Genomic DNA, 144,179 nt, shown 5'->3' with positions numbered 1-144,179 from the left:
CACACATATATATATACAAATGCTATTCCTCCCTTACACGCACGCACACACACTTACACACAAACAAGCCAAATACATTTTCAAGGCTTATCATGTGTCCAACATGACACTAGTCCCTGGAGGTACAGAACTGACAAGCGTAGACTACTCCACCGGGAGTCATTCTGAAGTCTGGGCCGGCCACAAAGTTCTAGTGCTGTGAGAAGAGAGGCCATTCTCAATACACAGTGATGATTGTCGGTTATATGGAGCTCCTGCCCTCCCCTTTATTTCATGGAGGGAAGAAGTTGAAGCCATAAGTAGACCACTAAAAAGTTTTTTTTTCTAAAAAAAAAAAAACAAATCTGCTTAACGTTGGAGCCAAACCCTACTAAACCTTACTAAACTGTTGGCTCTAGTACATCAGGGGAAACATAACTTTAGGGGCTTAGAGAAATGTCTCCTCTCACCTGCCCAGAGTACGGAAGGATGTTCATGCATTATGATCATGTTCCAGAGAAATCGGCTCTGCTAGGGGGAGGGAGTAGGGTTTGTTGTGAGAATACAGTGTGGTGTGCAGTAACAACATCTAAGAGAAGCAATAGTCACAGATAACATGAAAGGGCTGCTGAGCTCAGGAAAGGAAGCAAGCTGTGGATACCAGTAGTAGACTAGGACTTGTCCTTGAGTAAACATGAGAATCCTCCCAGCATGCAGTGGGAGTTAAAAATGGCAATATATAGCTTGGAATCTATAAAGTGTGGTCCTATGCTGAAAAGTAAAGTTATATGTATGTATAATGCATCATAAATAGAGATGTGCATATACATAGATGTACATAAATAGAGATGGTATATGTTAAGAGTGGTTAACATTGGATGATTAGGTATGTGCAATTTTAATATTCTTTCTATAATTTTGTTTTCCAGCTTCCCTATGATTGAGACATATGCTTTATAATATGCAGTGCTTTATAATATAAAAAGTTAATGTTAAGATGATCTTTATCTTTACTCTCATTTGTTAGAAAAATTGTGAAAAGCAATAGGTGCATTATCAAAATTCCCTGGATAGAATCCAGAAATAACTTCAGAAATTCCAAAGTTACTAAATTTTCTTATTTGAATTATCACTTTATTGTGTAAGGTGCATTGTTATGTCCAGCGTTGCCTTAACGGCATAGAATAACAGCCCATAACAGCTTTTATCTTATTGTTGTTAGAGCACATAATTACCTACAATTCAACTTACTATTTTTGAAAAAAACCTGCTAATTCTTTCAAGAATGAAATTGTTAAAGTTTCATTTTAAATCAGACTATTGTATAAGATTATATATATAACTTCTTCTCTAGCTGAATTTTATCTTTTATTTACCATCCAGATGCAATGGAGAAAAAAACTTTTTTTAATAAAAATTCTAGGCTACATAAAAATATTGCTAACATAACATTTATTCTCCATTTAAATAGCAGTGCAGGCACACTGCAGAGGAAATATTTCCATATGGCCTACATAAACACCGTGGTTATTGATCCCTTAAGGGTTTCTGTGCTGTATAATGTTTGAAGACTAGGAGAATATTTCTATAGCATTTTCTACATTATTAGTTTCCTATTATGATTTTTTTTTCATTTTCACTTTAAATGATGGGTCTCCACTACTACTTTTTGTGGCATATACTACTCTTAACTGCTGTCAGAGTTGCTGAATACCTTTGGTTAGTGTGTTTGATCTACGCTTTGAACCTAGAAAACTGATTTTTAATGAGAACCAAAGATAGATATATATGATACATATACATATATGCTCATGCATATATATGTACACATACACATATATCTATATACACAAACATACATACATACATATAGGCCATTATGGGATTTATGCTTGAAAAATAAAATAAATTAGAGCAGACTGAATCCTGGGTATGAAAAGAGGTGACTGAGACAGAAAGGGGTTTGCCCAGGAGAATCAGTGTCAAATTCAGAAAAAACTAGGTTGTTTTTTATTCCCTATTTCCCTCCATTTTTTTATATATCTCTGTTAATATAATATTTCCTACTGTGGTCCTCAGAAGCTTAATCCCTGGAAATACTAGCAAGAAGAAAAAAAAGAAAACATTATGGTCAAGAAATGTGGGGGAGCGTGACCTAGTGTACTGCTTTCTACAAGAATCCCAGAGTACATCAGAATACTACAGGTTCCAAAGTCCTGTGATGAATAATCCTGTCCAATTTTTCCCAAACCTATATTGCAATAAAAGTGTGTTTAAGGTAATATTCAGCAGCACCCATAAAAACACATTATCCAGGTCCTGTCTTTCATTATCAGACTTACCTTTTAAACATTAAATAAAGAGTATTCTCATTTTCAGGATTGTGTGTTTCTGAGTTGTCTTCCCACTCATTTTTTAATTCTTTTCATCTTTCCCATATTTCTTATTCCTCCATTTGCTCACACCTTAACCTTTCTTTCATTTATTCATGTTTGTTTAAAACACCTACACTGTTTATTAAGTCTCTTTAACTTATTTCTCATTCCCCTTCATTCTTCTCTGTTATTAACGGCCTTTTATAAAACTGAGCACTTTCATATATTCTTCCTTCTGTTTCAGTTATTTTTCCCCAACTTCTGGAGTTTGCAAATTCCTACTTATCCCCCTCCCAACAAGCACACAGATAAACACAGGATGTGGTATATTCACTGTGTGCTATCTGAGGTCTGGCCTTGCATTAATCTCATACTCCACGCCCTGAGAGGTAGAAACCATGTCTGTCCTTCTCAATGGCACATCTTCAAATGTACCATAGGGCACGGAGTATTTACACACTGTTTAACTGTTGAGTGAATAAATGAATGAATGGTTTATGCCACTAACAGGACTGTATTCTTCAAAGATTCTTGAACATGTTTATACAAAGAGTATATAGGAAATATTTCATTGTTTGAATGCAGTTGCTGTTGTAAAGGCTTTCGTAGTTGAGCAGATCAGTATTTTCCATGAAGGAATAGTAATTTGAGACCTCTAATTCCATGGAGACAGGTAACAATACTCTGTAGTTTGGATTTGACAAACTCTTTATATATATTAATCTGAACCAATTAATTTTTGAGAATTGACTTTGTACTGCTTGGCATACCTACTCAGAACAGTGAAAACATCCAAACCTGTTTCTGTGTAAAAAAGAAATGTTTTGCTTGTTTATACAGAATATCAGGCCCTCAAAAATCCAAAACAGAGATAAATTTAAAACCATTTACATATGAATGAGAAATGTATGGTTATTAACTGTATTATATGCTTGATTTATTTAAAATAACAAACATGATATAAGGATCAAAATAAGCCTATTTACTAAAAGCAGATTGCATTTCATTACAATGCAGCATAAAAGAAATTTAAACACACAGAAGAATGATATAACAAAAAAAACTTCATAAAATGCATTACTTCATTCCAAGAAAATATTAAATATTTATTGTGGCCTGATAGGTTGATTCATTTGGGTAATCAATAATTAATCACTCTGAAAGCTTCAGATCCTTTATAAATATCAAAGACTCTTAATAATTGCTTTACAAATCCTAAGTAGCATAGAATGTACAGACTTTATATATCAAGGGGAATGAATGCAAGTTAGATGAGTGCTGTAAAATGAATAAACTAAATCCCAAATGTTCATATTTTGAAATGTTTACTCTTACAAAAGAGATCAGTATGATGACAGGGAGGTAAAAATACCATCCCTAGCCACAGATAAAACATATGTATGAACAAAAATGTCAACAGAGCAAACTCACTGCCAGTTCTTTTGAAATTAAATATGCATCCAACTCACAATTAGTCTGCATAGAGGAAGAAATAACTTACACAAGTGAGATTTACAGATTAGCACTTCAGCCGTTTGTATTAGCTCTATTCAACTACACCATATGAGAAATGTTAGAATTAGTCATTTGAGTTTCAACTCCTTTATATGCTCATCCTCCAGTTATAATAACCATAACTTTGAGGATTATGATGATTGATAATCAGCTTCACAATTATTGGGTGTGCACAATAACCTACACCAAGACTGTACCCGTGCAGTCTCATAATTCTCTTAATGATTTATTTACTGGTGGATGTTATAGCAAAACCTCACCATAGTGAAATGTGATGTATAAAAATTTCAGCTACACAATACAAGAAGTAATGTTATTGCAAGTACAATTAAATGACTAGGTTGACCCTGTACAAGACATGGGTGAGGGGTGAGAGGAAGAGGTGAGATGCAAGTTGCAGCCATCTGAACCTCAACTGTGCCTATATCACCTTGTGACATTTGTTAACTCTGGCTTCAAGAGCTCCATGTCTGACAATGATGGCTTAGACTCCTAGGTCATAGGCAGTTCCAGAAATCTTTCCATGCCCATTTGGCCAAAGAGATATGGAATGATAGGGCTGAGAAAATTCTAGGGACTTGGAGACTCACTCACCTTCTCCCCTCTTCCTGGAATAGGCTAGCCTGTCACTTAGACTTTTGTTCCCATCCACATCTCATCATGGCTACCCTCTGCACATAGTATAATGAATAGAAGCTAGTCAGGGAAGAACCCAATGCTAATTGCATTATCTGAATGTGTATTATCATCAGGTGTTACAATTTTATCAAGCCTGCTATAAGGAAATATGAAACTGAAACGTAAAGAAGTTAAGGAACTTGACTTAACAATCTAATCCTAGGATTCTTTTCTTTGAAAGTAACAGTAATCAACACCAATTGACAACACACAAAAAGTTGGAAACTAGCTTGTTATAAATATTCAGGTATTGCCTCTTGACACTCAAAGTCAGAATATAATCAGGAATAAGCTGCACAAGGTGATGGAGTACCATAGGGGGCAAAGAAATGCCTCAGTCCCTGTTTTCTCTACATTCTCTCTGCATTATGTCATTGTTACAAACCAGCTAGCTTTGCTTCCATCCTTGTGGCAGATAGACATCATCAGCTTGCAAATATTATTTTGTCCATTTAAGATATCAGACAGAATAAAATTAAAATCTTCAAGAAAGAATTTATTAAGTATCTCTTGGATTCCATTTTTTTTCTGGTGCTAGTGACACAAAAATAAACAAGATACGATTCTTGCTATTGAGGAAGCTATACTTTAGAAGAAAATGAATATGTATAAGCAAATAATATTTACATGATACGAAAAATACTAAAACTAAAGTGCTTTGTAAGTGTTTCCTTTCTTCTTTCTTCCCCCTACAATCAGTATACTTCAGAGCAGCCTCACAGCTTACCAATCTGATCATGGAATTCCCCAGTTTAAACCATCCATAAACCTCACAAGCATTTCTAATAAAATTCAAACTCATGACCACAGACTAAACCTCCCACAGGAAATATCCCTGCTTATGTTTCCAATTTAATCTCCTACCAGTCTATCCCTTGCCTCTGCCACAAGCCAAGCCCATCCCTACAACAGAAGACATATGCCCCTATTAATACCTCTGCAAGGAAGATGCCGACCCTAGTTCTTGGTTAATTTCTTCCTATAATTCATTTCCTGTAAAATGTCCCCTCCTCTGATAAGCCTTTCAAAACTAAGATATAAGAAAGCACCCCCTCTTTAGTTACTTTTTATTACCATGACCTATTTTATTTTCTCCTGGCATTTATCACTTAAGTTTATATTTGTTTAATGTCCGTGACTCCCACAGAGTCAGTTCAGTAAAAGCAGGGATCTTATCTGTTCTTTTCACTACTTCGTGCCCCAGAGTGTAGAACAGCTCCTGGCATATCACAAGCAATTCATACAATTATTAGTCAAAAGAGTGAGTGAATTTACAGAGTATGGGGCAGGCACAGAGGAAGGGGCCTTGGACAAACAGATTCATAAGACTACTTAGGGCAATTACCTTAAGTCTTCCACAGTCAAATTTTCAGATGCATCCAATACTGTCTCTTGTGATACAGTTTCTAGACCTCACCAGCCTCAAAAGCCAAATGGTTGTCTATTTGACAAATTCCAGTTGCAAGCCTCTCTCTTAAATATGACTCAAAACTGACTGCAAAAATCCTAAAAGAGTCTGTGCAGCACAGAGAATAGTCAGATATGTACCTCTTATGATATGTTCCTTGCATTTCTATTGGTCTAAACTAAGAGGAGGCTAATTCTTTTTTTTTCAATATTGAAAAATTAACTTTATTTCAATGCACTAGTAATGAAAAATTCAAAAATTCACATAAAACAATTCCATTTGTGAAAGCATCAAAATGAACAAAATGTTTAGGAATAAATTTAACAAAAGAGGTACAAGACTTGATCACAAAAAATACAAGACATTATCAAAAGAAATTAAACAAGACCTAAATAAATGGAAAAACCTTCTGTTTTCATGGATTAGAAGGTTTACTAATGTTAATTGGAAATAGTCTCAAATTGATCTATATGTTCAATACAATAGAAGACGCTAATTCTTAAGTAGCATATACCAACACAAAATATTATTGTTTCAAATTCAGGTTATAGTGGATTAAAACATGCAGTCCCCTTGCTGAAGCTAAGGCTCATTCTATATAGTGACAGATCATATCTATACCAAAATACCGGTATTTACTTCCCTCCTATTAAATTGCATCTTTGTTGTCTCAGCTTTGTATTCTAGGACTTTTGTATTCTAAACTATTGAGATCATTTTTCCCTTTTTATTGAGATATAATTGATATATAACTGTATCAGTTTAAGGTACACAACCTAATGATTTACAATATGTATATACTGCAACATGAATGATTTCCACAATAAGGTTAGTTAACATCCATCACTTCACATAGTTACAAATGTTTTTGTTTTTTTCTTCTGATGGGCACTTTTAAGATCTACTCTCAAAAACTTGCAAATACACAATACAGCTACAGTCTTGGTGCTATACATTACATCCCCAGGACGTAGAAGAACTGGAAATTGCCCTATTTGACCACCTTCATCTATTTCAATTGAGATCATTTTGAATGTTCATTTTAATACCTATCATATCAGTTATCTCAGCTAGCTTTTTGTCAGCAGTAAACTCTAGTAGCATAGTTTTCTCTCTCACCATCTAAGTTAATTGATTAAAATGTGGATGGCTAATCAATATTTCTCTACTCCTAAACCTGCTAAACACGATCCAAATTGATATTTGATTAGACTACTATGTCTACTTTCTACAATGATAATGAAAGAGATATTATATTCCTCACATATCAGTAGTTTCAATGTTTGAATGAAGTTTTTTTCTCTGCTTTTCTTTTTAAGGTGAAGGTTTCATAATTGTTAGAAAATACAGAAACCAAGCAAAATTGAGGCAACTGTCTTAACAACATAAACAATAATAGATTTTAGTTCTTGAAAGTGTCTTTCCTATAATATACATTAAAAAAATAACTCATTTTTACCCAAGCATTTATTTTTAAATGTTAGCACTTCAAATGTAGATGCTAATTTTAAATCCTTTACATATTATGCTGTGCAAGTGAAAATAAAGATTTTTAAAATTTTAAACAAAATGCAGAAGAAATTATTTAAATCACAAGTGACTATACTACTTGTTATTAGTAAATATAAAAATCTGAAATAAGTTGATAACTTTCTGGCAAAATATCACTTACCAAAACTGACAATAAAAGTAGACAGCAGTATAAGGTAATATTCTACTTAAGCTATTGGTCAATGCATAGAGATAAAGGAAGAAAATTAAAGATATTAAAAAATTAAAAATAGGAAAAGATGAAAATATAACTACTTGCAGCTGAAATTATTGTGTACTTGGAAACCAAAAAGAATTCACTATAAAAGTTCAACAAAAATAAGAGAATGTAGTTTAGTACCTGGGTATTCAGAAAGTAATTGCTTCTGTTATATATCAAATAACCATTAGGAAGCAAAGCTTTAAAGGAGGCAAAGATTGCCAGTAGAATAATAGTAAGATGATAAAATACCTAGAAATAAACTTAACAAAAATTACATAAGCCCTATGTGAGAAAAAGTCCACAAAAGTAGATTTAAACAAAACTAAGTTTTCCCATATTTGTAAATAGAAACACCTGACTTCATAATGACAATTTTTCCTTAAGTTTATAAATGTAATATGATCCCAGTAACAGCATCAGTACTATGACACTCTACAACTTAAAGTTTATATAGAAAAAAATAGAAGCGAGAATAGAAAGTCTGAAAAGAGGAGAGTAAAAGGTGAGAACAGTCCTACTGGGTATTAAAATATAAAGCCTCAAAACTTAAAATAGCATGGCAATAGAAAGTCCAGAAATAACCCCAAATGTACATAGGGATTTAAGATACTAATGAATTTTGTCAGGCAACTGAGTAGTCATCCTAAAAGAGATAAATTGGATCTGTATCTCACACTATAGTACAGATTAAACTCTAAATAGATCAAAGATTTAAGAATACAAATAAAACCATGAAATATCTAGAGAAAACTGGGCAAAAAAAAAAAGACTAAAACTTAACAAAATCTCCCTACATGGTTTCTGTATGGAGAAATAGTGACTTTCCACTTTGGCCTTAGAATTGTAACAGTTGGGGTGCCATTAAGGAAGGAGAACCTAGATAGCTAGACTTAATGCAAGGACTTGGTTCACAACTGTGGGGTCCAGGGGCTGCCTAGGCATGACCAGATGTGGGGGGAACAGTCCATCAGGAAGGGTGGGCTGGAAACCCTCAGGCAATGGCTTCACCTAATTAATTGTTTGCAGGTGGAATTTCTTCTTCTGGGGGACTTCATTTCTGCTCTTACGGTCTTTCAACTGTTTTTCAAGACCACCCAGATTATTGCGGATAATCTCCTTTAGTTAAAGTCCACTGGTTATAGACTCTTATCACATCTACAAAAATGCCTTCACAGCAACACGTAGATCAATATATAATTGAATAACTGGGACTACAGTCTAACCAAACTTACACAAAAACCTGTACATTACATAGGAAGAAACAATGTTCTACTAGGAAAGCTGCTATCAGAATATTCATGAGGTATCAGAATTAGGTTATTCTTAAAAATTAAGAAATTCTCTTTTCATACCTTTTAATTTAATGTGTCCTGATTTTTGGGGGGGGAAGTATATAGGCTAGAAACCCAAACAATGGAGCAAAACAGATGATAATGAAATGTAAATGGTTTCCAACTCAAGACAACAGACTGAGTACACACATATGCTTCCTTTCCTCCAGACTGAATTAAAATCACAATAAAGGAATATTTAAATAACTCCAAGAATCCATCAGGAACATAAGCATAACTCTAGGTGTTTCAAGCATAATAGGAATTAATACAGAAAAATAGAAGTTAGCGAGGAATAATAATCAGAAGGGCTCTAACAACAGGAATAAATAGCTCCTAGTTCTTTAGATCACACAGCAGCAAACTGCAATCAAGGAAGTTTACAGTCAGTCAAGAAAGTTCACAAGAGATGCCGTTGCCCGCATCCCCCAGGCCAGTGACTAGCAGTGGCACATAAGTCCAGCAGCTGCTGCAGGAGCGCACACCGGCTAGAGCTTAATATAACCGCAAGGAGAAGAATGGCTCCTGCTTCTCTTTTTCTGTCCAAATCTTCCATGAGTGCATCTTATCAGAAGAACATCCTTAACTGGCAAAAACAATCTTGAACCAAGCTATTCTAGCAGAGCAGTTCCCAGTTTTTAAGCCTTTTGAGGTAGAGTAGAAAACAGGAAAGAGTGGAAATGAATAACTTAACCAGCGAACTGGGAGAAAGGTCATCATCAAGAAATTTCAACACATTTCTAGAAGATGTAAATCAGATGGAAGTATTCTGATAAATGAAAGGGGACAAGGCAGCATTATAAAATATTCAAATAACTGGGCTGCAGTCAATGAGGTAGACTATTCTTGTGGTGTAATTATGGGCAGACATTAGTCCACGGTGGACAGGTACAGAAGATAAAGAAAAGGTAAAGGTACAGAAAGAGACATTAACTGGAGATCTTCTTATTTAACAACTGGGCAAATTCCCCTCCCATCTATACCCTCATGCATAGAATCAATCAGAAATAGTTTAAATTGTACAATAATTAATTTATTATTTTGAAATCTACAGAACTACATGTGTGAAGGTAAAGTGGGGGAACTCTCATGAGTGTTAACACCCAGCACAGATCCTTCATTGGGTTATTATTTGGGAAGCAACCGATTTTTAGTACATTGAAAAAAATGACTATAATATTTTGCAACTCCTTTCACTGAGTAGTCTCTTTTCCCATCCCTTGAACCTGGACTGCTCCTCGTGCCTTATTTTGGCCAATAGAATGTGGCAAAAGTCACTGTGCAAGTTCTTGGAACTCCTGTCTCCATCCCCTCAGACTGTTTCTGTCGTGAGGTAAAGAAGCCCAGCACGGACGACCCCAGGAAGCAAAGGGTTAGGCTTCCTTTCCCGACTCCCCAGCCCTGCCAGCTGAGCCTCAAAACCTCAGACCGTCCATCCCAGCTAAACTGACAACTGAATGAATCCACTTGAATGAGCCCAGGCCATACTCGTAAGAGTATGAGAAGCACTACAGGGTGGTGGTGGTTGTCAGTCATTGAGTCTGGGGTGTTTTGTATACAACAAAGGCCACTTAAAACTCACAGAAGTCTCAGTTTCCTGCACACTCAGAATAGAAGTTTGTCCATAGGCATGTCCTGTCCACAAACTCACCACTCCTTCCCTTACCCAAATAACCCTTATTCAATGAGGTCTTTTTTAACTACCCTGTTTTAAGTAATAAACATAATCAACACCATCTGCTTATACTTCCTCTCCATTCACAGAGACAAGAGATTTGTATTTGTTACATTCACTACTGTGCATTCAACTGTACCTACCACACAGTAGGACTTCAATTTTTACGTGCTAAGTAAGTGAATAAATGAATTGATGGAGTGTAAGTAGTGAAATATTAATTCTAAGCACATTCACCTTTGAGTGAAACAGGGATCATTACTTTGGACCAAAGAAGATGGAATCGCAGTCTTACCATCCCCTGAGAAAGGATCCCTTAGCAGCGATCAAGAAGGAAGGAGGAAGATTCACCTTATGGATAAAGTGAATGCTACATACTGGTTTTTATATTTTTAAGTTGATCTGTATATAAATTGTAAAAGACAATTATAAAATGTGATGCTATTAACCTCAACAATGTAAAAGAAGCCTTACTAAATACTTGAAAAAGAAGTGGGGGAAGAAATAGGGCTATAATAACCTTATTATGCATAATAGGAAAAGAAAAAAGCAATGTCTAGAGCCAGTCGAAGAAGAATTGGGGTGTTCAATATAGTATTCAATTGCAAAAGTGACTTCTGGGAAAAGGGAAAATAATGACTATCAAAACCTGAGAAGATAGCAGAGACCAGGTTGGAATAAAGGAGACAGATATCTGATTAAAGTTCCATTTTGTTCCAGAAAGAAGTTAGTAAGTTGCTAGTAAAATAGTATATACAGTGATTTGATTTTCAAATATAGCCACCAAAAAAAAAAAAAAAAATAGGTTACACCAAAATAAAAGAGTTGACCTCAGATATAGGCCTGGAAAGAGGTGGGGTACCTTTTGTTTTTCTTATAAACTCCATTGTAAAATTTAATTTTTTTAACCATATGCAATAATATCCTTATTTTTTAAAAACAGTCATAAATGAACGAAAGTTAAGTGTAAAACAAAACAATATAAAATGTTAATCCTGAGAAAAGTGAAATTCATTATTTCCTAGACATTCTTTATAGATCATGAATAAATCTTCATAGTTAAAGTAAAATCAAAGAGAAACTTATCTGTGAGCTATGAAAACTATGTGACACACAAGCAGATTTGGGAAAATAACAGAGACAGTGCCACTCAACATTTTGCAAATCTTTATTGTGATCACAGATGTCAAAAGACTAAAGAAACGCCATAGTCCAGTGTAATAGTTTCTGGTGCTGTTGGTGAACTTTTTTACTATGACCTCCCTCTAACTGTGATCTTATGTAGTTCTTAAGTTATTTCAATCTGACTTTCTACAAACAAAAACTCAATCTCTGTGAAGACTACGAAGTTGTACATTAAGCAGAAATCAGATCAATTTACTTTTAAGTTTGAAGTATAAAATAGCTTTCTGGAATTTTACAGAAAAGCTAATTTCTTCTACTGGGTCTGAGGATGTTCAATTGTTTTGTGAACTTCAGAAGAGTTGATTGTATTATCCATTCCTAAGGTTTTCTTTCTAACTTTGCATTTAAACCTACCTCTTGAGACTCAGCAGAACTGTAAATGTATTGAGTAGGCAGAGGTAAAGAATCTTTTAAAAATAACAGTAATTTTAATGAACTGAGTTGGAAACAGGAAATTAATAGAAGGAAGGAAAAATAGCACAGTCATGTTTTCTCTAGTCAAAACATACAATTTAAAATTAAGATAATCACAAAATTGATGTACCACTCTATGTAATGTAGTGTCCTGGCTTGCATCCTGGAACAGGAAAAGGACATGAGTGGAAAAAATGGTGAAATCCTAAAAAAATCAGAAGTTTAGTTAATAGTGATGTACCAATTGTCACCAACTTAATTTTGACAAATGAAACATGTTCATATAAAATGGTAACATCAGGGGAAACAGGGTGAAGGGTATACAGAATCTGTCTGTACTATTACTGTCAGTACCTGGGATTGGCAAAATGGGGCAGGAATTAAGTAGTAGTGGGACTTTGTAAAAGAAATATTTGACACAAGGGCAAAATGATTAACCTGTCAGATCCAATAGAGGCAAGGAATGCAAAATACCTTGACGTGGCCAGGTATTTACATATGTCCAGGGATATGTTCGTTCTAAGATACTGTCCAGTTGAATTGCTACAACAGAATATGACAGACTGGGTGACTGACAGACTGCAGATACTTACTTCTCACAGATTTTGGGGCTGAGAGGTCCAGAGCAAGGCACCTACAGATTCAGAGTCTGGTGCGAACCCACCGGTTTACAGGTGGCCGAGTCCTCACGTGGCAAATGGGTGAGGGAGCTCTGGGGACTCTTTCACAAGAGCACTGATCCCATTAATGAGGACTCCACCCTCATGACCTAATCGCCTCCCAGAGGCTCTGACTCTAAATACCATGACACTGGGGGTTAGGTTTCAATATGTGAATTTGGAGAGTGGGGGGGACATTCAGTCCATAGCACCCATTTAACATACACAATAAAAACTCAGAAAAACAAAAGTTTCTGCATAGAGATTTCATTTATTTTCTCATAGATGGTAAGCTTCTGAAAGCTCTAGGTCTTGTTTGTAGCTGTATCCCTGATATTGGGAACATAATAGACACCAGTTAATATCTGATAAGTAAAAAATAGTTTCTCATTAAATATCGTGGCATATTAAAGCTCTAACATGTCACAATTACTCAGACTGAACTGACTAAATGGAACTAGACTAGTTCTGATTCATAGCATGGAGACAGAGCTAGTTGTTGTATAATTATTAGTGAATGCACATCTAGATCGGGTGATATTATTAGGATTGTTACTGACCTCAATAGGACTGTTTGCAGAGAAGTATTTTTCTACAGTTCTTCAGTTGCTGCTTCTTCCACGAAAAGAGATTATATAGCTTTAAAAAAAAACTCTCCCCAACATAGTTAAGAAATATGAATACTTTAAAATATGAAAAGATTTAGCTGTGTACTATACTAATGATTTATTACTTTAGTCCGAATATTAACACATCTCTGAAAACTAACTTTATTATTACCAAAGATAATATATCTATAATTTGATAACCTTTATTAACAAAGCTGGCTCTGGATTCAGGAAAATCCTTTCTCTATCAGGGTTAGAAATTCATACATTTAAAACTACAATATTTAATACCTCCATCTGGGAAAATAGTAGAAAATATCTAACTTTGTAACCATTAAAAGAGTTTAATTATTCAGAAGATTTTTAACAGTGGAATTCATTTCACTGACAAGGAGATTATTAAATGTTCTAATGGAATCATTCATTTGAAACAGACTTTCATCTTACAATTAATTTTCCAGTTATCAAAGTGTTAATTTAAATGAAATGTTCATATATTTTTCATGTAATTAATAATATAACTGAAATTCACAAAGTTCAATATCTAGTGTATGTGTCATTTTATGGCTTACTTTGTGATTGGACCAAGAATATACAGTTTTATATATATCTTAAGGAATATACTCCTCAAAGGAAAACCCATCAGGCTATCATCAGACTTCTCAACAGAAACCTTACAGGCCAGAAGGGAGTTGCATGATATATTTAATACAATGAAGCACATGGGCCTTGAACCAAGAATACTATACCTGGCAAGGTTATCATTTAAATTTGAAGGAGGGATTAAACAATTTTCAGATATGAAAAAGTTAAGAGAATTTACCTCCCACAAACCACCTCTACAGTGCATTTTGGAGGGACTCCTATAGATGGAAGTATTCCTAAGGCTAAATAGATGTCACGAAGAGCACAGAATATGATTCACAACATACAAAGAATGGAGGAGGAAGAAAAAGGAGGAAAAAAAAGAGAGAACCTTTAGGTTGTGTTTGTAATAGCACACGAAGTGAGTTAAATTAGACTGTTAGATAGTAAGGGAATTACCCTTGAACCTTCAGTAACCACGAATCTAAAGCCTGCAATGGCAATAAGTACATTCCTGTCGATAACCACCCTAAATATAAATGGTTTGAATGCACCAATCAAAAGACATAGAATCACTGAATGGATAAAAGACAAGACCCATCTATATGCTGCCTACAAGAGACTCAGTTCAAACCCAAAGACATACACAGACTGAAAGTAAAGGGATGGAAAAAGATATTTCATGCAACTAACAGGGAGAAAAAAGCAGGAGTTGCAGTACTTGTATCAGACAAAATAGACTTCAAAACAAAGAAAGTCACAAGAGACAAAGAAGGACATTACATAATGATAAAGGGAGCAGTCCAACAAGAGGATAAAACCATTATAAATATCTATGCACTGAACACAGGAGCACCTATGTATGTGAAACATATATTAACAGAATTAAAGGGGGAAATAGAATGCAATGCATTCATTTTAGGAGACGTCAACACACCACTCACTCCAAAGGACAGATCAACCAGACAGAAAACAAGTAAATAGACAGAGGCCCTGAACAACACATTAGAACAGATAGACCTAATGGACATCTACAGAACTCTACACCCAAAAGCAACAGGATACACATTCTTCTCAAGTGCACATGGAACATTTTCAAGAATTTTCAAGAATATTCATATACAAGGCCACAGAAAGAGCCTCAGTAAATTCAAAAAGATTGAAATTGTACCACCAGCTTCTCAGATCACAAAGGTATGAAACTAGAAATAATTTACACAAAGAAAACAAGCCCACAAACATATGGAGGCTTAATAACATGCTCCTAAATAATCAATGGATTAATGACCAAAGAAAAATAGAGATCAAGCAATATATGGAGACAAATGACAAGAATAATTCAACAACACAAAATCTGTGGGATGCAGCCAAGGCCGTGCTAAGAGGGAAGTATATTGCAACACAGGCATACCTCAGGAAAGAAGAACAATCCTAAATGAACAGTCTAAACTCACAATTAATGAAACTAGAAGACGAAGAACAAATGAGGCCCAATGTCAGTAGAAGGAGGGACATAAAGATTAAAGCAGAAATAAATAAAATTCAGAGGAATAAAACAATAGAATCAATGAAAGCAGGAGCTGGTTCTTTGAGAAAATAAACAAAATAGATAAACTCCAAGCCAGACTAATTAAGAAAACAAAAGTCTGCACACATAAACAGAATCAGAAATGAGAAAGGAAAAGTCACCAAGGACACCACAGAAATACAAGGAATTATTGGAGAATACTATGAACAATTATATGGTAAAAAACTGGATAACATAGAAGAAATGGACAACTTTCTAGAAAAATACAACCTTTCAAAGCTGACCCAGGAAAAAACAGAAAATCCGAATAGACCAAATACCAGCAAAGAAATTGAAGTAGTAATCAAAAAACTACCCAAGAACAAAACTCCAGGGCCAGATGGCTTCACTGCTAAATTTTATCAAACATTTACTGAAGACATAATACCCATCCTCCTTAAAGTTTTCCAAAAAGTAGAAGAGGAGGGAATACTCCCAAACTCATTCTACAAGGCCAACATCATTCTAATACCAAAACAAGGCAAAGACACCACAAAAAAAGAAAATTACAGTCCAATATCCCTGATGAACATAGATGCAAAAATACTCAAGAAAATATTAGTAAACCGAATTCAAAAATACTTCAAAAAGATCATCCATCATGATCCAGTGGGATTCATCCCAGGGATGCAAGGATGGTACAACACTCGAAAATCTATCAACATCATCCACTATATCAACAAAAAGGACAAAAACACGACCGTCTCCAGAGATGCTGAAGAAGCATTCGACAAAATTCAACATCCATTCATGATAAAAAACTCTCAACAAAATGAATATACAGGGCAAGTAGCTCAACATAATAAAGGCCATATATGACAAAACCACAGGCAACATTATACTTAACAGCTAGAAGCTGACAGCTTTTCCTTTAAAGATCGGGAAAAAGACAAGGATGCCCACTCTCCCCACTTTTATTCAACAAAGTACTGGAGGTCCTAGCCGTGGCAATCAGACAACACCAAGAAATAAAAGGCATCCAGATTGGCAAGGAAGAAGTCAAACTCTCCCTGCTTGCAGATGACATGATATTGTACATAAAAAACCATAAAGAATCCACTCCAAAACTACTAGATCTAATATCTGAATTCAGCAAAGTTGCAGTATACAAAATTAATACACAGAAATCTGTTGCATTCCTATACACACTAATAATAAACTAGCAGAAAGTGAAATCAGGAAAACAATTCCACTCACAGTTGCATCAAAAAAAATAAAATACCGAGGAATAAACCTAACCAAGGGAGTGAAAGACCTATACCTTGAAAACTATGGGACACTCTTAAAAAAATTAAAGCGGACACTAATAAATGGAAATTCATCCCATGCTCTTGGCTATGAAGATTTAATATTGTCAAAATGGCCATCCTGCCTAACACAATCTATAAATTCAATGCAATCCTTATCGAAATACCTACAGCATTCTTCAATGAACTACAGCAAATACTTCTAAAATTCATATGAAACCACCAAAGACCTTCAATAGCCAAAGCAATCCTGAGAAGGAAGAATAAAGCAGGGGATATCTCGCTTCCCAACTTCAAGCTCTACCACAAAGCCAAAGTAATCAAGACAATTTGGTACTAGCACAAGAACAGACCCATTGACCAGTGGAACAGAATAGAGAGTCCAGATATAAACTGAAGCATATATGGTCAATTAATATATGATAAAGGAGCCATGGATATACAGTGGGGAAATGACAGCCTCTTCAACAGCTGGTGTCAGCAAAACTGGACAGCTACATGTAAGAGAATGAAACTGGATTATTGTCTCACCCCCTACACAAAAGTAAATTCAAAATGGATCAAACACCTGAATGTAAGTCAGGAAACCATAGAACTCTTAGAAAAAAATATAGGCAAAAATCTCTTGGACATAAACATGAGCAACTTCTTCATGAACATATCTCCCTGGGCAAGGGAAATACAAGCAAAAATGAACAAGTGGGACTATATCAAACTAAAAAGCTTCTGTACAGCAAAGGATACCATCGGTAGAACAAAAGACATCCCACAGTATGGGAGAATATGTTAATAAATGACAGATCCGATAAAGGGTTGACATCCAAAGTATATAAAGAGTTTACACACCTCAACAAACAAGAAGCAAATAATCCAATTTAAAAAATGGGCACAGTATCTGAACAGACACTTCTCCAAAGAAGAAATTCAGATGGCCAACAGACACATGAAAAGATGCTCCACATCACTAATCATCAGGGAAATGCAAATTAAAGCCGCAGTGAGATATCACCTCACATCAGTTAGAATGGCCAACATCCAAAAGACAAGCAACAACAAATGTTGGAGAGGATACGGAGAAAGGGGAATCCTCCTACACTGCTGGTGGGAATGTAAACTAGTTCAACCACTGCAGAAAGCAGTATGGAACTTCCTCAAAAAACTCAAAGTATAAATACCATTTGACCCAGGAATTCCACTCTTAGGAATTTACCCTATGAATGCAGCAGCCCAGTTTGAAAAAGACAGTTGCACTCCTATGTTTATCGCAGCACTATTTACAATAGCCAAGAATTGTAAGCAACCTAAGTGTCCATCAGTAGATGAATGGATAAAGATGTGGTACATATACACAATGGAATATTATTCAGCCATAAGAAAACAAATCCTACCATTTGCAACAACATGGATGGAGCTAGGGGGTATTATGCTCAGTGAAATAAGCCAGGCAGAGGAAGACAAGTACAAAATGATTTCACTCATCTGTGGAGTATAAGAACAAAGAAAAAAATGAAGAAACAAAACAGCAGCAGATTCACAGAACCCAAGAAAGGAATTGGAGAGGATGGGTGAGAAGGGAGGGATAAGGGGGAAAATGGGGAAATACAATTAGCACACATAATGTAGGGGGGTGGGGACATGGGGAAGGCAGTATATACAGAGAAGACAAGTAATGATTCTATAGTATCTTACTATGTGGATGGACAGTGACTGTAATGGGGTATGTGGGGGGGACTTGATAATAGGGGGAGTCTAGTAACAATGTTCAAGTAATTGTACATTAATGATATCAAAATAAAAATATATAAAAATAAAATAAAACTATTAAAAACAGTTTAGAAGAAAAAAAGAGGCTGTCATTTCCCCATTGTATATCCACAGCTCCTTTGTCATATATTAATTGACCGTATATGTTTTGGTTAATATCTGGACTCTCTGTTTTGTTCCACTGGTCTGTGGGTCTGTTCTTGTGCCAGTACCAAATTGTCTTGATTACTATGGTTTTGTGGTAGAGCTTGAAGTTGGGAAGCGAGATACCCCCTGCTTTATTCCTCCTTCTCAGGTTTACTTTGGATATTCAGGATCTTTTGTGGTTCCATATGAATTTTAGAACCATTTGTTCCAGTTCGTTGAAGAGTGGTGTTGGTATTTTGATAGGGATTGCACTGAATCTGTAGATTGCTTTAGGCAGGATGGCCATTTTGACAATATTAATTCTTCGTAGCCAAGAGCATGGGATGAATTTCCCTTTGTTAGTGTCCTCATTAATTTCTCTTAGGAGTTTCTTGTAGTTTTCAGGGTATAGGTCTTTCACTTCCTTGGTTAGGTTTATTCCTAGGTATTTTATTCTTTTTTATGCAAGTGTGAATGGAATTGTTTTTCTGCTAGTTCATCATTAGTGTATAGAAATGCAACAGATTTTTGCGGATTAATTTTGTATCCTGCAACTTTGCTGAATTCAGATATTAGATCTAGTAGTTTTGGAGTGGATTCTTTATGGATTTTTATGTACAATATCATGTCATATGCAAATACTGACAGTTCGACTTCTTCCTTACCAATCTGGGTGCCTTTTATTTCTTTGTTTTGTCTGATTGCCATGACTAGGACCTCCAGTACTAGTTGAATAAAAGTGGGGAGAGTGGGCACTCCTGCCTTGTTCCCCATTTTAGATAAAAAGCTTTCAGTTTCTTGCTGTTAAGTGTGATACTGGCTGTGTGTTTGTCATATATGTCCTTATTATGTTGAGGTACTTGCCCTCTATAGCCATTTTGTTGCGACTTTTTATCATGAATGGATGTTGACTTTTGTCAAATGCTTTTTCAGCATCTATGGAGATGATCATGTGGTTTTTGTCCTGTTTGTTGATGTGGTACATGTCATTGATGGATTTTCAAATGTTGTTCTTTCATTGCATCCCTCAGATTAATCCCACTTGATCATGGGGTATGATCCTCTTGATGTATTTTTGAATTTGGTTTGCTAATATTTTGTTGAGTATTTTTGCATCTATGTTCATCAGTTATATTGGTCTGTAATTTTCTTTTTTTGTGGATCTTTGCCCAGTTTTCATATTAGAGTGATGCAGGCTTCATAGAATGAGTTTGAAAGTATTCACTCCTCTTCTACTTTAAGGAGAATGGGTAGTATGTCTTCTCTAAATGTCTGATAAAATTCAGTGGTGAATCCATCTGGGCCGGGAATTTTGTTCTTGGGTAATTTTTTGATTACCAATTAAATTTCTTTGCTGGTAATTGGTCTGTTTAGATTTTCTGTTTCTTCCTTGGTCTGTCTTGGAAGGTTTTATTTTTCTAGAAAGTAATCCATTTCTTCTAGGTTATCCAGTTTGTTAGCATATAGATTTTCATAGTATTCTCTTATAATTCTTTGTATTTCTATGGTGTCCCTCGTGATTTTTCCTTTTCTCATTTCTGATTCTGTTCATGTGTGTAGATTCTCTTTTTCTCTTAATAAGTCTGGCTAGACATTTATCTATTTTATTTATTTTCTCAAAGAACCAGCTCTTGATTTCATTGATTTTTTTCTATTGTTTTATTCTTTTCAATTCTATTAATTTCTTCCCTCATCTTTATTATGTCCCTCCTTCTGCTGACTTTGGGCCTCATTTGTTCTTCTTCCAGTTTCAGTAATTGTGACTTTAGACTATTCATTTCAGATTGTTCTTCTTTTTTTAAATAGGTCTGGATTGCTATGTACTTCCCTTGTAGAAGAGCCTTCACTTCACTGCATCCCACAGATGTGGGGGCATTGGGCTGTTATTTTCATTTGTCTCCATATATTGCTTGATCTCTGTTTTAATTTGGTCATTGATCCATTGATTATTTAGGAGCATGTTGTTAAGCCTCCATGTGTTTATGAGCCTTTTTTTTTCTTTGTACAATCTGTTTCTAGTTTTATACTTTTGTGATCAGAGAAGTTGTTTGGTACAATTCCAATCTTTTTAAATTTACTGAGGCTCTTTTTGTGGCATAGTATGTGGTCTATTCTGGAAAATGTTCCTTGTGCAGTTGAGAAGAATGTGTATCCTGCTGCTTTTGCATGTAGAGTCCTGTAGATGTCTATTAGGTCCTTCTGTTTTAGTGTGTTGTTCAGTGCCTCTGTGTCCTTACTTATTTTCTGTCTGGTGGATCTGTCCTTTGGAGTGAATGATGTATTGAAATCTCCTCAAATGAATGTATTGCATTCTATTTCCTCCTTTTATTCTGTTAGTATTTGTTTCAAATATGTAGGTGCTCCTGTGCTGGGTGCATATATATTTATAATGGTTGTATCATCTTGTTGGACTGCCCCCTTTATCATTATGTCCTTCTTTGTCTCTTGTTACTTTCTGTGTTTTAAAGTCTATTTTGTCTGATACAAGTACTGCAACACCTGCTTTTTTCTCCCTATTGTTTGCATGAAATATCTTTTTCCATCCCTTCACTTTGTCTATGTATGTCTTTGGGTTTGAGATGAGTCTCTTGTAAGCAGCGTATAGATGGATCTTGCCTTTTCATCCATTCTCTTATTCTGTGCATTTTGATTTGTGCATTCAGACAATTTACATTTATGGTGATTATTGATAAATATGTGCTTATTGCCACTGCAGGTTTTGGATTCATGGTTACCAAAGTTTCAAGGGTATCTTCTTTACTATCTGTCTAATTTTAACTCACTTATTATGCTATTATAAACACAGTCTGATGATTCTTTATTTCTCTCCCTTCTTATTCTTCCTCCTCCACTCTTTATATGTTAGGTGTTTTATTCCATACTCTTTTGTGTTTCCCTTGACTGCTTTTGTGGATAGCTGATTTTATTTTTTGCTTTTAGTATTTGGTTGGTCTGCTTTCTTTGCTGTGATTTTATTTTCTCTGGTAACATCTATTTCTCCTTAGGAGTATGTCCATCTAGAGCAGTCCCTTTAAAATACCCTGTAGAGGTGGTTTATCAGAGGTAAATTCCCTCAGCTTTTGCTTATCTGGAAATAATGTTCAAATTTAAATGATAATCTTGGTAGATACAGTATTCTTGGTTCAAGGTCCTTCTGTTTCATTACATTAAATATATCATGCCATGCCTTTCTGGCCTGTAAGGTTTCTCTTGAGAAGTCTGATGGCCTGATGGGTTTTCCTTTGTAGGTGGTCTTTTTCTCTCTCTGGCTGCCTTTAATACTCTGTCCTTTTCTTTGATCTTTGCCATTTTAATTATTATACGTCTTGGTGTTGGTGTTGTCCTCCTTGGGTCCCTTGTGTTGGGAGATCTGTGGGCTTCCATTGTCTGAGAGAGTATTTCCTTCCCCAGCTTAGGGAATTTTTCAGTAATTATTTCTTCAAAACCACTTTCTATACCATTTTCTCTCTTTTTCTTCTTCTGGTACCCTTATTTTGTGAATATTGTTCCATTTGGATTGGTCACACAGTTCTCTTAATATTCTTTCATCCCTAGATATCCTTTTGTCTCTCTGCCTCAGCTTCTCCTTATTCTTGTTCTCTGATTTCTATCCATTAACAGTCCCTTGCACCTCGTCCAGTCTGCTCTTAACTCCTTCCATTGCTTGTTTCATTTCTTTTATTTCCCTCCAGACTTCATCCTGTAGCTCTTCCATATTTCTCTGCAGCTCCATCAGTTTGGTTATGACTTCTATTTTGAATTCTTTTTCAGCAAGATTGGTTAAATCTGTCTAAGCAGGCCCTCTCTCTGGCATTTGAGTGATGTTGGACTGGACCAGGTTATTCTGCCTTTTCATGGTGATAGAAGTGATCGCTGGTGAGTGGCGGGTATGTCAGCTGGGAGAACACAGTCCCTTCCTGCTTGCTGGTTGCCTTGCCCTTCTCCGCTATCTGTGCTGGTTAACCGCATACAGAGAGCAGTCCCTGCATTAATCCCTTGATCTGCCATGGGCAGGGAGGCCCTCGGGATAGCCTAGGGCACTGGCAGGGGTCACAGACAAGAGGCGTGTGTTCTCCTGTGAGAATGGCGCCCCTTCATGCCTTCCAGACTTTGCGCCAGCTTCCTCTGACTGTACTGGGCACCTGCACTTAGGAGGCAGTCTCTGGGTCTGGCCCAGTTAGCTGCACACTGGGAGATGAATCTTTGTGGTTGCTGTGGGCAGGGCTGCTCCCCGGCTGGTCCGCAGCAATGGCAGATCAGCTGGTTTGCTTGCAGTGTTGGCAGACGGTAATGAACAGCAGGCTGCTTATCACTGTGAGGGGCTTTGGACCTGCATTGCCACCCGGGAGTTAGGGCACCTGAAGTTTCTTAAAATTCCCAGTCTGCTGGGCTCAGTGTTCCAGGACAATTTTGTCCACCTGTTAAGCCCTTGGCCCTTTAAGACCTTTAAAGTGCCCGCTTTTATTTTGTCCCAGGGGAGCCGGCTGTGGGTACCCACTCATAGTCTCAGTCTTGGATTTTGCTTTTCTGTCTCTCTAATATCCAGTACACCATGCAATGTGTCTTCTGTGATCCCGGTGCAGATTACTAGGGCTGGTTATTTAGCAGTCCTGTGCTTCCACTCCCTCCCCACTCTGATTCTTTTCCTTCCACCGGTGAGCTGGGGTGGGGGGAGTGCTCGGGTCCCACCGGGTCACGGCTTTGTATCTTACCCTTTTCGTGAGATGCTGAGTTCTTGCAGATATAGATGTAACCTGGATGTTGTATTATATTTTCTGGTCTCTCTTTTAGGAATAGTTGTATTTGCTGTATTTTCAAAATGTATATGATTTTGGGAGGAGATTTCCACCACCCTATTCATGCCACCATCTTGAGAATCCCCTCCAAAATTCTTATATAAGAGCCACGGACTGTGCCTTCAAATATAATTTTGTTATTAAAAATAACTTAGAAATGAAACTGTTTATTGAGGACATTTTTATGTCATATTTAAATGAGAGGGTTTTTTTTTTTGTATATAATTATTTTTTATTGAAGGGTAGTTGACACACAGTATTACATTACATTAGTTTCAGGTGTACAACATAGTGATTCAACATTTATATACATGACAATTCTAGGTACCAGCTATCACCATACCAAGCTGTTACAATATCTTGACTATATTCATTACATCCCGGTAACTTATTATTTTACCATTGGAAGTGTGTACTTTTTTTTTTGTTTGTTTGTTTGTTTGTGAGGGCATCTCTCATATTTATTGATCACATGGTTGTTAACAACAATAAAATTCTGTATAGGGGAGTCAATGATCAATGCACAATCTTTAATCTGCCCCAAATCTAATTTTCGTCAGTCTCCAATCTTCTGAGGCATAACAAACAAGTTCTTACATGGAGAACAAATTCTTACATAGTGAATAAGTTCTTACATGGTGAACAGTACAAGGGCAGCCATCACAGAAACCTTTGGTTTTGCTCATGCATTATGAACTATAAACAGTCAGTTCAAATATGAATACTCATTTGATTTTTATACTTGATTTATATGTGGATATCACATTTGAATGAGAGGGTTTTTTAGTAGTGTTTCTAAATGTGAATTCCTTTTATATGGCCTAGTTTCCCTCATTCAAATCCCTAACCCATTTACTGAAGATGTAATTTGTGCAAAGCATTATGCCACGTGTTAAATGACACTGCTTCCCTAATGTGAATCATTAACTTGGTGAAAGCTAAGTGCATCAGAATAATCCTGGAAGCTTTCATAAACACAGATTCCTAGGTCCCTTTGCAGATATTCTGATTCAGAGGTAGGTGAGGAACATCTGAGTTTTTTAAATCTCCCAAAGTGATTTTACTACAGAAGCAGTTTTAAGAATAATGCTGTAAATAAGTCAAAAAGTAGATGATATGGCTCTCTCTTTTAAGGGGCTCACACTCTAGTTATGAAACTGTACCACATACTGCTATCATTACATCATGGGAAAATTGTGGTAAATGCTGTTAAGAGATTTACAACTGAACCTCCATGATAGGACTTTTTCTTGATAGCCTAAAAGAATGCTCTATGACAGGGGTTCTCACTTTGGGGTCCATGAAGTACCAAGAGGTCCATGGATAGTAGGAGGTTGTTAGTCTTTATTTCCACTAAATGCTAACTGAAATTTATAATTTTCTGCAATTATTAATGTAGGCAAAAATTAGCAATGTCTGAGATCACAATAGAGATCTTAAACTATTGTTTACTCTTACTACTACTTCAAAGTTTTCAGTAGTTACTGTTACATAATGTGCTACCAAAAGCACAAATATATGTTACACATGTACAACTATACACAACTCTTTGGTGTCTTACTAATTACATGTAGCCTTTTTCTTAATTATTCTGAGGTGTCGCAAATGGTTAAGAATGTCTGATCTGATAGAATAGTGGACATAGATAGGATTTTACCAATCATTTAATCCATCTTCTTCATTTAAAATTGAAAAATGAAGTGTAGTGAACACTGTAGTTGACTTACCTCTCCCCTAATTAGTTTTTATAATTGACTTCAAATCAAGGGCAGAATTGGATTGTTTAAAGAAAACACCATCCCTCCTATCAGTGATTCTCCTGGAATGGGCTGCTGCAGGGCTGGAATGCCAAACTTTTCTGAGAAAATTCTATTTTTTTCCTTAAATAAGAGAGATAGGATACCATTCTTTGTCCTCCACTTAAGTGAGTATGAAGAAAAGTCCCCTTTTTTTGCTGATAGCCATCTTTCAGTTGTGGTTGGAGCCATCCTTGTAACAAAAGGGATAAATCTAAGAGAAAAGAGGAAAAGAAGGAAGGTGATTTCTCAACAACTGATTGATGCTGACCCAACTCCACCTTTGCATTCCCAGTTACAAGTTAATGATATGTTCTCAATTGTTATTCTGTATTTTTAAGCCATTGTGAGCTGATTTAAAATTGTTCACAAAGTTGATTTAACATCATTCCACCTATATTTTTAATTCAATATTAACACTACTGTGTGCCAGATACTTCCCTAAGCAATTTATTTATATTGAAACCTACATTCTTCACAAAACCCTATTATTGTCCCCATTTCTACAGATGAGGGAATCAAAGTGCAGAGCAGTTAAGTCACTTGCCCACAGTGGTCCAGTCAGTAGTGAATGGAACTGGGATCTGGAACTGCCTGAAGACTGGAGATCCATAATGGGTGTGTAGCTCCCTGCCGCCCACCCATTTTCTATCTCCCCAAAATCTTACTGCTAGGCTCTATAAAACCATGGGAACTATTTAGCTGTGTCTTGATTTTACTTATGCATGTAAGCCCCATGAGAAAAAATGATAATTGAAAGAAAAAAAGAAAAAATCTTGCATTTGCTTAAAATGTGATAAGTGTTTTTACACAGTTACAATATCAACATTCTTTCAGGAATTGCTGTTTTGTGACTGAGGAACACCTGAGTATGAAGTAAATTAGAAAACTGCATTCTAGGAAGTAAGGAGCTTCATTGGGTTAAGGTTTAATTTTGGGGTAATTTAGTAGCAAATAAGAGGGGAGAAAAAATGTGTCAATATCAAGCAATGGCCACCTCAAAAATGGTGATGTGGTGGGTCCTAGAGGGAGTCAACATGGTGAGTATACAAAAGGGTTCTGGGAACTGAGCAGTGGGAAAACAGAAAAGCAACTGGTGAGCCAGAGACACGTCACTGGGGCTCAGTTCTGGACAATTCTAGTTACGGTAGGCAATTCATGTGGCTTGATTTAATTGGCTTTACATGCAAACTAAAACCCACAGGTAGGACTCAGGTGTGCAATAGTCAATACTATGTAATCATTTAAAACCTGTGTTCTAAACTTGTTAAATCAAAACAGTTGCAAAGAGTATTGGCTAAAATAATAGATTTGTAGTTCTTCCCCTATACAGCTTCACACAATGGGTATCAAAGAGGAAGAAACATTTGCATTTTAAAGAAATATCCATGATGGGTCTTCAAATCTGGCAAATTTCAAAATTACTGATTTTAGATTAATCAAATAAAAAAAAGAGAGAGACAATAGTTATGACTATAAAACGGGGGATGCAATACAAATCAGTTCAGTGGAGATTTGAACAACATTCTTTTTAGGTTGGCAACATGTACAACCTTCATTCATGAGATATCTACTGACTACAAACTATATGCTAGCCATTAGTGCTGTATGTAAGTGGTGATTTGTGATAAACATATTGTGATTTTTCTCCCCAGAAGTAGTCAACAGGAGAGATACATAAGTCAATAGGCAATTTTAATACACTTTGATAAATTCAATATCAGAGTTACGTAGTTTTTTTAATAATTTTACAGTAGCACATAGAAGCTTATGACCTAATTTTAGGAAGCCATGCCTAAATTGAGAATTGAAAGGCAAAGGAGGGATATGTGCAGGATATGCAAAGACGGAAGTCTTCCATGGAGTAAAGCCTTATGTGAGGTGGTGGCAAAGCAGGCAGAACAAGGCGGGAGAGTGACATAGAAAACAGATGATGAAGGGTCTTCAGAAAATGCAGAGAGACACTGGAGAGATTCAAGCAAAGCATAATCAGGTTTGTATTTTAGAAAGTGACTTCAGAGTAGCGAATGAATTCCAGTAAGACCAACTTTATAGTCAAAGAGGTTAATTAAGAAACTGGAGAAGTAAATCAGGCTTTGATTATCGTCACCTTGTATTAATTTTTTTTGTTATGTAATATTATCACAGACTTAGTGGCTTAAAACAACACATACCTGTTTCTGTGGATTGAACGTGGCTTCCCTGCCTTACGGTTTCTATGCCTGCCAAGTATCAGCCAGGGCTGTGTTCCCACGTGGAGACTATGGAAGGGGCGGCCTTCCGTTCCTTATGGTTGAACTAAGAGCGTCGGTGTTTGCTGATGCTCGGTCAGATGCTAACCCTCAACTTCTGAAAGTTACCGGCAGTCCTTGCCATGTGACGTTGCTCAACATGGCTGGGCTGGTAGAGGCATCCTAAGGTCTGTCCGTCGTACCTGAATTTAAAAAAGGTCATTAAGGATGAAAAGAAATGTGTAAGTTCAAGCTGTTGTCAGAGCGTCTTGAGTGAGCTTACATTTTTACATCAGTTACCATTACAATTGAGCAGTTCATGAACCTGCAGAATATTTCTTAAACATAAAAACAAAAGCATCTGACCCTTCGCTTCTTGAGTGATTATTTTCTGTATTAGGTGCAAGTGCTAGGACTATAGAATAATTGTCTTCTATGCTGTGTAATGATTATAAACTAGATGTTTGCTCTGAGTAGAGAAGAAGACTTGGAAGGAATATTCCCCTCCATGGACAGTGACTTTAAAGACATTCTTTAATTACTAAGAAAAGATGCCCCAAGAGTGCCACCCTTTCCCAGAAACACTAACAGCAGGCATTAGTCACAGTCTTGGCACAGGAGCAGATGCTGGAGTCATGGAACTTCACTTCCAAGTGGCTAAAACCAAGCATTTCATTTCAACATGTCACAGCTATTTGACATTTCAGGAAAGAGATTACGAATTAGTTTAAGTAAATTAGCCAAAACCTAAGGAAATTTTTCTAAATTACTTCCACCTTGTAGCATTGCCATATGTGTCTCCAAATTCTACTTGTCCTATATATGTCCCGAGTGTGTTATTATTCAGAGAGAGCAAAAGCCTGTTCAAATCATTTGCAGAAATCCCATAAGCTCTAGCAGTATCCTGGGCAGCTAATAGGACTAAACTAGGAATCTTTCACTTAACTGCAGTGCTGAACGTTCACATTCTTGAGTATTGATCTAATGACAGATTACAAAGCGTTCCTCAGTAGGCTTACAGATCAAGTATTATTTTTAACTGATTCCCCATGTAATTGATGGTATATAGGAAGGCAAGTGGTTGTTTCATTGGTATTGGTGCTGCTAGGTGATGCCAGGTGGATCTGAAATGCCTTCCTGATCACCAAGATGTCACATCAGACATGCAAACTCAGTTTGCCCATAGTGAGCCACCACCCCAGTGGGTAAGTCTAAACTGGATGCAGAATGTTGCCCACTGACGTGCCGGCGTCTTTTGGAACAGCTGTGGAACAGCCTTGTGCTCACTCCCCTTCATGGAGTTTTATTTTCTCCAGCTTGCTGCTCCTGCAGGCAAGACACATGGGCAAGGAAACCAAGTGATGCTTTGGAGTCTGCAAGTGTAAATTAGGCTAGAAAAACAATGTATGTAGTTAGCAAAATAACTATGACAATGCTTATATGGCTAATTGTAATACTAATAATGATAAACATAATTTTGTAGTAATGCTGCTAGTAGTAACAATAGCTAATATTTTGGTGGTTCATAGGGGCAAGTCAGAGTGTTGAAGTAGTTAATCACCCTAAGCTAATTTTAATTCCCCATTTAGAAAAGAAACTAAACTTTGGGTCTATTTATATGTTTTATCCAAAATACCTCACTCATAAGTGCCAGAGGAAGATTCACACTTAGCTGTATCTTTCTTGAAGTTCTTTGAAGTTCTTAAAGATATATAATATGGCCAATTTCATTGCAAGGATGTGAAAAATAAAACAATCTGAACAAACTGCTGGTTGAAATAAAAGGGAAAATTTTTAACAAAAGTATATTTAGGAATCAGTTTTTATCATCCATATTTCAAAGCATATAATGCTGTCAAAAAATATGCAATTATTTTTTCTGGAAATCATAATTAAAGGAGTTTAATTAAACATAATTAAAACAACCCATTCCTCAATGCTGATAAATAGATCTGGTGTTCTATAACTGTAACTTGGTTATTTATTCCTTCTATTTTTCTAAAGTCCATTATTTTCCTTTAAATGTTTGAGATGATGTATTTCACAGAGTTTAAAAATAAGTCTTTTCCATTGGGTTGGTTACACCTTCTCCATGTTCACCCCTCAGACAGCACACAAACACTCTTTGTTATTACCTGTAGCAAAAAATGCTTGCCTGTGAAATCATTACCTTCGGTTCTCAATAAAGTCTAAGGTTGAAGCACTCAGCTCATGATTTTTACCCCCTATTTTCTTAGCTTGAATTCTGGACACACAGTCTTGCCATTATAAATACTGCCTGTGAGAAATAAGGAAGTAGAGCCACTTGTGTGCTTCACCAACGGACGTGCCAGATGCCAGCCAACTGCCTAGCATGCAGCCAGTAAAGCAAACAGAAACCACACTGAGGCTTCCATGCATGGAGAATTGTAAGCATAGGCTCGCCGTTGCTTTTATTTGAAAGTGCCCAGTTTATTCTACACATTTTATATATCATGCTCTACCCAGGGCACTACAGAGGATGTGAGGAACAGGATAAACAGTATAGAGCAACTGTATGATGTGTGGGAGGTGGGGACAGCCTCACTGTGAAATGATTGCCCCTTTTTCTACTCACTTTTTTTTCATTGTCTCCCATTCCCACATACTGAGAACATGTTTACCAACCAATGACAGTGTCTCAAGTTGAAAGTGAAGTCATGCCTAGCGCATTATCTACAGCGCTGTCCTCAAAACCTTTCTTTTCCTTTCCCTTTCTCTTCTTCATTCCTGGATAGTCTAATGGTCCAAGCACAGTTGAGAAAGCCTGTGCACTTCTCAATACCCATCATCATTTCAATACAGTCAGGGAAAGCAGAACAGAGCCTTGTGGGGAAAATAATTACACTATTTGTTAAGTTACTGTCTCTCAGCTCCAAACCTACTTTCTCCTCCTCTTTGCAATAGGGCTCTGCAAACCACTTTTGTTGTATACAAACGGTTGCCCGTCAAGCTTTGACAACGAGGGGAGCCAGAGGAGCCTGCTAAGTTGGAGGAGGAGGAAGAGGCTTGCTCTTTCCTGTTCTCTGCTGGTTGCTGTTGGGCTTCCAACTGCTATGGTTCCTGTGGGCATCGCGTCAGCAAGGCTTCACGCTGGAGTGGCAATCCCTCCCCACAGGGTGGCAGAGGAAGACTGGGAAGTGGAGACAGAAAAGGAGACATTCTCCTTTCCGTGTGTTCCCTGTATGCTTCCCCTGGGATTCTTTCCTGCCTTAGTGTCCTGGGAACATCAGCTCAGCAACACATCCTCCCCCTGCAGAGGCAGTTCCTTCCCATAGCAGCAAGTGAACCCCACTTTTGGTTCCGCCAGCACTCACTGCGCCAGCCACACTGATGTCGGCACCGTAGACTGGCATCAGAAGTCTGGCTCCCAGCCCTGCAGGACCCCTCTTCCGAGCTCAGAGGTGCAGCACCCTCGCCGGAGAGCTGTGGCACACCAGATCCAGTCTTGCCAAAGGCCAAGAGAAATATAGCTGAATGACAAATTATCAGGCTCTCTCTGTGAACTCTATAAAGAACTTCCAGCAGTTGTAGAGTGTTTCCAGAGAGCAACTGGAAGATTAAGGTCATGGCTTTAAAGTTGAAGATTTAATTTTTCAGATGATGCTCTTGGTTGGGCATTTTTGGACTCTCTTTTAGAGACTGTTAATATCACTCTGTTCACTAATTTTAACTACTCTATTTTCCCTAAGAGCTTACACATCTTCAATATTGTAAGCTTGTAGAGGGTAGGAACCTTCTGTTATGTATTCTCAGTACATGGGCAGCGCTCAGTATGTCTGAATGCTTACAACAAAGGAATTGTTTGGCTTTGGCTGTAGTTCCTGATTTGTGAACAGCAGGTTGCCAGAAAGGCTCTCCCTACAGCGTTTGGAGACAGGGTGGTCGCAGAGAAATAGAATGGTAACTTAATAGCGGCCTTAATTCAAAGTATCAGCAGGGAAGGAAATGTGAGTAGCAGCAAGAAATGGCAAATTGCAGCTTCTACAGGGCAAAGGTAAAAGAGAGCCAAACAAAACAAAAAGCCCAAGAGACTCAAAAGAGTTATATTAAGATTATATCAGTAAAAACTTCTTAAAACAGCAGTCTCCGGGCCTGACTATCGGCATCATTAATATCACAGGCTAAGAATAGAAGCTGTGAAACCCTAGGAAGCTACCAAAAAGTGGAGAAACACTGAAGGGGTGAAACATACAACTAAAGCAAAGAAAAGCTGCCTCTTGAAGCTTTTTATTCTGCAGCAGTTTCACCCAGAGCAAGCTGCTCCCTTTCCAAATGCCTTAAATCAAGCAGCAGGTGTCCACAGCCTCAAGGTAAGAAATATTAAGCAGACTTGAGGCATTGCAGAGGTGGAGCTGGAAGATTTGTCAGGGTGGTTCTCTGCCAATTTTGTTTCTTTTTACCTTCATATCCTAAAAACAGACAGGAATAAAATTCTGGTTCCATATCCCTCTGTTGTGGATGTCACTGTCATCCTCCGCATACAAAGAGGGACGCCCGTTGCTCCTATGAGGCATGGACCAAGTTCCAGTCAAATTCATTTAACTGTTTTAGACATGTTTATATTCAAAACATTTACATATCTTTTCTCATCCTGTTTCTTTTTTAAAAAATAGAAGTATAAGGTGGAGATTCACGATCAAGACAAAAAATGCTACAGTCCACTTACTTTCTATTTACGTGTAATAAATCTTGAGATTAGCATTAGTTCTAGAGATGCTTCCAGAAGAAAATGTCCTGGACTCGAGAATCATACGGTCAAAATCTCAGTATTGGGAGGGAACCTAAATGTTATCTAGGCAAAGAAACAGCAGATTTTTCCTGTGAAAGACCAGATACTGAATATCTCAGGCTTTGTGGACCATACCGTTTCTCTCATATTGCTCAACTCTGCCATTATACCATGAAAGCAGTATCTGCAATATATAAATGAATGAGCATGGTTGTTTTCAATAAAATTTTATTTATAAATACAGGCAGTAGGCTGGATTTATCCCTTGGATCATAGGTTGTGTCCCTTGATATAGGCTATCAAGCCGTTTGGTGGAAGAAACTCCTCTAAGATGGAAGCAAAGTGGTCCTGAATATTTGGGCTCCACTTGATTATTCATCTTTTTATTTGTTGGAAATAATACTCCAACAGTTAAGAGCATAAATCTTAAGTGTACAGCTTGATATATTTTTGCATATGCATATACCCCTGTGGACACCACCCAAATCGTGATACATTTTCAACAGCCTGCCAAGAAGGCTCTCCTGTCTCCCTGCTGAATCAGTTACCCACAGAAGTAACCCCATTCTTACTTCATCAATATAAACTAATGCTGCCTATTCCTGAGTGTCACATAGATTGAATCGAGCAGATTATGGTATGTTATCTGAGGTTGCTGGTTGTTCAACATAATGAGGAATTATTTATCATTTAAAAAATTCTTGTTCCTCTGTTTACAGATGACATGATATTGTACATAAAAAAACCCTAAAGAATCCACTCCAAAACTACTAGATCTAATATCTGAATTCAGCAAAGTTGTGGGATACAAAATTAATACACAGAAATCTATACACTAATGATGAACTAGCAGAAAAAGAAATAAGGAAAACAATTCCATTTACAATTGCATCAAAAACAACAAAATACTTAGGAATAAACCTAACCAAGGAAGTGAAAGACCTATACTCTGAAAACTACAAGACACTCATGAGAGAAATTAAAGAAGATACCAATAAGTGGAAACACATCCCATGCTCATGTATAGGAAGAATTAATACTGTCAAAATGGCCATTCTGCCCAAAGCAATTTACAGATTCAACATAATCCCTATCAAAATACTAACAGCATTCTTCAATGAACTAGAGCAAATAGTTCCAAAATTCATATGGAACCACAAAAGACCACGAATAGCCAAAGCAATCCTGAAAAGGAAGAATAAAGCTGGGAGGATTATGCACCCCAACTTCAAGCTCTACTACAAAGCCACAGTAATCAAGACAAATTGGTACTGGCACAAGAGCAGAACAACAGACCAGTGGAACAGTCTAGAGAGCCCAGATATTTACCCAACCATATGTGGTCAATTAATATATGATAAAGGAGCCATGGATATACAATGGGGAAATGACAGCCTGTTCAACAGCTGGTGTTGGCAAAACTGGACAGGTATATGCAAGAGAATGAAACTGGATTATTGTCTAACCCCATACACAAAAGTAAACTCAAATGGATCAAAGACCTGAATGTAAGTCATGAAACCATAAAACTCTTAGAAGAAAACATAGGCAAAAATTTCTTGAATATAAACATGAGCAACTTTTTCCTGAATGCATCTCCTTGGGCAAGGGAAACAAAATGAAAAATGAAAAAATGGGACTATAGCATGCTAAAAAGCTTCTGTACAGCAAAGGACACCATCAGCAAAACAAAAGGCATCCTACATGATGGGAGAATATATTTGTAAATGACATATCCGACAAGAGGTTAACATCCAAAATATGTAAAGAACTCACACGCCCCAACACCCAAAAAACAAATAACCCTATTAAAAAATGGCCACAGGATATGAACAGACAGTTCTCGAAGAAGAAATTCAGATGGCCAACAGACACATGAAAAGATGCTCCACATCACTAATCATCAGGGAAATGCAAATTAAAATCACAATGAGCGGCTCACACCAGTTAGAATGGCCAACATAGAAAAGAATAGGAACCACAAATGCTGGTGAGGATGCAAAGAAAGGGGACCCCTCCTGTACTGCTGGTGGGAATATAAACTAGTTCAACCATTGTGGAAAGCAATATGGAGTTTACTCAAAAAACTCAAAATAGAAATACCATTTGACCCAGGAATTCCACTCCTAGGGATTTACCCTAAGAATGCAGGAGCCCAGTTTCAAAAAGACAGATGCACCCCTATGTTTATCGCAGCACTATTTACAACAGCCAAGAAATGGAAGCAACTTAAGTGTCCATCAGATGAATGGATAAAGAAGATGTGGTACATATGCACAATGGAATACTACTCAGCCATAAGAAGAAAACAAATCCTACCATTTGCAACAACATGGATGGAGCTAGAGGGTGTTATGCTCAGTGAAATAAGCCAGGAGGAGAAAGACAAGTACCATATGATTTCACTCAACTGTGGAACATAAGAACAAAGCAAAAATGAAAGGAACAAAACCGCAGCAGACTCACAGAACCCAAGAATGGACAAACAGTTGCCAAGGGAAAGGGACTGGGAGAGGGGTGGTGGTGGGAATGGAGGGAGAAGGGGAATAAGGGGCATTAGGATCAGCATACATGATGTAGGGGGGGTGGGCACGGGGAGGGCAGTATAGCACAGAGAAAACAAGCAGTGACTCTATAGCATCTCACTACGCTGATGGACAGTGACTGTAATGGGGCATGTGGGGTGACTTGATAATGGGGGGATTCTAGTAACCACCATGGTGGTCATGTAATTGTATATTAATGATTCCAAAAGAAAAAAAAAAAGCTTGCTCTAAAGTGTGAAATTGCAAACATATCTATTACTTCATTTATGTCAAAAAACTATTGAATGATATGGCAGTGGTTATGTAAGTGTAGTAGATCTTTTTATCCCCACCACTGTATTTATTTAGAACTGAAGTTATATTAGAATTGACTTGAGCCCCGTTAAACATATTGACAAATGGTTTATTATCATACACTTGAGACTCCTTCTCTTCCCGTCATAGCAAGCCCCTTACCCATCATCCCAGAACCATAACAACTTATGCAGCACAACAGAGGGGTGGTCCAGCCTTCCTCTCCCAGGCTGGTAAGAGACCCAGTGTCTACCAGTCTGCAGCTGCCATCACTGCAGTTTGTCCTCCCAGCCTGACAGGTGTGCTGAGCAGAATGCTCTACCCCAGCCTTGCTGGCCCATGACGCCATGACAGCTCTCCACAGTTCTGTCCAAGTCTCTCTTGCTGAGCTCCCTGGCCATAATCCTTTGAGGAAAAGCCACTCTGCCAGCAGCTCTACATCCCCCATTTTGAACTAGACCATAGATGACCCTCATTTAAGGCCCCAAAGCTTTGTCGTGCTAAGGCCTATAGCTTTGTAGTGCCAAGTTCATGAGGCATCCCCACAGCTATTTACTCTCTTCCTCAGAACCCTATCCTAAAAAAGAGTCAGGACTCTGAGATGCAGTTGGAGTTAGCAGTTAAGAACATGAATTCTGGATTCAGACAGCTCAGATCCAACCCCAGCCCTTTTACTTACTAGCTGTGTGAACTTTAGGAAGATACTTAACTAATCTGTGCCCTTTCCTGCCTGTACAAAACAGGGGTGAAAACAATTCCTATCTTATAGGGTTAATGTAAGGATTAAGTTAATTAATGCATCTAAGTGCTTGGAATAATACCTCACACACAGTAAACTAAGCTGTGTAGCAATAACAAATAACTGAAATGCAAAGCCTTCCTGCTCATCTCTTTTGTGTAATAATTGAGGTATTACTTTTCTGGGCCCCATAGTAATAAAGCTTAATTGCCAGGGTCCGTTTAGTCAAAGGATCCAAACTGGGCAGATACAGAAACAGAAAGGCTAAGTTTGAAACTGAATATATTGTATGAACTTTAATGGCAAAAAGATATACATATGCATAGAAAATCTACAGAAGGAAACATCAAAACATTAGCAGTTACACACTCACAGCTTGAAACTGTCAGCATATGGATAAATTTAATTCTCATTTGTATATTTTTGTAATTTCCAACACAATAAACTTACAACTTTTAATTTTACTGTTAAATTGTTTTCATATGTAGTGTATTGAAAATAATGTAAAACTTGTATTGGAGCTAGAACTCCATATAGTAGAGGCATAACCATTAGGCTAGTCAACTGGCATATAGATAAGGTTTAAAAAGCATGTAAGATAATATTTCCATATATACAAGGAGTTCATTTATATTCAGGCTGTTAAGGGAAAAGTGAACAAACTTTCAGCTAAGAAAGTGATTTTGAAGTCTGTTAAACCACTGTGCCTTCCCTTCGTTTGTGAATGGTCGCAGGAGCCTGCTGGCTGGCTTGTACCTGCTCATGTGAGAGAAAACCCACACGGATACACCAAGAGTGGTTAGAAAATTCCAGTAGTACAAACATTGCTTGGAAGTCTGATACGAGCCAGGCATTATGCTAGTTATTAGGGATATACAAAATGATGATTCACTCTAGTTAATAGAGTAAAACATCATTATCTTAAAATTTTCAGGGTGGAAAATTTGAAAATAATTCCATTCATTTTTATTCTTCCTTAACCTAGGACTACATATATTTTTAATCCTTGTGGAATGTATCTTGATTATTGGAGTTCCTGTTGCATTTCACAAGTTTTAAATATTGACTTAGACACACACACACACCCCCCTATTGTTTTTGATTGTTAAAGTTGGCAGCTCAGGAAACAGACTCTGTTCCTTTCATTCATTGTTCAGTTTTCTGCTCTGATGGACATCAGTTTGTTTAATAAGATGGTAAGTCTGGGAAGCAGTTCTTAAGAGTGAACTGAATAAAATAAATTGCTTACTTCCTTCTACTGTAATTTTTTTTAACTCTTCAAAGAATTCTCCTGTCTTTGGTCTTCCCGTTATTCCCCCACCAATGCCAATTATTAGGACTACCACACTGAAATGGAAGACTGAGAATTTGAGGAAAGGTTAAAGTAACTTTTCTGTGTTTGTTTTACTAGTCATTATACCACCTTTTGTCACAAACACTCTCTCAGCAGAAGCAGATGGATGTCAGAGAAGCGTAATCAGAATATGGGCAAAGAACCTCCACTCACTGGGGAGGTAACTTGAATTGGAGAAACGGATTTTGAACACAGAGTCACAACACCTAGGTCCTAGTCCAGGGGTCCCACCGGGCCCCTCACTAGCTGTGTTGATCAGTAGGCTCTAAACTATCTCCAAGCCTCAGTTTCTTTAGCACAAAATGCACAGCTTAATAAACACAAAGCTGCTAAAAAGCCCAAATGAGCCTCTCTTCCTTTCGGCCTTAGCCAAGCAGTCTTTGGCAATATACGTAATGTATAATTGATCTGTTTCTCTTCTAGTAGTTACAAAATTATAAGAAAGCAGCTAAAACAGTGTACTGGGGTCCATTCACCTGAGGAAATACCACTAGCGGAAAAAGAGAGAAGCAGGTGACCCTATACGTTTAAATTCCTTACTAGGGGGACCTGTGAGTTAGTAGACTGTTACCATATACTAGGAAGAAGAGACTTTATTTCTGAAATGTCCTGACATTTCATAAATTTCCCTGATATCTTTAGCTAAGGATTACCTATAGCGAATAAGACCCAGGATCTAGGAGGCACAGCTCCCTGAGCAATGTCATTTAAGCTATGTAGTTCTCTGGGGATAAAATGTAGGTGTTTCATAATTATTTCACTCCTGATAGTATGAAAAGCCAGCAAAGCACACTTAGGGACCTCATCTGTTCTGGGCCAGAAGGGCACATCCAACATGGAAAGGGCCTTGTGTCCATGCTCTCTGCTTCATCTGAGCCTTTTCATGTCCTTTGTCCTCATTATCAGGGGATTAGATCTCTGATTGCTGTGAATCTTGTATGGCCATCCAGGCCTATGTGTTAACACAGAAATATTCCAGAACTATTCTATCAGTAGCAATAGTAACAACTTGATCATCCCTTCCTCTGAGAGAACTCTCTGGCCTCACAAACATTTTGATTCCATTCCATAATCATGGAAGAGTCTCTTCTTTTTAACAGTCCCTATGTTAGCACAATTATACTACAGTAACAAACCCCCCAAATTCAATAGTTTGAGGATCAAGAAATATCTTTCTTTCTCTTTAAGAGTACAAGGTAGATATTTCCTGCTCAGGTGGGGTAGGAGAACTGCTCTGTAAAACTGTTTGAGGACCCAGCCTTTTGGAGGCTCTGCCATCTACAATGGATATAATTTCCAGTTTCAGCGTGAGGCTTGTGATCCCAGACAGCCATAAAGGAAAGAAAGCCCAGAGGAGTGACTTAGGGTAGTTCATGTGCCAGGCCTGGAAACACATCCATCACTTCGGTGGCCTGAAGCTCTGTCACAGGGCCTTACCTAGCTGCAAAGGGGACTATTAACTACAGAAAAGCTTTATGCTGGGAAAGAAAGAGAGAGAAAGGGAGAATGAATTTTGGACAGCTAAGTCTCAGCCACAAGCCCTAAAAGATGGACCGATCCTTTCTGAGTTTTAAAACAAATAGACTACCACTAAAAGAGGTCAGGCAAAAGGTTTTTGACAAGTCTTTTTATGTTCTGTCCAAGAAAACATTAAGTAATTATCAGATATTTTCTTCACTAATGTCTTAGCTCTCTGCTGATAAAGTTTTTACATGGGTTTAAACAGCTGAGTATAAACTCTCCTCCACCCCCACATCTTAGACAAAAAGAGAAATACAGCAACAGTCATATTCCACAGATGTTACTCAGCAGCTGCATTCAAAGAGAGGATGTGTTTTCCATCCACCACTGCCCAGCTACACACACTGTGCTGGCACTGTGGGCAATGCGAGCCTCTGCCTGCACACAGCCTCCTCTCCTGGAGGGAAGATGAGCAAGCAGGCCATACTCCGGGGTGGTGAGATGTGCCAAGAGGAGAGGACAGCGAGTGGAGGCAAGAGATTGAGGGGGAGCAGGGCCATTTTGCATGGGGTGCTCTGGGAAGGCCTGAGGAGGACAGGTGAGCAGAGGCCTGACCAACCAAGAAGGAGAGAGCCGTCCTGCTGTGAAGGGGAAAATGCTCCACATAGCACGTGCAAAGGCCCTGAGAGAGGAGCAAGCAAGGTCACAGGAGGAAAGCCAAGGGAAACGATTAGGCCTGCAGGCAACCCCGAGGGCAAAATCCAGCAGGTGGATTTGCCCAGAGTCCAGGAGGTGGAGGAGCTGGGCAGTAAGTCTCAGCATGTAGCCCTACCCTCTGGAAGCTCTGCATCTTGAGGACTTAATAATTCCAGCACCTCCCAGCTAAGTACTTCACGTACATTGTCTCACTGGAGCCACACAACTCTATGGGAAAGTATCTTCCAGTCCCTTTCACAGGCTTGCAGACAGGCTCCAAGAGATTAAATGGAAGACAGAGCTGGAATTTGAATCCAAGTCTGTCTAATTCCAAACACTGCATCCAATCCTAGAAAACAATGATAATGGCTACCACTTACATGCATATAAGAACCTCTATTTTATCAATGCCTCAGTGACACGAATCCATTCTACAGATGAACAAACCTGGAGAGGGTTATTAAGTAAGCCGTACAACCGCACACTTTAAAGGTCAGGCCGGCATCAATAACACGGCCTCTAGCTCCAAGGTGACGCCGCTGTAAAGACACACAGCACCAACAGGAGGCAGGAGGGCCGGGGAGAACACCCGTGTCAGATGTGTGCCATGTCCAGAACCAAGGCGCTGGAGCCCGCTGAACACGGGTCCGGGTAACAAGGCCGCATAGAACTGCAGGGGCTCAGTTCCCAGCACGTGTGGGAAGACCAGAGCCACACATGTCATCTTTTCAACTCTTCTCAATGTTTGGAAGTTTTCATAACAAGAAAACTTTTTCTTTAAAAAGGCAGAAAAAGCATTTCCAGAAAAGAGACTAATAAAGCTGAGAGCAAGCAGGGGGAAGTCAGGACTGAGAAGAGGGAAAGGAGGGTCAGGCCCACGCAGGGGGCCTAAAGAGACAAACGGGCAGGCAAAACAGATAAAGCCGCAGTGCGCTGCCTACCCGGGCCACACTCTGCCCGCAGTTACTACGGCCCAGAGCTCACGCATTCATTCCTCAGTAAATGTCTACTGAGCACCTACTGGGCACAAGGTACCTTCCCAGGCAGACAGCCAAGCTCCCGACCTACCTAAGGAAGCAATGTCTTTAATGGAGGATTTCTTAATGGGGGGCAACACACATTCACATCTGCCTACAGCGAAACACAGTCTGCATGAATACATTCTGAACTTGACCAGGGAGCTAGGGACCCGGGAACCAAGGCCTCAGACCAGCGTCTCAAGGTCTGTGAGCCTGTCTTTGGTGCACAAGGGGCAAACAGCACCCGGTTTCCCACTCTCTGGGGCACTGTCATCAGAGAAGAGACCAGATGGGACAGCGCTATGTCAAAGCACTGCTTCTTACGGACCGCAGCTGGATGCATTAACGATTTAGAAGAATTCATCGTGATGCTCCAGTTAAATTTTTTTTTAACTGAAAACATTGATAAGGCTGTTAAAAAACAAAACCCAAAAAAAGCCAGTAATTGATTCCCATGATACCACTGCCATAAAAAAGAAAAAAAAAAGTCAAGGTTTCATCTATTATTGAAGACAGGATAATATCTCTTTGGTTCTTATCTTCAAGAAACCCAGTGCAGGTGGTGAGGCTACAGGCTGGGAAATGTGGCCACAAACTTGGGAAACTGTGCCTTTACTCCAAGGCCTGTTTGAGTTCTGAATTTCCTTACAAGGCTTTCTTCCCCACGGAGTTCTCAACTGGCCAGAACTTCTTATGGGGGAAAGGGATGTTCATAATCGCAGTATGAGGCTCTAAGAGAGGCGATCTTTTTTTCTTAATTAAAGACTATTTTTCAGAGCAGTTTTAGGTGCACAGCAAAATCAGAAGGTACAAAGACTTCCCATACACCCCCTGCACCCCCTCCACAGGCACAGCATCCCCATTACCAGCATCCTGCAGAAGGGACATTTGTTAGAACTGATGAACCCGTGCTGACCCAACCCAACCCCCCAAGTTAACATCAGGGTTCACTCTCTGTGTTACTCATCATGTAAGTTTGGAAAATTGTATAATGACATGAATCCACCATTACTATATCATAGAGTAGTTTTGCTGCCCTAAAAATCCTCTTTGCTCTGCCTATTCCCTCCTCCCTGCCCCCAACCCCTGGTGAAATCTCCTCTTAATCAAAGAAATTACCCCAACTTGGCCAGCCTTCTGCTCAGTGATGGCACATCACGCGCATGTCTCATCTACACTAATGAGCTGCTTGCACCAGATCTAGCCGGAGAGCTCAGCAGAGTCCCCGTGCACAGCACAGACACCCCCACTGCCAGAGTGTTGGCACAGGGTGCCCTGGGATGCTCGGGACAGGAGCGCCATGCTCAGGGGCCTTCAGTCCCTTGGCTCTGAGCCTCTCCTGGAGGGAGCAGTTCACCACCCCTGAACATAATCCTTAGGCTGAGATGTTTATTTCATGCACCCTCCTGCTGTTACCAATCCCTCTCCTGGACTCAACTACAGAGACAGCAGTCGGCCTGGTCCAGCAGCCTCTGACCCAAAGATTTCCTGCAGGGTCTCCTGAGAGACTTTAACTGCGTTATTTTGGCCTACCCACAATTGCTGCATGTATTTCCTGCCCAGAACCCATCTTTTCTCATGTTCACCACCCTACTACCAATGTGATTAAACCAAAGTCATCTACTCAGACCCAGATGAAAAGGCACCTCACCTAGAAGCCCTCCCTGATTTCCCTACCCCTCAGCAAGCTGCAGAGCATGCAATAATGTACTGCCTGTCTCCTGCAATTAACTCACAACTCTGTAAAGGTGCACAGGGAGTCATCTTGGGTCCCTAGAGCTGCCACACACTGGGTGCTCAGTCAAGACTCAGTCATGCAAAATGAAAGACCCAGAAAGGCTATTCCTACTTAACTACAATACTACCAAACTAACAGCAAACGTAACAGCCACCGCATAGTGAACACTTTCTATGTGCAACCTGTCAGCACAAGACAAGCCTTGTTCAATTCTTACAACCACCTGATGAGGGCGCTCAATAATACAAAGCAAGAAACCACACTGGGACAAGGCCTGAAGGGCCCCAAGTCACCGTCCAGACCCTCTCTTAGGCTGAAAAGCGTGGAAATAGTCCTGGGCAGGACCAAGAGCTAGAAAGAAATAAAGTGCTTTTTAGTGGGGAGCTGTGAGGGGCAAGAAGGTGGTCACGTGGGGGTTCCAGTAGTTTCCATTCCAGTGACAGGAGCAGGATCCATAGAAAGCTGCTGTCAATAGGCTCCTTGGCTCATCAGAGTCCTAACCCCAGCTAAGCCACTTACTAACCTCAAGCATGCTTCCACCTTTGCAAAATACAAAATGGGGATACTGCCACGTTCCCTGCAGGATGGTTGAAAGGATCAAGTTCCCAGCCTGGTGTACACATGGCAACAAAGGCAGGGAAATGACTCAGGGTCCTGGATTTTAGAGCACAATCTCTGGAGTCAGGACCTGGGTTCAGATCCTGACTCAGCAGCTGGGTAGCTCTGAGGCAGATACCCACACTCTCTGAGCACCAACTTCCTTATCTTAACAGTCACTACCTCATACAAGTGTTGTAAGCATTCAATTCAGTAAAATGTAAATGAGGTGCTTAGAACAATGCCCAGCACATAGAAAGCATTCAACACAGGTTACCGATCACAATAATGAGAACCTTTCCCTTCAGCGGTGGGGGACAGACAGACAGGGACAAGGTAACAGTGACTACCTAAGTACAGGTTGGTTCAACGGACCACATTTTCAGGAGTTAGGAGGTGAGCTCCTGTGTGCCTCGACCGTGGGAAATAAAAAGGAATTTTGAAAAGTGGTCTATGTCCTAGAGCGTCAGACTAGATAACAGAATTTTCTGAAGTGTCAAACAAGATCACCACGGGCAACGTGAGAAGTCAGTCCCAGACGGCGAAGAGTCACTTGAAGGAGACTGAGCAAGTGTCTGGGTTCTGGGCTTTTAGGCATGGCATGTGGGGATTCCAAGCCTGCCACTCAGACTTTGCAGCTGAAAATTGTAGGTTTCAGAGGAAAAAGAAAACTTAAAGGAAGAAGTGTTTCCCAGAAAGTTCCAGAAAACATACGAATGCCCTTCTGACAAAAACAGCCATGGTAGCCTGACCTGAAGGGGCCCAAATCACACTGCACAGAAGTCCCCCAGGAGCATCAGTGGGATGGCCAATGCGGACCTGACCCACGCCCTTGATCCAGCCTTTCCTGCCACCTGGCCCTGACGCGGAGCACCTCCACCCTCATGGACTGCGCCCCTATAACTGCATCCACATCAAAGCAACCGAGGACGCAAACACAGGTAGAGTACTGACACTAGGAATCCTAAAAAAGCCATCACAGAAAGAAGGCCATCAGGCTATACCCCCGGTCCCATGCTGCCATCACAGAATGTTTGTGGTAATGGTCAAAAAAGAAATGGCCCAAGAGTCAGTACCCCACACAAAAATAAATAAATAAATATAAAAATCACTCTTTTGGCAGGCTTTAAATTTATACGCATTCACTTTGCTGACTTTCCTTGGGCAGAAGAGCCAGGAGGTAATGTCGGGGTTGATTTTCATCTATCACGTAAATACCGCATTTCTCCAAGTGCCAGTGACACGCACGGGCAGAGGTGCTCCCTAACCTGCAATTTTGTCTCTTCTCCCCAGCACCACGCATCCCATTGTTTCTTCAGTCTCCATCATTGTGGTTTCCTTATTCTTTATTACCTGCCACAGCACACATTTCAAGTGACAGCAGAGCAGCATTTCTGCACTGCAGCCCTCAGAGTTTCACTGGGTCTCCCTCTCCTGAGGCTCAAAAAGGCAAAGGACCATCCAACTGGAAATCCTGGCCTGGCTTCAGATAACCGAACAGCACCTCCGTCAGGTACACAGGAGAATGTTAACTTTAACGGCATCACTGTGAAAAGGATGGATTCGTCCATAAGTGTTGCTAGGAAGGAACGATTTGGGGAGTAAGAAACAAAACTTATATCACTGTTTCTGCTATGTATCAAAATAAATTTCAAATGGAGTTATTTAAATGGACAATGTATAAATAAAAACTATATAAATATGTAAGTAAACCTTTATGCTACCTTGCAGAACAAGTCCATTAAAGAAATAATAATTTTCGTTTTTTGATTTTTAATAATTTCTGCATATCAAGGACCAGTCTAACAAAAAACTGACCCATTGTGGAAACTTTAAGGTCTTTAGGGCAGTAAACAACCAGAGTGGAAAGAACACCAGTTTTCTAATTGAATCCCAGACCCCCCTTGTCTCAGCTCTGGGACCTGGGCAAATGACAATCTCTTTGCCTCTCAGATACCTCAGCTGGAAAAATGGGACTAATATTGCCGACATCATAGGACAGGGGTTGGCAAAGGTTTTACTGGAACACAGCCACTCTCATCCATGTTCGTACTGTATATGCCACTCTCACTACAGCGGCAGAGCTGAGCTGTTCGACAGAGACCAAGGGGCCTGCAAGGCCTACCGCAGTTACCATCCAGCCCTTTACAGAAAAGGTGTGCTGAGCCCTACCTTAGGACACAGAGCAACTCTTCCGTCTACCTCTGACTGACAGCCTTCTCCACTCCAGGGCTGGAGGTGGCTCTGTGGTTAGGTGCATAGCCTGCCAGACACTCATGCCCTTCTGTGGGGGATGCTGGTAGCCCCCAGTAAGAGACTGCACACTGCCTTTAACATATGGGAAAGGGCATTCAAGCGGCTGCGGCTTCCACACTGTGGACCCCTCCCCACAGCGCCAAAGGTCTCCTCAGCTTTGCTTCTGGTCCTCCTGCTGTCCCCACTCAGCCTCCTGCTCTGGACCTTCTTCCTCCACCCTCACCGGTTTCCCAGAGGCAGCCGCACCTCCACCCAGGGCTCACCTCCGCCTCTCCCCAGCAGATGCCCAAAGGCCGCGTGCACCACAGCACTTCACTGGCCCCTCCGCACCTCTCTGCTTTGTCTCCCACCACATCAAACCCACTCTCCTGCTCTTTAGCCTCTGTGCCTTGTCACAGGTGCTCTGAGGGCCTGGAAGTCCTGGGTGCTTCCCTGACTCTGGGCCTCCTTCAAGTTCCAGCTCAGAAATCACCTCTTCTGTGACTCCCTCACCCACTGGCTGTGGCGAACGTGCAAGCCAGGAGGACCGCCTGTCTTATCCATGCCCCTCTTCACAGACGATGCCTCCACAGGCCTCCCGGTCCCCCTATACCCCGTGGCACCTGGTGAGATGTAGTGTGTCTGGTTGACTCGAACTGAGAATCATACAGTCTTCCAGAAGCGGGGGTGGGCCACAGGCTGAGTGGAGATGAGGAGGATGGAGCTGATGCATCCAGCCTGAGAGCAGATGGTTCTAAGTTGCTCCAGCAAATCTATCTGCTGGAAGCCAAGCTGAGGACAGTTTGCAGCTTCTGGTCACCAGGTGCAGAGGACTGGCCAAGGGCGAATGAGATGCAGGCACAGAGCGGCAGCCCACCAAAGAGAAGAGTGAGGAAAATCCCTCCGGATAAGCCCACGTGGTGCAGAGAAAGTACTGAGATCCACGAAGTGGCTGGCATCTGAAAAGTAAAGCACAAGCTGCCACAGGGCCCTGCAGCCTGACACTAGGGCAAAGCCACAGAGGAACCCCACTCAGAAAAGAATCCTATTGGTTCAGTGAACATGCCACTGGCTGACTGGGTCTCCTGCTGTGCAAAGGTAGCCAAGACGGTTCACTGAGGATGACTTGCTGAGAGAGTGCAGCCACAGGAACAAGGCAGGCATGTAGGAATGGCCACCCCAGATCTTGCCCAGCTCCAGCAAGCACCCAAGCCCCTGTGAGCCCCTACAAAACTCTGCTCTTGAGTCCTCCACCTGAGCAGGTCCTGAGTCGCCCCAGCAAACACACCCAGGAGAGCTCATCGGGCCCCCTTTCCCAAGCCCGCGCCACACAGGTATGCACCTCCACACCAGAACTCTGTCCTTTCTTGGTGCCCCCACCAAGCTACCGGGGCTCCAGGGTCCAGCACAGCCCCTGGCCAGGGCGAGCCTGAGAGATGTTTAGAATGAGTCAAGGGCCAGATGAATAGGCAAAGTAATAAACAAGTGAATAACCAACTGACGCCCACTGCTAAGACCTGCCCCTCATCTCCAGCAACTGAGCGTGGGATGGGCCAGGCAGAAATGTCAACGGTGTTTAATAACAAGTTCAAGGCCTCACCAGAGAAGTTAACCACCAAATGCACAGCTGTAATTTCCTGCCCTAGTGACAGGGATTCAGACGCAAACTGAGCTTTTTCCAGTTCTCTCGGGGATGGATACACATGGAAAAGAGGGGAGAAATTCTTACTTCTCATTACCAAGACCTAAAACCTGACCAGTCCACAAAACCACGCCTCCCTCCTCAGCGTAGGAATCCAGGTTTCAAATACATCAGCAGGGCAGGGACCAAGCCCGTCACCCAGGAACTCAAACAGAAACACGGACCCCACTACAGCTGACACTCCACTCTGATTATGGGTGATTATGGGTGGATGAGGTTACGATATAAAGTCCTGAGGCAGTGCCTGGAGGGTGGGGGAGAGACCTCCCATGTCAGCCATCAAAGGCCATCAGTGGGGGGAACTATCTTGAGATCAATTGATCTTCAACTCCCTTTTCAAAATAAAAAAGGGAAAACCGTGGTAACTAGACAGCTACATCTGGATGGCTCGTGCATGCAGAAGCATACACACACACACTCACTCTCTCACACACATATGCATAGAGCTGTGTACTAATTCTTTAGCTTTATATAGTGTCTTTTCCCAAAGACCTCAGAGAGCCTTACAAACACTCCCCTGGGGCCCGTCCTCGGTTATATATAAAGAGAGCACTTATGAGGGCACATGCCCAGGAATAAAAAATGTCCTTCTGTGGATATATACTTAACCTACACCATCATTTTTCAAACTTACCATACTGCCTTTTATATCTTTTTCTACCTACCCACTCCCTTTTCTTTTATCTCCAAGAGAAAGGATAAACTATACTGAGCTCTAAAACATAACTTTTAAAAATCAGTCTTAGGCCCATTCCAGCTTCCTGTGCTGTCTCTCCTGCCTCTCCCTTTCCCCTGCCCACCCAGGGTTCCTACTCTGAAATCTGTTATGATGGGAGGGAAAAAAATGCCCAAGATATGTTCCCAGGGCTCAGATGGTCAGTAGCTACCGTGCACTGTTTTCCGTCTGCCCAGCAAGGTGAGGGTGAGAAGCACTTTAAATACGCCATCTCATTAACTGCCACATCCTTGAGAAGCAAGGTTTACTAGACATCATATGGATAAGAAAGCAAAGGCCCAGAGACTGGTGGTGACATGCCCCAGGACACACAGCAGGGCAAGGACCCACACTCGGTCTGGCTCCCCTGGAAGCCTGTCCCTGACCTGTGCTCCCACCAACCCAGGGTGCCCACTCCCTCAGGACTCACACCAACTCCCAGTGTACGGCCTGTCCTGACCTTTGTCTGTCCTCATCCTCTAGAAAATCAGGAATCTGATTAAATCCTGCCCTCCCATCATCCACCAAGCTTTGAAACTACTATTTCTACATAATCTAGAGAAAAAAAAAGGCTTGAGGAACCCATGGCAACAGAGTGAGAAATATAAGAAAATCACAAGGGACAGAAGAAAAATACTTGGCAATATCTCAATAAAATTCTAGATCTTTCAGACTTCCATACATGTAGTTTTTAGGTTCTTTGCTCATTCTTGTGTGCGCACACACACATATATGCTTGCGTGCTCTCTCTCTCGCTCTCTCTCTTACACACACACACACACACACACACACACACACACACACACACAGTGTTTGTTTACAGTAACTTATAGTGCAAACCTTAAGGCAGGTGTCCCAAAGGCAAATGCAGACAGAGCCTCACAAGTAATGAACACAAGGAACTTCCCAGAGGGACCCAGGGACAGCTGGAAGTGGGGAGGACATGCGCTGCCGAGGCAGCAGACCCTGCGTCCAGTCCACTGTCCCATGCAGGGATGCATGCGGACTGCCATCAACGTGTCCGATGCGTCGAGAGAAGCCAGCGCACACCTTTCCTATACAAATCTGACTTCACAAAGGTTCTGACCAAGCAGACCCAGTGGATCACAGGGTGGGCCAGCACTGTGAGACCCCCTGCCCTAAAGTTTGAGCTCCTGACCACAGGTTAGTTTGGAAATGTCAGGATAAGAAAAGCCTCTGTTTTAAAAAATCAACCCTCTGTTCTAGATCAGAGAATGACAGAAGTGTGGAGATGGAAGGGCTGCAGGGCAGAGACCTCGGGAGGTGGAGAGACCAGCAGCAGCTAGGCCCCCAGGGCAGCTCCCAGGAACCTCCAAGTGACAGACTCAGGGACCAGAGAAGGCCGGAGCACCCCTGCCTTGCCCCACCCAGAAAAGCCTCTGAGACAGCACCTGCGTACACAGGAAATTGTCACATTAGGAGTATAGAGGGGTGGGGGGGCCTATTTTTTTCACTCATTTATCAGAATATAGTTGATACACAGTATTATATTGGTTTCAGATGTACAGCACAGTGACTCGATAATTACATACATTTCCTAATGGTCTCTTTCAATTTCAGGCTTTTCCACATATATTTTTTTCTTATCAAGGAGTGAAGAAGCAGTCACTCCATTTATCTCTAAAAAGAAAAGGAGGTCCCAGCACATCACTTAGATTTAAGGATGTAGCCACGAGGACCAAACACAGAAACAGTTTTAAAGGTTGCTTCAAGGAGAAGAAATAGAACCAAGTGACTTATCTGGCCAGTAAGAAGAGGGAAGGGGTTGGAGGGAGTGGCATAGTTGTTTTCTTTTTAATCAATACCTTGAGGAATTCACATAACATAAAATTACCCACTTTAAAGCGAGTTCAGTGGCATTTAGTACATTCAGTGTTGTGCAGCCAGCACCTCTGCCCTGTTCCGGGCTCTCTGCCAGCCCGGTGCAAACCGCACACCTGTGAGGCAGGGTCTCCCCCAGCTCCCCTCCCCAGCAGCCACTAATCTGGTCCTGTCTCCGTGGCATTTCCTATTCCAGATATGCCACATAAACTGACTCCTACACTATGTGACCTTTTGGGTCTGGCTTCTTGCACCTAGCATAGTGTTTTCAAGGTTCTTCCAAAGCATGGCTTGTCTCAGCTCTTTTAATTCCTTTCCATGGCTGATGCTATTGCACGTGTGGCTAGACCACGTGTGTTCATCCATCCATCCACTCACTGGTGGACACTGAGGCTGTCTCCACCTTCTGTGAATAGCGCTGCCATGAACATTTGCATTCATGTGCTTGTTGGAGTCCCTGTTCTCAGTTCTTCTGGGTAAACACCTAGGAGTGGAATTGTGGGGTCATGTGGTGATACTATTTCACTCTTCACAGAACTGCCAAGCTCTTTTCCACAGTGAAGTGACACAGTTGTTTAAAATCCCTGCATCTCATGAAAGAGTGAAATGTGTTTGGTAGATATCTGTCTTCACCCCCCAAGCACAGTCAATTCTTCCTTTTGCCATATTCACCTCAAATATTTTAACAACAAATTACATAGTTGAAAAACAAATTTTGGAGAATGAGGCAGGGGGTTGAGAGGAAGGGTAGAAGACAGCTGCTCACCCCAGATGCTGTCACAGGGCACAGACTGGCTTGCTTAGCCATCATATGCGAAGCTGGCCTCTTCTCTAGCAGTGTGCAGGGAAGAGCTAGTTATATGCTGAACTGTTTTACAAAGAAAGGCCCAGAAGACAAATTCCTAATTATCATTACCATGACCTAAAACCTGACCAGTCTACAAAACCACGCCTCCCTCCTCAGCACAGGAATCCCAGTGAAGGGTCTGGGTTAAGGGACAAGTGGAAAACAAGTGTTACCCGGATAGTGTCAGATAAATGTGAAGCCCCAGAAAGCAGGGCCTACCTGCTCTTCATTGCAAAACAGCTAACTTAGCAGGCACTCATAGAGATAGTACATTCCACAGCAGTATTCACCCGGGCGTTGGTGAGTAACCTGGGCCACCACCCTGACGCTGTTACAGCACGAGTCCATTTGGTTACTCAGAACCCCCCCCAATGCACACATGCACACGCACACACACACACACACACACACACACAGCCTGTGCTGTGCAGCAGGGACCAGCAAAACTCCCCTGAGCCTCTTTGGACACAGCATGTCCTATTCTTCTGCCCACACCCCTGTCTGTGGATCTACTGGCCTGGCTCCTGAAGCCACACAGATCCATGACCCTGTGTAAACTGACGAACCACCTTCCTCCCTGGGGCTGTGAAGGAGAACCCCATCCCTACGGCAGGACAGGATTCCCAGCAAGAGGAAACGACACTGGTGGCAATGCTCCTCCCCCACAAGGTCAAAGACCCCAGTGCCAGAATCATCTGAGCCCACAGTTTCACAGATAGGTAGAAATAAACCAGAAGTGACTCCTCCCTGCTAGAGCCGAAGTGGTGAGGGAGCTTAGGGAGCCACACAGTGGGGGAAGGTGGCTTCCGCCATGCGGGGACAGGGCAGATGATGGAAGACAGCAGGGTCACGTCTCACCCAGGCAGTGCTACACATTAGCACCACATAGGAAGCTATTAAAAAAAAACTAACAACCAAGAAACCAAAGCTCAGACCGCACCACAGCCTAGCTAACCCGGAATCTCCGGGGGGACCCAAGTAACCATGTTTTTGTGGGAAGCACATCAGCTGATGTGGAAAGGCCCCGGCAGGGCTGCGGGAGACCCCAGGCTGAAGATGCAGCACAGCAGCCTTGGGCACAGCGAACATCATAGACTCCTACTGCAGGCGGGCACTGCCCCGGGGCACCTCACAGACTTCAACGCAGTCGGCTCTCCCAACAGCCCCCGAGGTACATGCTGTCGCCATTCCTGTTTATCAGATGAGCAATCTAAGGCTCAGAGAAGTTAAATAATCTGCTCTGGGTCACACAGCAAGGCAACTAGGGTCCTGCTGTGCCTGGAGCCTGCGTTCCCCCAGTGAGGCTGCAGAGCGAAACGGCAGAGGCCTCTGTCCCAAGGATCACAGCGGTTTCTCTAGGGAAGTTTTCAGGTGTTTCCTCCTCCTGGGAAAGGTGACTGATCACGTACCCCAACACGCAGACAAGCCCTGTTAACCGCTCCAGCCTGGTCTCAGACATATTCCTGTGAAACAGAGTCCGCAGCAGGGCTAAGAGCATTAAAGGGGGCCCAGCACCCCCAGAGGAGGCATGGGGTTTCAGTGTGGCAGCAAGCAGGCCTAAAGGGGAAGGCTGACGAGAGGGCCTCAGGTTCTAGCTGTTCCCCTGCACGTGGCTATTTTCCATCCACTGCCAACCTTGAAGGCTAAGTGTGGGCTTGGCTGTATTAAGGGAACCAATGAGTTATTTCACAGAACTGGTGATGTCATCCCCAATTATACAGGTGGAAAAAAACAAGAAGTTAAATGACTTAGCTAATAACAGCTGCTAGCAGGTGAAATTGTGCATAAATTGTCTCCAAACAATCACATGAAGCAGGTGCTACACTCAAACCCAATTTGTAAATAAAGAAACACCGAGACACAGATCAGAATGCAGGCCATTTGACACCAGGACCCACAACCCTAACTACCAGGTGATCTGGCTCCCCAGCCCCTCAGTGGGCTATCAGGGCTGCGTGCTGGCTTAGTATTTTACCCCCAAAATCAACATTCTCTAGACTCTCACTGGAGAGACAAAGTCTCAGCAGGTGCTGCCCAGCTTGGCCAGAAGTCACGGGCTTCACCCAGCTTCACCCTGTCCCTCCTCCCCTAGCAGAGCCCGGAGGAGGGAGACCTGGAGACAGCTGATCCTGGGGACCAAGGGCCGCCTAAATGCAACAGGGCCCTGGACGCTGGGGCTGTGAGAGCAGGACATTCCCTACTTTACTGAAGCTGGCTCCAGCTGGCTTCTGTCACCTGAGAACAAATGAGTCACTTCATATGCTGCAACTTGGAACCTGCATTGAGTTGGCCCTGGAGACAATGTGACCAGCAGGCTGGGAGATGCAGGACGAGGAAACGATAAAAGCAAAGTTGTGTGATGTGAGCACAAGTCACAGATGAGGATGTGGGTCCACAGCTGGTTCAGCCACTAACTGGCAAGGGGCTTTAGGCACTTCACACCCAGTTTGGGTCTATGAGATGAGGAGGTTAGACAGCTGATCCTCTGGAATCCTTCTAGCTCTGGGATGCTGCAGTTCATCAGGAAGAGCAGCTGAACGTTCCAGTTCCTGGTTCCACAGGCAGGGGAACACCAGGCATGCCCATCGCCTGCTCCTGTCGGCTGGCTACTACTACTTGGCATTAACCAATGCAACCAGCAGACACATGACCCTGCTCTATAAATGGAATATGTCCAAAGCCCAGGGCTGCCAAGGCTGTGACGGCCACAGCACCAGCGTCTGCTACAATGGCCTCGTGCCCAGCACAGTGCTGGGGTTAAATGACAGCAAGGATGATTAACTGCATGTGAAGTGCCCGTAAGTAATTCGGACATCGGATGCCAGCTTCCTCCCACCCTCGGGCTGTGATCTCGTATGTATGAGCGATTCCCAGACAGAACCACACCCCAAACCTGCAATTAATTAGAAGCACTGAGAGGGCAGAGGCTGCTCTCACACCAGCTCTAGGCGGCCCTGCTCCACGGCTCGATCCTGATGTCTGTGACACAGAACACCAGCTCCATGACGCCAAGGAAGACTCCTGGTCCTAGTCCCAGCCAGGCTATTTACCCCCTGTGCAGCCGTGGGCACCACTTACCCTGAGTCCTCCTGAGCTTCCCCACCTCTGAAATGGGTATGCTGGCACCTGCCACCCACCTCTGAAATCACAGATGCAATTCAACAGAGAGAGGCAGTGAGTTGCTCTATAAATGGAATATGTGATGCTAGTGTTTGCTAAGCAATCACACCTCAAGCCACCTCCTCAGTCAGACAGCTGGAAGGGAAGCGGAATGATGCCCCCAAGTCATGTAACACAAGCAAGCGAGGCCTAGAGGGGAGGAGTGACAAATCGAGAGATGCCCAGACCCGAGCAGCCAAGAAACAATGGAAGTCATATGGCTCTCCTGGCACCGAGCCCACTGCGCTGACCCTAACGAGCACTGTGTTTCCCACCACTGCTGCCAACGGCCATGAGGACTCCTCCCAGGGCCCTGATGACTCAGGAGGTGACCTCCAACACCAGGCAGCACACACGGGCCTCCCCCAGGGCGGGCAGGGAGGCAGGAGTTAAATGTCGAGCTGCCCTGTGCAGGTAACAGAGAGTCCTAAGCTAACAGGGGGATATTCAGGACCGGCCGTCTTCGAGGAAGAACGGAATCACAAGCTGAACAGTTAGCGGCCTTTAACAGTCACAGATTTAACACTCTTCCACCTTTAGAGCCCAGCTTAGACAGCCTCTCCCACGGGCCTTCTGGATGCTACCAGACGAAGCCTGGTCTCCTCCTGGGGCGGGAGGCCTGGGGACCTTCAGCTTTTACAACCTCCCCTAAGCGGTGAGTCCTGGGTGAGCGGGAGTGAGCCCACCACCTCTGGATTTCCCTCCGGTGTCCGGCCCAGCCCAGGGCCTGAAAGCCTCCCTCGCAGCTGCAGGGGACTGGGTGACTCCGCCTGGACCACCGGGTCGTAAGGGGAGTCTGCCAGTGGACCTGTGGGGAGGCTCTTTTCCTGATAAAGGGAAGCAACAGCAGCTGCTGCTCCTTCCCCCCCGCTTCCTGTGTGAAGATGGGAATGGACCCCGGAACAGCAGCAACCGTCCTGCAAACAGCAGGTGACAGACTCTGGACGGAAGTTAGCGGGAATGGGGGCAGAGCTGCGGAACCGCGCCACAACCGCCTCCAGACTGCCGGCTACCGCCCGGTGCAGGCAGAACGCGATGCCTGGCTAAGCTGCCGGGCTTCAGTTACGTGCGGCTGAAAGCATCCCTGAGCCCCTCCACCCAGCACCCTCTGGCCCACCTGGAACGGAACAATGACCTGGGCCCTCTTTGCCTCTGAAGCCCTCCCTGGGATCACCCCACACCGGGCCCAAATCCCACTCAGAAGTGGGTCCCCGGACCCCTTTGAGCCGCTGTCTGTTACACGGGGAATCACACTACCTGCACCCCAGGTTGGCCTGGGGACCAAGTGAGATGAAGACTCCAGTCGGATGTGACTGACAGGACGGGAGCAGGGGTGAGCCTGTCATTTCTGTCTCTCACACCCAGTAGGTCCGCAGTAGTCACTGATTTCTCTGTTGTGCAGAGCACAGCCAGAAGAACTCCAGCTGGGGTCAGAGGGGCTTCGGTGTGAAACACGCGTCTCTGTGAGTTACCTCAGGCAAGCGACTTGACCTCTCTGGACATTTTCCTCACCCGTAGAATGGGGAGAGCCATATTCACCTCCTAAAGCTGTTCTGGGACTGAGATGAAGGGGAAGCACCAACCTCAGCAGGGCCTGGAAGGCCCACCCCTCCCACCTCCTGGTTCCTGCCCCCCGCCCTGGGGCAGAATCACCCCAGGTCCAGCCTTCCAAAGGAATCTTAAGGAGACCGCAGGTCCTCTTGTGGCCACTAAGTTCCTTTCAGCTAAGCCCCTTCGCCTTCCCAAGGAGCAGAGGTGAGGGAGGAAAACCTCCTTCCTGGCAGAAACGGCCACCGCCTGACTCAGAGGGATTTTGCACTTAACACACAGCCCAAGAGAACCCCTCCCTTCTTTCATGCTGAACCCCTGTTCCCCAAACGTAAAAAGCCACAGAAGAAGGCCATCCTGCTCTCAGATGGTTGGGGCCTGGGGCCTTGACCCTGGAGGCCAGCAGGGAGAGAGCGTGAGGACTGAGGCCCTCCGTCACCTGATTCCTCCGGGCTCAAAAACCCCCCCAGCCAGGCAGGAAGCCTCCCTTTGCACACGAACCTGCAGTCTGGGTGTTTTTGTGCTGAGAATTACAAATGCTGGGCCTCATCAATTACTTCCTAGAAGGAAGTCTCCAAACTGCCCAAGAAACTCGAAGGAAAAAGGAAAGTGTGAGATGGAGGCTGACTGGGCGCTGACGCCGGGAGGACCAGGTGTTGTGAGTGCCCAGCAGATGCGAGGTAAGTGCTGACTATTCGCAGCTGTGCTGCACCTCGAGGGGCAGGTGGTGCTGCTGAATGCACAGGCCCTGGGGCAGGTCCAAGGTCCCACAGGGGGTGCCCACAGGCAGCCTAAATCTGGGCTCCTTCCTCATGGCGGTCCACAGTCTTTTCTGCCCCAGGCTGTTCCTAAAATCAATGAAGGGAGCATGGGAGAGACCTGTGTGCACGCTCACAGTCATGAGCATGCTGGTCTCCGGGACCTGCCCCTCCACTAACAAGCTCACACCCACCTGCTCCAAGAAGGGCGGCTACAAGTCCTCCCACTGCGCCTGCCCTGGGCAGTGCCAGTGCCTCCCACGGACATTCGATCACCAACTATTCCCGAGCACCTGCTGAGCACCTCACGTGGCCCGAGCCAGTGGGGACCCAGAGGTCCCTCTCACAGAGCCTCAGGCCAGTCCGGGAGACAGATACTAAACAAGGGCAGGAAAATTGTCTCAAACTGGGAGGGATGCTGGGAAGCAAAAGAAAGGGCGGGCAGAATTCTGTGAGGAAGGAGTGGCCAGACAAGAAAGTTACGGTGAAAACTGAAAGGTGATTCAGGGAGGCAGGGAGGGGATTCCAGGCAGAAGGAAGAGCCTGATTCAGGTCCTGAGGGCAAGAAAGAACGTGGCAAGTCTGAGGACCAGCCTGAAGGCCACTGTGGCTGGGAAGTGACAGGCACTGGAGCAGGGAAGAAAGAAAAAGGGGGCTCATCAGACAGGATCTGTAGGCCAGGCAGGAATTTGGATTTTGCTCCAAGTGCAGAAAAGGGCTCCTGCAGGGTCTAGAGGAGGGAGGGAGCACACAGCTATACACACGTCCCACCTGCCTCATGCCGCTGTCCCGTGGATGAGAACGAGGGTGCAGCTCCTCTCTAGGAGGCCGTGTGCGCGTTCCACTTTATTAAAACCTTGGGGCCCTTACGGAAAATACAAGCCACCAGCCTGTCCTCAGGGGGCCAGAGCAGCAGACCCTTCACAGGGCTGGCGGATGGAAGTGACTGTGGATAAAAGGAGAGTTCCTGTGGCCAGGATTCTCACCTGGCCCTGCTTGACTAGCTCACTGCACACCTGTGGGCACTACATGGCTGTTGACTCTATAAAAAAGAGCTCCGCCCAGTGCTCTGGGTGCAACACAGTGGCAGGGCTGCAAGGCTGCAGGAGAGCAGAGCAGAGGCTGGAGTGGTGGCAGCGCCGAGGACAGAGCCCAGAACATGGCTGTGTGGGACGACTGAGCAGAGAGGCCAGAGGACGGCTGTGTGAGACGGCTGTGCAGAGAAGCCCAGAGAATAGCTGTGCGGACAAAGGGGCCCAGAGGCAGAGACTGGCTTGCTGCCTACAGACTCCCTCTGAGTGAATGGGATTTTAGTGACTGACCTGCCACCTGGAAATAAAGTTGGGTATAACCCTTTCACCCCAAGAACGTTTTGCTGTCATTTTCTTTGATCACATTGAATCCATAGCGAACTTACCTGGGGCTGAAACCCATTGGCAAGACAGTGACCCACAGTAGAGAGGGTGGCCTCGGGTACTAGGGCCTCGTTTCCAGTAGTGGCGATCAGCCTGGGGCTGCACACTGGTTGGGGAGTCCCGCTGCTCAGCCCTCTGGAGACCAGGGGCATTAAGCAGCCCAGCCCCTCACACCTGCTCCCTCGAGGCACTCTCCTGAACTCACACCTGGGCTCAGCAGGCCCGCAGGGGAACCACGTTGAAAGCTTGCTTCTGCATAGTCTACGGCCTGAGGCATCTGTATAAAACCCACTCACAGGGACAGAAGACAATCTGAGCCGTGCTCCACCTTGAGAGCTAGAAAATTAGTCTTTAATCAGGCTAATACACAGGCACCATGCTGCGCTGCAGGAGATATTAAACAGGGAGGACTCGAGCCTGAGGCCCACCGGTGAGGGCTGGGAATGGCTGAGCAGAAGTAAAATGAAGCTTCCACCTCTGTCCTGCTTCAGGAAAGTGGGGGGCGGAGGGGGAGTCCCTAAGCAAGAACACAAGCCCTGTTGCAGTCTGGGAAACTTCCCACCCCGCTCAGCACCAGTGCCCACCCCACCCTGCTTGCTGAAGGGCAGCCCCCGCATTGTTTTCAAAGCACGGGCAAAGTTCACATTCACTTTGCCCTGTGGGGAAAGAGGGCAGGTGAGGTCGGTCCTGTTTTGAAAGGGAGCTAAACAGGTTAACTTTTGGCCCTGCAAGAATGTTCATGCCTTACTCACAGGAACTATCTAGAGTCGGTGGTACTGGGCTTTTCCGCTGGAGAACCGGCAGCCTCCCCTCGGTCACTCTATCCCCGGGCTCCCCGTGCCCTCCCCGGGCTCCAGGTGGTAGCAGCAATGAGCGCGTGCCCGGGCGGCTGCACCTAGGCCACGAGGACCGTGCAGCGGTGGGGCCGCTGTAGGGGAGAGGCAGACTGGCGCAGTGGACGGAGCCAAGGCTTTGGGTTGAGCCTGGGCAAATCCTCACACCAGGGATCATCAGCTGTGTACCTCGGACGATGTGAACCTCCCTGGCCCCCAGCTGTGCTGGGCACAGCGATATGATCGCCCAACTCACAGGCTTGCCAGGGGAATTCAGTGAACTACAGGCTATAAACTCAGTGCTCATGTCAGCACTGTGACACAGCAGACAAGCCTGGATACCTCTTATCCCTTTCCTAAAAGAAGGGACAACACAATACTTCCAAGACCCAAGGGTTAAGGGGCAGAGGCACAATTAGGGTCCAGACGCTTCCGGGGCACCTGTCCGCCTTGGCCTGCGTGGTCAAGTCCAGCCCAGTCGTCCTTTCTCATGGAAGTCACTGACCAAGTCTCCCGTGACTGGGCCTGGCACTTCACTTTAGAGGGCAGCAGGACTGGCCCTCCAAAGGGACATCTGGATCCCAGCCCCAAGAGCCAGGTGACATTCTCCCCCAGCCTCACCCTGACCCCTTCCTCACTCCCATCAGTGCTTCTCTGAGCGTCAGGTGAGAATCAACTTTCGCTGTCACCAAGAGTGCGTCTTGTGCCGTCAGGATTGTCCTAGAAGACCCTGGCCTTCCAATGCCAAACCGTCCCCCATCTCAGCTGGAGTGGTGTAATTATCCTCTTTGGAATGGCAAACAGAGATCAGTACATCAACAAGAAGATCTCTATGGTTCAACAGTGACCTTTCCCTTTTTTCCTGTATTTTTCTAGCAATTCCTAATACGTTGCTATTATCTCATTCCAGGGCTGTCAATCAATCCTTGGCCTTAAGAACTGTCTAAGACAGAATTCATTTCATAGCCTCATCAGTACCTAATTCCACCACTGTAAAAAACTCTTTAATCAATCTGGGCTGCCATTTCTTCATTCTTAAGATGGTCAAAAGAACAGCTTCCTGCAGAGCCCGGCCCACAGTGGGCAATCTGCACGCCGACACCAGCTCCTCACCTTGACGCCTCTGCGTTCACTCTAGCAACAATGACTAATCAATCCAAGGTGCCGGGTCCTAGGCCAGATGCTGAGAGCAACCGCTCACAGATGAGGACAGAGAGGAGTCACCACCCCTGATCCCAGCCCCCTGCCCACAAAGAGGGCAGACACCACAGGGCGTGACAAGCAAGTGGCAGGAGCAGGGGGCGTTGTGATGGAGATCAGCAGAGAGAGTAGATGCCACCAAAAGTCAGGGCAGGAGGTGACAAGAAATGCTTCCTTAGAGGAAAAATGCCTTGCCAAAGGCTTGACAGGTGAGTAGCTGACCTCCCAAAATTAGGTAAGATCCCCCAGCACAGAGCAAACTACTTATTTTAGGAACTATGCCAGTTTACATAAAACTGGTGAAATCCAGATCAGCTCTGTGGCAGTGTTGTTCCCTGGTTTTGTGCTCTGTTCTAGAAGGTGTTATTACTGGGGAGAGCCGGAAGAAGGGTACATCGAAATTCTGTTTCTTACAACCTCTTGTGGGGCTTAAGTTCTTTCCAAAAATAGTTCTTCAAAAAAGTGCCCACAAAAAAGTGCAATGGTCAGACTGACAGCGTTGTCTTCCACCTGTCGTAGGTGCCATCTGCGCCACAGGCCCGTTTTCCTCTTCTTCGTGTAGCTGGCCCCATGACCACAGCCAGATGACTAACTCCAGCTGCCCTGAGGTGAGGGGGAAGCCGTGGAGGGAGTCTGGGTCATGCCTTTAAGGGGAGGGACCAGGCCTCCCCCCAGGCAGAAAATGCACTTGATGGCCAGGAGCAAGGGCAGTATCGGGGGCCGGGTCCCAGTTCCATCCCATGTGAACCGCCGTTACCCCAGGTCTCTGTTACAGCCCTCCCAGCGACTTCCTGCCGGATCCTCTGCCGTATTCATTTTTAACAAGGCAACCAGCACATTAGCAAGGTGGATTTTCAGCCCAAGCCTCAGCCCACACAAGCCGGGGATGAGCAAATGAAATTTACAGAAGCCAAACTGCTTGGAACCCTGGGCACAGCTACTCGTGTGAAGCTGTGACTGTCTTCTGCCTCTCCCTTGTCCCCAGTGTAATTTAGATGGAGATGCAGGCCCACCCCTCCAGAGGAGCCAGCTTAGTGAGGACGGACGAGGGAGGGGCTCCTCCAGGAGCAATCACCCTTTATCCCCTCCCGCGCTAGACCAAACAGCACACCCACGGCTGGGCTCTCTATTAGATGTGGTTGGGGTCCCTGGGTCCTGGCTTCTCAATCACCTGAACTTAGTATCTGTGTGAAGAGAACTCTGCACAACTCCTCTCTCCAGAAAGACTTCTCCATTTGAGGGACGGTGGCTTATCCATGTGAGAGCACCATACTGCTGGATCTGGAGGCTTTTGGGAAGAGAGGGCTGCATTGTCCCCATTTTCTCAGGTTTCCACACCAGCATACTACTGAAAAAAAGACATCTGCTGCTTCAAGTCATCAGTGCTACTCAGAAGGGGAAAAATTCTAATTTAGAATAAAGGGTTGAACATCATTAAAGATACATGGCATTTTTTTATAATTCTCTTTTCAAATCAGATTCTTAGTATAGTTCGGCTTCATATTTAAGTTAACTGTGGCTCAACCTATGAAGAAGTCTGCTTTTTGTGTCGTCTCACACTCAGAGGGTTGAGGCTGGCTTACCAGAAACTCCCAAAGTCAGCCTCCATCTCCTTCCTGCACTGATGAGCCGGAGACTAGCAAAAAGAAGCAGTGATCAAATCCGAGTAAGTCCAAGCTCAGTACCAGCTTGACACAATGTGGAGAGTCGGATCAAGCTGATATTCCCAGCAGACCCCCAGATACAGCAGCAGAAGGCAAGTCTTTGGCATTCTTTCCAGTTCATTTCCCCAATCTGTCTGTTGGACCTATCTCTAGAAGGCAAAGAATGCCCTAAGTACAACAGACAGCAATAAAGACAGGGGTCACCAACTATTTTTAAATGGATTTGCCTAGAAAAATAAAGACTTCCAGTCTTCAGTGATTGGTGCACCAACTATTTTGTGTGCCACCACAGTGCATGAAAATGATGGCGCCAACCCAAAGCTCATCCTGGAGCAATTCTGGTTGAAGCCAGGCCACCAGACCATGGATGGCAAGGGCATTTTAAAAGGCACTGGCCTCAGAGAACTCCAGTGGGGGTGATCTCTGTGTCTGGTTTCCCTTCAAAGGAATGTCCTGGCATCTAAGTGTGCACAAGCATCAAACTACATCTTGATTTTCAAACAAGGCATTTATTTCACTGTCAGATGGTCTGGGACAAGGAGTAGCCACAGTTACAAGAAAATAAACTTGGGTTCTCTACTGCCTCATTGGGAATGAGAGCCTTCGATGGAGGTTTCTAATTCCAGGAAACTGAAGTGAGAAGAGGCCATTTGTTTCCAGTATAGTTCATCTTTTTATCAGTGAATTTTAGAAGGGCCCTAATCACACAGGCCTCTAGGAATGAATGAATAAATTAATGACTATAAGAACACAATGGAGATGATAAAGGGAAACAAGGACACATTAAGAAGACACTTCCCTTTCTCATTATTGCGAAGGGATAGCTGTAATTATCTAAAGTTGCCCATATAAAATGATTTAAATTAATTAGGGGTCAATAAACGGTGATTATTAGAGGGAAGAACACCATCAGAAGGAAACTACAGGTTCTGAAAAAGCCAAAGGTGGCAAACAGCTTTTTAGGACATCTGGGTTGAAATGAGAATGAATAGCAGAGAGCCTTGAGGAAGAACAAAACAGGGTTCCTTCAGCCTAGCACAGTGCTCCAGTCAGGAAACACAGGCCCTGCCCATTCGGGCAGGAAGCTAATTGATAATTATTAAAAAGTGTGATCCTAAGGGGTTAACATTCAAAATATATAAAGAGCTCACACACCTCAACACCCAAAAAGCAAATAACCCAATTAGAAAATGGGCGGAGGATCTGAACAGACACTTCTCCAAAGAAGAAATTCAGGTGGCCCAAAGGCACATGAAAAGATGCTCCACATCGCTAGTCATCAGGGAAATGCAAATTAAAACCACAGTGAGATACCACCTCACACCAGTTAGGATGACCAACATCCAAAAGGCAAGCAACAACACATGCTGGCGAGGACGCAGAGAAAGGGGAACCCTCCTACCTGCTGGTGGGAATGCAAACTAGTTCAACCATTGTGGAAAGCAGTATGGGGGTTCCTCAAAAACTAAAAATAGAAATACCATTTGACCCAGGAATTCCACTTCTAGGAATTTGCCCTAAGAATGCAGCAGCCCAGTTTCAAAAAGACAGATGCACCCCTATGTTTATCGCAGCACTATTCACAATAGCCAAGACATGGAAGCAACCTAAGTGTCCGTCAGTAGATGAATGGATAGAAAAGAGGGGGCACATATACACAATGGAATATTATTCAGCCATAAGAAGAAAACAAATCCTACCATTTGCAACAACATGGATGGAGCTAGAGGGTATTATGCTCAGTGAAATAAGCCAGGCAGAGAAAGACAAGTACCAAATGATTTCACTCATCTGTGGAATATAAGTACAAAGGAAAAACTGAAGGAACAAAACAGCAGCAGACTCACAGAACCCAAGAACCCAAGAATGGACTAACAGTTATCAAAGGGAAAACGGTTGGGGAGTGGGGAGTAGGGGATTAAGGGGCATTACGATGAGCACACATAACGTAGGAGGGGCACGGGGCAGGCGGTATAGCACAAAGAAGACGAGCAGTGACTCTGTAGGATCTTACTATGCTGATGCACAGAGACTGTAATGGGGTATGTGGTGGGGAACTGATAATACGGGGGAAATGTAGCAACCATAACATTGCTCATGTGAAACCTTCATAAGACTGTGTTTCAATGATATCTTAATTTAAAAAGTGCTGATTCAAGAAATGGTGGTTTAAGAAGAGCACAGAGCTGCTGAAGTAGCAGCTTAAAGATTCAGAAGTCTGCTCTCCGTCCCGGGAGGAACAGTGCTGGCCGAGAGAAGAGGCGGGCTGGGGCCAGGTCTGTTTACCTTGGCACGTCCTGCACTCATCGTTTAATTTCAAAATAGCCCAGGTCAACCCCTTCAGCAGCACCCCAGCGCCTCCACCAAGCGGCTGCACCTGCTGCCTGGACTGGGACAGGCATCTACCAGCTGCTCTCCTTGTCCGCCAGTCATCTCCCCACCTGGTAGCCAGAGTGGCCCTTCTAAGACTTGGAAGATCAGATTGTGTCACTAGTCTGCCCAAAGTCTCCGCTTCTTTCCCTTCTCACTGGGAGTAAAAGCTAAAGCCACTCCCACCTGCCCCACCCCTGACCTCTCCTGCTTAAGCCACACCCAGCACCCTCCAACCCCAAGGCCTTGGTGCTGGCTGTCCCCTCTGCTGAGAACACTCCTCTTCTAACACCCTCATGGCTCCCTTCCACACTGCTTCAGGCTTCCACCCAAAGTCCCCTCGTCAGATGGGCCTCTGCAGACAGCAGGTGCAGCAGCCCCTCTGCCACTGTCCATCTGTGCTCTCGTTCCACGTCATTCTACTTCAGAGGACAGAGCTCTGTGTTTCCTGCTACATCCCCAGAGCAGTGGTGTTCACACAAAGGAGATTTTGCCCCCCACGGAACACATGGCAATGGCTGGAGATGTTTCTGGTTGTCAAAACTGGGGTGGAGTGGGCTTCCGGCATCTAGTGGGCGGAGGCCAGGGGTGCTGCTAAACGTCCTACGGTACACAGGACAGCCCCCAACAGAGAATAAGCCAGCCCAAAGGTTGTGGTGCTGAGGCTGAGACACCCTGCCCAGAGCCCACCACAGTGCCTGGCACTGTAGGTCCTCAGTATTTGGTGAATGAATGCCTGAATGAATAATGAACAGCCAGCATCAACAGAGCACCAGGCTTAGGAACCAGGCCATGAGGTCCCACACGTTCCTGTCCAGCACTCTGTGTGTGACACGCATGCCCCTTAATCACTGAGCCTCAGCTTCACAGGTCCGCCTCATGGAGCTGTCGTGGAGATCAGATGAGGGGAAGAACCATGACGGGCTCAGCACATGCCTGGCAAGCACAGCACATGGCATTTGCATTTCCATTCACTCCGAGGAGATTGACTGTTCACACTGGCGGTCACTGGGCATCGTGCACCCCAGAGAGATCATGTGTGTCCAGGGTCCTCAGCTCAAAGCCTGGATCAGACAAACCAGGCATGAGGGCATCTGTTCATGGGGAGCAAATGCAGGGCCCAGGCATGCCAGCACCCTGGAGACACAGGCTCACGTGGCACGCTGCTTCCTCCCCCAGGAAAGCCCAGCTGGCTGGAGAGCGCTCCGGGTCACAGGTGCGCAGCAGGGTAGTGTGAGCCCGGGAGCAGGACACAGTGGCACCATCAGAACGGGCTTTCTTCTCAAGGCTGGCGGACTCGCGCTGCGCTGGGAGCCCAGGCCAGCAGGATGCTGCAGAAGGAACCCAGAGGCAAGGGAAAGCTGCCACAGACAGGCCGCATCCGCTCCTGTTCCCGGGGCCTCCTCCTGTCCACAAAGTTCTGAATTCTCAGCTAAGTAATTCAGAAAACTCAGCGGGACAGGGTGCAAGCGTGGGGATGCCGAGGCCAGCGCATTCTCAACCCCCTACTCAGCCTATGCCTCCCACAACCCCACACGGGAGGCACTAACCCACTGGCCCTTCCTTAACTGAGCCCAACGAGCCCACGAGATACACATCCCATTCAACACCATGCTTCCGGATTCCAGGCTGCAGGGAGAAAAGGAGGAGATATGGTTTTGAGAAAGATCAGGGAGAAGGGTGGCATGAAAACATGGAACCCAGCTGGCAATGGGAAGGGTCACAGATTAACCCTGCTAGGCACCAGGGTCAGGGGCCATTCTTCACACGCTTTGTTACATCAATTTTCCCCAGCAAATCTTTCATGAAGGGGTTATTAATCCATTTTATAGAAGAGAAAACAGAGCCTCAAAGTCACCTACCCATGGTCACAGATGTAAAAACAGCCTGAAATTTAAATGTCCTTTTCCAAGTGAGGTGGTCTATGCTGGAGGGAGACCACCAAGGCCCCAACTTCCCATTTCCACGTGGAACAGGTTGCACCCGCCCTGATTCCTCACCCCACACCCTCTGCCCCTCACTCGCTGCTCCCAGGAGGGAGGGGTGACCGCCCCACCTGGGAGACCAGCGGGAACTGAGCAGGCTTGTACTGCTCCCCGAGGGTTCTCTCTCAGGGCCATGATTACGCTCAGGAACTGGCCCTGTGGGGTCCCCGTGACTACCGAACTCAGAGACATTATTGTTGTAAGCCTGCTGGCCCGCGGATTTAAAGCTCTGTTTTCCAGTCAGCGTTATGGGTAACAACACTACCGTTTTCATCTGTGTCTCTGTCTGGAAGAGGTGACATCTAGGGTGATTAAGTGCTACCCAGGCAGGTGGGGGAGAGGGAAGGACATTCTAGGCAGAAGGGCTGGCAGGGACAGCACGGTGAAACCGGTGTGTACAGAGACCAGGAGTGGCTTAGCGTGGCTGAAATGCAACCTGACGGACCTGTCAGAGGGTGTGGGCGCGGCCGGGTCCAAGTGCAGGTGCTCTGCTTGTCCAGCCCCCTATTCAGTCTGGAAGCTGTGCTATTCCAGAGGGTGAACGCCAAAGGGTGGAGTCCTGTGGGGGAGAAGCTAGTGGCTGAGATGAGAAAGGGAAACTCTTCACTGTGTCTCAACAGTATCTCTTGAGTTTTTCCCATATAAAGGCATTAATATACAAAACAAAAACTTCAACAGTGATTTTTAAAGTTAATATTTAGGATCCAGAGAAGGTTGCAAAGGGGGAATGGAAGGGAAACATAAGCCCCCACCCCACCACCCCTTACTGATCAGGCCTCTCAATGGTGGCTGTTATTGCCTCTTCTTAGAAATAAGGAAATGGGGGTCCAGAGGGGAATTCACGAGCAAAGCAGACAGCAGAGCCAGGAATCCACATATGAGCACAAATACAATTTTGCACAGAATTGCAAGAGGCTTCTGAAGCTGTGAGTCTATGAGCCTCTAGTAAAGCTCAGGCACAATTCACCTAGGCTCTGTGCTAAGCCCTTCAGTTACACCATGAGAATCCTGCAGGCAGGTAACATTTCACCTCATTTCATGGACTGGGAAGCTGAGTTCAGAGAAGGTAAGGCACTTGCCCAAGGTCACGGGCCAAACCCCAGTGTTCTTTCCACCCCAAAAGGCTGCCCTCTCAACTCAATCCATGCGTGGCCATCCACACCAGGGTACTCAAGAAATAAAGGATGCATAAAGTACAGACAGGATTTATACTTCTAATCTCCTAGCAGCACTGATGAGAGAAACTTGGTGGTGACAGTAAAGGGCTGCTGGCCACTATCAAACCTGAAGGTGACACTTGCTTTTCACAAAGGAAGTTGATTCACCTTTACAAACTCTGTAAGACAGCATCTTTTCCCGGCAGCCCACAGGAGTCTGGGCGTTCACACAAATGCCATCCTGCCTCTTTCCAACCAGCCACGCTTCCTACATAGGCCAACACCTGGCCTAAGGTAGAAAAAGTTGTGGGCCAAATATCATGGTCAGGATGCTTATGGCTGCTAGCTCACCTAGCCAAAGGTCATTCAGGGTCAACTCCACAGCCCACACATTTGCAAAGAACCAGTCAGCAAGGGGGAAACGAAGACACCTGCCTTTGACAGAACACTAATGAGATCAACCGGGCAAGATACTAGAAACACCCAGACTTCCCCAACTTGGCTCTTTTCATTAATGTATTTTTAACTGAAGGACATTTGATATACAGTACTTTATGTGTACAGCATAGTGGTTCGACATTTACATATATTGCAAAATGCTCACCAGACAACTTAGCTCTTTAATGGTTGCCAAACAAAGTGAGTATCATGACTCCTTTCTCGAAGCACAACAAACCCTTGAGGACAGCCTCCTTGCTTTTCAGTTGGGGAAACTGAGGCACACAGACGTCAGAGGACCACCTCCATCAGAGCTGGAATCATGTCTTGCCAATGGGTTTCAGCCCAGGCAAGTTCACTATGGATTCACTGTGACCAAAGAAATGACACTAGAGCATTCTTGAGGTGAAAGGGTTATACTCAACTTTATTTCCACGGCAGCAGGTCAATCACTAAAATCTCGCCCACTCAGTGCAAGTCTGCATGCAGCAAGCCAGTCTCTGCCTCTGGGCCTCTCTGCCCTCACAGTCTCCCACACAGCCGTCCTCTGGGCCTCTGTCCTCGGCACTGTCACCACTCCAGCCTCTGCTCTCCTGCAGCTGTGCCACCGTGTCGCCCAGACCACTGGGCAGAACTCTTTATATAGGGCCAATAGTAATGTATTGCCCACACGTGTGCAGTGAGCTGGCCAACCAGGGCCAGGTGAGAATCTTGGCTACAGGAACATTCATTTTATCCACAAATCAGAACCAATTTTCCTGATGCCCCATCCAGTGCCCCGTCTACCACCCTCAGCTGCCCCCTCCATGATGGGTGGGGAGAGTGAGGGTCCACGCACTCGCCGTGCCACTCCTGGCACCAGGCTTAAGCTGTGGGCCAAGCCAGAGAGGCAATGCTCATTAACAGTTGTGTGCCCACCCTTGGGAACCCGCTTTCAGTGTGGCTCTACAGAACACTTTTTTTTTTTTTTTATTAATAATTATTTTTTATTGAAGGGTAGTTGACACACAGTATTACATTACATGAGTTTCAAGTGTACAACACAGTGGTAGAACATTTATATACATAATTCTAGGTTCCAGCTATCACCCTACCAAGCTGTTACAATATCTTGACTATATTCCTTATGCTATACATTACATCCCGGTTACTAATTTATTTTACCATTGGAAGTCTGTCCCTTTTTTTTTTTTTTTTTTTTTTTTTTTTGTGAGGGCATCTCTCATATTTATTGATCAAATGGTTGTTAACGACAATAAAATTCTGTATAGGGGAGTCAATGCTCAATGCACAATCATTATTCCACCCCAAGCCTAATTTTTGTCAGTCTCCAATCTTCTGAGGCATAACAAACAAGTTTTTACATGTAGAACAAATTCTTACATAATGAATAAGTTACATAGTGAACAGTACAAGGGCAGTCATCACAGAAACTTTCGGTTTTGCTCATGCATTATGAACTATAAACAGTCAGTTCAAATATGAATACTCATTTGATTTTTATACTTGATTTATATGTGGATACCACATTTCTCTCTTTATTATTATTATTTTTAATAAAATGCTGAAGTGGTAGGTAGATACAAGATAAAGGTAGAAAACATAGTTTAGTGTTGTAAGAGAGCACATGTAGATGATCAGGTGTGTGCCTGTAGACTATGTGTTAATCCAAGCTAGACCAGGGCAATAAAACATCCACGTATGCAGAAGATTTCTCTCAGAACGGGGGGGTGAGGTTCTAAGCCTCACCTCTGTGATCCCCAATTTCTCACCTGATGGCCCCCCTGCGACTGTGCCTGTCTTAGGTTGTTCCTCCCTTGAGGAATCTTACCCGTCTCTGGCTAACCAGTCATCTTCCGGGGCCATACAGGGAAATGTGAAGTTGGTAAGTGAGAGGGAAGCCTTATTGTTTGAAAAAGTTAGCTTTTTACTTCTTTGCATATTTATGCCCTGTGGCTTCTATGCCCAGCATTTGTCTTGAGGTATCTTTACCACTTGGAAGAATTATGATACTCGGTAAATTTGATATGAGGCATGAATTCTATTTAAGGGTTGTAATTAGGAAGGAAGAAGAAAAGCTATAGAAGTAGCAGGCGGAAGAAAACATGGGAAGATTGATTATTTCTTTGATATATCTTCTTGTAGAGTAACTTCAGCATGTATAGGTTTTAAGCTACTACTTAAATTGCACACACACATTAACATAATAGGAGTATAGTTACATAACCAAAGCATATCTGTAATTACTAGCCATCTGCAGTGAAACCAAGAAAACCAGTTAGGCACCTTAGGCATTTGTGAAAACTTATCTATGATATGGTGGATATTGTCCAACTGAACTTGAATAGTCTGAGAGAAATCAGACAAATTAAAACAACCCATTCCTGGGGACTGTTCACATGCCATATGTTCTTTTAACAATAAATAGTTTGTAGTTGTAAGACTTTGGAGCGCTACAATTTGCACTTCTCCAAATTCTTGGTTGAGTTCCAACAGTATAGATCCAGTCCAATTTTGTTGTTTTACTGTATGCACAGGCCAGCTTAGATATCTCCTTCCTCATTCCCATGGCAAGTCCAGGAACTGGTGGGATGAGTGCATCTACAGCTGTAGCAGTGCGTGGATCTTTGTTGGGGTTTTTGATGATCATCTTCTGGCATGAGTCTTCCAGAGAGTGCAGATGTTGGAAGTTCTTTTTCATATCGTATCTTAGTTCATTTTCGGGGTAGCCCAATTAGGCTTTGATCCTCTGTATAAACACAAACAGACCCTTTGCCTACACTTTTATATGCCCTTTATACCCTTGTGTAGAACTCGTTGGAGGTTACCACACAGGAACTGCCCTTTTTTTTTTTTTTTTTTTTTTTTTTTTTGCTATCACTAATCTACACTTACATGACGAATATTATGTTTACTAGGCTCTCCCCTGTACCAGGTCTCCCCTATAAACCCCTTTACAGTCACTGTCCATCAGCATAGCAAAATGTTGTAGAATCACTACTTGCCTTCTCTGTGTTGTACAGCCCTCCCTTTTCTCCTACCCCCCCAGAACACTTTTTTAATTTCTCACATTTGTCAGAACTAGAATAACCGTTAGTTCACTTTCATTCCTTCATTCCTTCAACTAGGGTTTCTTGAGAAACGAGTCTGTGGCAGGCGGGAGTTCAGGCACCGGGATGCGGCAGTGAGCAGGCAGGAAGAGTGCCTGTCCTCAAGGTGCTTACAGCCCAGGGCAGGTACAGAAGGTAAACGCAGTCTATCCCGGCGGTGGGGGCTTCAGAGCCCTGAAGTCCACGGATGTGAGAGGTCCCGGCGGGTGACATGACGAGCGTGAGGGGCAGGCCCTTTCAATGGGCCGTCGGAAGGAAGTCCTCCAAAGGTGGGCATTCAACAGACCTGAGTGCTTCCAGCTGACGGTGGGGCATCCCAGATGCTGGGGGTCTCCAAGGACCATGGGGAGGGGGAAGGGGAGGACGGCCTGGCCCAGCACGTCCGAGCCCTTGGCCTTCCACAGCCTCTCTGGAACAGTTCTGTCAACTCTAAGGGCCAAGAGTCCCATTCTGCAAGGATGGCGGGAGGATTAAATGGCAATATAGATAAAGCCGGTTCACAGAAGCAAAATAAAGGAGGAGATACCCACATTATTCATCTTCTCCAGGCACGCCTTGAAGGAAAATCCAGAATTGCTCTAGAAATAGGTACGAACTTTAAGGATGGATGTTATACCTGAAGACTGGCGGTGATCACCTGGAAATAACCAGGACTAGGGGGTAGAGCTTGAGCCCCTGGAGCTACTGAATGGGCTCAGAACGGAACCACAAAGAGGGTCTCCAGAAATGACATCAGAGAGAGGTGGCTTCAGAGTGACGCCACCGCCTGACACCCAAACACATGAGGACACTGCACCTCTGCGTGGATTCTCTCACTGTCCTCGGCCTGGCCCTCAGCCTCCCTGGCATCGACCTGACCAGGAACCAAGCGTGGCAATGCTAATGCTCACCACCATGGAAGCCCCTACGCACCCGCTGTGATGCCTGGCTCGGTACCGTATCTTGTACCTTCACCTGCTGGTACATTCAGCCCTCAGAACAGCCCTGAGGACCCAGCCCCAGAGAGTCTGGGGGGGGAGGGGAATGAAAAAGAATGAGAGAAGCCCAGCAAGGAAGAACTGGAGCCGGGGCCGGAGCCCAGGACGGTGGCTCCAGGCCGCCCCCGTGAGGCCTCCCTCGCTCTGCTGGGGCCGGTGGCACTCAGCACGTCACTGAATCACGGGGACAGCGCACTGTGCTCAGGGCACCAGCTGGACACTGTCGGCAGCCTGAGGGTGTGGACGCCACGTCAGCTCAGACGTCCCCACCCTCAGGGGCACAGGGGGGACTTTGAGAACCTCTGACATGAGGAATGGCCATCAGGGCAAGGGGACTGAGAAGCCCACCCTGTCCTTGCAAGACGATGCAGGTAAGTCACATTCCTCCTGCTTAAGCCCCTCTGCGGGCTTCCCACCACTCTTAGGATAAAATCCAAATGGACTGCCTGCTCCACCATCCTCCTGCCTGGCTGTCCCCTCTCCCCTCCACCCAGCCACACTGCCACAGCCACCAAACCACCCTGTCCCCTCATCCCACAGGCCTCAACGCGGGATGTCACCTGAGGCCTCCTGACAACCACCTTAAACCAGGCCCCCAAACACATGCTTCGCCCTGCCTGGCACTTGCTGAGACTTCCAGGGGCAGGTCCATGTGCCTGCTGACACCCCTGCTGGGTCCTCTCCACTGGCCTGGCAACTCCTCAGGCAGGGTTCTGGCTTCTGGGTCACCAGTGTACAGGCCAGGGTCAGCACAGTGTCTCACAAGGTAAGCACGGGGCACCAAGAGTTTTGAGTAGTAGAAAGGATCTGGCAAATAGTGAAAGAAAGAATGGGGGAGAAGAGAATAAAAAGAATGAAAGTGTACTTTTTTCTTCATCAAGAAAAGCACTCCCCCAAAATTTGCTGCAAGTGTAGACCGAATGTTACATGTTCTTATAAAGCACCCATCAATAAATAGTTTGGGAGGAAATTTTAGAGGTGATGGGTGTGTTCAGTATGGACTGTGGTGACAGCTTCATGGGGGTACTTAGCTCCAAACCCATCAGGTCACACACATTAAATAAGTGCAGCTTTTTGTATGTCAACCAAACCTCAATCGAGTGTTTATTTTTTTTTAAAAAAGAACAGAAAAGAACTCCCCAGAGAACTGTAAATGCCACCCCTCTCTCTGCTGCTCTCTCATGGGTGACCATGCACCACACAGCCACAGTTCCTGCAGTTCTGAGAGCAGCGTCCCGTACAAATGAGGGGGCTACAGAGGCTGACCACCGAAGTCCTTTCTAGGGTAAGACATGTGGGATAGCGTCCGTGACTATCAAATAGCACAGGGCAGCACCCATGTACTCCAAGCACACTGTGGGCCTCACAACGTGGTACCCCACAACGTGGCATCACCCCCTGGCAACATGTAAACACTCACCAAACACTTTCCCTGATCGGCGACCGCAAACCCTGCCACCAATGCCCTGCTATGGCTCTTCTGCCCGCACGTTCCTGGCTTGCAAGACACGCTCCTGCCTCTTCCGAGCTCGACCTTCCTGGCTGAACTGAAAGGTGACACTATTAAGTCTGCTGAGGACGCTGAGCCAACGCCCTGCAGCCTAGGACGTCCACAGCAGACCCGTGGCTGGCGCCCGCCCTTCCCAATCACACGGCCTCAAGAGGCAAGCAAAGTAGAGCCAGACAGGCCATGTTCACAGCAGCAAGGAGAGGTGGGCCCTGCGCCACCGGTACCCAACAGCTCCTCCCCCAAAGTCACATCTCAGCAGCAGGGAGGCCAGAGTCAAGTTGCCAGGCGAGCCTGTAAAAGGCAAACCCCCTTCTTCCCAACCACATCAACACCAGGAAAAAGAGGAGAGAGGCCAGAGGTGGACATGGGGCCACAGCCCCAGGAGTTTGGCTGCATGGCCTTGAGCACTGCACTCAGTGATTTTCCCATCTGTGCAATGGGCCAGTGGTGCCTGCACCTTGCAGGTCAATGCAAAGCAGGGAGGACTCCAGGGAGGCATCGAGCACGGTGCCTGTTGCCTTACCATTTAATGAGTACTAATCACTGTCATAATTATTGCTGACCACCAGGAGCCCCTCTTATGCCATCCCCATGAACCACACTTGTCTACCGGTCTTCAACCTTAGTTACTTTGCTTGACATTAAAGCTTGGTGATTACACGGATGGGAAGAGTCCCGGCCGAAGGCAGACACACTGGCTATTCCAAAAGGCCTCACAGCTCTGGGCCTGGGTCGGCCCCCACCACAAAGGCCCACATCAGTTCTCTTGCAGCCCAACTCCCATCTGGACCCTCTTGGACCCCACACTGGGACCCAAAGGACTACTTAATCCAAAACTTTGTGGAAACATTGTTGCCACAAATTCAGTTTCAAAGAATTCCAATAGTTAAATGAAACTAGAAAATGAAACTGTATTCATTATAAAACTTGGTGTTTGGAGTAAACCAGCTTAAAGAGCAAATGATGACAAGGTGGACAGCTATTCTGTACTGATTCCAAGCCAGTCTGAGAAGGACTTGTAGCCTCAAGGCTAAGCACCTCCCGAAGCCCCACCTGCTAATGCCACCACATCGGCATTAGGAATTCAACATATGAATTTTGGGAGGGGACACACACACCCAGACCATAGCTGTCAGACCAAAAGTGCCCCAGAAAATAATTAAACAAGTTTGGAATGCTCATCCTGAACACCCAGTATCCTCACTCAGGAACTGCTCGCTTTATTAAAGAGATAGTAATAAGTTTAAGGCTCTCAAACCTAGATGCCGACCATTATTAGCACAACGCTGCATGCCCTGCTAATCTAGAAGCACGAGGAATTGTGAAGGCTTTGGAGTCAGAAAACCCAGGTCCATCACCAGCCTCGCCACTTACTCTACCTAGGCACCATACAGGCACATAGTAGGTGCTCAATAAATATTTATTGAATGATATCCTCTCTGAGAGACCTTAGACAATTACCTAACCCCACTAAACCTCTGTTTTCTTAAACCAAAAAGGAGAATAATATTACCTGTACTTCAAAAGTTACTGGGGGATTAAATAGAAAAAATGTAAATTTAAAAGCTTAGGCATAATACTTGGCATATAGTAAGCTCTGCAAAGCAAATTGTTACTTTTCCTTGGTTATATTTTTACCCATTGTTATTGCCAAAACTGTAGTGATAATGTAAACACACTGACTACAGAAAAAGGATGGAGGTGAGATGGGGGGTTTCTCCCCAGCAATAAATCCAGTGCTACCTCCTCAGACCTGCTGTTTCTAAATACACCAGTTGAGTTCCAGAAGTTTCATTTCAGGGCTTGTCAGGAACTAGTGGTAAGAGCCCACAGAGAAGAGCTGAAAAAGGCAGAGGCCCCCACCCCACCTGGCCGGGTGAGCTCAGTGGGGACAGAAGACTCAGCCGCCCCTAGGATTGTAGGTGGCAGAACAGAGGGGCGCACGAAGTGGAGAACTCTTTTCCAGCAGCTCTCACGACCAAGGAAATGAAAGGGCAGACAAGAGAGTCCGGGGGACCCCCATGAAGATGAGGGTGCTGTCAGCACCCCTTTGGGCCTCCTCCCCAAGCCACACAGCCCCAGGAGCAGCAAAGAGCCACTGCACTGGTCCCATCCCACCTGTGCGCATTTCCTCTGCACATCAGGCAGATCACCCAAGAGAGGGCAAAAGAGCCCAGAAAGCAGAGGCTATGGGCAAGCACCTCACTGCACGGGACGGGGGCACGTCAAACAGCATGGAGCGGGCCCACAACCTCCCGGGAGGGCACAGCCACCCGGCCACAAGGGCCATCTTCCAGCTCTTAACATAGGAAAATGCATTCGTTAATGCTGTGGCGTGCAAAGAAGCTGTAGGGGTCAGACTCCTGGCACACACCGACTCAGCACCAAAATGGCTGCTCCCAACAAGCCCGTCGGGACGGGCCCAACCTCGGCCCCCAGCTCCACAATGAGGAATGTTACCACAAAGGAACTGTAAACAGTAATCGTGGCCAATATTCTTAGAATGCGCTCCCGGCAGGCCCAGCACTTCTCATTTGTTGCTCACAAAGAATGAAGAAACTCACTGCAGGAACATAAAACAAGATAACAAAAAACCTTTCTGGTGCCCCCCTCACTCTCTACAGAAAGAAAAAAAATCTAGTAAATTATAATAACCCGAGCGATGGGAGAGTACACCGTCATTCCACAGGAGGCCTGGGAGATGAAGAAAAGGATGACTACGAAATACAGTTACAGGAGCAGAACACAAATAGGCACGTTGATAATAGCTACTATGTATCGACTCTTCACTCTGATCTGAATACTTTGCCAAGCGCCTCACAGTTCATCTCCACACCCACCATACGAGATGGGGTTCATCACATCTGCATGCTCAGAGCAGGAAACAGGCCCACAGAGGCTTGAGGCCACCAGCTGGAACGGTTTCCAAGCGTGCCCTCCAGGCTGGGCGAGCAGACTGCCCCCCAAAGCAACAGGCATGATGCAGTGACGGCCACAGACAGCTCTGCACACCCAAACACAAATTACAAACCTACCTGCAGAGACAGAAGTATGGGTGTTTGGGCTGCTGGAAACTGTCTTTACTACTTCACTAAACAAATCCATTTTTCATCACAGGCTTTGTGTTTTCTCTAGCACCAAAGGGCCTTGTGGAAAGAGAGGGCAGTAACATGGGTCTGGCTGCACCACCTTCTCTTGGGCACTAGATAAGGACAAGCACATATGCCCAAAAGGCCAGGACAAATCCCTTTGCCATGTCACAGACTCTCCCAGAGGGGAAAGCTGCTTGCCAGAGGACTTGTCAGTTACCCCGAACACCAGGGATTTAGTGCACCGCTCTAGCTCGACTACAGTGCCAGGGCAGCCTCCTGTACCAGGTGTGAAATGAGCCAGGAAGCCGTCAGGGAGCCCTGGGGAGCACAGACTCGGGAGTCTCTTGTTGGACTCCTCCAGGGTTTCTGAGGGTACAGCATCTCCCTTGGTGTGCTTCACGTGCTGAGACGCAATTCTCAATCAGAAGCTGGGTAGGCGTTGGGACGCCATGCCTGAGATGCCCCATGTTATGAACTGAAGTGTGTGTGTCCTCCAAGTTCATGTTGAAGCCCTGACCCCCAATATGACTACATTTGAAGACAGGGCCTTTAAGGAGGTAACTGAGGTTAAAGGAGGTCCTAAGGGTGGGGCGCTAATCCAATAGGACTGGTGCCCATTTAAGAACAGGGATGTGTGAGCAGAGAGAAAGATCGTCTGCAGCCCAGGAGGGAGGCCTCATCAGAAACCAGCCCTGCCAGCACCTTGACCTTGAACTTCCAGCCCCCACAATGGTGAGAACTAAGTGTCTGTTGCTTAAGTAACCCAGTCTGTGGTATTTTGTTCCATGGTCCCAGCAAACGAATGCACCCTGGATACCCAGACAGACTTGCTCTTCTCATTTTTCTGTGATGATGCAGGAGATGGTACAGGATGAGGGGAGGCACAAGTCAAAACTACCCTCCATTCAAAGCGTCTACGAATCCTGATCTCTCACCTAGAACACAAACAGGGTGGACCACAGTGCTGTCCCAAAGTCTCCCTGAAATTTACAGCCACCCCCACCCTGCACACAACCACCCCCAACAAACCACGTTACTGCAAAGCAGCCAGGGTCACCACGTGCACATAGTGACCCATTTCCTCAGAGGTTCCAGGCATAAACTCTGGATACACCCCTGCTTGCCAAAGACACCAAGTCATAAAACTGGATTTACATTTTCTGGGAAAGTGCATGAGTACAGCCAAGAAAACCAGTGCAAATCTCTGCCATGAGCATCACTCGAGGCTGTTCAGAGGGATGTCCTTAGTGAAAATGCCCAAGCAGAGCCAGCACCTTCCCCAGTGTCAGGAAACAGTGGAGGGACACGGCCGGGCCATGATCCCTGCAGACCCCCACGGCAGCTGACAAAGCAAACCAGGTTTACCTGAGATGGGGACCCCATCCTGGGGCACAGGAAACCCGCATGGACGCACAATGCCAGCTACCTGCCAGAGGGGGAAACGAAGATACCCAAACCACACAAGGGCGCCCGTGGACACAGGAGGGGCCTGCAAAGCATGGTATTCATGGCCACAGGCTCGGGGTCATTGTTCTTCATCAAATAAATGTAAATAAGACAAAATTTGCACCGGTGTTCTTAAGGGTCAATACACCTAAGAGCAAATCTCATCACCCTGCATGAAGGTGTGGCCCGCACAGAGAGAAGGCTCGGCAGAGGCCAAGGGGCAAGGCGTCCAGCAGGGACTCGGGACCTCGTTCCTCAACGCCTCTCCAATCCTGTTTCCCCCCAGGAAACACTGGGAGTTTAGCGCCAGAACACCCTCAGCCCTCCCAAGGCTTCTCCCTTGCCCTCTCTCTCTTCTCTAACAATGGGAGCAGGTCTCAGTCAGAAGCTGTGATGGGCGGCAACATCCAGGCCGACTGAAAAACACTGTTTCCTTTCCATTGTCTTTATCGCACAGTTACCGGCTATTTATGTCCACTAAAAGTAGCTGTCCATTTACAGTAGCCATATAAAGTTCCCTTTCTAAATAAAGGAATTCAGATTTTTTTAAGTGCACCATTTTTTAAAATTATAGTAATAGTACAGTGATAGATAACTGAAATTTGAAAACCAGCACCCTCAGGGTTCTCTGAGCCCATGAGTCCCCCAAAGCGGGTGACCTATAAATATCCGCACAGCTGGATTCACAGCTGGGAAGCACTGTGCTGGGCCACACACTCCCGCTGTACAAAGCGAGGCCCGTCATTCCCACCCTGCCAGCCTCACAGTGCCCACTCGTTTCCTCATTCATCCTTGAATCACAGGACACTGGTTGTCTCCCAAACTCTACTCTTCCTTCCTTAGCAATGAAAACCCCAATTTTTAAGGGGTTGTGGGGGTACACTGCCTCCTTAGCAGTCAGGGGAGGCCGCAGGACTGGTATTGGCCACATAAGTTGGATGCTGTGTGCACCCTCTAGGAAGGGTCCTTACAGCGTTGGGGACTGAGGGCAGTCCCCAAATTCACCTCTTCTATGCCATGGATCCATTCTGCAGCCTGGTGAAGCCCAGGGGCCCCTTCTTGGAAAAGTATTTTAAAACACAGAAAATAAAACATAGGAGATTACAAAGGAAATTGATTATACTGAAACAGAATTATCAAAATGAAAAAAACAAAAGTGATGTAGTAATATATGGGATTCTTTATCATCACATTAAAAAGCCACTCTATCTTCGAGCAGAAATGACTCTGAGATTCTTTTCATGTCTGTGACAGGTGCCTGTGACTTCCGTCAGTGACAGGCCCCCTGCTAACACCACTATGGTTTCTAGGGTTTGCTGTTACTTTTATAATTGAAGATAATGCTAAAGTTCAGTCAGAGGCTAGAGAAAAAAGTTATAATTTCTTTCTCCATGCAAATTCAGATCCCTGAATCCTACCTACGGAAATGGAGGAAGTCTCTCCTCTTTCCCCCTCCCCCTTCCTGATACCTAGGATGAGAATGGGATGGCTGCAGCTGAAATAGCCACTTTGGACTAAGAGGCAAGGGAGGAGGAGTCCTGGTCTCTGAGGATCACAGAGCCACGTACCAGCCCCAGCCTGTCTACCTCTGAACAGAGAGATGAGTTTCTATCTCGTTAGGCCACAGTAGGTTTATTCTTGCTTATATAAAGTCACTCAAACCTGATCTTAATTGCCATATCTCTAATACTTTTCCTGAGTGGTGAGGTTGCAAACAGCTTGAACCTGATCCTTAGCAACCTTCAGTCATCTTTGAGAAACAAACCCTGACTTAGAAAAATGGTTCCTCCAGAGCTACTAAGGAAACCCACATAGAACAGTTATTCTGTAGCCAACAGCCTTACAGGAGGCAAACCCCAAAACCTTGAACCACACAAGCTCCCCGTCTATCTCAAGGCCGCTCCACCTCTGCAGTATGTCCTTTAGTGCAGGCATGGGCCCAAGCACCACACATTAACCACAGCTCAGGAAGCTTACAACCAAGCACCACACTTCAAGGTCATGACCAGATGTGCACACACACGACCTCTCTCTGGAAAGTTCACAGTCATGTGGGAGCAAGCGCAAAGGCACCGGCATGATGTGCAGGCCCAAGAGTCACCCCGGTGTTGGCAGAGATGGCTCAGCAAGTACTTACTAATTGTCATCGACTCTGGCACCGAGGAAGAAGTTAACAGGCTGCTCAGAGGGCTTCCTTGGTCTGGAGGACTGGCTTCCACACTGGGAAAAGGCAGGCAGAAGGAAGTTACACTCAGCAACTTAAAATACAACCTCACCATTCAAAAAGTTGCAGGTGCTAAGTTTACTCAGGTGCACTGCTACACGGAACAGAGGCCGCCCTTTGAAGTTACAGTCAGTCCTCATTATTTGCAGATACCATATTTGCATATTCACCTACTCAATAAGGTTTATTTGTAACCCAAGATCAAGTCTCACGGCACTTCCCTGGTCGTTCATGAACATATGCTGGGTGGCAAAAAACCTGAGTCACCGAAGCTCATGCTCCCACCTGACATCAAACAAGATGAGTTCTGCCTCCTTTAACGATCACACGGGGAACGAACGTGTCCTTTGGGTGGGCTACTTAGTGCCATCCTTGTGCTTTCTGTTAGTGATTCTGCTCTTGGACATGGCCCCCCAGCATAGTGTCAGGTGCTGTCTGCTGTTCCTAAGCACAAGAAGACTGTGATATTCATTATGTGGAAAATGTGTATGTTAGGTAACCTTTACTCAAAGCCTAAGTTATAGTGCTGTGGGCCATGAGTTCAATGTCAGTGAATCAACAAAACGTGTTAAATAAGATGTCTTTAAACAGGAATGGACAAAAACAAAGTTAGGCGTTAATCAGTTGACCAAAATGTGACCAGATGTTCACAGGGACTAACCCTGTATTTCTCCTAAGAGCGATGATTCGGTCTTCATGGTGACTTGCAAACAATGAAGATTGACTGTATGTTTACAAAGAAATTCCAACATGGAAAAATAATACTTAACATCTTTCATGAAAATAGTAGGGTCATATTATGGTTCCTACACACACACACAACTAGGAAGAAAAGGGCCAGACCATCAATGGAGCTTGGGGCTTGAGAATAATATTTTTTCATTTACTGTTGCATTTTCCAAATGTTCAAAAGTAAACAGCAAAAAGGACTGTAAGGTAAGCAGTGACTCCCACCCTAGGGCTCATTAAAAATGCAAACGTGACATATCCCTGGGACACCAAATTAAAACCATAAAGAGAAAGGAGGAGAAATTTATAAGAGCAACAGGGATCGTGGTGGCATCAGGGAGACCTGAGTGTCCGTCTCAGCCCTGCCACCTAATACACAATGACTTGGGGCAACTTGGTTTCCCTTTGAGATACTTTTATTTGAAAAAAGAAACAACCCACAGAGTGTTTGCTGCTGTATGCCAGACTAAGCACTTCACAAATATATGGTATCTAAGCGGCTTACATAGTGCACAATATTAAAATTGTTCAATATTATCACATATTAAAATCAAGCAAATAATTATAAAGGAGATACCCAGAGATGGCCCAAAAGTGTAAAAAGTAAAGTTGTAGGTAAGTCAAGTGTGACCAACACTGTTTCTCAAGCTCTGAGATCCTTGGCAACTTTGTACATTATGTGATATAAGACTACCCCAAACACGAACGTGAAGGAAAGCCTTGACTTTTAATCTCAGCAGGTGCCCCCCTAGCCTTAAGAGAGAATAAAACGCAGAACTGTGAATAGGACAATTCAATTCTTGGTTTCTGGCAACTTGGTTTCTGAATACTAACATACACCGAGAGTCTGTCTCTGGGAGAATGTGGTCCTCCGGCTCTGTCCCGTTCTCCAGGCTTCCGAGGGGGGCATCTCTGCACAGAGAGGAATCGCAGAGAAAAAGTCAAGTTTCTGTTTTCATCTCATTTTTCTCCATGAGACAAAGACACAGTACAGACATTGGCTTATCGGCTAAAGCAACTGATTTACAAATGTTTCTACATCTGCACACTGGGTTTTAATCTGCTGCCTGTTGCATTTTTTCAACCATAATCTCAGATTTGGCATCAGTCACTGAGAGGAGGGCCCATAACCCCACTTAACCTTTTTTTTTATCTCGATCCACCTGAATTCCTGCATGAAGTTCATATTTAGCACAAACCTGAGAGTCAGGAAATAGTAAGTCAGCTGTTAGACAAACTACTGCTGTAGTGGCTTGATATGGGCACAACGGGGCAGGCATGGTCTAGCCGCTGACAGTAGGCTCACGTCCAAACTGAGGGTCTGCTGCTTTCTAAAAGCCACTTGCCCTGCATTACGTGCCATTAACTGAGAAAGGATTCATAAGTGAGAAAAGATAAGTGAGGCCATAAATAATCTCCAGAAACAACAGGCAAAAGGCACTGAAGACTTCCACAAATGTATTAGCTGCTGTTCACATCTCTTTCCAGGAAAAAGTGCAACTTCATGCCCCTTGGTCTGGACGGTGACATGAAGGCCAGTGTCCCCCGGGACACAGGCTCACTGGAGAAGCTTCTGGCTCGCCGATGCCCAGTACAGAACGAGGCCTGCACCGCGGACAGGGGACGCAGAGCCGGAAGACGCGCCTCGCGGCCCTCAGCCCTCACGGCCTCCCCCACCCTCCCGTTTAACGCCTGGTTTCGTCCTGCCCAAGGCTCCCCAGCTCCTACAAGGCTGAACTGAGGGAACCCTAGGAAGAAAGGTTTCTCACCTTTTCTTCTGCCCGGCTGCCTCCATTAAGCTATTCCATCCACTCACTCCTGCCTCTTTTAAATAGTTCCAAAGGACTCTCCCCGGGGTGGCAGACGACAGGCCAAGCAAGCCCTCCTCCTGGAGCTCCTCTCCTGGCCTCCTAACATACTCTTCGCTCCCGCTCCACCCTCTTTTTCTCTGATTCCAGTACGAAGGCCCCCGAGGCACAGCCCCATGGCCTCTGCACCTTGGCAAACCCAGGGCTTGGCTCCAGTGCTCGCCTCTGTGCGGCTGACGTCTCTCAAGCCCTCACCGCAGCCGAGGGCCTCAGCCTCAGTCCTACTCCCACATCTCTGTCTGGTAGAAAGCTCCCCTGGGGTACCCTCTGGGGCCTCCCAACTGACCCTCACCTACAAAACCATTCCTGTAACCACTCCCGAGCTGCGACGTCAGAAGAGTGCCCACACCACCCCGCTGGCCATCACAGAGCTACGTGGTATCCATAACCTCCCAGTTCCACCCAATTATCTCCCACCCTGGCTCCCAAGCCGTTTCCACGGCTGCCCTAATTGAAGGCTCAGTACCTTCTCGGGGTCTGCTGCAGAGGTGCCCCCAGTTCCGTCTCACCCTCTCTAATCTAACTCACACAAGGCTGCCTGATTCTGCTTCCTGAAGCAAAGACGGGGACGCAACACACACAACGGAAACCCATGGCTGCATAGAGGCCACCACCCTCCAGCACCACAGACACTACACCCACTTGGCCCAAGTGGGCCTCCCTTGATAATGCACAACCATGGCCCAGGAAGCTGAAGCAGGCCTGAGGCACTGGGGCCACAGAGCAGTCGCAAAGACAGACCACCTCACTCATCCTCAGGGCCCCCTCTGAGGTGGGTGCGACTGTTATCTTAAACTAACAGATGGGCAGTAGGCCCTCATGCGTTTAAGTGACTTGTCCAAGACCACAGTGCCAATATGTGAGGATTTGAACCCCGCTCTGCCCCATAGCAGAGCTGAGCCCATAGTCTCATTCAGCTGATCTGAGATATGTGCTTTTCTATCGACATGTCCCTGGAGTTCCCACCTCCACTCATTTGTCCACAGTGTGTCTCCAACTGGACATCTCTTTTCCATCTGCCAGATGTCCACTCACTGCATGTCCCCACCCCCACCTACTGCATCAGTCCCCTCACCCACTCACCCACCCAGCAAACGCTTCCTGAGCCACCACTGTGGGCCTGACACTGGCCAGGATCGGGGTCACACTGGAATCAAAACAGACATGGTCCTGTCTTCATGGACCTCCAAGACTAGCAGTGGGGAAAGGCATTAGCAAGTAATTATACAAATATACAATTACAAACTAAGGTCAGAGCAGTGGAAAACTGGAAATACACAAGGTTTATGACCAACAAGGCCTGGCCTGCCTGCCAGGAGCCAGAGAAGCCTCTGTAAGACAGCGACCCTTGGGCCACGACCTGAAGGATGGGCAGAGGGGGAAGATGCAGGACAGGGGGCTGCAGTCTCGGTTCCAGAAGCTGCATGCAGGCTAGTGTGGCCGGAGACACCAAGCAAAGGGAAATGAGAAGAGGTGAGGCTGCGGGGTGGTCGGGAGCAGGGGTGGCCACAGTGAGGGTTCCGGGTTTTATCCCAAGTGGGGTGGAACAGTTTACGAAGGGTAATGATGCACTCTGATTCAAGTTCTTAAAAAACCACTCTGTTTGCTAAAAGAAGAAGGGACAGGGTAGCTACAGGGTTGAAGCAGAGAGAACTATTGATGGTTCTTCCCCATGCAAAACTCCAGGAGGGATTCGCCTTTGGGTCCCCAGAGCTGGCATGGTGCTAGTGCACAACAGGATCGCCCACGAATGGAGTAAACTGTGCGCCCTAGTGGCCCGTGAGCCACATCAGTGGGGCAGGAACACAATGCACGCCCTGCAACCACCACAGCATCTAAGAGTCCAAACAGTAAAACTACCCTGGGGGAGCAATCAGCCACTTCAGATGAGAGCAGCACTGTAGCAGCGGCTCCTCGGCCTCAGCCAGCTGACAGATGGGACCCTGGGAATCTGCAGAGACCCACCACAGGATGAGGAGAAGCCCCCGAATGATAGACCCGCCTGGAGGAGAAGGGGGTCAAGGTCACAGACGAACCAAAGCTAGCTTTCAGAAACTGACTGTGCATTTACTAACCCAACACTAAGCACAGGCCCCTCCACCAAGAGGCAAGCAGGAACAGTCACACATGCAGTAGGTAGAAACGGGTGCTTGTTCACCTCCTCCTGTTATTCTCAGCTGAGAGAAACTTTGGGGGACTGCCCTCCCTTGCAGCTTCACAACGATGCTAGTAAACATGTGTGGCTTCATTGTGAGTAAATGCAGGCACAGAGGAACTGATGTTTCCCTTCCTCCAACCTGCCTGTCAGGTCTCGTGTGATGCTGGAATGGGGTCTCCCTTCTGTGAGGCCCCCGAGCCCTAAAAATGTAGCTCTGAAGTACAGACCACTAAACTGCAGAGCCCCCTCCTCTAAGATTCAGACACCCCTTCTCTGCTGCGTTCTCCCTGCCAAGACCTAGCTACCCAAGCCACCCATCCTTCCCCACCAGGTGCTCCCCTCCCTCTTTATCCTCCTCTCTCGGTCTTTCTCCAAAAACCCACACAGATAGTGGTAGTAGAGGCACCAACGTCTTCCAAGATGATGGGAGCGCCTCCTAAGGGACGAGTCCTCTGTGTGCAAAGTCATCAGTACAGACACCCAATGGCTCCCAGGCCAGGATGGGGGAGAACAGGCTACTGCTGCTCAAGCAGGAGGGCGTCAGCCAAAGGGACCCTGGTCAGAAATGGAGTGAAACAAAAGGCGTCTGGGAGGGGAGTGCTGGCAGGGCCCAGGGCAGGCAGGCCAGCCCAGCGCCACCTGGCACACGTGCCTCCCCTGGAGACAGAGCACCAGGCCAGAAGGGAATCAACCCAACACGGCACTCCAGTCAGGTAACGGATTCCCCTCACTCGGATTCCAGTGTCTTCGTGTGGCCCTAGAACACGGTGCCTTCCCATCTGATGTTCCCACCCAGGCGGGTTTGCCCCTCAGGCTGACACAGGCTTCCAAAACACCTGGCAGCTTTGTTACTGTAGCAAATTGAAAAGCTGGCAGACCAGCTCACACACACCACCTCTGGTGCACACAACCAAGATAAGCTGGGACTGAGAGTCCCATCAGCAGTGACAAGATAGGGCTTCTGGGTGTGTGAGGCTGACAGACAGATGGGACCCTGGGAATCTGCCGGGGGCGCCTTCCTGCGATGACTCTGGAGGCCCGCCAGAGGCCACTTTCCCTGGTGACAGTGGAGAGCCCAGCGAGGGAGAGACAGTGCTGGGTTCGGTAAGGCTAACCCCAATGTGAACCACAAATAGCCATGTCCCAGGAGCAGCCAGCCAGCAGCCTCCAGGGACTACTAGTTTGGAAGAACCCAGTTAAGAAATGAAGGAGCCACTTGAAACAGAACAGGCCAACAAAAAAACACCCTCGGTCGGGGGTTGACACTAGGTGATTCAGCTGGAAGCCGTGAATAAACTCTGGGAATGTCAGGGGCCCTAAACACACCTCAGGACCACGTGCTGTCTGCAGCCCCGCCCCCTTCTCAGACATCCCGCGGCTTGCACACTGCCACTGAAGGGACGAGATAACCATCCCCGTCCTGGGCCGTCTGCACCAAGGCCGCCACCTGAGTGGAAGGAGGGGCCTGCAGACCCGAGCAGGGCCCACCAGATGGCGCCTCTGGGAGAGTCAGCCGGAACCCAGCACCTGCTGGCTGCTATGGAAGGCCGTGGCTGCGGCGAAGGTCTGCACCTCAGCCGAGTACAGGCAGCCTCGTGAGGGAGTGTGGGGTCTCAGAGTGACCTGGCCAGGTGAGGAGCCCCTCCACTCCAAGTTCCCAGCTCCCAAGCCCACGGGCGCCCACAAGATACCCTGTCATGTTGCACTGTGCCTCATCTCTTCCCACATTAACCTGGGGAACAGTGACCACACATCTGGGAGGAAGGGGACACAGTGATAACCACCACTGCCCCATGGGCTGTGGTCAGGGTGGGTGCGTGCACGCGGGCCACCTTACAGCCTTAGACCTACTTCGAGGGTTTGATGAGTGTTGGCTGTCACTCTCACCACCGACTGCACCTTCCAAAAGAGACGAGCCTATTAGATAACGCCACTCAGCCACCCTTCCCATCAGCCTCAGGTTCCACCAGGAATACTCACTGCTCTGAGAGGTCTCCCAGCCCAGCTCCTGCAACTGCCAGAGGGGGTCTGACCTGACCCCCACCGCAGACTGCTGCCTCTCCTTGTCCCCGCCCTGCCCCTCCGCTTGAGCTGGGTTGAGTGGGTTTCTGTTCCCCACACAGCAGCAAGAACAATAGTCCATCATCCGGTTCACAATGTCAACATCTTCCTGAGCAGTTGGTGGGCCCCCATCACTGACGGCTTCCTAAAACTGGCCCTGGGAAGATGAGCAGGGTGCCCACATAAAGAGGTGTCAGCACCAAGGCCTCACTCAGCCGGTGGTGCTGTGTGACAGTGTGCTGTGCAGTGCGACGGCCCACTCCACAGTGACATTCACCATACAGGCTACACTCGCACGCACCCTTGTGGGCGAGCTGGGCTCATCCACATCCCCACCACCACTCCCCACCCCAAACCTCGCTGCCCCTGTGACCTTCTCTAGCTAAAGAAAACAGTAAGGAACCACACAAAGCATACTCAATCCCATGGAATGGGACAGAAATGCTTACCCATCCAAAGGCAGGTTTCAAGCAAGCTAAGCCCTGATCCCCAGGCCCTATGCTGCAGAGAGTGCCAAGACTGTCACAGCTACGGGTTCTGTGACCTCCCTTCTCCTAAGAAGGAAAAACAATGGTCACCATTTGCGGTCATCTTGTACATGAATGACCACGTTCAACAAATCACTGGAGAGAAAAAAAAATAGGATTGGGCCTCCTGGGTGACTCACTCACAAGAGCATCTAACAACACCCAGGTTCAGCAGGAAGAGAAGCCAGATCCTCTGTCATCTCTAATCTCAACCAGCTTCCCTGCTCCCACTCCTACCTGCACAGGTAACCCAGACACTCCTGAGGCTCTTGGAGCCAAAGCTCATATGGGAGGAAAAGAGTAAGCAGGAAACACCCACCTGCAGGGCCTAGGAGCCCACTGCGCTGACCGGAAAGAGGACATCAATGTCGCCATGGGGCACCTGCAGCAGAGCCCAGGTGTGTATCTCGGAGAGGCAGGTGGGCCCATCCAGTGGCCTAAGATGAAAGAAGACAGCTGTGTGACAGGGGGGACAGCCCCTGAGGGCTCAGATCACCACGAGCATCTGCCGGCCTCCCACAAGTTGCCTCTTGGGAACTAACCAGGCCGTGACAGAGCTGAAAACAGAAGGAGACATGGGCCGGGAATAGAAGTGTAGTGTCAGGATTAAAGATGGCGGCGTGAGAGGTGAGACAGAGGCTTCTCCTAAAACCGCATATAATACGAAAACATAATTAATACAACTGATCCTGACAAAGCAACAGGAAAGGACTGCGCCAGCATGCACACACCTGGAGAAAACAGCAGACATCACAGAACAGGGTGACGTACCAAAGCTGAGGCCCGGCGGGACCCGAGCCCCTCCCCAACCCCAGCTCACGGCCGGAGGAAGAGAAACGGAGCAGGGAGGGAGTGGAAGGCCTGGGACTGCTGAATTCCTAGCTGCGGAGATCTGCGCTGGGAGCACAAACCTACATTTCATGGTGCTTTCATGAGACTCTCGTAACTAGGGAATTGGAAAACTAAGACAGGCAGAATTCCTGGAGAGACTGAGATTCCAGCCGCTTGTGGAAAGCAGGGATCCATATCCAGCTGCTCTGGGACCAAAGAAAGGTGGGCAGTCTGAGAGACTTCCTAACAAGGAAGCCCTAAGAGGAAGGCTGCTAAAGGGGCAAGGATTGCACAGAGCTTACTGCTCAGGAGAAAGGACAGGTAGACAAAATTGTCCAGGTGCACTCTGGCCAGAAGGCTGGGAGCTTTCACAATTTCCACGTACTCCAGCTCCCTGGCTGGCTACACAGCTCCAAGGACGCCCTCTGTGATAGGCAGCCTACTGAGCCTTTCTCCCGGCCAGCCCCATCTGGGTCGCAAACCGGCAAACCCTACCCTGGCGTTAGGCCAGCCAGAGGGAAGCTCTATCTACAGCAACTACAAATGCAAAGAATAGAGACTTACACCTGGGTGGTCGGCCCACTGGTTCAGGCAGTGGGGACAGGCACAGCAGCCATGAAGAAGGAAACAGCTCTTTCCTCCCTCCAGGCACCAATACCGCTCCCCTGCAACCACTGACATTGCTTCAGGGGCTGAGCAGCTCCAGAGAGTAGAGCTTCTGGACACTAGAGGGCGCCATATACAAATAAGAAACGCCAAAGGAACCTGGTTCAGAGTAAAATTAATATAACCCCTGAGAAAGAGAACACAGACCTCATAAATCTTCCTGAAAGGGAGTTCAAAATAAAAAACGTTAACATGCTAATGGAGGTACGGAAAGATATTCAAGAACTCAGGAATTAATTCTGGTCGGATATCCAATCTTTGAAGAGCACAATGAAAGGTATTAAAAGCAGATTGGATACGGTGGAGGAGACAATAAATGAAAAAGAAACTAGAGAAGAGAATACAAAAAATCTGAGGCACAGAGAGAAAAAAGAATCTCTAAGAATGAAAGAACATTGAGAGAACTGTGTGACCAAAACAAATGGACCAATATTTGCATGATAGGGGTACCAAAAGAAGAAGAGAGAAAGGGATAGAAAGTGTCTTTGAGGAGGTAGTTGCTGAAAACTTCCCCAATCTGGGGAAGGAGATAGTCTCTCAGGACATGGGGATCCACAGATCTCCCAACACAAGGGACCCAAGGAAGACAACACAAAGACACATAGTAATTAAAATGGCAAACATCAAGGATAAGGACAGACTATTAAAAGCAGCCAGAGAGAGAAATAAGATCACATACAAAGGAAAGCCCAACAGGCTAACATCAGACTTCTCAGCAGAAACCTTACAGGCAAGAAAGGAGTGGCATGATGCATTTAATGCAATGAAGCAGAAGGGTCTGGAACCAAGATTACTTTATCCAGCAAGATTATCATTTAAATTTGAAGGCGGGATTAAACAATTTCCAGATAAGCATCATCTGTGGTTCAGACCACAAAGGTATGAAACTTGTTGGAGAGAATTTACCTCCAACAATCTCTACAGTCTATTTTGGAGGGCCTGCTATAGATGGAAGTGTTCCTAAGGTTTAATAGCTGTCACCAGATTAAGAGCAAAATGTAACAGTGATGGTTAATTTTATGTGTCAAGTTGGCCAGGCCACAGTACCCAGGTATTTGATTAAAAGTTATTCTAGATATTTCTGTGAAGGTATTTTTTAGATGGGATTAACATTTTAAATCAGTAGATTGTGAGTAAAGCAGATCACCCTCCATATTTTGGGTGGGCTTCACCCAAGCAGTTGAAGGTCTCGATAGAAAAAGCCCGAGATCCCTCAGAGGAGAAGAAACCCTGCCATCGGACTGCTCTTGGACTCAAACTACAACTCCTCCCTAGGCTCCAGCCTGCCAGCCTAACCTGCAGATTTTGATTTGTCAAGCTTCAACAATCACATGAGCCAATTCCTTAAAATAAGTATCTCTAGATAGAGAGAAGTAGGGAGGGAGGGAGGCAGGTACATACATGTATACAGCAGTTCCATGCTTTTCCAGAGGGATCATTCCAAGATTCCCACTGGATGCCTAAAACAGCAGAGAATGGAACACTATCCAAGCCATATTTTTTTCCTAGACATATATGGCTATGACAAAGTTTAATTTATAAATCAGGCACGGTAAAAAAATCACTAATTTTAGTAATAAAATAGCAAAGTTATAACAATGTAGTGTAATAAAATTTGACTGTGGTCTCTCCTTTTCTCAAAACATCTTATTGTACTGTACTCACTGTTCTGATGATAATGTGAGATAATAAGATGCCTATGTGATGAAATGAAGTGACATAGGCACTATGACGTAGTGTTAGGCTACTACTGACCTGAAAAAACGTCAAGAAGACGATCATCTTCTTCGGGACTGTCAATGACTGTGGGTAACTGAAACCATGTATAAGGGGACGTACTGCACCTGTGCAGACATACACACATATCCTACTGGATCTGTTTCCCTGAGAACCTGACTAACACAGCAGGTGACAAGACCTGGATCTCAGGTATAAAACATTCATACCCCATGAGCTCAAGCAATGCTTTGGGACACTGCCCTAACAAACACTTCAGGAGTAGGAAAAAAACTTGTGCATGAAACGACTCATTTCCAAATGGCTGAAAATAAAAAAGCAAAAATCAAAACAAAAAAGCCAACAATTTAAACACTCAACAACGGGGGAACCTTTAGGAAATCATGACATACTGAACTGACTGAATGTCAACTAATCGATATTCACAATTATGTAAAATCATGGAAAATATTTGACAGTATAAGCTTTGGAGCACAACATAATTTACCCTTAATCCCAGCTTTTGGAATTGCTCTAACCAATCTGAGCTCTCTACAGAATCCTGTCCTTTCATCCATCAAGTGGAAGTGACTCCCACTAACCTCCCAGGGCAGCTCTAATAATTACGATAAAGTTAGCAAGTAGCTTGCCACGCCTGGCATATCATGGATGATCAATAATGTAGGTATCCATGTGAATGAGGACATAAGTAAAAATGAAAAACAAAAGCAGGCATAGTCTCATGAGAAGGAAAAAAAATCATACTAAAACATGAAGATGAAAAGCTGAGGGCTGGAGACATGCTGTCCCCCTTGACGAGACCAGGGGGTCTCAGCATCTTCACTTCACACTCTGGAAGTCGGCCATGATTAGGGTGGCACTGTTCACTGTAAAGCCTATATGAAGAGGTAACTAGCTTATCTGGCATGAAGATAAAACCAAGCACAGGAAATCTCACAAGAGCAGCATAACAGCAGCTGACCTGTGTCACCTTCCTCAACATACCAGGCCCAGTGCCAAAGGCCCCAGACACAGGAAGTAGCCCGTCAACTTGACAACTCCACAAAGCAGGTGCTGTTTCCCTCCCAGGTCTCTGATGAGGCCTGAAGCTCAGCAGGTGGAGTAACTTAGCCCACTTTGGCCAGCCTAAGCCACGTAGCAAGTAAATGAGAACCCAGCTTGTCTTGATTCCAAGATCCAAGCTCTTAACTATCCTTTCCTGCTTTGTGCCTTCCTGTGCATCCAGCCCCTCCCGCAGGTATAAACCTACTGCATGCCCAGTGCTAAAGCAGCAGGCACAGTGAATGAGCGCGGTTCACACCCTTATAGATAAACAGAGAAGTTACCAGCCCACAACTATTCTCTAGTATAACCCTGCCTTTCTCCTGAGCTCCCCTGGGTAGTGGAAAGTTAGAGATGTGAGGAAAACCCAAACAACGGAAACAAACGATGTATGTATAAAGCAAGAATTTCAAGGCATGCTTCTTGACACCATCTTTGGGGGAAGTGCCTTCAAATACACTACCCTTCCCCAGATCAGGAGAAGAGCAAGTGCACACTCCTTCCTCCTAAATGGAGATCTGAAAAATGAATGGTGCCCTAAGCACAAAAAAACTTGCGGCCTTATTTCACCCAATAGTGCAGAAAGAGAGAGCAATGAGTTAATGAATGTACCACCCCCTCTGCTAAAAGTGCCAGTGCAACGTACTCCTCAGGGGACTCCGAGTGGCCCGCACACTTCCTGCCCGACATGTGCCTGTACACATCGTCCTCGTTTTCGTCCACGTCCTCGTCATCGACGCTTTTCACATCGAGCTTCTGGTACCCAAACTCCCCGTTCAGAGACACAGAATCAATTTTCCATGAGTTGCTGCTCTGACTTCCGTTGGAATTTGGCCCAAAGGGGCTTTCAAAGGCTGACATGACATTGACCGAGGAGCGGTCAGAGTTCTCCTCCGAGCTCTCCCCTGCCCCAGGAATCTTTGAAAACCTCCCCAGAGTTCTGCTCATCTTCCTCGTCATCAGATGAGATGTTGGTCACCTTCTTTTTTTTCGTCCGCTCCTTTTTACATCTGGCATCTGGCAAAAGAAAGGATAAGACATAAGAAAAAGTAGGCAAGATAAAGACAGGATCAAACCATTTTTGCCTCTAGATTGTGGAAAGTCCTCTGTTATTCTACTGAAAAAATTAATTTAAGGTAAATTCATATTTTTTTGTAATCTTTGAGGTGGAACAAAATGGATGTTCTGATTTACACAAATACGATTTAAAAAAAATACATTAAAATTGTTCCTTCTAAGCAATACTTCTAAAACTTTGATTCAAAGGATGCTACCATTACAGAAATGATTTTCATTGTTCACTTTGAAAATACTCTCATGGCTGGCAGATGAGACCAAGAAAACCAGTTTGAGGGTGGAAATCAATTGTTCAATGGCTACAATTCCTCCTATTTCTACCCAATGCCCCTGACAATGGGACCTTCCTGCTCCTCCCTCACAGATGCTATTTCTCTACCCCCTTGAATGTGAGCTGGCTTAGTGTTCTGCTTTTACCAACAGAACGTGGCAGACATAATGCAGCGTGACAGTTCTACAGCCTAGGCATCGAGACGTGTTGTGCCCTCTTGGAATGCTACCCTGCAACTACCATGGAAGGAAGCTAGCCTAGTTTATTGAGGATGAGAGGCCATATACAGCCACCCCAGCCAACAGTGAACACTAATTCCAGAGACTTGAGTGGGGCCATCACAGACCTTCCAGCTTGGCCACCAGCTCAATGCAGCCCCAGAAGGGAGCCAAGTGAAACCAACAGAAGAACCATCCTGCCAACTCATTAAAAAATATTGAATTGCAGTTGTTTTAAGCCACTACCTTCTGGAGCTCTTTGTTACACAGCAAAGGCTAACTAAAACTGAAATCAAGATTGCTGTGGTAACCAGAACTTAGATGAGCCAGTTTATTCACCCATGTTAATCATCAAATATGGGTGTGAGATACTGTGAGCTGATTCAAAAGACTCCATTCCATCTAAACCAAGGTGTGATGTGGTGATGCTCCCCAAGTATCACACCCTGAGGCAATGTTCCCAAACAAAGCAGAGTCCCCAGAATGGATGGAAAGAACACATCTTTGGGTATACAAGTTTCAGGGTTTCTGCCATGCAAAGTCCACAACAGTCCTCAGTCTTAGGTCGTTCTCATGGGGTCTCTGCTGGAGAAGAAGGCAAGACAGATAAAGCCAGTATATACCAAACACTGCATGAGATTCTGCATTTTCACCATCAATAATTCCAGAGAGATGACCATGATTACTTCCTTGCTCAAGGGACTTGAGAATACTAGGACTAAGAACTTAACCCCAAATTTCCAATTTTGCTGCAAGAACATTCTGGGTGTCCCCGAAGGCTCATGGGTATTATAAACTTCTCTCAAAATTAATCTTAGTGGAATCAACTTTCTCTTGCCTCCTGGTGGCCTAGAGTCAAAGCTGCTCAACTGCTCCCTTCCCTGTAGCCTCCATTGAAATGTCATCCCTTAACAGCATGCATTTCCCATAGCTCCCTACGCTTGGCTTCCATCCCATTTGCCAGAAGGATAACAAATTATTTGTATCATTTGTCATTAAATGTCTACCCCCACCCATCCCAAAGGAAACTGTAGGCTAAATGCTAGTAATTGTCTTACTCAGCATGCAATAAATGAACAACAGAAGAATGGATGGGAATAAATGAAGAGCAGCCTCACCTGGCTTCATGTGACTACCCCACCCCGACCTTTACTTTGTTCATTTGAGCTGTTTGCTCTCCTACCTTATCATCACCACATTTCTGGAAGGCTCTCAGGTCCCTTCCAAACAAATTAAAGGCAAGACGAATAAACACAAACATGACCTGGACAGACAGGTGCATCAGATTTCATTCCCCTCGGCACTTTCAGATGCGAGTCGTGCCCACCTCGCCCCAGTCTGTCATCTTTTCACCCAACCCCCTCTGCTCTGCCTCACACACCCCTTCTCACTTACCGGCAGTCACATGCTTGGACACAACAGGCAGAGGGTCGGTCTCCTGCTCAGGTCTGATGAGGCTAGAGACTGCAGAGGAGGCCGTGATCTCCCTAAAAAGGCTGCTCACTCCTTGCGTGGATTCCTTCAGCAAGGAGGTCACATTCTGCGTTGACTCTTTCAGGAGGTCTGAGACAGTAGGAGCAAACTTACTCTGACCATTTAAGTCCTTGTTGTCAATGTTAATCGCAAAGAGTATAGAGTTCAAACCTGCCAGGAAAAGAGGAAAGTCTGGAGTGTCTGCTGTTGAAAACCCAGTTGTGACCCCAACACGATAAACAAGCTGCAGTTGGTACAGTACACGCTGATCTTAAATGTTAATAAAGACCTCCTGCAAAATCGGGGTCAGAAGACACCAGCCACCACAGATGTTGAATCTTTCCAAATTCTCTCCCTTTCTGTCAGGAAGACAAATGCAAATAAGTCAACCAAGGGGAGGATAAGTCGTAAGTTTGGGAGTCAGACTGCCTGGGGTGAATCCCAGCACTGCCACTTACTAGCTATGAGGCCTTGGTCAAGCCATTCATAACCTCCCTGAGCTTTCGTTTCCTTACCTGTGAAATGGAGACAACGATATCTCTTTCACAGGGTAACTATTAAGGATCATCACCCACAAAAAACACTCGGCTCAGAGGCAATCAAAAACTGTGTGCCAATATCATTATTACTATCATTATTATTACTTTACATAAAAACTTGAACTGGTATCCCATAGCCCACAGAAGGAATCATGGTCACCCCCTGACTTTTCCTCTTCAGTGGACAAAACTAACATAACTTTCAATGTTTGGGACTTGGCAAAAACTTTCAGGAGAACAAAAAAAGAGGAGGCAACAAAGGATTTGGAAAAAAGAAGCAGGTTACCCACTTGTGTCGGGTTCATCCTTTGATAAGGCAATTTAACAATTCACCAGCTGACATCAGTCCAGGGTCTCCACATTGGCAAATTACGTACATGACTCCATATCACACGGCCCCATTACAGGGACTGCTATGCTACCGGATCCCCACCTTCCCCGTGCACAGGAGGAAAGTAAAGGTAACAAAGGTGATGGGTCTGCACCAGCCAGTAAGGGATAGAGCCAGGCTTCAAAGGCAGGTCTCCCACCTCCAATTCCCCAGATCTTTATATTACACTTGCAAAGCCACAGCCCAAAACCCCTCGATCCCATGCTCTCCCTGCCAGACTATCAATTCTAGAGAAATGGACTCAATGCTCAGTACGCTAAAGGAATTACAGTGGCAAGTGACTCATGAAGTTGGTCAGGGATGGGGAAAACCACAGCATCCCTTGGAGTTATAAATTCACTCCCAGGCAGCCTCTGCTCACCAAGCCTCACAGGGCCCATCACCCCTTGCCTTGGCCAGGCTTACCAGCTGCCATGGTAGGAAGCATGCTAGATCTTTCTTCATCCATCACAAAAGACCAGTCTTCCTAAAAAGTGCTGCAAATTGAAAGAGAAAGGGAAAAAGCTCTGAATAGTGGTTCTCTGCATCCATTAGCCAGACAATCCCATTAGATGGCTCCCTGGAAAATGCATGCCTGGTCATCCCAGAGTGGGTATATGAGGTGGCTGCTGGACTGAAGCTTCCTTTATAAACAAAGGGTTGAACACATATCCTACGACTTCCTCACTGGTCCCCTGAGATCTCTAGGGTCCCCCGAGCTTCAGAGTGCTGAAATAGGCATGAGATGTAAACATGATAGTTCTGAAGCAGCAAAGGAGAAGGGGACAAACAGAGGGGTGACTTGCACTCAAGCAGTGTCTCCATGAGATGGAAAGACCCCTCACTGGGCTAACACAAGGAGAGACAATTTCAGAACGAAATTAGAGTTCCATGGCTCCATCAGCCAGGGCACCAGTATGTAACATCTGCTTGGGCTGCAGACCCAAAAGTCCAAGTCATCCCTCACAAGGCCTGTGAAGCTAAAAAGAACCCCACAAATCCAAATGGCAGTGTGTATGTGTGAGGTGGGTGGGGGTGCTCAGAGAGGCCTACAGGGTCTGTCCAAGGTCATCTGGCAATAAATGGTACAGCCGGGGCTCAAAGCAGGTCTCCCAGTGCAATTCCCCAGCTCTCTTTCCAAACCCCTGCTAAGTAATATCAAGCAAATACCCTCAACCCCTGACTTCCTTCCCTGCCAGGCCCGAGAACTCTAAGTTAATGGAGTGAAAGCTCAGTTTCACTAAAGCACCGTCAGGGATGAGTGACCTGCAACTCAGCAGCAACTGGACACGTTAGCTGCTCTGGTGACTGAATACAACTAACAAAAAGAGAACAGAGATGCGTCACTTTCAATAGTCACCCAGCAGAATATCAGTGGAAGCCCAAACTACACTTTGCAACCATACCTCTGATTTCCAAAATTGTAATTCTTTAAAAATCTGAGCCAGTTTTCATGCATGTCAATTAATCTGGTTTTCCCACACTGAGTTGGGTAAGTGGCTAGTGATTCAGGTAAGATCAAGTGTGATCCTTAACAGCTGGATTCACTTCAATTGTTCATAGTTAAAGGCTGCCTTGAGAGTGAGTGTACAACTTTGAACTACTTGCAAATGATCTGCTGGGAAGAGCTTCAAGAAAATTTATTGTTAAGAAACGTGAGTATGTTCTCCATAACTAAAGCTGGTTAATGCTTACACACAGACATTCACAGCCTCCCGCCTCAGACCCCAAGCAGCACACAAGTACAGCCAGTGCCAGTCATCCTGGCCCCCATCCGTCCCATTTCAGACCCACAATCTGGGCACACAACTGGACGAGGAGCCACAGGCAACATCCGCGGGAGAACTTCGAGGGTATTTGTAAGAGCCTTAGTGTGCCCTTCCAGAATGCCTAATGAGTGACTGGTATCATTCCTGGATGACCACAAGCAGCAGAAGAAACACAAGAGGAAACTTGAGCAGGAAACACACAGCAACATATGACATCACAGGAATGCACCATGGCACTAATGAAGCACCAGATTACTTAATTATATGAAATTTCAAAGTTGAGGATCTGGGCACTGCTGATGCGGAAGTTACTCAAGGGACCAGGACAGGGTCGAGTACTGTCCCTCTGGTGACACAAAATGACATGTCTTGTCCACCATTCTCAGAAGGAAAATAACAGAGACAGAGACAAAGACAGAGATATCATAAACATCATGAATACAGGAAAAAAGAGAATAGTCAGGCATTTCTGACGGGAATGTGGCCGGCCGCACTATGGTTGATGCATATTCAGTGCTTCAGCCACATCGCTGGGGGCAGCCATACTCCCCAAAGCTGAGCGTGCCTTTGGCCATGTGACTTGCTGCCAATTAAATGTGAGTGAAAGTGAAGTAACCCTGCAGGCAAAAGCTTAAAAAGTCAGCGCTTTGTTCAACCACATTCCCTATTCCTGCCTTGGCAATTGTGAAAGCATTTACAGAAACTGAGCCTCCAGTCAGCCTGGGTCCCTGAGATGAGAAACCCCTACACAGCCATGACAGACTTGCAGCAGGGAGAGGAAATGCATGTGGCTATCTCAGCCACTGGGAGTTTCGTGATGTTTGTTATGGCAGCGTGGCCTGCCCTATACTAAGTGACAGAGTGAACTTTTTGTTTATGAGCAAGAAAAAAAGAAAACATAATAGAATTCATTCTTCTGAAATGACAAATGACTTCTCTCCCCAACATAAAACTTCTATATTTTTTTCAGTCAGTTTGGGATGGAGTAACTTCAAAAATCCAGAAGTTGTAAAGAACCCAGCACACATGGAAAGACCAAATATGAAACCGAGTCCTAAATACCCCACATCTAAAGAGAAAGAAGCTCTGAATCTGAAAGAAGCCCAAACTAAAAGCTCACTGTGTCCTAAGACAGCCAACTTCTGCACACCTGTGGCTTTACCAGTAACAGCGTCAAGCATGCTCGCTACACACAGGAGCCATGCTGAACCCTTTACAGGCAGTTCCAGTTACCCTCCCAGCAAATGCCTCATAGCACAGCTGAACGACTGGGGCTCTTGAAGGGGAACCCACTTGCCCCACAGGGAGGGACTAGGATGCAAACCTAGGCAGGCTGACTGCAAGTTGCACGACTCTAACCCCTTGGCTACACGCCCTCCCAGCCCCACATCGGGTACCTGAGCCTGCCGCGGTCGGCCAGGAGCATGTGCAGGTAGCGCTCCAGCGATTGTTTGTTGAGGGCGCAGCACAGCCAGGCCCAGCCACGGCCCACGTCGGAGGTGATGTGGCGCAGGGAGCAGAAGCGCTGCAATTCGTGCTTGTTGAGGACCTCCTTCACGTAGAACCAGAACACCGGCTCTGCGGAGACAGTGGACAGGCTGTGGCTCACCAACAGAGACGGACAACGCACTGGGGTAATGGTCTCTGGGCAGTTTTGAGGATTTTTTTTTTCTTTAGTTTTGAGGATTTTAAGAGTTACTTCCTTAACACAGAAAAGGAAGACACCAGAGAGTATGCCAAACATAATAATGACCCCCCAATCTACTATCTAGGGATGACCACTGTCCCTAGAAAATGAAAATACATTGTCAAGTATTCCTTCCAGTCTTTTCTCCTGTACTTTTCTGTTTTATACAAAACTGACATCTGCAATAGGCTGAATCATGGCCCCCAAATATAATCACATCCTAATCCCTGGAACCTGTGAATGTTAACTTACATGGCAAAAGGGACTTTGTGGAGGTGATTAAATTGAGGGTCTTGAGAAAGGGAGGTTATGCTGGGTAGTCACTGTGGACCCACTGTAATCTCCAGTCTTTAAAAGAGGGAGGCAGAGGGGGATCTGAGGTATAAGAGGACAAGGCAACACGGCCGAGGAGGCCAAGAGGGGGATGATGGGGCCACAGCCAAGGAATCCCAGAAGCCACCAGAAGTCAGAGGAGGCAAGAAGAGATTCTGCTCTAGGGCTTCCAGAAAGAAGCAGCCCTGCCATCATTGTCGTAACTTTAGCCTAGCGTGACTGACTGTGGACTTCTGCCCTCCCTAACTGTGAGAAAATTAGTTCACGTGGCTTTAGGCCTCGAAGCGTGTGGTTTGTTAGACAGTCATCAGAATTTCATATGCCATCATAGTGAGGGTATGTGTGTGTGATGTACATATATATATATATATATATACACACATACATATATATATAGTTTTGTATCCTGGTTTATTTCTTATCTAGATCATAAACATTTTTCCTGTAATATTCAAAGACCTTTGAAAACATGATTTTTGATGGTTTTCCAGTTAAATATAATTTATTTCTCTACTGCTGGGAACATGATATATTGCCAGTTTTCACTATATACTGCTTTGAACATCTGTATATAACTAATTGTTCTCATTCCTAGCTCCCCAGGAGAGACTGCCATAGATCTGAGAATAGGAAGAGACTTAAGGCTTTAGGGAAAGCTAAGTAAGTTTGTCTTTATCCACAGAACAGTCATTCTATCTTCTCACATCCCACCTGTTGATTCACACACATTTCTTAGTCATAATTCTTGTGCATATCTAATTTTGTGATCAATTTTCTTTACTTAACATTGGCTCATCAACACTTTTTCATGCTATTTTTCATGTTATTTTTCATAATAATAACACCAAAAGCAACAGCCACTACTATTTATTGAGCATTAACTACATACCAGCCATTGCACTGAACACTTTACACCTGACCCCAGTTCTCACAACCCCCAAGGCTGTCTCCATCTCAAAGGCAAAGTCCGAGGCCTAGACAAGTGAAGTGACTCGTGCAGTGATGCACAGTCAGCAAGTGGCCCAGCAGAAGAGGCTGGAGACAGCTGACTGCAAACTGCTACCTCACGCTGCCCTCCCACACACAAGGGAAGGAAGGCTCTGCTTCCTTTGAAATTATCATGTTCACAACTGCTTACTACCCCAAGAGAGAATATGCTGAGTCTCTGCGGCCAGATGGGGACTCTAATCCAGGAGCTAAACAGGCTCATAGACCCCTCTGAAAATATGAAAAGATCTTTGGTCTTCCTTCCAGAAGGATACAAATACACACATCTCCACAAACCAAACACCAGCTCAACAAAAGCTCATGCTGATATTTCAGTTCAGTTATATCAGCAGAGACTGCATTCTTCCTAGGAGCCACGATCTGGGCAAGGGTGTGGGCTGCCAAGGAGGGACAAGAAGGACACGTCCCTAACAAGCATCCCATCTAGCAGACAGGATGACAGGTGGGGGAGGTCAGGCAAGGAATGACCCTGGGCAGGTCACTCAACCATGCTAAGCTTCAATTCCTCCTCCTTAAAATAAGCCCCCAAGTAAAGAAACACCTGGGTTTGGAGGTCCATGGAGAACAGGAGGTAAAATACTGAGCACAAGGCCCAGCCCATGACGACCAACCACCATGTGTTTAATAATTACTTTCTTATACGAGAGCATTTGTGTCATTTCCTCTTTTCCCATTTCTGTTAACAGCATCTAAATGTATATGCATATGAGCATACACACCTGCAGGTCAAGCCAACCTCTAGGATCATTTCAAATAAACATCTCAAGAGGGACTGGAAACAGCACCAACAGGGCAGTTCACACAGGACTGCCATCTCTGTCAGTCCCCAAATGACACACTAATCCCCTCCCCAAACCCATAAGATCAGCACACACCGTACAAGAGTGTTACTGCCTTGGTTCCACTGGAAGCCTCTCTCAGAAACCAGGGCAGGGGACCTGGGTTATTCAATACCTTGTTCTGAAACACATCAACCAGTGTGTAAATCCATTTGTAACTCCATCACAACCCAAATCAAGTGACTCCCACCTGCATCCTGCCTTTCCTGAGGACTGCAGTGACCTCCCTCTGACCTTGAACACACATGAAACACTTAGAGGTGTGTTTTCACCTTTCAATTTTGCAAGTTGCCTACTGCTACAGAATCCTTCTAAAGCTTGCCAGAGCGATGCTGACGATGATAAGGATGATCCCAGGGGGGCTCCGCTTCCACTGCCAGAATTAATGTGGCCAATTTAAAGTGCAGCTCACCTGCCACTTAACACTTGCAGTGTCCATACTTTAATTTGGAAATACATACCAATCTCTCACTGCTTTGAAACAAGAGGCTAATTCCAAAAGTGGGCAAGGGCTTCTTCTTCTCTGGACTCCTGAAAGGCATCTGCCAACAAGAACAAGATCCAGGAAGGGAGTGTTGAAGCGAGCTACCGGGAGTCACTTGTTAATAGAGGGTGACCGATAGACAGCACAGGGCCTTTGGTAAGGTTCCTAACAGGCTCAACTTTAATCGAGGTCAATAATGCAAGAATTCATACATTGGAGGCCAAAGAGGACAAAAACTCGGGCTCAAAGATCAGTTTCGGCATTGTGTGACCTTGGGTAACTTATTTTGCCCTTCATTTTCCTCATCTGTAAAATGCTGTCTGGTATAAAGGGAAAAACAGGAAAATAGAGCTTACATGGAAAGTGCTTAGTGCCAAGGACCCCAGTAGGCAAGCAGCATCCCGCCCGTCTTCGGGAACCAAAGGGGAACCATGCTCCTTGGGAAACTGCCTTCAGCACTATCAATCTCTCCTTCCCACGGGGATGGGCAGGCAGGCAACTCAGGCTGGGCAATGACCTGGCCACAGCAGGGTGTGCGCCATGCCTGGCCTCCCTCATACCCACCCTCATCCTGGCCCTTGTTTGATATTTTGTGCATCATGACTTTTATGTTTTAATTTTGATTTTTTTAATACTGCATTAAAATATTATTCATCTTGAAAGCTGAGTTTTTGGTGCTCCCATCAATTTTGAGGCTGAAGTGAGTACCTCACTGGCCTCATCCTAGTCCCAGCCCAGGACTACTCGGTCTTCCGTGCAACCTCTACGTGAACCACTAGGACACAGGCCTTGTCTCCTTCAAGAATGGAAGTCAGCAAGCAATGAACAGAGGGCCACATTTGGCCCACCACCTGTTTTGTTAATAAAGCTTTTTTTGGAACACAGTCACAGCCATCTGTTTACATACTGTCTTTAGCTGCTTTTCTGTTAAGAAGGTAGAGCTGGGAAGTTACTACAGAGATGCTACCCCACAAAGCCTAAAATCCTATCTGATCCTTAAGGAAGAAGTTTTCTGACCACTATTTTAGAAATAGGAGCTCCAATAATCATAATCATGTAGAGTGAGCCTACCTGGGAAAGATGCCAACCCAGACAGAAGGGGGGCTGAGAGAGATGTGGGGGATGCTGAGCCCCTCGATCCAACTCAACCCCTAGTTTTCTTACTTGAGTCAACATGTGCCCCTTTTTGCTGAAGTCTAAGTGGCTTGCTGTCACTTGCAACCAGAAGAACCCTAATGCAGGAAGATAGGGTGTATTTTTCAATCATTCACAAGCATTTATAGAGGACCGATAACATGCCAGGCACTGAGCAATGCCTGCATGCACTGAAGAGGCAGATGCATCCCAAAAAATAAACAAGAAAAGCTCTGCTCAACAAGAAACAGAAAACCCAAACACAAGGAGCTACACTCCTAAAAAACAAAGAAGGTTTATTCCTCTCATCTACTTAGTCTGGAAGTAGAAAGCTAGTTCAAATGCTCTGTCATGGGTAGAACCCCAATACTCACCTGCACCTCACTGTCTCAGAGGACCATCACCCACTCTGGCATCACATTCACAGTCGGAGCAGAAAGAAAGAGGACTAGATAAAGCCAGCATTATCACCCCTTTTCTCCACAAGGCTAAGTAATCCTGAAAAACCACAGGGAGCAGAGAAAGAATGTCAAGACTAGTTTAACCACTCATGATCCAGTACCCCGAGAAGAGCATCCCACAACCCCAAGCAAAAGCAGGATTCTACTAAGCCAAAGAAGAAAAGGGGAGTGCCTTGAAGTCGGAAATGAACAGAATCAGCCCGACATGGTACCAGCCATTTCAGGAGCAGACAGAAAACCACATGCTTCCATATTCCAGCCTGAGACCTGGGTGGGCACGGTCACTCCCAAAGCCCAGCTGCATTCCAATCTGGATGAGCCTAACTACAGGGCATGAACGGCTTAGCAAAGCAGTTTCCAATAGGCGCTGTAGCTGGGACGTGTGCCAGCCCCCAACCAGCAACAAGACTGCCTCCTGGACAAGAACACAGAACTCGGGTGTAAATATGAACCATACACCACGAAGACTTGTACAAAGTATGTACGCTTTTTTTTTTCTCTATTTTAAATTGTGGTAAAATACACATAATAAAATTTACCACTTTAGAACAAAACAGCAGCAGAAGCACAGAACCCAAGAATGGACTAACAGTTACCAAAGGGAAAGGGACTGGGGAGGACGGGTGGGAAGGGGGGGATAAGGGTGGAAAAAAAGAAAGAGGGCCTTATGATTAACATGTATAGTGTGTGGGGGGGGCACGGGGAGGGCTGTACAACACAGAGAAGACAAGTAGTGATTTTACAGCATCTTACTACACAGATGGACAGTCACTGTGAACGGGGATGTGGGGGGAACTTGGTGAAGGGGGGAGCCTAGTAAACATAATGTCCTTCATGTAACTGTAGATTAATGATACCAAAATTTCAAAAAATTTTAAAGTTTTAAAAATTTACCACTTTAACCATTTTTAAGTGTACACAGTACAATGTACACGAAGTACATTCCCAATGTTGGGCAACTGTCACCACATCCACCTCCAGATGTAACAAAAACGCCCCCATTCTCCCCTCCCCAAGCCCCTAGTAACCTCTAGTCTACTTTCTGTCTCTAGGATCTATTCTGGGCACTTCATGAAGGGAATCACACAGTAGTGACCTTTTGTATCTGGCTGCTTTCACTTAGCATAACGTTTTCAAGGTTCATCCATGTTAGAGGCATCCAGACCCTAACATGCAGGGACAGTTCTGTGCTCCTTAATAAAAAGCCTCTGGCTCCAGTCCACAGCCACTCCAGCTGTCAAGAACCCTCCCCAGAACCCTGCAGATGTCCCCAGAATCTAGTGACTCACAGCTTAACAGCCTGCCCAAGGGGCTGGCACTCTGGCTGCTGGCTCCCTCCCTAAGGCAAGCAGTGGCCTACCAGCTTTTAGACATTTATATCACCAGCCCGGACAGAACCCAGCATTTTCTTTGCACTTTCCACAAACATACCTTCCAAGATCTCTCTAACCAGAACTAGCTCATTTGCAAGTTCATGAATACAACAGAGAACTACAAAGGCAGAACTGAAACCCTACAGAGATGGGTGAGGAAGTGGACTTCCCCTCACAAACCAAAGGATGGGCCCAGGGTTCTCCTGTCACATGCAGCTTCCTCCAAAATTAACTTTCTACAGAAATGAAGTTGTACCCAAAGTGACTCAATGAACCAAATATAAATTCTGCTTTGAGTTAAATGCAATCAACCGTTTTCAAAAAGCCCCACGGAGGATCGTGGAGGTTGGTTTCTCTAATTTCAGTTGGAGGTGTATATACATTAAGAACACCTGCTTTCAACTGACTGTGAAGCTGTACAGACAGCAGAGGGTGGGGTTTGGCTTCCTGGGAAAACCAGCAGCACCTCCTGAAGTCTGGGTCCTCAAGTCATCATTTTGAATTTAGGCTTTTGGTGGCAAGGCATCTTTCAATACAGTGAAGCTACAAGGACACGTGAGAATCGATGCAGTCCTCGGCCATAGAGAGAGAGACAGTCAAGGAAACAAAACAGGTAGTGAGTGCGACATGTGTGTTTGCTGAAAGACAGACTCAGAACTACAGGTGGGACACTGATGGGAGGGCACAGTCCAGCTGACCTGGGTGGGGCGCTCTTGAATTACTTTTTGAGAGAAATCTGCAACTGCAAGAAAGAATCGATCAAAACCACTTCACACCCATTTGAATGGTTATTATCCAAAATAATAATAATATTAACACATGTTGGCAAGGATGTGGAGAAATTGGAGCTCTTCTGCACTGCTGGTAGGAATGCAAAATGAAACAGCTGGTGTGGAAACCAGCTTCTTAGTCTGGTACTTTGCTATAGCCACCCAGAGAGACTAAGACAGCCAGTAGCTTTATTAGTCTTCCTTCTCCCTCCAGCAAATGCAAAATGACTCATTTTTCCACACTACAACCTATATAGACTATTAGGGCTTCCAATGGCTACAAAATGCACCAATTCCAAGCCAAACCTAGGCAGAGCTCTCAGCCACTTTCAATTCATTTTTGATTAATTTTAAAATTAATCTTTGCTTCTGCAACATCTTTCTACATTTAGATATGTAACCGCACTAGAGGAAGTAAGGATTTAATAATATGGATAATGGTAGAGGGGGCGGAAGATGGCGGCGTGAGTAGAGCAGCAGAAATCTCCTCCCAAAACAACATATATCTATGAAAATATAACAAAGACAACCCTTCCTAGAATAAAGACCAGAGGACACAGGACAATATCCAGACCACATCCGCACCTGAGAGAACCCAGCGCCTCGCGAAGGGGGTAAGATACAAGCCCCGGCCCCGCCGGAGCCGAGCGCCCCTCCCCCCCAGCTCCCGGCAGGAGAAGAGCAGGCAAAGCGGGAGGGAGACGGAGCCCAGGACTGCCGAACACCCAGACCCAGCCATCCGGGCCAGAGTGCAGGGCCCTCGATACTAGGAAAACAGGGCAGCAAGAACAGTGAGCAGGCACTGGAGGCTGGGCGACAGAGGACATAAGAAAAGCGCGCGACCATTTTTTTTTTTGCTGTTTTGTCTTGGCGAGCGCTTTTTGGAAGTCTTAAAGGTATAGGGACCCCAATACAAGGGAAACAGGGCAGAAAGACCGGTGAGCAGAGGCCTGAGGCTGGCACCGGAGAATAAAGAAAAACGAACGACCACCTTTTTTTTTTTTTAATTAAAAAATTTTTTTTTTTCTTTAATTAAAAAAAATTTTTTTTTCTTGTTTTTTTTTTTTTGTGGTCGTTGTTTTGTTTTGGCGGGTGCTTTTTGGAAGTCTTAAAGGGGCAGGGTGGATCACTTAATTCAGAGGTAGGGAATCCAGGATCTCTGGGCACCGTAACCCCTGGGCTGCAGGGAGCAGGGAGGCCCCATACGGAGATAAATAGCCTCCCAGCAGCTCCTGCTCCAACGCGACTCCACCATTTTGGATTAGCTGCCCGAGCCAGGCCACGCCCACAGCAACAGCGGAGATTAACTCCATAGCAGCCGGGCAGGAAGCAGAAACCCTGTCTGCGCGCAGCTGCGCAGCACAAGCCACTAGAGGTCGCTGTTCTCCCAGGAGAGGAGGGCCACAAACCAACAAGAAGGGAAGTCCTTCCAGCCGTCACTGGTCCCAGTTCTGCAGACTATTCCTATCACCATGAAAAGGCAAAGCTACAGGCAGACAAAGATCACAGAGACAACACCAGAGAAGGAGACAGACCTAACCAGTCTCCCTGAAAAAGAATTCAAAATAAGAATCATAAACATGCTGACAGAGATGCAGAGAAATACGCAAGAGAAATGGGATGAAGTCCGGAAGGAGATTGCAGATGCCAGAAAGGAGATCGCAGAAATGAAACAAACTCTGGAAGGGTTTATAAGCAGAATGGATAGAATGCAAGAGGCCATTGATGGAATTGAAATCACAGAACAGGAACGCATAGAAGCTGACATAGAGAGAGACAAAAGGATCTCCAGGAATGAAACAATATTAAGAGAACTGTGTGACCAATCCAAAAGGAACAATATCCGTATTATGGGGGTCCCAGAAGAAGAAGAGAGAGGAAAAGAGATGGAAAGTATCTTAGAAGAAATAATTGCTGAAAACTTCCCCACACTGGGGGAGGAAGTAATCGAACAGACCACGGAAATACACAGAACCCCCAACAGAAAGGATCCAAGAAGGGCAACACCAAGACAAATAATAATTAAAATGGCAAAGATCAAGGACAAGGAAAGAGTGTTAAAGGCAGCTAGAGAGAAAAAGGTCACCTATAAAGGGAAACCCATCAGGCTAACGTCAGATTTCTCAACAGAAACCCTACAGGCCAGAAGAGAATGGCATGATATATTTAACACAATGAAACAGAAGGGCCTTGAACCAAGGATACTGTATCCAGCACGACTTTCATTCAAATATGACGGTGGGATTAAACAATTCCCAGACAAACAAAAGCTGAGGGAATTTGCTTTCCACAAACCACCTCTACAGAACATCTTACAGGGACTGCTCTAGATGGGAGCACTCCTAGAAAGAGCACAGCACAAAACACCCAACATATGAAGAATCGAGGAGGAGGAACAAGAAGGGAGAGAAGAAAAGAATCTCCAGATAGTGTATATAACAGCTCAATAAGCGAGCTAAGTTAGGCAGTAAGATACTAAAGAGGCTAACCTTGAACCTTTGGTAACCACGAATTTAAAGCCTGCAATGGCAATAAGTACATATCTTTCAATAGTCACCCTAAATGTTAATGGGTTGAATGCACCAATCAAAAGACACAGAGTAACAGAATGGATAAAAAAGCAAGACCCATCTATATGCTGCTTACAAGAAACTCACCTCAAACCCAAAGACATGTACAGACTAAAAGTCAAGGGATGGAAAAACATATTTCAAGCAAACAACAGTGAGAAGAAAGCAGGGGTTGCAGTACTAATATCAGACAAAATAGACTTCAAAACATAGAAAGTAACAAGAGATAAAGAAGGACACTACATAATGATAAAGGGCTCAGTCAAACAAGAGGATATAACCATTCTAAATATATATGCACCCAACACAGGAGCACCAGCATAAGTGAAACAAATACTAACAGAACTAAAGGGGGATATAGACTGCAATGCATTCATCCTAGGAGACTTCAACACACCACTCACCCCAAAGGATAGATCCACTGGGCAGAAAATAAGTAAGGACACGGAAGCACTGAACATCACAGTAGAGCAGATGGACCTAATAGACATCTATAGAACTCTACATCCAAAAGCAGCGGGATATACATTCTTCTCAAGTGCACATGGAACATTCTCCAGAATAGACCACATACTAGGCCACAAAAAGAGCCTCAGAAAATTCCAAAAGATTGAAATCCTACCAACCAACTTTTCAGACCACAAAGGCATAAAACTAGAAATAAACTGTACAAAGCAAAGAGGCTCACAAACACATGGAGGCTTAACAACACGCTCCTAAATAATCAATGCATCAATGACCAAATCAAAATGGAGATCCAGCAATATATGGAAACAAATGACAACAACAACACTAAGCCCCAACTTCTGTGGGACACAGCAAAAGCAGTCTTAAGAGGAAAGTATATAGCAATCCAAGCATATTTAAAAAACGAAGAGCAATCCCAAATGAATGGTCTAATGTCACAATTATCGAAATTGGAAAAAGAAGAACAGATGAGGCCTAAGGTCAGCAGAAGGAGGAACATAATAAAGATCAGAGAAGAAATAAATAAAATTGAGAAGAATAAAACAATAGCAAAAATCAATGAAACCAAGAGCTGGTTCTTCGAGAAAATAAACAAAATAGATAAGCCTCTAGCCAGACTTATTAAGAAGAAAAGAGAGTCAACACAAATCAACAGTATCAGAAACGAGAAAGGAAAAATCACGACGGACCCCACGGAAATGCAAAGAATTATTGGAGAATACTATGAAAACCTATATGCTAACAAGCTGGGAAACCTAGGAGAAATGGACAACTTCCTAGAAAAATATAACCTTCCAAGATTGACCCAGGAAGAAACAGAAAATCTAAACAGACCAATTACCAGCAACGAAATTGAAGCGGTAATCAAAAAACTACCAAAGAACAAAACCCCCGGGCCAGATGGATTTACCTCGGAATTTTATCAGACATACAGGGAAGACATAATACCCATTCTCCTTAAAGTTTTCCAAAAAATAGAGGAGGAGGGGATACTCCCAAACTCATTCTATGAAGCTAACATCACCCTAATACCAAAACCAGGCAAAGACCCCACCAAAAAAGAAAACTACAGACCAATATCCCTGATGAACGTAGATGCAAAAATACTCAACAAAATATTAGCAAACCGAATTCAAAAATACATCAAAAGGATCATACACCATGACCAAGTGGGATTCATCCCAGGGATGCAAGGATGGTACAACATTCGAAAGTCCATCAACATCATCCACCACATCAACAAAAAGAAAGACAAAAACCACATGATCATCTCCATAGATGCTGAAAAAGCATTTGACAAAGTTCAACATCCATTCATGTTAAAAACTCTCAGCAAAATGGGAATAGAGGGCAAGTACCTCAACATAATAAAGGCCATCTATGATAAACCTACAGCCAACATTATATTGAACAGCGAGAAGCTGAAAGCATTTCCTCTGAGATTGGGAACTAGACAGGGATGCCCACCCACTCCACTGTTATTTAACATAGTACTGGAGGTCCTAGCCACGGCAATCAGACAAAATAAAGAAATACAAGGAATCCAGATTGGTAAAGAAGAAGTTAAACTGTCACTATTTGCAGATGACATGATACTGTACATAAAAAACCCTAAAGACTCCACCCCAAAACTACTAGAACTGATATCGGAATACAGCAAAGTTGCAGGATACAAAATCAACACACAGAAATCTGTGGCTTTCCTATATACTAACAATGAACCAACAGAAAGAGAAATCAGGAAAACAACTCCATTCACAATTGCATCCAAAAAAATAAAATACCTAGGAATAAACCTAACCAAAGAAGTAAAAGACTTATACTCTGAAAACTACAAGTCACTCTTAAGAGAAATTAAAGGGGACACTAACAGATGGAAACTCATCCCATGCTCGTGGCTAGGAAGAATTAATATCGTCAAAATGGCCATCCTGCCCAAAGCAATATACAGATTTGATGCAATCCCTATGAAACTACCAGCAACATTCTTCAATGAACTGGAACAAATAATTCAAAAATTCATATGGAAACACCAAAGACCCCGAATAGCCAAAGCAATCCTGAGAAAGAAGAAGAAAGTAGGGGGGATCTCACTCCCCAACTTCAAGCTCTACTATAAAGCCATAGTAATCAAGACAATTTGGTACTGGCACAAGAGCAGAGCCACAGACCAATGGAACAGACTAGAGAATCCAGACATTAACCCAGACATATATGGTCAATTAATATTTGATAAAGGAGCCATGGACATACAATGGCGAAATGACAGTCTCTTCAACAGGTGGTGCTGGCAAAACTGGACAGCTACATGTAGGAGAATGAAACTGGACCATTGTCTAACCCCACATACAAAAGTAAACTCAAAATGGATCAAAGACCTGAATGTAAGCCATGAAACCATTAAACTCTTGGAAGAATACATAGGCGAAAACCTCTTAGACATAAACATGAGTGACCTCTTCTTGAACATATCTCCCCGGGCAAGGAAAACAACAGCAAAAATGAGTAAGTGGGACTATATTAAGCTGAAAAGCTTCTGTACAGCAAAAGACACCATCAATAGAACAAGAAGGATCCCTACAGTATGGGAGAATATATTTGAAAATGACACATCCGATAAAGGCTTGACGTCCAGAATATATAAGGAGCTCACATGCCTCAACAAACAAAAAACAAATAACCCAATTAAAAAATGGGCAGAGGAACTGAACAGACAGTTCTCCAAAAAAGAAATACAGATGGCCAACAGACACATGAAAAGATGCTCCACATCGCTAATTATCAGAGAGATGCAAATTAAAACTACAATGAGGTATCACCTAACACCAGTAAGGATGGCTGCCATCCAAAAGACAAACAACAACAAATGTTGGCGAGGCTGTGGAGAAAGGGGAACCCTCCTACACTGCTGGTGGGAATGTAAGTTAGTTCAACCATTGTGGAAAGCAGTATGGAGGTATATCAAAATGCTCAAAACAGACTTACAATTTGACCCAGGAATTGCACTCCTAGGAATTTACCCTAAGAACGCAGCAGTCAAGTTTGAGAAAGACAGATGCACCCCTGTCTTTATTGCAGCACTATTTACAATAGCCAAGAATTGGAAGCAACCTAAATGTCCATCGATAGATGAATGGATAAAGAAGATGTGGTACATATACACAATGGAATACTACTCAGCCATAAGAAAAGGGCAAATCCAATCATTTGCAGCAACATGGATGGAACTGGAGGGTATTATGCTCAGTGAAACAAGCCAAGCAGAGAAAGAGAAATACCAAATGATTTCACTTATCTGTGGAATATAAGAACAAAGGAAAAACTGAAGGAACAAAACAGCAGCAGAATCACAGAACTCAAGAATGGACTAACAGGTACCAAAGGGAAAGGGACTGGGGAGGATGGGTGGGTAGGGAGGGATAAGGGGGGGAGAAGTAGGGGGGTATTAAGATTAACATGCATGGGGGGGTAGGAGAAAAGGGAGGACTGTACAACACAGAGAAGGCAAGTAGTGATTCTTCAACATTTTGCTATGCTGATGGACAGTGACTGTAAAGGGGTTTATAGGGGAGACCTGGTATAGGGGAGAGCCTAGTTAACATAATATTCGTCATGTAAGTGTAGATTAGTGATACCAAAAACAAAGCAAAAAAAAAAAAAAAAGGGGCAGTTCCTGTGTGGTAACCTCCAACGAGTTCTACACAAGGGTATAAAGGGCATATAAAAGTGTAGGCAAAGGGTCTGTTTGTGTTTATACAAAGGATCAAAGCCTAATTGGGCTACCCCGAAAATGAACTAAGATACGATATGAAAAAGAACTTCCAACATCTGCACTCTCTGGAAGACTCATGCCAGAAGATGATCATCAAAAAACACCAACAAAGATCCACACACTGCTACAGCTGTAGATGCACCCATCCCACCAGCTCCTGGACTTGCCATGGGAATGAGGAAGGAGATATCTAAGCTGGCCTGTGCATACAGTAAAACAACAAATTTGACTGGATCTATACTGTTGGAACTCAACCAAGAATTTGGAGAAGTGCAAATTGTAGCGCTCCAAACTCTTACAACTACAGACTATTTACTGTTAAAAGAACATATGGCATGTGAACAGTCCCAGGAATGGGTTGTTTTAATTTGTCTGATTTCTCTCAGACTGTTCAAGTTCAGTTGCACAATATCCACCATATCATAGATAAGTTTTCACAAATGCCTAAGGTGCCTTAATGGTTTTCTTGGTTTCACTGGAGATGGCTGGTAATTACAGATATGCTTTGGTTATGTAACTATACTCCTATTATGTTAATGTGTGTGCGCAATTTAAGTAGTAGCTTAAAACCTATATAGGCTGAAGTTACTCTACAAGAAGATATGTCAAAGAAATAATCAATCTTCCCATGTTTTCTTCCGCCTGCTACTTCTATAGCTTTTCTTCTTCCTTCCTAACTACAACCCTTAAATAGAATTCGTGCCTCATATCAAATTTACCGAGTATCATAACTCCTCCAAGTGGTAAAGATACCTCAAGACAAATGCTGGGCATAGAAGCCACAGGGCATAAATATGCAAAGAAGTAAAAAGCTAACCTTTTCAAACAATAAGGCTTCCCTCTCACTTACCAACTTCACATTTCCCTGTATGGCCCCGGAAGATGACTGGTTAGCCAGAGACGGGTAAGATTCCTCAAGGGAGGAACAACCTAAGACAGGCACAGTCGCAGGGGGGCCATCAGGTGAGAAATTGGGGATCAACAGAGGTGAGGCTTAGAACCTCACCCCCCCTGTTCTGAGAGAAATCTTCTGCATACGTGGATGTTTTATTGCCCTTGTCTAGCTTGGATTAACACATAGTCTACAGGCACACACCTGATCATCTACATTTGCTCTCTTACAGCACTAAACTATGTTTTCTACCTTTATCTTGTATCTACCTACCACTTCAGCATTTTATTAAAAATAATAATAATAAAGAGAGAAATGTGGTATCAACATATAAATCAAGTATAAAAACCAAAAGAGTATTCATATTTGAACTGACTGTTTATAGTTCATAATGCATGAGCAAAACCGAAAGTTTCTGTGATGACTCCCCTTGTACTGTTCACTATGTAACTTATTCATTATGTAAGAATTTGTTCTACATGTAAGAACTTGTTTGTTATGCCTCAGAAGATTGGAGACTGACGAAAATTAGGCTTGGGGTGGATTAATGATTGTGCATTGAGCATTGACTCCCCTATACAGAATTTTATTGTCGTTAACAACCATTTGATCAATAAATATGAGAGATGCCCTCACAAAAAAAAAAAAAAAAAAAAAAAAAGGACAGACTTCCAATGGTAAAATAAATAAGTAACCGGGATGTAATGTATAGCATAAGGAATATAGTCAAGATATTGTAACAGCTTGGTAGGGTGATAGTTGGAACCTAGAATTATGTATATAAATGTTCTACCACTGTGTTGTACACTTGAAACTAATGTAATGTAATACTGTGCGTCAACTACCCTTCAATAAAAAATAATTATTTAAAAAATAATAATAATAATAATAATAATATGGATAATGGCTGAACCACTGTGTTGTGCATTTGAAATCAACATAAGATTGTATATTAGCGATACTTCAATAAAAAATATTTAACCTTTGCACTTTTCCTCAAGAATGAATCACTTCCTCTGTAGCATGCTCAAGTAATGCTGGTAATAAGACACCTCAGGAATCAGGAAATACTGTCCTGTGATCGTCAACAGAACAAAAAGGCATCCTACAGTATGGGAGAATATATTTGTAAATGACATATCTGACAAGGGGTTAACATCCAAAATAAATAAAGAACTCACACCTCAACACCCAAAAAGCAAATAACCCGATTGAAAAATGGGCAGAGAATATGAAGAGACAGTTCTCCAAAGGAGAAATTCAGATGGCCAGCAGACACATGAAAAGATGCTCCACATCACTAATCCTCAGGGAAATGCAAATTAAAACCACAATGAGATATCACCTCACACCAGTAAGGATGGCCAGCATCAAAAAAACTACTAAAAACAACAAATGCTGGCGAGGATGTGGAGAAAGGCGAACCCTCCTTCACTGCTGGTGGAATGTAAGCTAGTTCAACCATTGTGGAAAGCAGTATGGAGGTTCCTCAAAAAACTCAAAATAGAAATACCATTTGACCCGGGAATCCCTCTCCTTGGAATTTACCCAAAGAATATAACATCAGATTCAAAAAGACATATGTACCCCTATGTTCACTGCAGCACTTTTTACAATAGCCAAGATATGGAAGCAACCTAAGTGTCCATCAGTAGATGAATGGATAAAGAAGAAGTGGTACATATACACAATGGAATACTATTCAGCCATAAGAAAGAAACAAATCCTACCATTTGCAACAACATGGATGGAGCTGGAGGATATTATGGTCCGTGAAATAAGCCAAGCGGAGAAACACAACTGCCAAATGATTTCCCTTATTTGTGGAGTATAACAATGAAGCAAAACTGAAGGAACAAAATGGCAGCAGACTCAAAGACTCGACTCCAAGAATGAACTAGTGGTTACCAAAGGGGAGGAGTGTGGGAGGGCAGGTGGGGAGAGAGGGAGAAGGGGATTGAGGGGTATTATGTTTAGTACACATGGTATGGGGGATCGTGGGCAAAACAGTGTAGCACAAAGAAGGCACATAGTGAATCTGTGGCATCTTACTACACTGATGGACAGTGACTGCATTGGGGTATGGGTGGGGACTTGATAATATGGGTAAATGTAGTAACCACATTGTTTTTTCATGTGATACCTTCATAAGAATGTGTATCCATAATACCTTAATAAAAAATAAAATAAATAAATAAAAAAGAAATACAGTCCTGTGCACATTGAATAATGCCCTTCCTTCCAAACAAAATGTATTCACTGAACATATTTTTATTGGAGAACTTAACTATTTCCAGTTACTATGCTAGGGGCTGGGCATCAAGAGGAAGAAAATCAGACACAGTGCCCTGCATTCCCAAAGCTTCTCATCTAGTGGAGCACATAGACAACAGACAACTGAATATGGTGGGACACTATGATTAAGTGGGATCCCCTATCCTTTGTTCACTAAGACAGGGGATGGCAATCTTTTTCATTAAGAGCCAAAGAGTAAATAAAATGAAGTAAATAATCATTTTTTACTTTATGGACCAGATCATCTCAGTCACAATTCTGCCTGGAAGCAGCACAGACACTAAGTAGATGAATGCTTGTGGCTGTGTTCCAATAAAATTTCATTAGAAAAATGGTAGCAGGTCATAGTTTGCTGACCTCTGCTCTGAGTGATCATAACTTACTTGATATTTGCTGCATAATTTACACATTAATTCAAATTGGGAGACGAAGATCTTTCAGGGAACCATCTTTCTGGAAATAATATGCCATTATGAATAGGAGTAAGAGATTCTGCATCACAACCATGGAGACCTGAGTAGAAATCCCAGCTCTGCCACGTATTAGCCCTGGAACATTGAGGAAGTTATTGCCTTTTCTTGAGCCTTCTCTTCATCTGTAAAATGAGGGAACTCTCATTCACTACTCATAGTCATTTCAGGAATCAAAAACAGAATAACGAACACAAAGGGCCTAACAAATCCGCTGGGCCACAGGAGCTGCTGGATATGAATCACTAACAAACGCTAAGAAAGTCAGGCCTGTGGTCAGCCAATTAATCAAATAGGGCATAAAATACCCAGGTCTCCACTGTGGAAATCAGTATGGAGGTTCCTGAAAATGCTTAAAATAGAAATACCATTCAACCCAGGAATTCCACTTCTAGGAACTTACCCTAAGAATGCAGCAGCACAGTTTGAAAAAGACAGATGCACCACTATGTTTATTGCAGCACTATTCACAATAGCCAAGAAATGGAAGCAACCTAAGTGTCCATCAGTAGATGAATGGATAAAGATGATGCGGTACATATACACAATGGAATATTATTCAGCCATAAGAAGACAAATCCTACCATTTGCAACAACATGGATGGAGCTAGAGGGTATTATGCTCAGTGAAATATGACAGGTGGAGAGAGACATCAGCTCAAATGACTTCACAAGCATTCCCAGCAACTGCCTGTGTGTCTCCTACCTTTGCCAGAACATCAGCATCTCCTCCCAGTCAAAATGATTTCAAGTACCAAATGATTTCACTCATATGTGGAGTATAAGAACAAAGAAAAACTGAAGGAACAAAACAGCAGCAGAATCACAGAACCCAAGAATGGACTAACAGTTACCAAAGGGAAAGGGACTGGGTTGGGAAGTGAGGGATAAGGGGAGGGGAAAAAGGAAGGGGACATTACAATTAGCATGTGTAGTCGGGGGCGGGCACAGGGAGGGCTGTACAACACAGAGAAGATGAGTAGGGATTCTGCAGCATCTTACTAAGCTGATGGACAGTGACTGTAATGGGGTTTGCCGGGGGGGACTTGGTGAAGCAGGAAGCCTAGTAAACATAATGTTCTTCATGTAGATTAATGATACCAAAATAAAATAAAATAAAATGAAGTGCTACAGGCTTTGCTCATGACTGGTTAAGTGTCACAAAAGAACAAGGGCCTCAAAGTACAGAGAAGGGAACTGGCCCTGTGGAGTGGGTGCAGCAAGAGGGTGGGGAACATAGTCTCCAGGATGTTCCCCCTCTCCTCTCCTCCCCTCCCCTCCCCTCCCCTCCCCTCCCTGCCCAGGAATGTTCCTCCAGCCTCTCCAGGGCCGCACAGCATGACATCAGCTCAAATGACTTCACAAAGCATTCCCAGCAACTGCCTGTGTGTTTCCTACCTTTGCCAGAACATCTGCATCTCCTCCCAGTCAAAATTATAAGCTTATGCAATTATGTTGGCCTTTCCTGGGTCATGAAGGTCAAGAGCAATTTTTAGGACTTTTACTACAGATGCATTTTCCTGCTTCAAACAAATTCTGCATGGGCATCAATTTAATAGCTATATAACTTTCCATCCTACTGATGCACTCCATTTTCTAACCATCTCCCAATTGTTGGGCATATACATTTCTGAGTATTCATCATTATAAATTACCCTGAAAATAACTTTAGGCAGAAAGATATTTCAAGTAATTTCCTCAGACTATATTACTAGACAGAGAATTAAGGGAAGCTGGAAATGCTTCCAACAACAGTCACTTAATGGGTGGTCTGCGCATCACCCAGATTTACTCACTGCACCACTTGGCTAAGGAGGCAGTTATAGAAGCTGTTCATCTCTGGCCACCTTTTTGGTCTTAACACTAAATGGTTTTAGAAGCAACATATTAGCTACTGTCAGAATCCGAGGCAATCTCCTTTCTCCCTCCAAAGTGCATCTGGCACTGCACGGAAAAAGAAGCCGCTGAGATCAGCTGCTGGGATGGGACACTCAAATGTCACAAGGCCTTCAGGGTCACAGAGGACAAAGGGCCAGAAACTCTTGGTGCCGAGTCAAGGCTCCCCATGCCCTGGGTGTCAACCCAGGATGTAAGACAGTGAACACCCCAGTCTTCCAGCTGCCACTTAAAGGAAGCCTTTACTTCCCACTTGCATGGAAGGGAGCCTTGTGGGAAAATTCTAAGAGGAAAACAGAACCACACAGCCTTCTACAGATTATCTAGGAATCATCTGCAGGAAGCGTCCTCTATCTGTCAGCAGCTGAATGCCTAGAACACTGCTCCTAATAGGCGATCATTAAATCTTTGAGATCTGTGATGATGGGTCCCTCTTGACAGGGCCCCGAAGTTGTTATGACTGGCTATAAAATTATGACAGCATCAATCAAACTTCAAACAAGTCATCTGGTAGTGGGGCACAATTTGCCCAGGATGGGTACAAACAAAAGCAAACTACTCTTCTTTAAAATTGTGACAAAATAAAGATAACATAAAATTTACCATTTTTACCATTTTTAGTTATACAATTCAATTCATAATGTTGTGCAACCACCGCCCCTATCCACTACTCCCTGATAAAGGTATAGAATCTCCACTGGGAGTAGCAGGCTTGCAAGATTCCAGAACTTATTATTATTTTCTTATATGCAAATTGTATCTCAAAGCTGATTTTTTTAAGGCATGTATACAACACTTTCACAATCCCAATTCAACTAAAGTAATAACAATAGCAGCTCTGGACTATTTACTTTTATTTATTTACGTTCAACTGCTACACTTAAAGTGGTTTAACTTGCCTATTTATCTTCTTGTTAGATTTTCCATCTCTGGAGAAAAGAAGAAACTACTAATGTGAGCTCCATATTTACTGTGAACCAGGTGCCAGCCAGGCCCTTTTCATACTTTAACAAATGCAATTCCCTTAACAGCCCTATGGAGATCAGTGACCCGGTTTCAGGGAAGAGAGATGCTCAGAGAGGCTAACAGGGCTGCCCCAGCACACACAGCGGTGAAGAGCTGAAGGTGGCATTCAACCCCAGCTATATCTAAGCCTGTGTCCTTCTGGCACACCAGGACACCTCAAGGCTCAGGCAGATGCTAAATTCTCTGGGCTCGCTTCAATACTTAACACACACCTCTGTTCAAGTATTTCTCTCCTTATATTGGTGGGTACGTGCATACAGTTGTGAGTTGCCCCTTCCAAAATGTGAGCAACGAAGAATTCCCAAGGTTGCATGGCAGTTCTGCTACTTATTAACTATAACACTTTGAGCAAGTCACTGGGCCTTCCTGAGCGTCAGCTTCTTCATCTGTAAGATGCAAATAACTGCAGGAACTATCTCAGAGGGTGGCTGGAAGGATGAACTGTAAAGCTCTTAGCAGAGCCTAGGATACGATGAATGTGCAATAAGCAATGCATGTTTGTATACAATGTGAATAAAAGCATAACATTACAGGTCTATTTATTTATACATGCCAGAGGGATTACACAATTAATGATTCTCATGAGTTCAGATGGCGAGTGCACAAAATGTTTTCTTGAGATTTTTAGTTGTGGAAATGAATAAATAATTCTTAGGAGAGAACCATCTTCTCATTGGTATCCCATCAGTAGCCTGATCTTCATATCAATGTGTTTTGGGTGGGTAACTTTTATATAGTAAACAGAGTGTTTATATATAAAACAGAGTATTTTATAGAGAATACAAAGTTCTATGGGTCAAATGCTTCGGGAACACTGCCCCAAGTGGGGCATAATTGTGAATCTTAAATAAATAGCTTCCAGGTTCTAAAAAAAAGCGACGCATGTCTGGTACATTCAGGCAAGAAAACTGATGCCAGCCTTGTGTCAAAGCTCGCTTCCATGCCCACGAAAAGCCAGGCTTCACAAAAAGCTTCAGCCAATCAGAGCAGACCCCACGTTGGAGGAGCCATATGATCCTGGCCATGGCCTCACTCCTCCTCGTCCCTCTTCTCATGCTCAAGGGGCCCTAACTCCGACCACAACCTCAGCACCTGTAAGAGATGCGCTAAAACACAACTGCTTGGAAATAAAACTTTGAAGCCCTCTGCAATGCCCTTCTCAAAGGAACGTCACTGCAGACAGGGTCCTCCAGAGGGCTTTAGAAAGTCAGGACACAGAAGTTCCTCTGTCCCTACTTCTCATTGCCTTCCCTGCCGTATAATTTCCTGGGGAAAACTATTAGCCTCACTGCTCTCAGATCCAAAGTGGGAGTAAGTGTGTGTATACAGAAGCACAGAAGTGACTTCTAAATTAACTATGTGCCACTATCGCTGGACCTCAAAGCCAAATGTGCACTTCGTCCTCTTACCTGTTTCACTGCGTCCAGCAGTCGCTCCAGCAGAAATTGTCTTTTCACGTCATTGTTCTGTGATCCTAAAATGCAACAAGACTTGATTAGCTCTGTTTGACATTAGCTTTCTGTTAAGACTTTCTGCCACATAGTATATAGCTCTCCCCAAAAAGCAACAGCCTCCCTCTGAAAAAAAGCCAGTGACAAGGACTCTTCCCCAGACTCGAAGAATGTGCCTGGAATGGTCTAACTCAGAGTTTTGCAACCTTGGTGCTACTGACATTCCAGCCAGATAATTTTCTGAGGTAGAGGCCCCTGTGAAGTGCAGGAAGTGGAGCAGCCTCCCTGGCCTCTAACCACTATTTGCCATCAGCACACGTGCACATCCTCTAGTTGTGGCAATAGAAATGTCTCCAGATACTGCCAAATGTCCTCTAGGAGACACAACTACCCCCAGAAGAGAACCAATAGGCTGACTTAAAATGCAGGCTTCCTAGTATGGCAGGCAGCCTGGCTGACTTCACCATCATCTCCAGCATGTTTGCCCACACCACCTTCCATAACACAAGCTGAAAGCCCCAATTACTCCTCTTCTCAGCCTCTCTGCTGAGACTGACCTTAAGGAGTTCTGGCTAATGAGAAGTAAGCAGAAGTACTTAATGAAACTGGGAGGGTTCCAGGAAAATTATACCAGCCTGATAAAAGAACAGATGTTAATGTCTTCATTCCTCTTCCATCCTTCATGCCTCAATCATAAACATACTGGGTGGAGCGGAGGCAGCATCTTGTTACAGGAAGCAACAAGCCTGGAGGTCCCGGCCAAGAGAATCAAAGACACCAGCCCTGCTGTCATTTCGCTGCTGAGCCAAAGCTAGAAATCTCCTACCTTTCACACAACAAATAATCCCATTTGTTCAAACCACTGTATATTGGGCTGTTATTTACAGCCAAAAGCATTTCCAACTGATAACATGTGTTTTAGGGTTTCTGGACCCAATATCAACATGAGGGGCAGGCAGGCAAGAGGGAGGTGCTCCCATACACACACCTCACTACCAAGCGATTCTCAGACACCAGCCAGGGTGGGTGTCTGAGACTTCAACTCAATTCTGACACTATCTACCCGGAGACAGTATCAGGTTCCACAGGCTGAAGGCTCAGTCCTACAAAGCCTGCAAGCCATGCCCTACTTCAGACACCGGTCCCAAGCCCCAGGCTGCTACCAATGCTTCTGACCAATAGCCACAGATCGCAGGTTCCAACGGCCTCCTCCTTGGGTTTGAGTAATTTGCTAGAGTGGCTCACAGACGATATGGAAACACTTACTTACATTTACCAGTTTACTGAAGGATGTGATAAAGGATACAGACCAACAGCCAGAAAAAGAGAATACACAGGGTGAGGTTGCAAACAAAGGAGCTTTATCCTCATGGAGCTTGCAGCCCAGCTCAGAAGGGTTCTGGTTCCCCAAGCGTGGAAGCTCTCAGGAAAAGAACCAAAAGCTGTCCTCCTGGTTTTTATGAAGGCTTCATTACATAACCGTGATTGACTAAGTCATTGGCCACTTGACTCTCCTCGCCCTGCAGGTCCAGGGGTGGGTCTGAGAGTTCCAACCCTCTAATCTCATGGTTGGTCCTCCTGGCAACCAGCCCCCCACCTCTGGTGCTTTCCCAGAGCCCTTAGGTGGGGTGAAAAGTTACCTTCATTAATAACCAGAAACCCACTTCTTCTTTATGGCTCTGAACCATTTTCAAGAACTGTGGATGAAGACCAAATATAGCTGAGAAATATATTCTGGCCATCTGAATGATCATGGGTCATTAATCATACCACAGAACGGCATACACCAAACTTCCATTTAAGAGGGCCTAGGGCAGGGTCACTTCAAAACACCAAGCAAACCACTGTCTGAGCCCATCTGAGACTCCGCAAGAGGCCCAGGACTCCAATCAACAGCGACATACTATGATGCACCAGACAGAGAATACAATTTGAAGAGATTCAAATTCAGAGTTACAAGAGCACATGCTCCTTACCACAAGCCTTGTTTTGCCACCAAGCCACTGCTCTCTCGGGCAATTCAACATGGGCTTCACCCGGAAGTACCACCAGGGCATCAGCTCAGAGATGGTCAGTGACTCACTCATTCAAGTTATGCCAAGGCCACTGGGTTGGTAACAACTGTGACTGTGCATTGAGCACTACCTGCATGCCAGGCACTAAGCTGAGTATTGCGCACACACTACAATCTGCGATTTCCACACACACCGTATAAGCCAGGTATTAGGATCCCCAAACTGCACATGGAAACTGAAGCTCAGACCTCTCTGTAAATGCAAGCAATGGTGTGCATTGACCCATTCAGTATTTACTTCACTTCTACCCTGTGCCAGGCAACATTCAAAGTGCTGGGGACATAGTAGTTAAATGATATAAAAGAGCCATCTTCTCATGGAAAGAAAATTCTATTAGGAAGAAACAAACAGTACCTAAGTAAACTAATAAATGAGATGATATTATAGTCCTGTCTCTAAATAAAAGCCTCTGCCATGCTCTCCTACCTTGTTCGCAAAGCTCATTCTTCGGCTCCGTGAACAAGAACCCCGACATCATTTTTGGGGGCTCATCCAGGATAACTTCGGAGGTGAGTATCGGCATCCAAGCCTGCTTTTTCTTTCACTGTCCTTACACAAGGAAGCCGTCTATGGCACTCAAAATCGGGCACTCATCAGCCACTTAAATGGGACTAACCCGGCTGCCAATCTCAAAGTCTCGAGTGACAGGCTCCCCTGTGTCTCCCTCAGTGGATCCCACGTCTCCCTTGGGAGCGGGGAATGTCACCTGAGTGGAGGCCAGGATTCCCCTTCAGAGGCATCTCCTTGGATGCGAGGGACTGAGGAAGGCCGTGGGCAACTGCGAGGGTCTAGGCTGAGGCTGCACTTCTGCGGCTTCTCGGAGGCCCACATGTCTAGAATCAAACCCTGACTGCCCGACTGTGTATCCATGAGGAGTGTCTCTCTCTGTCTCTGTCTCCGTCTCCGACTTCCAGCCTGCTACTTCAGGCCATCCTGGCCTCTGGGTGAGGCAGAGGTGCTCTTTACTTTCTTTACATGCTCTGTGTGTGCTTCTAACTTCATCAATTTCACAGAACCCAATGCTCACCACTGCAATGTAGGAGATCTATGCTTCACTCTTATTCTTGACTAAATGCTGTACTTTTTAGCTCATAAAAATGTGTCTGGGCACCTGTTAGCCACTTCAAGGATGATTAGCATCAGCTACCATTGTTAAGTATCAAGTGAAAAGTTTCCCGGTGTCTGCCGCTCCTTGATCTCCCACCTCTGGGCAGGAAAGGAAGAAAAATGGTCAAAAGTCCCAAGAACTACTACCAATATAAAACCGGTTTTCTAAATCCTTTTATTTGAAATCTATTCTACTTATTGGGTTCATCATTATCCTCAAAAATTGGGAGGTTTTTGCCAAAATATATAAAGAGCTCACACACCACAAAAAACAAAAAGCAAATAAGCCAATTAAAAAATGGGCAGAGGAGCTGAATAGACCCTTCTCTGAAGAAGAAATTCAGATGGTCAACAGACACATGAAAAGATGCTTCACATCACTAATCACCAGGGAAATGCAAATTAAAATCACACTGAGATATCACCTCAGACCAGTAAGGATCACCACCATCCAAAACACAACAACAAATGTTGACAAGGTTGTGGAGAAAGGGGAACCCTCCTACACTGCTGGTGGGAGTGTAAATTAGTTCAACCATGTGGAAAGCAATATGGAGGTTCCTCAAAAAACTCAAAATAGAAATACCATTTGACCCAGGAATTCCGCTCCTAGGAAGTTACCCTAAGAATGCAGCAGCCCAGTTTGAAAAAGGCATATGCACCCATATGTTTATTGCCACACTATTTAAAATAGCCAAAAAATGGAAGCAACCTAAGTGTCCATCAGTAGATGAATGGATAAAGAAGATGTGGTACATATACACAATGGAATATTATGCAGCCATAAGAGGAAAACAAATCCTACCATTTGCAACAACATGGATGGGGCTAGAGGGTATTATGCTCAGTGAAATAAGCCAGGCGGAGAAAGACAACTATCAAATGATTTCACTCATCTGTGGAGTATAAGAACAAAGAAAAAACTGAAGGAACAAAACAGCAGCAGACTCACAGAACCCAAGAGTAGACTAACAGTTACCAAAGGGAAAGAGACTGGGGAGGATGGGTGTGAAGGGAGGGACAAGGGGGATAAGGGGCATTATTATGATTAGCAAACATAATGTAGGGGGGGCACAGGGAAGGCTGTACAACTCAGAGAAGACAAGTAGTGATTCTATAGCATCTTACTACACTGATGGACAGTGACTGTAATGGGGTATGTGAGGGGGGACTTGGTGATGGGGGGAGTCTAGTAAGCATAATGTTCCTCATGTAATTGTAGATTAATGATACCAAAATAAAATTTTTTTTTTAACTGGGAGGTTTTTTAAACTGGACTCCCTTAGATGAAAATTTATCTTCTGCGATACAGCCTGGCTTTAAATAACTGGTGCTAGAATTGTAATTGCATTTCATTTCCAGCCCCCTGGACACACACAGTCCCTATCAGTACAGAGCCTTCATCGGCCCTGTTCATCTGCGGCCATCTAAACCTTAACCCAGTTATATAAACTGCTCACCCTTAGAGTGTATTCTTGAAAACTGAGATGCTTTTAATAAAATAAACTAAAAAGAAAGAAGGCAATTGGATATTAGTAAGTCAAATCTTTGTATCAGTTTGTCAGTGTATATGTTTTTATGAAAAGTATTGCTAACTAGTCATTACATCTCAATCTGTATGTTTGTGTGTCTCAGTGTGTAAATGAAAGATTTTTCTACCTCCAGATGGTGTTAATAAAAATTGATTTAAAGACAAGCGCTTGTGATAATTGGGCATTCTAAAACTTCCAGAAAATTATAATAAAAAAATATTAAGTATTAATGCTAATTTAAGTTGAACTGAAATAGAAGTTTTTTCTCTTAACAGTTTAGTAAATGACAATACTTTATAAGCAAAACTGAAACATTTGTCTTTCTAACTGATCCCTCCAGAATTTAAAAACTCTCAGTGAATATTTTTATATTTTATGGCAGTATGTTTATTTGCATAAGCTCAGTAAGAATCTGCTTTCCTTGTAACAAGACCAATTAAAAACACTGGTTATATTACCAAGGCTTTGACGGGAATGTCATACCTGAGAGACACGTGTGTAAACTCAGATATGAACAGACAGCTTTAAAGAACTAAGATTGACTTTATAGAGCCAACAAAGCCCATTAGAAGAACTGGCCTGGTTGGTACCTTGCTTACAGGGTTCCCAGCAGTCTTACCAGGTGAGTAAAGAAAGTCACTTTCTGGCAAGTGCAAGAACCTCAAAATGTCTTGGAGACCTCAAGAAGAGAGGAATTCACCCAAATCCACAGGTACTGCAAGCAAAACCTGATAGCAAGTGTGGCTTGGCTTTCTGGCCTTGAGAGGCCTTTAAAAGTCCAATCTGAAATTCCTTACAAAAAGTTCCAGCAAAGCACATTTAAAAGAGTCTATGAAATCAATTGCTCTTCTTACTGCACTTACACAAATAATCAAGCCAAGTATTAATTATTTTCTTAAACTGGTTACTTCTAATAAAAATGAGGGTGATTTTAGAGAAAAGAGTTGTTTCAATAATGCAGCCCTATCTACATTGAATCCTAATATCAGTCATTGAGACATAGACTAGATCCAGAATTCTAGTTTCCCCAAGGTATCTGGCTCTGATTATCAATTAGAGTTTTACTATTTCTAATCCTCATATTCAGCCATACATTCTTTAATCTCCTTGTCAAGTCTGTTCTTCCAGAATGGAAAATCCAACTCCAGATATTGCTACTGAACCTAAAACACAATTTGTTCTATCTTGCCTAGAAGCCATAAAACTACAAATGGTGATGGAAATAGAACCCAGGATGGAAGTGCCCATTTGCTGAGGCCCTCTTGACCGACCACTGATGGAGACCTAGCTGCACCCCTAACTGCACCCCTTCTCAGCATGAAGCAGCCAGAGCAGTCATCGCCCCCTTTCCCCTAGCAGCAGCTAGGGTCTCCATCTGTAGAGGGGGGGATGAGACAGGGACCATGGGCTTAGACAGAGTAGGGTGAGGGCCTCTGGAAAAAAACAAAGCAAGACAATCCATTGTGAGATTTGCTTTGGCCCACTGAGGAGGGGGGCCAGCTTATTCTTCTAACTTTACCCAAGTGCTGCTTTTCTTCTTCCAGCCCTAAACAAATGATTTGTTGCAACTTGGGCAATGTAGCAAGCAAGCCCAGAACTACTGCAAGCCCAAAACAACATAGTAAAAACAGGAAGGATTCCATCTTAAAACCCAATTAGTTAAAAAGTAAGACAGTAACTCAGCCCACCTTGGGAGCAAAGCAGGCAGCCTTGAGTGATATGCTCCCAGACCAGGAAGCTGCTATCCTGGGAGGAAATGAGAGCTGTAAAATTCTTGTAAATAACCAGGAAGACTGATAAGAAACTTAGTGTTTCTTCAAAAGTATTTGCGACCACTTAGCAGGTGTACATTCCTAGCCCTTTGTCTCTCAACTGCCTATAAAACCCCTAGACAAGGCACCACCCCCGGGCTCTCTTGTCACTCCTGGCTTGAGCCAGGAGATGTGTCTTTTCACTTTCTCTCCAAATAAAAGCCTCTGCCATGCTCTCTCATAAAAAAACAAACAAACAAACAAATGAGATGAGACGGGGAGGAGGCAAGGAATCCCCATTAGCCAGGACAGTAGGACAGTTGTGGAAGAACTCTCTTCACAGATACATCTGAGCTGAGCCCTTTCTAAAGAGAAGGAGCAACCATGGAAAGATTTGGGAGACCAGCATTTCAGGCAGGGCAGCCAGCCAGGAGAGGCCTGGAAGCAAGAACAAGCTTGGCTTCCGGTCCTGTAGGACCAGAAGGAAGTCTGCTGTAATAAGCAAAAAAACAAAAAAAGAGGAAGTAAAGAGCCGACAAGCAGGCAGGGGCCAGTCACAAAGAGCCTTGTGGACCATGACAACTGGTTTAAGTTTTGTTCTAATTTGAATACTAATCAGCAAAACTAGGATCCTGACTCCAGACTACACCCCTCAAAAGCCTGCCAAGACCACTACATAGGGTGCCTGCCTCACTCCAGGTCTGGAGAGAAAAGGTCAGTAAACAGTCTACAGACACACAGTAATACAACTGACTTCCCAAATGCTGCCCTTGTTATTTTTTCCTGGAAGAGATCTTGAGAATGGATAGCCTCACATCATCATCATTCCCACTAGACAAGAGGCCATCTTGAAACATCATTAAGGATGATGGGAGACACCATCTGCCCAAGGCCCTCAAACATCTCTCTTGATGCCTGTGTCTATCAATAAATCCTGTTCTTTGCTCAGCAAAAGGTTTAATTTCTACTCTTCTCTAACACAAAAACAGAGAAATCAGGCTTTCTTTCTTCCTTTTTCCAAGTACTGCACCCAACAACTCCACCTGACTTTGGCCAATGAAAATTGGAAACTTGATAAGGTTTTCCCTCCTGAAATGTCTTTGCTATTTTCTGATCATAAATGTAATTCGTGTGACTGAATTACCATATGACCTACCAATTCCACTTTTGAGCATATATGCAAAAGAATTGAAAGCAGGGTTTCAAAGAGATATTTATACACCCATGTTCATAGCCGCATTATTCACAGTAACTAAAATGTGGAAGCAACCCAATGTCCATCAAGACATGATTATATAAGCAAAAGAGGTATAGCCATACAATGGAATATTACTCAGCCTTAAAAAAGAAGGGCATTCTGATCCATGATGAACCTTGAGGACATTATGCTAAGTGAAATAAGCTAGGCACAAAAAGACAAATACCATTATCATTCCACCCTACATGAGGGTCTTAGAACAGTCAAACTCATAGAAACAAAAAGTATAATCATGGCTGCCAGGAGCCAGATGTAGGAGAGAATGGGGAGTTAGTGTTTAATAGGGACAGAGTTTCAGCTTTACAAGACAGTAAGACTTGTGGAGATGGATGGTGGTGCTGGCTCTACAACAATTTGAATGTACTTAATACCACTGAATGTGCATTTAAAAATGGTTAAGATAGGAAATTTTATGTTATGGATATTTTACCACAATAAGAAAAAGTCATGTGAAAAAACACAATAACAAATCAGGAAAAAAAACATACAAAGAAAATTAAAATCTCCATCTTCTCAGTACTGACAAATTTTAGAGCAATAATTCTCAAGCCTTCATGTGCACACAAATCTCCTGGGGTCTTGTTAAAAGGCATGTTCTGATCCAGATGGCCTGGGTGGGGCTTGGATTCTGTATTTCTTACCAGCACCCAAGAGATACTGACACTACTGGTTCCTGACCTACACTTGATTAGCAAGGATTTAGCACCGACTTTTCCTAATATACACAGTGATTCTAGATCTTTCCTATGGTATCTTGCTCCACTGCTTTTTCTAGATGAGATGTCATCAGCCTTCTCTGCCTTACCTTACAAAGCCTCTCCTCATGGTGGGACGAAAAGCGTGTCTTGTACAGAGGAACAGGCTGAGGTTGTTGAGGTCTCAGCCTCCATGCACTCTCCCTGGCTGCAATCACTCTGCAAGCTGGAAGTGCACCCAACTGAGATAATCCTGACCTCGGAAGGAGCACCTGTGGCCATCCCAGCCCTTAAAGGGGATTAAGAGGAGGGGGTCTCACAGAGTGGAGGAAGCACGGGTGGCCTTGGGAGCATTTATCAACTACAGGAGACAGCCAGGAAGCTCAGGGCTATGAGGAGCTCTAGTGGGAAGTCACAAGGCATCATGAGTTCTCATTCCAGCTGGGCTGCTTGCTGGCCATGTGACTGGGACAGTCACTTCCCTTCTCCGGGCACTGCTTGCTACATGAGATCATGCCCTCCTGGCTCTGCAGTCTGCAAACGTGGGGCCTCTGTGGAGGCAGACAGGCAGAGCAATCAAGGGTCCAGGTCTTTCTTGCCTTCTCCCAGTGACAAAGAGGGGAATACAGCACCCCTGCCAGAGCCAAGAAGAATCCTCTAGTCTCAAGCACTGCAGCCACCTAGGAGGAGCAGGGAGCCGACGCCCACCCCCCACCCCACCCCCCAAGCCTCAACTGTGGGCTAAGCCAGTAAGTGACTGCCATTAACCCTTGGCAAAGAAGGAGAGGTGGCTCCACTCACGAGACTACTCAGGCTCAGAGAGGAAAAGACCTTCACCCACGGCTAGTTCCATGGGAAGTGAGGTGCTTGAGGTGGGATTAAAGTTCAAGTCCACCAGCTCTTGGCTCAGCCCAGCACTCTCAACCCTGGTAACAAACCTGCAGTCCCAGCCCCAATGCCAGTCCAGGAGTGACTTCTCTGTGAAGCCCCAGCCTTCCCACATCCTTCCTTCTCCTCGCAGGGCAGTCCTGAATCCACACTACTGACCAGATGCACCAGTGGTGCTACTGAAGTACAGTTGATATACAATATTATATTGGCTTCAGGTGTAAGAACAGGCTTCTTTTTATTTCTTGTTAGGTCACCACCAAAAATGAAAATAGAAAATAGAAAGGCACCCAGGGGATACCCACAGAGGTCTACAGACCTGTCAAAGAAATGCAGGGCTGATTTCCCTACTCTAACTCAGAAATCGCCTGACTTGCAAAAATTAATCACCTGGCTCCAGTGTTGTCTTTAATGTTTCAAAACCTCAGGATCCTATGTTAATTTTTACCACAACCCTCTATCCTTCAGTGACCTCCTGGGGGGACATCAGGGATTGAGAACGGGGTTCAAATCTTACACCACCAGCAAGTTACTTAACATCTGTGCACCAACTAGTCTATTAAAAGAGTGAATGTATGCCATGCCCCCAGAATAGTACCTAGTCCATACTAAGCACTTTACATGTGTTACCACTTTATACAGATTACCCTTGCTGGCAACTCCATATCCCAGAGGTGTGAGACTCCCAGCTCTAAGGAATTTCAACCGGCTAGCTTCTCTCCAAAGCTTGGGCAAAGCAATCCACTCCAGACCTTTGTGTTCACTGCCCTGGGTGGATAAAAGTGATGGCATCTGGGGAGGGGAAAATGGGCAAGGTGCACCAGGCACTCAACATATATTACTTCTCTAATCCTGGCAACAGCCCTGGAGGTCAAGGGAAACAGAGATCAGGTCACTTGATGAAGTCCGCACACACACTTAAAGAGTGGTATTTCCCTGCCTCGGTACACAGTGGCAGAAGTGAAGTCAGGCCGGGCTTTTCTCTGGTCTAAGGCTAATCCTTGCAAAGCGCTGTGCAGTTCTAAGGGAGAAAAGAAAAGGAAGGCCAAGTTTCTTGGGTGCCACTGCACACCAGGAATTCTGCCCAAGGTCACACAGCAAGCAGGCACGGACTGAGGCTGACACTTTGAGCTGCCAGACTCGGAAGCATTGTTTCCTCCACACCACGCTGCCACTCACTGGGGCCCAGGGGACACTTACTGAAAAAGTGGGAACTTGAGCTGTGCTTTAAAACTGGGAAGGACTAGAATAGGTAAATCCACATAGACAGAATGTAACTGCTTAATGAATATAGGATTTCCTTTTGGGATAATGAAATGTTTGGGGAACTCGATAGAGATGATGGTTGCATGACATTATGAATACACTAAGTGCCACTGAATTGTACACTTTAAAATGGCTAATTCTTGTATATTTGTTAAATTTGTAATTTAACTATTGTACACTGTTTTAACTGTATTAAAAACACAAATGGTTTTCTGTTCTGTGAATTTCACCTCAATAAACAAATATTTTAAAGGGGAAGGTCTGCAACAGGTAGCTATTGGCCCAGAGCACATTCCAAGCCAAAGGCACAACTACACTAGGATTCCTCTAAGGGTGGGCAAGCCTGCTCCTGATGCACCCAGGCCCCACCCGAGTCACAGGAGAAAAGCCAGCCCATGCTCCTTCTCTTTCATATTTCTGATTCACTGAGGGGCGGGTCTGACTCATGCTAGGTGGTCCTGAACCTCTGCAAGGGTCAGGCTCCTAACAGGCCAACAGGCACACTCAAATAAGGAGAGTTCCAACTTTCCTGATAAGGGCTCTACCATGGAGTGAGTATAGATAAGCCATTCCCAACCGGAGTGACTGCCTCCCAGAGGACATTTGGCAATGTCTGGAGACATTTTGGTACTACTGGGAGGGTACTGTTGGCATCTAGTGGGTAGAGACCAGGGGTGCTGATAAACACCCTACAGTGTACAGGGTGGGCCCCCAACAAAGAAGTATCTAGCCCTAAAGGTCAACAGTGCCTCAATTGAGAAATTCTGCTCCAAAGTATGACTATCCCATTTCACAGATGATGAGACTGAGGCTCCAAGATGCTAATGCAAACCTCCACCTGTGCTCTGAATCCCATCTCCTCTCATTTGCTCAAGGACATACTCCAGTGACTGTCCCTCTCCTTCCCACATCATCAATTTTGTCTTCTCATGTAGCAATTCTTACAGCATACAAAGATGTTGTAATATCTCCCCCATATTTAATAAAAACCATGCCTTTGCCCACGTGCCTTCCTGCTGCAGCCCCATTTCTCTGCTCTGAGCTCTCTTCTTCCATCACAAGAGCAGCGAGGCCCTCCCTGAGAGCTACCACCACGGCTGCTGCTCCGGGCTCTGGCCCCAGGCCCTTTTGTTGCCATCTCCTTCACCCTGCACTGAATTAACTACACAGTGGCCATAACATCTGGAAGCACAGGTGCACACACAGTAAATGCTTTCCTGATACTATATAACAAACACATGATACACTCAATGATATTATTGGATCCCTTCAATGCACACTGCAATTCACCCTGCATCCCTATCAAGCCCCACATAGACCCGTGGGGCACTGCACTTCTTTCAAGCCCCGCATAGACACATGGTGTACTGCACTTCTATCAAGCCCCGCATAGACACACAGTGTGCCGTCTCAGAAGACGTGTTTCCAGTTTTCACTGAATAAACCTGCACCTTTAACATACCATAGAACAGGGGGTCAGCAAACTTTTCCTGTAAAAAGCCAAACAAGAAATATTTTAGGCTTTGCGGGTTATACAGTCACAACTACTTGACTCTGTTCTTGCATCTCGAAAGCAGCCACAGACAACACATTAATAAATGAGAGTAGCTTTTTACAAAAACAGGCTTGGGCTGGATTTACCCCACAGCCCATGGTTTGTCCACCCACTGCCCTAGCAGAATTAATCAGAGGAGGACTTTAAAAATTTAAATAGTGCCTATGTTTCCAGACTTCACAGCCACCCAGTAAGCAGTATGACAGTTACATGTCAAGGGTCCCCAGCAGGCTGCAGACCAGGCCACATCTTAATCATTTCCCATCTTCCCTGATTCTAGAACAACACCCTACATCAGAGCCTTGCAAGGGACTAGAAGTCATAGTCCCATCTGCAGGCATCTGGGAGGGTTGGTGCACTCAGCCCAGTGGTGAGTTTTGTGCTATTTTTGTTGCTTGATTTCCACCCCCCCCAAAAATCCACTGCCATTCCGAATAAAGAAATGGAAAGAAAGTGTAAGTGGAGGAGGAGAGGGGAAGAAAGGGTAGCCCAATACAGGCCAGAGGCATGTGCAAGACCAAGACCAGAGCCTTCCAACGCCCACAGTGTCAGGTGGAGAACAGCGGGGGGAGGGGAGGCAGAAAAGGGGTGAGGCAGAGCCTGTGGGAACCAAGGCGGATGCCCTTAGAGATGACCGTTGCGGAGGGCACCTCACAGCCTCACAGCTACAGCAGCACAGGGTTGCCCCGACTCCTGTTTTTCCCAAGAGAAGCTGAAAATTCAGATTTTCATGTAATTAGGTAACACCTAATGACACTCTTTGTAGAGCAGTGTTTCAGCCAGCTCTGCAAGAACCAAACACAACATGCCTCGGGGCCAGATCTGCTCCCCATGTTCCCTTCTGAGATATACACTAAACCTTCACATCCACCTGCAAGGCAGGTGCTGGCAGCCCTGTTGTAACAGATTAAGGAACTGAGACTGGGCAACACTGATCACTTGCCCAAGGAATGGCTCCGAGACAGACTCAACACTGTCCCAAAGCCCATGCCTTCCAATCTCCACAAGACCAGGCTAACCTCTTGAGCAGCTCAGCTTCTGCACAGAAAAACGGATCCCACTGCAAAGCACGACCAAAGACAAACCAACCTCCCAACGGCTGGCTCAGACGTCACCTTCTCTGAGTGGCCTTCCCACCCTCTAAATGGTGTTCCCACAGCCCTCCAGCCACACCATGGCCCTGACACAGTCCCTAAGACGGGAAGGACTGCAGGAACCATGAGCCGGCTCCTGGCATCTCCCCTGGGTTATGAGCCTTCTCAGGGAAGGAAACTGAGCACTAAAGCAACCCCGCTCCCAGAAGGAACTCAAGTCGTTGAACCAAGACCCCAGGGCTCATTGTGTGGTTCCCCAAGTGGCTGCCTTGAACAGAGAGAACCAGAACGCACCAGGACCGGGGGGCAGCTGGCGTGTGTAACACAGAGTGAAGCGGCAGTTCCGTCTGCTCCGGCATTAGCACACAAACAGATGAAATGGACGTCATTCTTCCCCAAAGTCAGGGTGCTGGCTCCCAGGACTGTGCGGAAAAGTGGCACAGCCGGCCACGAACAAAAGGACACACTGTCCACCACGGCACAATGGAGAGAGACAGGCTCTGCTTCAAGGCTCCAACCATTCAAGTGGCCCTGTGATGTCTAAGATCAAAGACTGAGTCGACAGCAGGTTCATAAATGGGCAAAGAATTTACTCTGGAGCAGGGGTCAGCGAACATTTCTTTAAAGAGCAAAATGTTAAATCTTTTAGGCTTTACAAGCCAGATGGCTTCTGTCACAGCTATTCAATTCTGCCACTGTAGAGCAAAAGCAGCCCTAAATAGTCAATGAATAGATGGGTCTGTGTTCCAATAAAACTTTATTCACAAAACAGGTGGCCAGCCCAGTTTGCCAATCCCTGCTTTAGAAAAACAAAAAACACTAAAAAGGCACTGTGCCAGCACTTTGAAGAGAGAATGTATCTCCCCCCATGGCTGAAGAAAATACAAATTATAAACTTACTACATTATATAACCATCAAATTCACCAAGAAACACTTAAAATGAAGTTGCCCAATGCTGGTAAAGCTACCGGGAGGCACGGATGTGCCACTGGACACCACACCTTGGCACAGTGAATTCTGGGAAGACACGTGGCAGTGAATAGCAAAATCTACAGAAATATCACAATACCTGCTTGACACCTCAGAAACTAAGCTAAGGAGGAGAAATGGTGGAACTGAGAAAAGTCCCAAATACCTATTTCACCAGTGCCTCTATCTTCCAGGTGCTGAGTAAGGGACTGTACATTCATCACTTGCTTTAATTTCCATCTTCTGATGAAGGAATTAAAAGTTTAAATAAGTTTAATGGGAACACAGCACATCCTTCCACCTACTTACGGCCTTCATGGCTTTTTTAGTACAGCAACAGTGCTGAGTAGTTGGGACGGAGACCAGATGGCCCACAAAGCAGAAACTATTTACTACCTGGCCCTTTACAGAAACCGAGTGCCAGTCCCACCCTAGAACACTATAAATTAATTTACATTTTTTTCCTACAATGAGGAAAGGTTAAATAACTGTGGTACGTCCACTTGGTGGAATGTCATTCAGTCTTTTTCACTAACTGTGATGAGTAGGAACATGGATGGGTGCTCGACTATAAGTGGAAACACTAGCTCAGAGTAGACTCATGCAGTTATATGAAACACATATGCTTTCAACAAGGACAGAAGGGGAACACCTAAAAGTCCAAATATTTAATGTGCTAAAGAGGCAATATTAATAGGTACATTCTGTGTTTTCACAATAGTCTTTAATGTCATTGTGGGTTCTTGGTTGTTTTTTTTTTCTATGATGGGGGAGGAAAGAGCAGATTACAAGATGTGCAGACTCAGGCAAGGAATAATGAGAAGTGAGCGCTCAAGGTTCCCTCCTTTTAGGGAGCCCAGGAGCACAGGCCCCACAGGGTGCTGCCTTGGACAGTCCTCACTCCCCTGGAGGCTTCAAACTTCTTCACCCCACACCCAAACCAGCTCCTCCACTGCCTTCCCACCTCAGTAAAAGGTAATTCTTACCCCTTCCAGCTGCTCGGGAGCAAAACCCAGAAGTCACTCTCCCCTCCCTCAGGTCTCTGCTCAGGTACCACCTTCTCTGTGAGGTCTTCCCTGACCACCCCACTCAAAATCACAACAGCCCTTCACCTTTAGTTCAGCCTCTACCCAGACAATAAGTAGGTCAGACATCCCCCTCGGGCTCTGGACTGGGCATGTGACCCAGACCTGGTCAACCAGAGTCACAGTGATGGGTTCCAGGATGGTGAGTCAGCCTGAGGACTTCTGAAGCCCGCTCTTCCCTCAGGCATTGCTACACTGCAGGATGTGACCAGGAGCCGGTAGGAACCACCTCGCCTCCATGGACGAGGCACCCTCATGAAGCCAAGAAAGGAAACAAGAGTTATGAGTGGGACAGAAAGGTAGTCCTGATGACTCTAGCACTCGAATACAACTGAGCCGAAAGACAGCCTTATCTCTAGGCTTTTCCACTACAAGACACTTTAAATTCCCATTGTGCTGAAATCAGCTTCTGCCACACGCAATTGGAAAGAATCTTGGCTAACACACCCATGACCCCGACAAGACATTCTTTGGTAGGTTTGTTTAATTCACTTCAACAGAGACCAACACTACAGACCTCTGCTAAGTGATAGAAGATGCACCAAACTGTCAGCCAATAAATGTCTGCTCACCGTTGAACCCTGAATCTCTGGCCAGACTCTGCTCCACTAGAGTCCTCATTCTTCCCGGAAGTATTTTAAACCACTACAACTTTGAAAGGCAGGGAAACTAAGAAGGACCAACACATGTTAATGCTCCTTCAGGGAAATCATCCTAAAGACGTTATTTTACACACTATCAATTGCAAGGAAGGAAAACTCCCTCGAACAAAACTGTTAACTGCATCATTATTTATAGTAAGAACAACAAATAGAAAAGAACAGAAGGGAGGAAAATAAGCTGTTTCTATGAGTAAAGTCAAACACTTTACAAATTCTGCTACATGCAAAAGGATGGACTAATGATGGATTATGAAATCCATAAAAGGGCTCAATATCATAGACACTGAGAAGTGACTAGTGGTTACCAAGAGGGAGTGGTTGGGGTGGGTGCAGGGGAGAGGGTGTGAGGGATAAAGGGGCACAATAATTCACAATCACAATGTAAGTTGGTCACAGGGATGGCTGTACCACATGGAGAATATAGTCAATGATTCTGTAACATCTTTCTACAGTGATAGTAACCACACTAGAGGTAGTAAGGATTTAATAACATGGGTAACTGTTGAACCACTGTGTTGTACATTTGTGACCAACGTAAGATTGTCTATCAATGATACTTCAATTTTTTAAAAAGTGGTCAATATGAAGTTTTATCCTGAAATGTTAAGGGTTAAAGTAAAATGAAAATGTATATGATAATGGTAAAAGTACTTAAACCTGTATCAGTGTTTCTTGACCTTTCTTTCATTACTTTCCCCTTAGGATCCTTTTAAGACATTTTTTTCTTAAAATTACCCCCTCCATGAAATTTTAATACCACAGATATATTGTACATCTGTTCATGCAGTACATGCATATCTGTGCTTTGTGCCTAACAGTAACATTTTTGTCTCCCTTGAGAACCAATTTTTGGCCCCAAGAGGGTGGTATCACCCCCACTGAGAATGCACGGCCTACGTATAGACAAGATGGTATCAGAATGGAAGGTGCTTTATCTGGAATTGTGCTCACATTGCCAGAATTTGGACAGTTCATAAAATTTTAGATTTTAGTTGTACATTTTAAGAGCTCTAAGAACTTGACACCCATTGGTTACCCAGGCGGAGCCACGCAACAGGGAAGCAGGAGAGTCAGTGTCAATGAGATTTAGTCCATTGCCACTTGCTTGCGCAGGAGGTGGTCAAATATTTGCAGACAGTGGAACACTTACTTTGTACAGTCGTCACAATAGATCAACCCAGTGCCTACATTAGGGGGAAAAAACTTGATATCATCACTTTCCCTGCTTTGAATGAAAACCACAAATATTCTTTTTTCCATTCACTCGTTGCAACCAATTCTTTATGCCAACTACAGACCACTGCTGGAGATGACCCAGTCAATGCCAAAGAGAAAAGCATGACCTTCAACATTCCAGAAAAATAAGAAAAAAATTGCCAAAATGTACATAAACATCAAGCAAGAAACAGCAGCAAATTACCCACAGAGCCCCAAACTCTGGTGTATCAGACCCTTAGAGCTTGTCTTTTCCACAAATTCTCTGACTTCTCAGGGCCTGGTTTCCCCATCCTTGAAATGGGGATTTCAGAGTCTTTCCAACTTAAGAAGGATTCTTGACAGGATAATTACTAATGGAAGGAGCATTGAGGACCTTACAAAAGACAGTGTTAAGAATCACAATGACTTTCTGGCCTTACAAGGTCTACTTTTCCAGTAAGAGCAAAATCATTATCTGAAAATCAGAATTCCTTATCTTGCAGCACTGGTAATCAAGGATTCCCACCTACTGAATTCTTTAAGAAAATGAAAATAAATCTTGACCACTACCCCCCTAATACAGCCACCACATGTGGCAAGTGTGCTTGCGACCGCCAATTTGTTTACATCTACATATTTACATGAATTTATAAACATTGTTTCATATGCATGTTTTACTGTGCATCAAGATATACACATTTTAGGTATAATTCTGCACCCCAATATTTTTTCAGAGAATGTTACTGTTTGTGATATAGCCATGGTGATGTTTATAAATGCCTTTTATTCCCTTTAACATCTTTGAGGTTTTCTGTCATGTGACCCTGCCACATATATTTATCCACTCCTCTTCTTTTGACGGTCATCTTAGTTGTTTCTGGCCTCATGATACCCATTTGTCCTGTGTATGAACTACCTAGCCGTTCCACTTCCTGGTTATTTGCACTTAATGTATTCGGCCTTTAACCCATCTAACTTCTGACGCTGCTCAAACATTTTCAACTAAATATATAGCAGACTCTAACTTCCAATGTATAGGATATACAAGAAACTGAGAAACACGTCAAACCTCCCCAAAAGGATGCAGTCAGCAAAATCCCACAAGAAACCTTACAGGATAAACAGCTTCCTTCAACAAAAAATCCAAGAGGGAAAAAAGAGATGAAAGGAGGCATATAGTTTAAAAAAAGAACACCATCAAGAGAGTGAGAAAACAGAATGGAAGAAAATTTTTGTAAATAATTTATCTGATAAGAGACTTGTATCCAGAAATTATACACAATTCCTATAGTTCAACAATAAGAACAACTCAAAAAAGGGACAAAGGATCTGAGTAGACATTTCTCCAAAGAAAACATACAGATGGCCAACAAGCATATAGAAAGATGCTCAACATCATTAATCATTAGAGAAATGCAAACCAAAGCCTCAAAGAGATACTACTTCGCACTCACTAGAATAGCTATTACCAAAATGACTGTTGACAAGGATGTGAATAAACCAGAACCTTCGTACAGGGCTGGGAGGAATGGAACATGGAGCAGCCTCCTTGGAAAACAGTCTAACAGTTCCTGAAATGGACCCAGCAATTCTACCCCACAGGTATCTACGTAAGAAAAATGAAAACGTGCACATGAATGTTCACAGCAGCATTATTCACAGTGGCCAAAAGGTGGAAACAAGTCAACTGTTCATCAGCTGAAGAATGCATAAACAAAATATTTAATATCCATACAACAAAACAGCATTCAGCCACAAAAAGGACCGAAGAAAGATCCAGGCCAAATGATGAGCCCTGGAAACTTGATACTTAGTAAAAGAGCCAGACACAAAAGGCCGCATATTGTATGATTAACTTATATGAAATATCCAGAGTAGCCAAATCCATACTGAGAGAAAGTAAAATTGTGGTTGCCTGTGGCTGAGGGGAGGGAGAATGAGGAATGGGTACAAATGGGTACGAGTTTCTTTTTGGAGTGATGAAAATGTTCTAAAATTGATTATGGTAATGTTTGCACAACTCTGAATAAACTAAACACTAAAACAATAACAAACTAAAAAACACAAAGAGATCTAAAAAACTTCAAAGACAAGCCAATCTGTATTGCTTAAACCTTATTTAGGTCCTAAGACTTAAAAATATACTATAAAATTATAAGGCAATGGAAATGTGAACAATATGATGATATTAATGAATTATTACTAATTTCTTATAGGTATGATATTGGAAATGAGTCACATTTTTGAAATGGTGTCCCTAGACTTTTTAGATACTTATCAAAATATTTACAGATGAAATGTTACAGTGTTTTGAGATTTGCTTCAAAGTAAACTGGAGAGAAGGGCAATAGGTAGACAGGTAGACAGGTGAAGTGGTCATGAGTTGGTAATTGTTCACTAGACTATTCTCTCCACTTTGGTGATTTTCAAATTTTTCTATTAAAAAAGGACAAAAGAGAGGAGATATTTTCATGCCACAGTACTTTACTATGTGCCAACTATCAATCCCACAGGTAGGAAAAACCCATTTCAACTGTATTTTCAAGAAACGAGGGGGAGTTATAAGTACAAACTGGTCAAAAGGTACAAATTGCACATTCAAGATAAATAAGTACTAGAAATATAATGAACAAAATGACGCCTATTGCTAACACTGCAGTATGATATACAAGAAAGCTGCTAAGAGAGTAAAACCTGAGTTCTCAACACAAGGAGAAAATCTTCCTTTATTCTTCTATCATTTCTTTGTATTGTATGTATGTGAGAAGATAGATGTTAGCTAAATCCATTGTGGTAATCATTTCACAACAAATTAATTCAAGTTATCATGCCGTTTGCCTTAAACTTATGATGTATGTCAATTATTTCTCAATTAAACAGGAAAAAAGAGAAAATGATTGAAAATACCTAGGACATCCCCCCTTCCATCCTCAGCCACTTCTTCTACCTTAATTAGAATCTTTCCAAAAGAAGGCTTTCATCCTTAAAGCCTTTCCTGAAATAGCCATTTGTTGATTTCCTTTTGTAATCTGTTTGGCCTTAGACCTAATGATATTTTTACATTAAATTTTAAAACATTTTTATCTTTGATTGAAAATTACTCCTTGAAAAATACATTGATCAGTTTCCCTTGGCTTGTCAATTTCACTTGTTCCTGATAAGAAGGCAGAAGAGAGAATGGCCTAGCACTGTGAACTTGAGACTCCCTGTCATATTAAAAGGAAGAGATTTTCAGGGAGTGCCTAGCTTCAGCCCTTGTCCCAGAGCTAAGCTAGAAAACCATCCCACCTGAACCCCACATGGGTCCTTATTGAAACAAAAACAACTCCAAGTTCCTGACTACAAACCATGTGAAAGGCACAGTACCAATCACTTTACCTGTAGTTATTCAGTCACTGCAACAAGCCTAGGTGACAGGTACTATTATTTATCCCCATTTTGCTGAGACTTCCAGAAAGTTACTTTCAAGTCAAGTAACTTGCTCTAAATCCACAGTTTTATGGGTCACAGGCAGGATGTGAACTCAGGTTGTCTGGCTCCAGGGCCTGCACTTAAACCAAGCTGTATGAGCTCTCGGGTGGTTAACCAAATTATCACATTTTTGTGGTATCAATAATGTTCAAGGACCAAAACCTTTAATTAGGCAAAAAATCATTCACTCTGGCAACAGAAGCTGGACTACCTCTCTGGAAACCCCCTTGGCAGCTCCCCCATTAGGACCATTAATTTGACAAATCTTGTTCTTGACTAGCAAAACAAAAGGCACACAACTTGTAAAAAATGATCCAGAGATAACCAGAAAGTGAAAAATGAAGAGAGACAGATCCCTCTGACCTCCAGAAACTCCTGGCTTAAAGGCTAGGGCCAAGGGGGCTGGACACAAGGACTCTTCAGAGGCGATTCCACAGAGAGGGGAAAACAGATGGTGAGGGTAGGTGAGTCCTCCTAAGTAAATCCAGATCCCAGTTGGGCAACCCGAGAGGCTTCCCTGAGTCACTCCCACCTCCACATGCAACACCCAGGAATGACTTAGCACCACACCACGGAGATCTCTTCAGAGGAAAGGACTGAGAATACCATCAAGTTCAGGGACTAAACTTCAAATACACTGAGGACAAGCTGTCCACATGCACTTCCCTGTCCCTCCCAACCTCCCCACCAAAACTTCATTCCTCACTGATGGGAGGGAGAGGGGCGGACTGGGAAAACCAAAGGATGGTCCCCAGATGGGCTCAGCATTGGACAAGAAGGGAAGGTTTGCAGGCATGGACAAGGGAGACCTCAAATAAGCTAGGAAAAGAACTAGAAGGGGCTGGAGAATGAAAAATAACCAAAACGTAAGAAGCAAGGACCAGAAAGGGAAACTCAGGCTGACTGGGAACAACTGGTGACAGGAACAGTAAAGTGCTGGGGGACAGGATACAAGAGAATAGAAGGGACAGGGGAGACAAAGAGGCTGGAGAACTCAGAGACCTCTGGGGACTGAGAGCTAGGAGGTCACGGGGCTCAGGGATCAGCAGGCTAAGTCTCCAGAGATGACACTCTGCCTGTGTGGAGACTGGAGTTAATGGGTACAAGAGGCCTTGGTGGTGGGAATGACTGGGGAGCAGGGGGGGCGGCCAGAACTGGGTCTCAGTAGTTTTAGGAGTTAAGAGGGACTGAGACACTGGAGGTCTGCGGACTGGGAGTCTGGTAACGGGGCAGAGAGGTAGGAGCATTGGCAGAGGCAGGAAAACGGGGGGCAGATGTCTAGGAGCTGGTTGTAAGTGATGGACAAGAGTCAGGGACTAGAGCGTGGACGCCTGAGAACTGCGGGTGTCCGGGGCCAGGAACTGGGCGTGCCTGGCATCAGGGAACCGGGAGCTTTGCAACGGGGGTCTGCGGAGAGCGGGACGCGGGGACCCCGGAGCCGGACCGCGCGGCTGGAGCGGCCGAGCCGAGGCGCCCGGGGCGGGTCACAGCGGCGCCGCCGCCACTCACCGCTCATGGTGCCGCTCCCCGGGCCGGTGCCTGCTCCGCGCGCCGCCACTGCCGCCACTGCCGCCGCGGAGCTCCTGACAGTCCGGGAGACAGCGCGCCTTGCCCCGCCGGCAGCCCCGTCCCGGAAGTGGAGCGCCGCCGCCGCGGCTCCGCCCCCTGACCCAGAACGTAAATGCGGACGCCGTAGAGGCCCCGGGGCTGCGGTTCTTGGCGTTCAGCGAAGCCGCGGGGCTCTGGCTCGTGGGCCCACCTGTGGGAGAGCCCCCGGAGCGTCAGGAGGCGGCCGGCCAAACAGGACGCCTCCCCGCCGGGTGGGCTCCCACAGCCGTCGGAGACCGTGAGCCAGGCCTCGAGGAATGGGACCACATCGCTCCAGAACGCCGGATTCCGAGAAGGGAAATCGAGTCGTGGGCCAGAACGTCGGGACAAGGAGGCGGGCAGCCCCGGAGGGCGACTCGAAGGAGACGACTTTTGAGCTGAGATCTGGATGAGAAGGAGACGGCCCGGGAAGATCCGCAGGAAAGGGGTTCCAGAAGGAGCAGCAGGTGCAAAGACCCTGCCAGGAGGGGGTGACTGGAGAGAGCGTGAGCGAGTAAAGGGTGGCGAGAGGGGCTTGAAGAGGTGGTGAAGGGCCTTGCAGGCCATGGTAACCCCTTACCATATTTGGACTGTTCTACCAACTCTCAGTAGGTAAGGAAATGGAAAACTGTTGCAGCAATTTAAGCAAAGTGACACAATCTAAATTAGGTTTTAAAGACCATTACTCTTCCTGGGTTGAGAATGAATTGTAGTGGCACAGAGTGAAGGGGCCATTGCTCTCTGCTGACCAGCGGAAAGTAACAGTGCCTGAAGCCAGGCTGGTGGTGGCATGGAGATGGGGTGGATGGATCGCCTGAGAATACGTGTTCACACTAATCTTCGGGAAGTCCAGGGTACTGCCTCATTTTACAGATTGGGAAAAATGGGACCCAGAAAAGATAAAAGGAACATTCTCCCAGTCTGTTCGCCTGCAACTCCAAGAAAGAAAAAAAAAATTACAACCAGTACACACATTTTAGGAGACCTTTAACAAAACACTTCTGTAGGTAATATACTCTCTCCTACTTTTCTTTCTTTTTAATGCTAACTAAAATGATTGATCCACTGAGTCTTGATCCACAGTTGAACACAGAATGGAGGAGCACCCCCCAAGGGGGAATGGAGCCAGAATTCCAGCCCAGTTCAGTGTAACCCACAGCTTCATAGTTTTCTACCACATTGCCTGTCAGCATGAAATCTCTGGTCCCTAGGAATTTGTCTATTGAACTCAGCAGAAGTCAAGAGCTCTTTGGAGAAAGATGCTCTGCCGTGTCGTTTATAATAGTGAAAAAGTGGAAAGCACCGAAACTCCACTACAGAGAATTAGCTAAGCAAATCATGGCCCTCTTCACAAGGAAGAGATTTCTTGTAGTAATTTGAAAATCCTAATTATAAAGATGTTGGAAACACAGGGAAGGCCAATGATAGTACATTAAGGAAGCCCCATGCAAAAGAGTGTGTGCACCATGATTACAATTGCCCCAAAACGTGGCCATGTGTTAGGGTTGAGACAATGTCAAAATCAAAGTACTTGTGTGTTTGGTTGATGGGGTGCTTTTTCCCATTTTCAGGATTATATTTTACAATTGTTACTTTGTTATTGTAATTAAAGACTGATGTGTCTGAATCTCCCAGCCGAAGGAAACTCTAGTTTAGGTCTGCCGCCCTCTGTAACCATTGCTCAGTTTTCACATACACGCTTCATAGAGTTGCATTGACGATGTGGGTAAAATTGTAATATTTCCAGAATATCCCACCAGGCTTTTGTACATCTGCATATCAATAGGTGTTCAGAGGTGGAAAGAAGTATGGCTTTAGTGCATTTGCGTTATTCCTCCTGGGTGGAGAGAAGTTCATCTCGGTATCAATGGGTAATTACCTGGGCAAGGGAGGGCTTATCTGTACCTGAGAGGTGAAGGGGAGGGCGGGTTTTTGCTGCTGCTTGAGCAGGAGACAGATGGGCTGAACTGCAGTTTTGTAAGCAATAAATGGATTTGAAACTTTATTTCTCCCTTGGACTGATTTCGGTTTTTAGAGGTATTTTGCCCCAGGATTTCCTTTCCCTAGACTTCCACCCTGTTTCTCCAGCTGGAAAGGTGTGGATTTCTTTGTACTTTGGGTCCCTTCCATGGGTCATATTCATAATGATGAGAGAATTCTGCTGCCCACAAAAATAAAAGGCACGACATGGTCTACAATAGGTCACAGTTTTTTTATTAATGACATAAGCAAGGAGAAAAATGTCACATTCATACTAAAAATTCCAACTAGACACACAGAAATTAAGTTTTTAATGGAAAGTCCCAGCCTCCCGTTCCTGTCCAGTGCACACACATGTACACACACACTCATACTCACACTCAGGCTGGGCCAGAACACCTTTCCTGGCAGCTCCTGGACCAGCCATCCTACTGATGCTGGGGTTCTTGTTCATGAAGCCGAAGAATGAGCTTCACACTCAAGGTAGGAGAGCAAGGTACAGGCTTTTATTTAGAGATAAAGTGAAAGAATGGAGCTCCCGGCTCATACCAGGAAGGGACAAGAGAGTCTGTAGTGGTGCATCATCTAGGGGGATATTTGGGAACGTGAAAGAGTTTAGGGTGTGGACT

The 144,179-nt window shown here is 44.5% G+C and overlaps 1 pseudogene; it reads right to left on the bottom strand.

The window, feature by feature from the left end:
* Positions 1-25,311: 25,311 nt before the first annotated feature.
* LOC130685049 (sorting nexin-29-like) lies at positions 25,312-141,691 on the bottom strand (annotated as a pseudogene).
* Between the last annotated feature and the right edge of the window lie 2,488 nt (positions 141,692-144,179).

The sequence above is a fragment of the Manis pentadactyla genome, chromosome 10 (genome assembly GCF_030020395.1).
Source record: "Manis pentadactyla isolate mManPen7 chromosome 10, mManPen7.hap1, whole genome shotgun sequence".
In the NCBI taxonomy this organism is placed as follows: Eukaryota; Metazoa; Chordata; class Mammalia; order Pholidota; family Manidae; genus Manis; species Manis pentadactyla.
This window is presented reverse-complemented; position numbering and strand designations above follow the sequence as displayed.